Source organism: Prionailurus viverrinus, chromosome D3 (assembly GCF_022837055.1).
Source record: "Prionailurus viverrinus isolate Anna chromosome D3, UM_Priviv_1.0, whole genome shotgun sequence".
NCBI classification, from domain to species: Eukaryota; Metazoa; Chordata; class Mammalia; order Carnivora; family Felidae; genus Prionailurus; species Prionailurus viverrinus.
Window position 1 is genome coordinate 67,617,532 of NC_062572.1, and position 136,194 is coordinate 67,753,725.

General features: G+C 41.9%; 3 protein-coding genes and 2 pseudogenes across 7 annotated transcripts; 1 reads left to right on the top strand and 4 right to left on the bottom strand.

Moving 5' to 3' along the window:
- Window positions 1-241: 241 nt before the first annotated feature.
- PSTPIP2 (proline-serine-threonine phosphatase interacting protein 2) lies at window positions 242-80,574 on the bottom strand. The gene is made up of 15 exons (XM_047827952.1): window positions 80,409-80,574; window positions 36,014-36,114; window positions 32,541-32,618; window positions 27,301-27,335; window positions 23,685-23,791; window positions 18,767-18,829; window positions 12,895-12,993; window positions 12,280-12,325; window positions 11,264-11,343; window positions 8,332-8,430; window positions 7,350-7,446; window positions 7,151-7,232; window positions 5,654-5,688; window positions 4,276-4,333; window positions 242-1,883 (listed from the first exon to the last, which is right to left on the bottom strand). The coding sequence occupies exons 1-14, from the start codon at window positions 80,439-80,441 to the stop codon at window positions 4,284-4,286; spliced, it is 1,005 nt and encodes a 334-aa protein (XP_047683908.1). The 5' UTR covers window positions 80,442-80,574; the 3' UTR covers window positions 242-1,883; window positions 4,276-4,283.
- On the bottom strand, window positions 65,546-67,101 carry LOC125149175 (26S proteasome regulatory subunit 4-like; annotated as a pseudogene).
- Window positions 80,575-96,222: 15,648 nt separating the features above from the next.
- ATP5F1A (ATP synthase F1 subunit alpha) lies at window positions 96,223-105,417 on the bottom strand. Its single transcript, XM_047828187.1, has 12 exons — window positions 105,263-105,417; window positions 103,542-103,620; window positions 102,041-102,210; window positions 100,212-100,385; window positions 99,958-100,124; window positions 99,627-99,775; window positions 99,018-99,169; window positions 98,689-98,913; window positions 97,836-97,943; window positions 97,568-97,712; window positions 96,584-96,734; window positions 96,223-96,446 (listed from the first exon to the last, which is right to left on the bottom strand). The coding sequence occupies exons 1-12, from the start codon at window positions 105,320-105,322 to the stop codon at window positions 96,365-96,367; spliced, it is 1,662 nt and encodes a 553-aa protein (XP_047684143.1). The 5' UTR covers window positions 105,323-105,417; the 3' UTR covers window positions 96,223-96,364.
- Window positions 105,418-105,601: 184 nt separating this feature from the next.
- HAUS1 (HAUS augmin like complex subunit 1) lies at window positions 105,602-135,178 on the top strand. Of its 5 annotated transcripts, XR_007145894.1 has the most exons (11): window positions 105,602-105,732; window positions 109,884-110,058; window positions 115,470-115,605; window positions 117,217-117,351; window positions 118,848-118,971; window positions 119,386-119,451; window positions 120,647-120,718; window positions 120,958-121,005; window positions 122,245-122,329; window positions 125,499-125,630; window positions 135,071-135,178. XR_007145894.1 is itself a non-coding variant. In XM_047828188.1 (10 exons), exons 1-9 carry the CDS (start codon window positions 105,634-105,636, stop codon window positions 122,293-122,295), a joined length of 906 nt encoding a protein of 301 aa, XP_047684144.1. In that variant the 5' UTR covers window positions 105,602-105,633; the 3' UTR covers window positions 122,296-122,329; window positions 125,499-125,735. The 5 variants fall into 5 exon arrangements, 4 of the variants coding, with proteins under 4 accessions (XP_047684144.1, XP_047684146.1, XP_047684145.1 ...); XM_047828188.1 differs by lacking the exon at window positions 135,071-135,178 and having other exon boundaries at window positions 125,499-125,735; XM_047828190.1 differs by lacking the exons at window positions 125,499-125,630; window positions 135,071-135,178 and adding an exon at window positions 124,193-124,422.
- On the bottom strand, window positions 131,609-132,185 carry LOC125149317 (60S ribosomal protein L9-like; annotated as a pseudogene).
- Window positions 135,179-136,194: the final 1,016 nt, after the last annotated feature.

Below are 136,194 nucleotides of genomic sequence, written 5' to 3' on the forward strand. Positions count from 1 at the left end.
AACCACGTACTATCAAGGAAAAAAAGGGAGAGGAGAAGGACCCAGCAGGGGATCCAAGCTAGTCTGGAGGCGGGAGTGATGCTTCCCCAGGCAAGTGACTTTGTCATGAAGGACCAGTAGGAAGTGATGTGGCAGTTCCCCTCCTAACAGTTTGCTCCACTACCATTGGACAATAGCAAATGTGACGAGGGTCCAACAGCTTGGAAGAGAGGATGTGGTCGACACAAAAAGGCAAAATAAATCCTAAATCTCCAAGGAACCTTTATTTTACTTCACATCAAACTGAAAGAGCAATAAAATAAAAGTATTTTCAATTCATAAAACACGTTTACAGCGATTGCACTGACCAAAAGAGAGAAAAGTGAAATCCCTGAGGAATTGTGAACAATAAATAAAATAGCTAAAAATTAGAATGTTCTGAGCTTGAAGGAAATGTCCTGAGCCTGCTCAGTTTGGGGAAGTCAATGGCCCTTTGCAAACTTCAGTTTCTCAAAAGGATATCCAATTGATGCAAGCTTCCTGTCATGAGGAGAAGCTGCCACTTTCAGTAACACCTTAAAGGGTGGGAAATAATCAATCTTGTTTTAATCAATTTGTGCACAGTTCTGAGAAAGCTACTGCATAGAGCAGGAGAAGAAAATATGTGTTACAAGGCCAACAACATACTGAATAGGTACCAGTGCTAGTTTAATTTGTCATTAACTAAAATGTACCATTTTCTCATGGCGTGTGGATATTACACAAAAGGGACATTGTCTCCCTGCTGTTTGTGGGTAACAAGAAGAAAGACTCAAATACCTGCGAAAGGGTAAGACTGACGCTTTAAAAAGTTCTAGGAGCTAGCAAGGGAAAGATTCTCTGTGAAGACCCAGGACTGAGGACTGGCTTTGGAGCTCTCGAATTCTCTTTAGGAATGGAGGTCCAAATACCCTATTGCACTGACTCTAGGATGTACTTCCCCCTGCCTCAGTTTAGCAAATCAAATTTAAATGGGCTTAACCCTTAACTGTCCCAATTTTCACCCCTTTATGAGTAATTCTGCCCCCACTGAGAATGTCAACTCCCTCACCTAACTTGCTCAGTGGTGTGTAAAATATGGCCATGCTTTATAATCAGTGGCTTCTTAGATTAAATTAAATATGGTGCTCTAGAAGTTCAGGACACACAGGGACTCCCATAAAAATAAATCTGACATTTAAACCCTGGTTATTTTCCCAACTGGAAAGACGCCGGCAAAAAACATTCGGCGTCTGAAATTTCAACACAAGCACCAATGGCCTGAGGAAGGATCACTCAGAATGGTAACGTGAGGTGAGCTTACACTCCAGTTTGGATTCTGTCCCTAATCCGTAGGGAAATTGATTTCACACTTCTGGGCCCCATTTCCTCATCTGTAAAATTAGAAAGTATAATTAGATGGCTTCCAAGTCTTCCAGCCAAAAAGGAAGGTGATTTGAAATGGTGCACCACCGAGGGCACGTGCTGCTGTGAACATTCTACAGCCAAGCTGCCCCCGGAGCCAAAGAAGCCCCTCCACGTTCATGGCTCACACTCCTCTGCAGCCACCTCTGCTCCCCCACAACAAGAGTCAGGGCTCCAAATCCAGAGACCAAGGAGATAACACAATTCACTCACAACGTTAGTAACCGCCTAGGAAAGAATGATTCTTCAGTCTGGGGCAATTTGTAAACTTCTCCTAAGAATTTCAGAACTTAACTAGCCTAAGTTGATCTAAATGTCTACAATGAATTTAAAATACAAAAAAAATTACAGCAAGGTTTCACTTGGAAGTTTCACGACTGACACAGTTTGGCTAAGGATTCTGCTGTTCTGAGTGCCTCCTCCCACGCTGTAGAAGCACCGGCCCGAAAAAGGTTTGTTTTCTGAAAGAAAATAACAAAGAAATTTCATCTGAATGAACCATTCACATCAGCTCCTCACTCCTCCCCTTGCCGTATTATTCAATGAGAATAAGTATGCTTAGAAAAAAAGAAAAAAGAAAGAATAAGTATGCTTGGCCAAAGAGAACACACAGTGAGGAATAAGTGTTTTAAAGTGATGAAAAAATGGACTGTGATGACAACAGCATTGCTTTATGCAAATAATACACATATTTATATTTTTGATGCTCAGAAGTTATAATCTGTCCCTAAACATGTCAGAATTAAAAACAAGCATAGCAGCTACATCAACAATGCCAAACAAACCACAAATTCCTCCGCCTTCCTATTTAAATTCCTACACATTCCTATTTCATTTCCAAAGGCTCAAACTACTTTAAATGTCATGATACATTGCTTAGCTAAGTTATTAACTAAGATAGACTTCCTTCTGTAAAATTCTCTTCAACTCCGTCAATGATACATGTGTATGTTGAGTCCTGTTCCCTGAGCTTCCACATACTAATGAACCCCGTGAAATGACAGAGCTCACGTGTGTTGGCATTAGCATCTTGCACTGAAGCAACAGGTTCTTGAACTCAGAGGAACTAGAGTTGCTGGGTCAAAGGTTACTATTAAGCAACTAGAATGTGTGCTTTATGCAAATAAGGGAGGGTGGGAAAGGAGGAGGTTAAAATAAAACTCAAACTCTCGGAGCTGCCAGCGGCCTACCTGCAGCCATCACCTCCATGGTGTTGTTCCAGAGGGCGGATTTCGCCTTGGAGTTCCAAGTCACTGATTCCCCATGTCCCTTTCTACCTCTAATATGGGCCGTGCCTCTTTTCATGAGAAAAAGGGAGCCTTATGAAATGAAGAAATGATGACCAGTTGTAGAGACTCCAATTTGTTTGCAGGTCAGAAAGTTATGTACAGTTAGCGGCTGAGATATTTTAGATCTTCCATTTCCATTATCTTTCACAGCAAAGTTGCTTAGATATTAAACACATTTATTAAGCCATTTAAGGACTTATGTTTAAATATAAACACACACTGGCTGATCATTTCTACCCAATCAAAACAACATGGCTTCCATCCCATGTAGCTAATGGGCTACAAGTCACAAAGTGAGTGTTTCTGGAGGACTGAAGACAAGAAGTGTTTGATGTACTCACTTGAAGAACTTTTCAGTGTTATAGAGCACTGAAGGAAAGCCACCAAAACCCGTTTGGGGGGCACCTAGATGGTTCAATCGGTCAAGCATCGACTTTGGCTCAGGTCGTGATCTCATGGTTTGTGAGTTTGAGCCTCACATTGGGCTCTGCACTGTCAGCACAGAGCCTGCTTGGGATTCTAACTCTCCCTCTCGCTCTCTGCCTCTCCCCCATCATTCTCTCTCTCAAAAATAAATAAACATTAAGAAATAAAACTTGTTTTGTTTCCTAAGTGGCAGTAACAGCAAACCAGGAAGGGTGGGAGAGAGGCTGGCACAGTTCCTGAATCTGCCCCCACTCCTGTCACCCCTGGGAACATCAGGAATGTGCAAAAGGATCAACTTTTCAAAACTGTCTTTTATTAAAGAAGTAACAAAGTTTTACTGTAGGCAAACTGGAAAACATAAGTAAACAAGAAAAAAACTACTACTTGCTTGGGAATGTATCCTTTCAAGCTTTTTCTTTGCTCATCTATATGGATATTGTCATGCCCCAAGACACACCCATTTGGGTTAAAACATTTATACTTTATAGAGTTCTGTTTAGTATTGTTGTTTTGGACTCGGAGGCATTCACTCACATTTGTGAAGGCAAAGATGGACCTGGGACACGTTGCAAGCACCTGAGAGTCAGAGACAAGCACCATCTCATAGTTTTGCTCTAGGAATCCCTGGGGTTTGCTAGCTTGGAGTAGTAATGATCTGATACCAGATGACCCCTCCAACGCCCTTTGTGTGATAGGGGAGTGTGACAGTGTTTGCCTCATTGTCACTGACTTCTTTTTTACTTGACTTTTCCCCTTTGGGGGAGGGGGGAACACACAAAAGGCTAAATTAAACAGTGAGGATCATGGGCATTGTGTGAGCGTTGTGTGTGCGGTGTGCTATAAGTGCGGGTGCGTTGTAGCCACAAAGAGCTTAACTAGAGCAGAAAATGAGTTGCAGAATAATTAACGAAGGAAAAATCTCCTCATTCAAGTAGGTATGGCGTGGGCTCCAGTCCCCTTGCAATTGTGGGACCCAGAGAGGCCATCCCGCAGGATCACGTGCATCCACGGCACAGGTGAGCCTGAGGCAAGGCCTTGCTGCCTGCAGTGGTGTCATAAAGAAGCTTCAGAGACTTCAAAAACACAATCAATAGTCTAAACGCAACTTGAAAATTACGTGAAAATTAAAGGTTCTTACCACTGATGTTACTGATAGATCAGACTGTAGTTATCAACCAAAGAATAATCAGGGTTATCTGCAAAGGGCAGAACAGAGCAACATTAAGCTAATACTGCTTCGTGGTAAGATTCTTAGCCCTTTTCAAATCAAGACATTCCACTTAAAGATTCTACTGACTGCCCTTCTGTAAAAAGAAAACATATCCGGCGATGAAACCTACCCATGAAAGTCAAGACTACACACAGAAGATTCACGCATACATTCTGGAAATCACTACCACAATTTCATTGCCCTTTTTCATCCATGTGCAGATAGTGGCACCTAGAGTAAAGCCATCTTCAAGCCTTAGCTTAGATTTCAAGCTAAGACATAGACAAAAATCAGTCCCACATTATCAGGTGGTAATTGTTTTATAAAAATAAAATAACAGGAACACCTAGGTGGCTCAGTCAAGCATACAACTTTGGCTCAGGTCATGATCTCCCAGTTCATGAGTTTGAAACCTACATCGGGCTCTCTGCTCTAAGCGCAGAGCCTGCTTCAGATCCTCTGTCTCCCTCTCTCTCTCTGCATCTCCCCCACTCACACTCTCTCTCTCATTCTCAAAAATAAATAAACATAAAGTAAAATAACTTAAATCCTTATATTTTTCAAAGATATTATTATAATTTCAGGTCCTAAACTTGTTTTCAGTCACTGAAGTTTTAGTAAACCATGATATGCAGCATAAGTTCCCTCTTCCCTTGAACATAGGTAAGTATACCTTTCTTTTACTCAAAAAAAATAGATATTTGTTGAACACCTCCTATGTGCTCAGGACTGTGTTAAGTGCTATGAGTGATACAGGAGAAAACCAATTATCCACCTTCAAGGATCTTATAATTATCCAAGGAATAAAACTAACAACAACAACAACAAAAAAGCTAAAATGTGTGGTTGTCCTAGAGGTGTCATAGGAGTTCTGATAGGATTTAAAAAGAGACCAAGTCATGAGTGACAGACCCAGTTATGGCCAGTATGCAGATATATACTATTAGGTTATGTGTTTCTAGACATAACTTCTATCAGTTACGTTTCTGTGTAATCCAAAGGAAACTATACTTTGCTTCTCTTATGGTCCAAGTTGAAATAATCTCTTAGGTAAGACTGCCTTATAATAAGTTTCTTTTGGTACTCTAGGAACTGAATTCTCTTTGACAGGCAATAAAGTAGACCCCTAATTACCAAAGTCTACTCTTTGACAAACAGTATTACATCAAGATCCTGATACAGGCTCGTTCTCTTGAGAATTTATTTCTATTTATTCCCTTCTTTCCCTTTATTTCAACATTCTAGCTGCTCAACCTTAAAGAGAACCTGACATGAGTATTTTGAAAGGTCTTTCTTGACATCGTACCTGGTAAACTTTTAGGAACTGGGAGAGGTCCTCTCCTGTAAGAGATGAAAACCAAAGTCTTTCAGATAAGTTCTCGTTAGTTTGTAATTTTTGTCTTCACGCCCCAATCATACTGCACGCTAATCAGATCTGGTTTCTGTTCCAAAGAGTCAAGAAAAGTTCAGATGAAGCAAAAGCCGGCAACACTGACATACCGGAATCTAGGCTGCCGGCATTCTATTATGCTGGTGAACAGGACAGCAGGATGCACAGGACTCAGGAAGCCCAGAGCCCTGTCCCAGCACCCCAAACAGCCAGGAGGAAAGTCTTTACTGTGGAGCGTGTGGTTTCCTGACCTCCTGGTCCCTCAAAATCTCCACACGTAAGATGGAGAATCCAAGCAATTCCCACCTCACTGCGAGGATTAAATGAGCTCATTCACATGACCTGTTCTGAATGGCACCTGGTGTTCTTAAATACTGATGATGACCATGCAATCCTCCCTCAAATACTCCCTTCTCTTTAAAAACTGGAATGGAAATTCAACAGCCTAGATTTCAAGTTGACTGTGCGGGAAACAGAAGTTTCTTTTCTCTCAGATAAAGCAGGGGTGGCAAACTCTTTCTGCAAAGGGACAGTAAATGACGTAGGCTCTGCTGGCCACTAAGGCAGCTCTGTCACATCTCTGCCAACTCTAATGCAAAAGTAGCCGCAGAAAAAATGTAAATGGATGAGCATGATCAGGTCCCAATAAAACTTTATATGAACACTGACACATGAACTTCATATCATTTCCATGTGTCACAAAATAGTATCCTTTTCTTCTTTTTTTCAGCCAGTTACAAAAACCATCCTTTACTCTTGGGCCCTACCAAAACAGGTAGGTCAGTTGACTCACAGGGGGCCAGAGTTCTGCTTTCTACAAGCTCTACGAAAAGTATAGGATTCATGCGTGAATCATAATAATCACACTCAAGCATAATATGGTCCTCCTTAAACTATGACTGGTAAAATCCACTTAACATTTGTCCTAAAAATGCTACTTCTACTCCTGAAATCGTTGTTTCACTATATGCTAACTAATTTGGATGTAAATTTTTAAAAAATAAAAAATAAAATTAAAAAAAATGCTACTTCTCCAAATCTAGCAACCTCACTTAAGCAAATGCAGGGGTAGATGTGTTCCAATATCTCTTAGAACACTAATGATAACAACATTTATTAAAAGTATTTTTCTTCGGGGGGCCTGGGTGGCTCAGTCAGTTAACTGTCCAGCTTCGGCTCAGGTCATGATGTCACAGTTTGTGAGTTTGAGCCCCACATCAGGCTCTGTGCTGACAACTCAGAGCCTGGAGCCTGCTTTGAATTCTGTGGCTCCTTCTCTCTCTGCCCTTCCCCTGCTCACATTCTGTCTCTCTCTCTCTCTCTCTCTCTCTCTCTCTCTCTCTCAAAAATAAATAAACATTAAAAAAAATGTTTTAAGTATTTTTCTTCATGTGAAAGGTAGGTGGTTATTACCTTGGTAAGTTGGGCCCTGGAGCCTTTCCCTGTGGGGCTGTATTCTTCTGGGGGCAGTAGAAATTCTCATACACAATGGGTGCTAGGGCAATTAAGAAACAAAATATTAAGATGCTGGTGTCTCCCATTCTCCATGACATGTGCACAAAAGACTAGCAGAATTGCTTAAATAAACGCCCCACCCCACCACTCCATTCACCTGGTGGAGTCTGTCCAGTTTTTTGTTGGTTCACAAAGTACTCAATGTCCTTCTCAATGCTGCATGCCTCTAAGCTCTTACGGACTTCTTCATACATCTGACAAAAAGAAGACAAATCAAGCGTAGAGGTATGTCTGTGAATAATTGTGACACAGCTTATTAAAACAGGTTTGATGAATGGCTGGCTCTTCCAAATTTTGTTTTGAAAAGAAAAAGAGACATTCCTAAGTCCCAGACTCATATAAAGGGATTTCTCTGGTGCATATCTGCTATTAAAATTGTTTTAAAGATGACAAGAAATGTTATCTCTGTGACTGCATAAAAACCTTCACAGAAAGATTTGTCTTTAACACTGACGGGACAAAGAAAATAGATACCAAGACCAAAGCCACACACAAAATGCAAAGATGAATTAACTTGGAAAAAAGCTCTTCTAGTCAATTCTACAGGTTTTCTAGGTGTTTGATTTTTCTCCTAAAGTGAATGTCCCATCCAAGTGAGGGTGGCTATTTCTTAGCAAAGAAGGTTGTGATAATTTGATTCTAATCCCTCTTGAGGTCTGGAAACCCCATGAGGGTTGCTGTGCACAACTTAAACCCGGATGTTGGCTGTGGGAATGCCGCTGAAGTAAATCTTGAGCCCTGACATGGTCATTAGCCCGGGCATGGGTCAGTCTCCTAGTGCTTGGTGGTGTCCTGGAGTGACCCTTTGCTATGACATCTCTGTCTTCCATAAACTAAACTACACTTGGGTCTCCCTTTTCTGCTCTCCTGCCCTGTGAATTCCTTAAAGAGAAAGTCATGGTGGCAAAGCAGATTAGGAGTCAGGCAGTTAGGTGTTTATTTGGGTCTTTCTATCAGCTCGCTGTGTGGCCTCGGGCAAGTCACCGTACCTCTCTGGGCCTCAAATGAGGAGGGTGCACTAATAAATGCCTATGGTTCCTCCCACTCTCATGAATCCTCCATGGATGCTTCTGACTTACCTCATCACTTGTGACACATTGTTGTGACAGCTGATTCATGTGTAACCACAACGCATTCCGAAAGAAGTTTATTCGTTCACATTCTTGAGCTTCAAACATCTGCGGAAACATAACTACATGTCCGTACATATACAGAGAAGGGAGACATTTGTCTAGACTGGCTATGACTTAAGAAACAGTGTCAACCCTCATTATCTGTAAGCTTATTGTCCCATTTAGGACATTCCCTGCTACCAAGGAAACTCATAAACTCTTACCGCAGGCAAAGAATGCAAATAGTATTCTAATATGGTATTGACACCAACAGGATTGGATATAGTTCTGAAGGTAAGAGGTGATGATGAGCCCAGATGCCAAGGGTCTAACCTGAATTCCAGCTAACATTTCCGACTGCCTGGTGGGCATCTCCACGTGGGCAGCTTGCCAGAGCCTCACATTCAAATTCCCCTATGACTGAATATTGGCAAGATGATTATAATCACTGAAGTTCACGAGAACGTGGGGGAACTCGCACTTGTCCTCCAACTCTGTTTATGTTTGAAGTTTCTTTAACTAAAAAAGTTTTTTAAGAAGTCACTTCCTGAACAATAGCTTCTTGGACATAAGCAAGTATCAACTTTAGGAAAATCAAGCTATTATTCTATAAAGGGGATGCTATTCAACGCTGGATGTTATATATTAATGTACTTTTTTTAAAAAAATTTTTTTCAACGTTTATTTATTTTTGGGACAGAGAGAGACAGAGCATGAATGGGGGAGGGGCAGAGAGAGAGGGAGACACAGAATCGGAAACAGGCTCCAGGCTCTGAGCCATCAGCCCAGAGCCCGACGCAGGGCTCGAACTCCCGGACCGCGAGATCGTGACCTGGCTGAAGTCGGACGCTTAACCGACTGCGCCACCCAGGCGCCCCCATATTAATGTACTTTTTAAAGGTTGAATATAACACTATTACATTTTAAAACTTTTTATCATGTAGAACTTCAAACATAGATAAGAACAGAGAAAATAGTATAATGAATGCACATGTACCCTTCACCAGCTTGAACATGTATCAATTCACAACCAATTCTGTTTTATTATATCCCTACCAACTCATCTACTCCCTAGGATATTTTGAAGCAAATACATTATTTTAATTGGAAACCTTTTAGTATTTAGTATTTAGCATACTTGGTATATATGTAGTGTTTATTATATTTTGTATTTATGTAGCATATAAACAGTAGATTTTATGTGATTTTTATTATAGAATACTTCGCATGGACAGAATCATAGAGAGCAATATAATGAATACATACCTATTGACCACCTCACTTGGTCAACAAGTTAGGCCATATTTGCCTCAGATTCTGTTTAAGCCCCTTGTGTGCTTTCTCCAAACTCGATCCCCTTCTTCCTTCCCCACAGATAACCATTCTCCTAAACTTTATCATTCCTGTGCAGGCTTTTCTAATATTTGTGTGTCTATAAAATGCATATGATACTGCTCTGCACGTTTTTATACCTTAAAAAGGGGGACTTATTCTAGGTTTTTCCATGAGAGTGTGGAGTCACAGAAGTAAAGCAGAAAAGAGTGTTTTAGGAAGGGGATAGTGACCCACAGTGTTAGACAGTAGACACAAGCCAAATAAGATCAGGAACTGCAAAGGCCTGCTGGACCTCACACCACAGAGATGTCTGGTTCCTCAGCGAGCAGCAGCAGGGGTGACAAACCCCAGATGCAGCAGGCTGGGACAGGCAGGGGCAATGAGCATGTGAAGACAACTCCTTCAGGAAGCCTGGCTGTGAAGAGAGGAGAGGGCAGCAGACAGGAAGCAACAGCCAGTGCCAGTAGGTTCTAACACCAAGAATGAGCTGAGTTGTCCAAACAATGGTATAAGAAGTTCACACTGAAGGGAGCTTTACACAGGCATGAGGGAAAGACAGCTGGATGATGGGATCTTGAGCCCAGATGGCGGGATAGGATCTTGATAAGGCAGGGGCAGCCCCTTTTCAACTAACAGGAGAAAAGGAGGGGAGGGGGGTGTAGATCAGTGATTCTCAGGCTTGAATTTGCCTAAGAAGCACCAGGGGACTTATAAACAGTACTGCACCTATTCCAACAGTTTCTGTTCAGTAGGTGCAGAGTTGGTCTGAGAATTTGCATCTCTATCAAATTCCCAGATGATACTGATGCTACAGGTCCTGGGATTTCACTTTGAGAACCACTGGTAAGAAAAACTATAGACAGGCTAAAAGAAACTTGAGGAAGTTTCCAAGTTATGTCTTTATTTTCTCCAGGAAATTGTAAGTGAGGTCACATGCTAAAAATGAAGCAGGAGGTAATGGTGAAATCAAAGGTGTAAGGAGAGTAAGAACTTCTTTTTTTTTTTTATGTTTATTTATTTTTGAGGGTGTGCCAGCAGGGGAGGGGTAGGGAGAGGGGGCAGAGGATTCAAAATGGGATCTGTACTGACAACAGAGAACCCAATGCCTGGCTCTCAAACCTCGAGCTCATGACCTGAGCTGAAGTCAGACGCTCAACCAACTGAGCCACCCAGGTGCCTGAGTGAAAACTTCTAGTTCACCTTCTATCTGCATTCTCCTTATTGGATAGCAAGTTCAGGCAACGCTCTTGAAAGATAATTATTTAATCACCCATTAACTGATTCAGCTATTTCGTATTTGCACTAACCAAACGTTGGAGGAAGTCCTTGAACAGAGTCAGACACAACGCTCAGGACTGGGACGGGGCAGAAAGATGAGGCTTGGAGGAAAACATTCCAGTTCCATCCATCCTATACTTACATTTCTGATTTCTAACTTGGCCTCAAGCAATTCTATGAGAATTGGAGCCCTGTAATAAGGGGGTGGTACATTTCTGGCAAAGTAGACTCCCCAAATTCTCGGAGGAAGACCCATCCCCTCCTGAGCAGCCACCGGTTCTGGTACCTCACAGGCCTTGATGTGCTCGATCTGCCAGTCTTCGCGGACTTTGTCCAGAGTGTTGATGTGCATCATGTACGCCTTGTCTGCAGTGGAGGGGAAGGGCCTGGGTTCAGAAACCAGGCAGGAGCAGGGTGCGCAGACCCACTGCCCAGCTCACCCTGGATGACAAACGACACTCGCCAGAGTCACACTGAGCTCACAAGACCCCATGGAGCTCTGAACAGTGGGAGGCCATATCCATCTCTCTCTCTCACAATATATTTGTGAAATAAGCACTTTCTTTTTAGACATTAAACCAAGCCAAGTAAGAAATGTTTCAAGGGGAAGAAAAAAAAAAAGGAAATGCTTCAAGGAAGGAGAACAAAGGCTGACAGGAACTTCAGCCAGAGTTCTCTTGAGCTAATTCAACCTCAATAGCTTCCACCCATTTCCATTTTCAGGAAGATTAGACAGTGAGAGGTGCAGAGAACTACCAAGTGACTTTGGTTTTGGGTTTAGAGACTTCTTAAATGACCATGGTCACAAGAGGCTTGGCTCCTGCAGAATACTCTGGGATCAGAAGGCTTTGCAAACACCTGGCTTGGATCTCAGGTTTCAGCCATGACAAGGCCTTGCAACTTGGCTGTTTCCTTCATAGCAGATAAGAGTTATCAGGGCTGAAATGGGCTTTTAAGACAGATGTTCCTAATAAATCAGAATGAGTACCTGCTTACAAAGCAGCTGTCACATGACCTCCGCCCCCACCCCCCGCACCCCCCCTCCACCACCACCATTTAATTACAAGTACGGCTCAAGCAGGCAGTGGCCAGAAACAGCTGTCTCACTTTCCCAGGTTCTGATATACCTTGTCTCCCTCCCTGTCCTCCCTTTCTCCCTTCTTCCCTCCTGCTTTCTTGTTAATCCCACTGTCTGTCCATACATTCTTGTATGATATATAAAAATACCTTTCCCGACAGATTCAGCATAATGTCAGCCCCCTCCCCACAAGCCTCCCCCATCCCTGGGAGCAGCCCCCTCACCTGAGTCTTCGACTGCAGTCTTCGAAGTTGCCAGTTTCACGAAAAGCTGTGAGGACACATAAAGAACAAGAGATGGGGAATGCTGGGTAGAGCTCCCACAGGCAAAACAGGTTTGAAAGCAATGGCTGTGAAGAGACCCGTGTTCCACATCTTACCTGTGTTTCTCTCAGCAAACCGTTCAACTTGCCCTCTAATCTTAGCACCACAGGGAAACGGCCATCAAACATCTTGCCCCATGGTATCCTAAAGACATAACCCCTGCCCTCTGGTTGCTGACAGTCTTCTACCAGATTACATAAAATTGATAATGCGCCCAAGCCTGAGGTGGCCTGGCTCCAAAGAATACTTCAGTCTTGAAGAAAGATGAAAAAACCAAAACCCTCTCCCCTACTTCTTATCACCCTGTTCCCTTCCCCACGGCCACGCTTCTCCAGCTCCTCCCAAACCCCAAAACTGTGACAAACGACTTTCTGGGCCAGAGGATCCTGACAGCCCAAAAGCAAGATATTGCCAGGGACTTAGGATGCACGTCCATTTTTCATTAAGATTAGTAATTGGCTTTAGTTTCAAATACAGAAAGCTCAGATTTTTCAGGCTGTCGGCTCTCCCAGGTACCTTTTCTTGCTGCTTCGGGTTCACCACATTGGCGCTCCGGTGGACAGCCTGCTCTGCTTCGTCTTTGTCCCGGCATTTCTGCACATAGGTCTTCTTTGCCTTTGTTGTTATGTGCCAAAAGAGGACCAAAACAGGTGAGCGGAACGTGAGCCTGCAAAGCAGCAGCCCAAGCCCGCCGAGCCCAGCAAAGGACAGGGCGCTCTGGTCAGTGCCGTGATCACCGCCAGATGGTGGGCACCCTGGCAGCAAAGGCTCCTTCTTATCTATTTGTGGAAGGGCTCTTTAGCCCTTTTCCAAACTACGCGTGTGGTGGCAGCCTGATCAAGGAAGTAATAACTCCAATTCGGCAAACACAAAGTATGTGGGCTTTAAAAACTGGAACAAAAGATGGGATTTGAAATAGGCAAAATCAAAATATGTATATAACTGTAAGGTGTATAATCTAGGGGGACCTGGGTGGCTCTGTCGGTTAAGCGGCTGACTTCAGCTCAGGTCATTGTCTCATGGTCCATGAGTTCGAGCCCCGTGCTGACACTCCAGAGCCTCAAGCCTGCTTCAGATCCTGTGTCTCCCTCTCTTGCTGCCCCTCCCCCGCTCACGTTCTGGTTTTCTCTGTCTCTCAAAAATGAATAAACATTAAAAAACAATTTTAAAAAAAGATGTGTAATCTAACGTTTATGTAACATAACCCTCAGAACTTAGATGCCATCATTTGACCATAGTAATTGTAATTATGCCTCAATATTCTAATGCAGCCACCATAGCAGGTGACAAGGGCATGGATCCCATCAATTCTGTCACTCAAGCATAGCCGTGTTCCTTTTTGATTTAAAAAAATCTGTTTGAGCTAGTTTATTTTTTTTATTTTTATTTTTAAAGTTTATTTTGAGAGAGGGAACATGCACGGGAGTCGGAGAGGAGCAGAGAGAGAGAGGGAGGGAGAGAATCTGAAGCAGGCTCCACACCAGCAGCGCAGAGCCAATGTGGGGCTCAAACTCATGAACTGTGAGATCATGACCTGAGCCGAAACCAAAGGTCAGACACTTAACCGAGCCACCTCAGTGTCCCTGTTTTAACTAGTTTAAAAGTAGACCCTGGTCTATCCTGTGCTGTCATCACTACCATTAGTATGAAAACAGTTTTCAACTATATAGTTAGCAAATCAAATAATTTTCTGTTTCACTTACTGAAGCAAAGACTTAACTTACTCAAACAAAGCAAAGCTGTGAGTCAGCTAATAAATAAGAATGTTGTTCCCCCTCAAAACTGCTTGACCAAGAATGAAGACTCCTTTGCAGAGATGGTTTGTGCAATTCTCGGCATCCTCTGCAATTCAGTTGAGGTTAACCTTTCAGTAAACAACCATACAATTCTCTATATATGCTATACACACATAGAAGTTTCATAATTTTTCATAATTGTAACCACATAAGATATTCATGCAGCAAATTCCTTTTGTAACGGTATGTGATAGACATTTTTCTATGTCAAGCATGATCCCTGTAGCTGAACATTTTTTTTAATGTTTATTTTTGAGAGAGACACAGAGAGTGAGCAGGGGAGGGACAGAGAAGAGAGGGAGACACAGAATCTGAAGCAGGCTCCAGGCTCTGAGCTGTCAGCACAGAGCCCGACGTGAGGCTCGAACCCACGAACTGTGAGATCATGACCTGAGTCGAAGTTGGACGCTTAACCTATTGAGCCACCTAGGCGCCCCTGTAGCTGAACATTTTAAAGGTTGTAAACACACACACACACACACACACACACGCCATAATTTTAACTCTCTCTCTATCAGTGGACACTTGTTTCCCATTTTTTATAACATAAAAATATTCTGATTTTGTTTTGGGTAGTATGAATTTATTTATACGGGTCAAATTCCTAGAGGTGTAATTGTTTGGTAAAAGAATATGTATATGTGCAACTTCCTTCCAAAATGACCACACCAACTGGTACTCCCACCAGCAGTCTATGGAGTAAATTTCCTCACTTTCACCAACACCAAGCTTGGACAATATGCCTGACCTTTTGTAATATTAGAGGAGAAAATGTCAGCATAAAGTTGGGTTATTTGTATTTATTTCATGACCACTAAGGTGGTATGTCCTTTCTACTTCATGTCTTTTACCTGCTTTCCTATTGGAGCATTCCATATTTTCATTGAGTTTTTTTACATTGTTTTTTTTTTAATGTTTATTTTATTTTTGAGAGAGAGACAGAGGGTGAGTGGGGGAGGGGCAGAGAGAGAGAGGGAGACACAGAATCTGAAGCAGACTCCAGGCTCTGAGCTGTCCACACAGAGCCGGATGCAGGGCTTGAACCCATGAACCAGGAGATCATGACCTGCGCTGAAGTTGGATGCTCAACTGACTGAGCCACCCAGGCACCCCTTTTTCCATTGGTTTTTAAGAGCTCAGTATATATTAGGAACACTAACTGGCTATCAGTTATGTAAGTTACAAATATTTTCCCCCATTTGTTATCTCTCTTTAAGCCATGTATAAGATATTTTTTCTTTTGCTGTAAAGTAGTCTTAAATTTTAATGCTGTCAGTTATATCAATCTTTCTCTACCCTACTTTATTTTTTAATATGGCATATTAAATATTTTTTCTCTGTTGCTACATATTCATAAAGGTCATATAACTAATATTTCTCCATTTTTTAGTCACTAAATAATTTACAATTTTCATTATTTTAAGAGTAAGTTCATGCCTTTGCTTTTCTTTTTTGGGATGATTTCCTAAAGATAGAGTCTTAGATTCTTAGTATAAGACTGAGGGGATATGATCACATTTATGGTTCTAAATAATTTTTTTAAAGGTTATACATACAAGCTTTTGAAAAGATGGAAAGATGTAATTTTCCCTATTCCTCCATATAAGTACAATTAAAAACTCTGGACACTCTGTATAAAACAAACATAAGACTCTGAAAGGTGGAGAGAAGGCAGACTGGCTAGCAACCCTGGTCTGAGAAGGGTGACCCACAAGTAAGTTCTCTTGGTTTTTTCTTTGCCTCGTATGTCACAGACTGAGTGCCAAAGAAGCAGGCAACCAAGAAGTGGCAATGAGCAAAAACAAGAAGTCCCAACAAAAACCTGCCCTCTCTAGCCAAAAGACCAGAAAAGGGACAGTCTACCAGGAGAGAAACCTTGAGAAAATAACCATTCTACTGCAGCCAAGCACCACCTAAAAAAACTGTGGCCTGCCCCCCATACATCCAGCAAAGGACAAGCAGGGAGTCTAGACTTCCACTCTCACCAAGCTATAACAGGATGCCCAACTTCCCTGCCATGATGGTTTCAGAGAAGGACAAATAGGGAACTGGAACCTTCATTCTTACTGGAAGATAACAGCCCTACACATAGTGCCAGTGGAAACCATGTGGGCAACCTGGACTTCTACGACCCCTGCCTGGCAGTCACAAGGTGCCCCCTCTACCTGCTGGGGTGGTGTCAGAGAAGGTCTAGTGGAGGATCAGAACTTTAACCACCTCTCTGTAGTAACACAGCCACACAAACCCTGTGATTTCAGTGGAGGCCAATGGGAGAAACCTGGATTTTTACCCCCATAAAGGAGTAATGAGGCAGGGGACCTCACTGTCCCCTGCTAGAGGTGTCAGGGTAATCCAGCTGAAACAGAATGTTTAAATAAGATCCAGAGTCTTGTAACATAATACCTAAAATGTCCAAAACCAAATGACTATCACTAATCATACCAAGAACCAGGAAGATCTGAAACTGAATCAGAAGGCTTTCAATAGATGCCAACATCAAGATGACAGATTGTTAGAATTATCTGACAAAGATTTTAAAGGAGCCATCATAAAAATTCAACAAGCAATTACAAAAACACTTAAATGAGAAAATAGATGGTTTGGGCAAAGAACTAGAAAAGTTCAGCAAACACATAAAAGCTATAAAAAACCAAATGGAAATTTTGGAACTAAATAAACACACTAATGAAAATTAAAAACTCAATGGATGGACTTCAGAATGGAAGAGATAGAAGAAAGAATCAGTGAAGTGGAAAACAGAGCAATAGAAATTACCTAATCTGAAGAACAGAGAGAAAAACAGGCTGAAAAAAATGCATAGATGGGGCACCTGGATGGATCAGTGGGTTAAGTGTCCAATTCTTGATTTCAGCTCAGGTCATAGTCTCACAATTCCTGAGACTGAGCCCTGCATGGGCTCCATGCTGACAACATGGAGTCTGCTTGATATTCTCTCTTGTCCTCTCTCTCTGCCCCGCCCTGCTCATGCTCTCACTCCCTCTCTCAAGAAAAATAAATAAACCTCAAAATAAACATATAGAGCCTCATGAACCCTTGGGACCATAACAAAAGATCTAACACATTCATGTCCTTGCAATCCAAGGAAAGGAAGGTGAGCTAAAAAACTACTTGAAGAAATAACAGCTGAAAACTTCCCAAATTTGGCAAAAGATATAAAACTACAGATTCAAGAAGTTGATCATACCCCAAACAAAATAAACCCAAAGAAATCCATGACACTACATATATAGGTGAACTTCTGAAAACTAAAAAAAAAAAAAAAAAAAAAAAAAAAAAAAGAAAGAAAGAAAGAAAAGAAAGAAAGAAAGAAAGAAAGAAAGAAAAGAAAGAAAGAAAGAAAGAAAGAAAGAAAGAAAGAAAGAAAGAAAGAAAGAAAATATCTTAAAACAGAAATGACACTTTACCTACAAGGAAAAACCTATAACCAGTGAAAACAGCCTTTGACACTGAAGGGGAAATCAAGATATTCTCAGATGAGGAAGAACTAAAAGTATTTGTCAATAGTAGACCATCTTGAAGATGGCTAAACTCTCTAAGCAAAGGAAACTATAAAAGAAGAAACGCTGGAATATCAAGAGGAAAAAAGGACACAGCAAGCGAAAAATGAGTTAATACAATAGTCTTCCTTTTTATTGAGTTTTCTAAATCATTTTTGATAGTCGAAGCAAAAATTATAATACTAGCATGGCTCTGCAGGCAGGTAGAAGAGATAGTTAAGAAACTTGCATTTCACTAGGGTTTTATCTTGAATTGTGAGAAACCTTGTCCCAGATTGCTCAAAACACAGAAAGTCTGGGAACAACCATGTATGGACCAATGCTATTTCTGCAGTTACACTGACATCATTCCCTATTTCTCAGTTGCTTTGGAGGTGCCATGCATCACAGAAAAAAAATGACGTGGAGCAGACTGCATATGTCATCGACATTGGTGACATTTTCTTTTTTAACTGGGTTACCACACACCATGTCACATAGAACATCATGATGATACTTCTGTACAAATATGGAATCATGGATGTTTCAGTAACAGAGTTCACTGTGTCCAGAGTGAACAGATTTAGGAAAGCTAGAGGGAGGGCCCTTGCAATTTGTCTTAGCTCTGTCTTGTTGTGTGTGTGTGTGTGTGTGTGTGTGTGTTTAAATAGATTACTTATGGAAGGCTCTTACAGTTTGTAGATCCTAAAACATGAAGGGCTCACTCAGTAAAATAGGTAAGAAACCAAGATTCAAAATAGTCACAGGGGAAAAAGCTAACATCCAACAAGATAAATGGCATGTGATATAGACACTTTTGTGTCTTGGCCTGAGATATTTCAATTGACTTGTAGACTTTCCCAGGTTACCAGAAAGTCACCATCATTTTCTTTCCTCTATCTTGTTTCATCCTCCATCTTTCCAAGGCCTTAAAAAGCAGGAAAGTCAAACTTCTAAAGGTTGTTTTCCCAAACCACTGCACTAGTCCATAATATTATTGAAGTACTATTTTCAGGAATATGCTCCTACACAGCACAGGATTTCAGAAAATGTCACCATGGCAAAAAAAAAAAAAAGCAATAAACTGAGACTCACATCCATAGTTTTCTTGAACTGTAAGCTCCTTTGTTTATGGGCAGCATCCATTATAAGCTCTGTCTGTGAAGAGAGGACAAGCACTATTAATAAAAAACAAATTGCTGTTAATGCCAGCTTATCTTGAGGAGTAAGTGTTCAACGTGGATTACCTCACTTAGTCCTCACACACCCAGAAGGTAGATGTGCTATTTATTACTCCCTTTTTACAAACAAGGAAACTGTAGCAGAGAGGCTGAACAACCTGCCCAAGGTCTTACGGCTGCTCAATGGTAAGGCCCGCCCTTGAACTTGGGCAGCGACCGTTGAGAATCACTGATCATCCTTGGAGCTGTCTCTTCTGTAAACCTGGAATCAAGAAACTTAGGTTTCAGAAAAGATTTAAAAACCTTTGTTAAGGCACCATTCATATTTTAAAAGGGGTCTTTATTCTGTAAGCCTGTGTCAGCACAATAAAATTAGGGACTCATAAATATTCACTCCTCTTGTATCCACCAATAACACACCCTAAACCAGCAAGGAGCCTGGGCAGTATGAAGAGAAGAAATGTTTGTAGGACAACTAAAAGAAGGTATTCTCCCAGCTAATCCCAGCTAATCCAGGAAAGGTAAACTACTCTGCTGAGTTCACTTGAGAGCAATTTCTTTGTTGTGGCTCTGATATTAACCCTTTCATTACTCAGAATAATGGTGCTAGTAGTAAAAATGTATGTCTCAGACATAATAGTAGTTGCCATTTATCAAGCATTATTATGTGCTAATCAGTTTTCATGCATCCCAACAACTGTAAGTACTCTTATCCCCATTTTTTTTGACAGTAAACTGAGGTGGATTAATTTACCCAAGCAAGTAGTAGAGTTGGGATTTGAGCACAGCCTGACTCCTGTGCCCTTGTTCCTAATCATTACCCTCACCTACCATTATCCTTATGATAGCTCTATAAAATCAAACGGGTATATAAAAAACCAAGAGGTGCAGTAATTCAAAATGAGCTATGGCATTGCTCTCGTGCAAAATGACACAATGCAAAATAATAACTCTGAAAATGATGTTCAAATGTGGTTTCTCTTTCTTCTGGAGAATTACATTTTTGTCTGTTACCAACACAAACATGGCTGGATGGATTTTCAAGATATCTGGATGGAATGTTTGGGATGGTCTGACTTCAAATATAAGCTTTGTGGAATACATGAAATTCTGTTGGGGATCCCCAAGGAGCCTTCAGAGAACTGAACAGCCATCTTCCAGCCCAGCTGAAATCGAGGACTAAGAGGTGGGCCATGCATCTGCTAACAGTGAAGATCCTGTAGACACAGAGAACAGACATGAGCCCCACATGCAGAGTCTCATGGGAAGGCCCTTGTCATCACAGACAGGAAGCTGTGTGGTTCACGTGAGCGCCTAGGTACCTCTACCAGGAGGAGGAGCTGGGTTTATTTATTAATGGTTCCTGATTTCCCCAAACTCCATGGAGCAGATCACTCAGCACTATTGGTCTGTCCTGTGGTCTTTGCCAGTCCAAAAATATATATTTTAAATATATTTAAATGTATATATATTTAAATATAATTATATAATATATATATAATTATATATATTATATAATTATATAATAATTATAATAATAATTATATTTATTATATTAAATTATTATTATATTATATTATATTAACTTAATATAATATATTAAATTATATTATATTAAATAATATAAATTATTATTTATTATATATTATTTATTATATTAAATAATAATTTAATATATAATAAATATAATAAATAATATATAATTATATATATTAAATAATATATATTTAAATATATATTAAAAATATATATATATATTTCTTCCAGTTTGGGAGCTGCCACTATTTCATAGTTTATGGCCTCAGCCAGGCCTCCTTATGTCCATCTCACACATAACACCTGCTTCCAGCTCCTCTCAGGTGGCTACAAAGTTCTATTAGTCAGACCTTTTCCCTTCATCTTCCTCTCTACCTTGGAGGATCCCTGGCACCTGTATGAGAACAGGACCCTAGAGGAGAGAGAGAGAGAGAGAGAGAGAGAGAGAGAGAGAGAGGTAGTCTGGCTCTAACCTGACAGTTGTGAGCCCTGGGGGCCCAAGAGGTGATAATTGCTCAAAGCCATTCAGTGACACCAAGTCCAGATCTGTCTGTTACCCCACTTTGATTTAAGTCTCCTCATGTCTGTATTCACTTATAGAATGGCCTATTCTTGGCAGGTTTTCAAAGGCCAAACCCAATGGAAATCTAATTGTCTTATTATTGATAACACAAAGTAGTACAAGAACTATCACCTCTGCTCTAGGGTGGGGAGAAGCAGAAGGGAGGGGCAAAGGAAGAAGAGATATGTAAATGATTCAAATGGCCCTGCAGTACATGACTGAAATAGCTGCTTTGGTGGTCTGTCTGTCTGCATTCACGCCATTAAAGCTGTAAGCGTCACTCCGTGTAACCAAGGACATTCCTTTCTTTGGCGATTTCTCTCTACACAGGCAGAGCACCATTCTGCCATGCTCATCCCAATGTCAGCGGAGAGGGCAGAACAGAATGTAGGCACCAGAGGAGAGTGACTGACCGTGTGCTGTCCCTGTCAGCCTAGCACATTCTGGGCCGGGGAAGCAACCTCAGTACCCTAAAACGCCAAGACTCCTAAGAGCCCCCCCAACCTGGCCAACCCTCAGGGATGACAGCCTGTCCCTCTTCATCCTCACCTGTACTGTCACTCACTCTGGTGCTTGTAGCCTCAGGGTCTGCCCCCAAGACGCCTCCCCCACCTCACTGATAAGGTTAGGAGTCCCCACTGCAGGTGAGGTGGCACCTTCATCTCCCCTAGTATTTAATGCTCATCACGCTTTATCATGATGACTATGTCACATCATTCTCTGGCCATGCTCTACACTCCACGAGGGAAGGATGACCATGTCTGTATTGTTCACCACCCCCAGAAATCTAGTTAAGTGAGTAGTACACCACTAACTTCTGAGCTATTCTACCTGCCGTTCCCCTTCCCCAGTTTGCTAAAAGGAACCAATGGTTTTCCTTGATAAGTGGAAATGGCTCAATTTCCAGAAAGTGGAAGCCCAAAACATACAGTGAAAATGAGAAGTTAGCATTGACACATTTTCTCCCAAAGTTTGATTTAAAAAAAAAAAGGTATCTAAAAACAGAAGTGGTACAACCCAGAGTTCACTGTGACACGAGTAACTAGAAATTTATTAATAAACTTCAGACTTCTTCAAGAAAGCTCAGAAGGCATTTTCCTCCTGTAGAGAGCACACAGAATATAGAGAACTTGGATGACAGCAATGAGCTGAGCACAGGCTCCTTTATTACTTAACAGAATTCAGAACACATTCTTCCAGTTATGAGAATTTGATCTTTGTAACTTGTTAGGAGGGGAAGTTTCAGAAGCCTTGCAAAATTAACAAAACTCTCCCTGAAACGACTAAGGCTACCAAAGGCACTTGGAAACATGAGGAAATGACTTTCCGCTCCTCTTACTGGAAATCATATGCGTATAGACTCTGTTAATTTTGCCCCTGAAAAATTGTTATTTCTCTAGGTAGGTGGGCAAGGCTGGCAATGTCAGGTCAAAGTAATTTGACTGTCTAATGGGTGGGTATATGTACATATTATTTATGCTCTGAAAAATATTTGAGGCCAGATGCACCTCTCAAACCTGATATACGAAGTGTGAATGTGTGTGAAACCACTGATCTGGTATTCCTTAAATGTTAGTTTCCACCTTTTATTCCTAAGAAGAGGCATAGCTTTAAGAGCAGCTCATGAGATGACCATAGATGTAAGGCAGTCGGGCTCTTAAGTCCACCATCTACTCCAAATGCCAGCTGGTCACCAAAGGCTGGAATTAGACTCTGGCTTAGAACCATAGGCAAAGTTTCTGAAAATGGCATATGGGTAGAATCAGCCTTAACAGCTGGAACTTTTTTGGATACACACACTATAGACAATGACCTTCAGATGGTCAAGGACCAGGATGAGAACGGATTTCCAAAAAACTCATGCAAAGATGTCTGGGGAGACCTGGGTGGAAATCTTTGGGTGCCAAATAAAGAAGAGCTGGTCCCCCATGTGAAGCTGACGTTCCAACCTTTTAGACCAGATGTAAGATGTAAAAAAGAAGAAATTCTAGAAGAGCTCTAGTTGGCTGTCAGGCCAACCTGAATGTATAAGTCATTTAGGAACAAGATAGAAGGGAGTCAGAATAGTCGCTGGTCTCTTCTAAGGAACACTTTACTACTGTATATCTGAACTTCTTTTCTTGATCCTTGTAACTTTTCAAACATTCGCCAGTTTTATTAACTCTTGTTACTCCCATCTCCTTCCATGTAATTGGACAGAGTAAATTCCATCAATGAAAAACAGCCTATGCACATCTGCTTTGAAGACAAAAAGGACTTGGATTTCCCAGGGCCTCAGTTTCCCAATTTGTAAAATAAGGTGGTTAGACTACATGGTCTCTGGGAGAATGTGAGTCTTCTCTACATCTTACCCTTCCCTTACTCTTACTGCCTTCTCAAGGAGGAGGAGTGTGGTCTGGGAGTTTGCCAGGTTAAATGCCCTAGACTCTACCAAAGACAGGGTTTCCTCTTGCCAGTCATTGTCTGAATAGTGGCAGCAGATATGTAAAGAAGAAGACAGGCCAGACCCATAATTCCTGGGAGAATTCAAAGAGAACTGGCCTGGGTGCAAATGGGTACAGAGACAGAACCATCTAGTTGGGTCTCCACATGGTTTCCCAATAAATAATCTCATAGGTTAAAAGAGGAGCATGGCTGCATGAAGGCGGGTGTGAGCCAAGGAGTTTGATGAAAAACAAGCCTGGAGTTTTCCGCCACGGGAAAAGCAACGTCTTAACATATACGCAAATCCAACCTTTTTCCGTTGTAGCTTTTGCTTTTCCCTGAATTCTTCCATCTTCCTGGCCTCTTCTCTTAGAGTCTGGGCAAGCTGAATGTGACATTGTGCCACACTGTCTACCTCTGCAAAAAAAATTTTTTAAAAACATAATAAACAAGATCTACATATGTCTGAATTGAAATATACGAAACCACACAAAACTTATCTACAAAATAAAATACTGGAACAAGTGGTAAAATTAACCTACCTCACTTGGTCACCAACATTTATCAACCCCCTCCATGTGCCCTGCCTTGCCCTGACCACCAAGACCAAGGCTAGCAAATCTTTAGCTTAACCTCCAACCACTAACTGTTACTAACCTAGTGTGTCCCCAGAACTGGGGAGAAGAACAGCCGAGGCCCCCTCATGGAGCTTACATGCTGAAAGATGTCACTGAACCCACTACAATTTCAAATTCGGTATTTATTTCTCATTAGATGACTCTAACAGTCTTTCCATCTCTAACATTTTCTGAACCTGAGCATCTATAAGAAAGGTCACACACAAAAATTATAGCTATCAATAATTATTTCTAGACAGAAAGGTTATTGGTGATTTTTTCTTCTTATTTTCTAAGATCTTTGCAATGAGTACGGTTTACCTTTGTAGCAGCAAAAAAAAAAAAATTCTTACTTTACTTGTTCTAAGAAAACAAATTGAAGCATGACTTTAAGGCTAGAAAGATGGACAGATCTGACCTAAGAAAAAAATTTAAACTTGTGTGTGTCAAAATAACCTTGAAAGGTTCCAAAAGACATGACAAATTAGAAAAATATTAGCAATTTATGTAACAGAATAAACTGCTATATTAAAAGAGTTTTCACAAGTCAAAAGAAAAATATATACATTCCAGTATAAAAAAATTGGTTAAAGAACATGGCATTTTTTAAAAGATTGGCTAAATGGCTAATAAACATTTGAAAATATATTCAACCGTAAAGCTATTGGAAAAAATGCAAAACCTCAACCCCCAGAGATGTATAATTTTTTACTTTTCAGTTAGGGAAAAATTTTTAAATGTGAAAATTCTTCATATTGGCAAGCATGGGTAAAAAATAGCACTTTTGGTGGGGGAGAAGTCAGTACAACCTTTCTGGAGGAGGTCTGGCATTTTATAAGACCAAAACTTTCAAATGTGAAAGAATGAGGCAGATCTATATGAACTGAAATGGAAAGATGCTTGGGAATGCAAGCTGGTGCAGCCACTCTGGAAAACAGTATGGAGGTTCCTCAAAAAAACAAAAATAGAACTACCCTACGACCCAGCAATTGCACCACTAGGCATTTATCCATGGGATACAGGTGTGCTGTTTCAAAGGGACACATGCACCCCATGTTTATAACAGCACTATCAACAATAGCCAAAGTATGGAAAGAGCCCAAATGTCCATCGGTGGATGAATGGATAAAGAAAATGTGGTATGGGGGCGCCTGGGTGGCTCGGTCGGTTAAGCGTCCGACTTCGGCTCAGGTCATGATCTCACAGTCCGTGAGTTCGAGCCCCGTGTCAGGCTCTGTGCTGACAGCTCAGAGCCTGGAGCCTGTTTCAGATTCTGTGTCTCCCTCTCTCTCTGCCCCTCCCCTGTTCATGCTCTGTCTCTCTCTGTCTCAAAAATAAATAAACGTTAAAAAAAAAATTTAAAAAAAAAAAAAGAAAATGTGGTGTGTGTGTGTGTGTGTGTGTGTGTGTGTGTGTGTGTGTGTGTAATGGAGTACTACTTGGCAATCAAAAAGAAGGAAATCTTGCCATTTGCAACTACATGGATAGAACTGGAGGGTATTATGCTAAGTGAAATTAGTCAGAGAAAGACAAAAATCATAGGACTTCACTCATATGAGGACTTTAAGAGACAAAACAGATGAACATAAGGGAAAGGAAACAGAAATAATACAAAAACAGGGAGGAGGACAAAACAGAAGAGACTCATAAATATGGAGAACAAACTGAGGGTTACTGGAGGGGTGGCGGGAGAGGGGATGGGCTAAATGGGTAAGGGGCACTAAAGAATCTACTCCTGAAATCATTGGTGCACTATATGCTAACTAATTTGGATGTAAATTTAAAAAAATAAAAAATAAAACAAGTTAAAAAAAAGAAATAGAAAGATGCTTAGATAATATTGTTGGGAAAAACAAATTGTAGGATATAGGTATAGTATGATCTCATTTATACAAAAACTCACGTGTGTGTGTGTGTGTCTGTGTGCAATTTAAGAGAGAGAAAGAGAATTGTAAATGTGTAGGAAAAGGTCTGGAGAGATATATCCCAAACTGTTAGCATGATGAAACCATTGATATTTTCATTTTAAAAATGACTTAAAAACAAATGATCTGCTCTCACTCACCCCACAGATTCTGAACCACTGCCATGGTATCATCCTATTTTTTATATGAATTGATACATTTACATGTGTTTAATTGCATAAAAATATCTGGAGTCACATTCACCAATAACTGCTTATCACTAGGAACTGAAAGTCTAGGTACTTACTATCTTCTTGATAGTTGTCTCATTTGAATGTTTAAGATAAATATGTTTTTTAATAAGAAGGAAATAAAACTATTCGGGGAGGGTAGAAAGTAAGTCAAGTAACAGCAAGTACATAGGCTTAGGAGACCCAGCCTAGACTGAAGCTCCCGTGGGCCCCATGGTTAGCCTTGCAGGGCATATAAAAAACATGAAACATAAACATTTCTACCTTGAGAAATGTATTCATTGGTGAGTTAAAGAGGGAAGAGAACACCTTCCATGGAAAAGTTAAGATGAATATCTGTTTAGCTAACATTTACAAACTTCTAGAACCAGTCAACTAGCTACAGAAACACTTAAGCACATACATACAATGCCATGTTAAAATCCTTAGCTCGAAAGCAGCAAGTATTATGAAGAACAGAAAGCCTTAAAGGCAGTTTCTGAGTAACAGGACTGGGGACTCTTAGAACTGAACAGGAGGGCGCCTGGCTGGCTCAGTCGGTAGAGCCTACAACCCTTGATCTCAGAGCCTTGAGTCTGAACTCCATGGTGGGTGTACGAATTACTTTAAAAAGGGGCACCTGGGTGGCTCAATCAGTTAAGTGTCCAATTCTTGATTTCGGCTCAGGTCATGACCTCACAGTTCATGAGTTCAAGCCCCGCACTGGGCTCTGCATTGACAGCGTGGAGCCTGCTTGGGATTCTCTCTCTCCCTCTCTCTCTGCCCCTTCCCTTCTCTCTCCCTCTCTCTCTCTCTCTCTCTTTCCCTCTCTCTGTCTCTCTCTCTCTGTCAAAAAATAAAATAAACTAATAAAAAAAATTTTTAATAAAAAAATTTTTTTCAAAAAGACCCAGACAGGACCCCTTGAAGACCAAATTGCAAGGGCCTTGCCCTGGATTTCAAGTGTGAGAACCCCTGCTCAAAGTAAGTCAAATGCACATCATGACTTCCACATGGAAGGTGGGCTCTCCAGCTCATTTCAGCTCTGCAGAGCTACTTCTCACCTTGGGAGCTGCTCTAACTTTTTTTTTTTTTACCCAATACGAGATGGCTGTTCAAAGTAAAACCCCCAGAACCGGCCAAGGGCAGCAAATATAGTTTAAAGAATCACTTACGCTTCTTGAAGACTTCAAGGGCCTGCTTCAGGGTGCTGAAAAACAAGCACATATATAACTTCAGTTCTGGAAATTGTTGTACAATCTTTTTTTCTTTTAAGTTTATTTATTGAGAGAGACAGAGACAGTGTGAGTGGGGAGGTGCAGAGAGAGAGGGAGACAGAGAATCCCAAACAGGCTCCATGCTGCCAGCAAGGAGCCCAATGCAGGGCTCGAACCCACAAAACTGTGGGATCATGACCTGAGCTGAAAACAAGAGTCAGACACTTGACCAACTGAGCCACTCACGTGCCCCTGTACAATCTTATTATAAAACCACTGCATGCTTCTCTCCGCCCACGTGTCATGGCCTGCAGACTCATCTTTGCATGTAAGCTTGGGAAGACAGCGAAGGATCAAGATTTCTTCAGTTCAGTTTTCCTCTTTCTTGCTCTCTCAGTCCCAGGCAAAGCATTATAAATTCTTCACTGTCCACCTGGGTAGAGCAAGATGCCCACATTCCTTATGTTTCATTTCTCCCAATGATTATATAGGAATTATGATCCCTTTCTCATAAGAATACCAGTCCACTTCTTTAAAGTGTGGTAATTAGAAATAAGGATACAAGGAAGGGTTCAAACTCTGGCTCCTGATCTCCCTCTTTTTCACTCATTTGTCGATCATGTGTTCATTGAACATAAACCATGAGCCAGGTGTTGTGTCAGATGTTAATGATTCCATGGTACAAGACAGACTGGTCCCAGACCTTGGACTCTAAAGGAAGGGACAGACATGAAACACATCGTTTCAATGTTCTACTGCTAAAAAACAAACTACCCCAAATTTAGCAGTTTAAAACAACACACATTTACTACCTCACAGTTTCAGTGGGGAAAGCCCATGACTCATTTTTCATACCTTCTCTCAATCTCCCCCATCCTCTTACAGCCCATGGCTCCTCCTCCCTTGGAGACGCCCTGGCCCATGGTTTTAGTTGTCTGTCATCCTACACTTCCTAAAGTAAACATCCCTGTGAGGTGACATGGCCCTGGGGATGTTCTTGCTCATGCTGCCTTCACTGGAAGCAGATCTCAGTGCGCTCACTCCAGCCTTTCAAGTAGGAATAGAACTTTGTGAATTCATGGTCCCCGAACCACAACAGCATAACATCACGGATCACTTCTTATATGTATACATGTAGGTGGCAAGCTTTGCTACTTTGCAAAGAAAAACCCCTTGTCTTTTCCAGCTGGCCGTTTCTTTCAGCTATTTCCTTTCCCCTGCTCTGTTCATTGCAAAGAAAGAATCCTTATTTCTGCATGCCTTTTCTCACACAAACACTTCCAATTATTACAAAGACATCAAGCAGGAAAACATAACTGCACATTCTCCATTCTCTTTACCCATCTTATGATACAATTATCGTGATATGGTGTGGATAGAACTAGAAAGTGTCCATGTCTAACAAATGTGCCAGTGGTCCAGAAGGACACATGAACGTCACTGAAGTGCAGGCACACTACTGGAATTACTGGGAAATGCAGAGATATGGCATCAGACACCACCAGAAGGCTTTCTCAATTGGGAGTCGTGGAGCTGAAACCCAGCCTTACACATAAATAATCTGTTCAGGGTCTAAAGTTTTTCCCCCACACTAAGCAACTGGCTGCAGGGCCACAAGAAGGGCAGCCTCAATCTCTCTTTAGTTTGTCATTAGCTTTGTTGTCTCACATCATCACTTAATTGCTGTTTCCCTTGTTCAGGACATGACAATCGGAGAGAATCTGAACCTTGGGGGTGGTGGCCTAGCAACATCCGACTCCTCTTCTCCCTAGTGTTCCCCTTCACTGTGGGAAAAGAAAATATTCTACCACCCTTTAAGATTCTTTTTAATGTTTATTATTTATTTTTGAGAGAGACAGAGCGTTAGCCGGGGAGGGGCAGAGAGAGAGGGAGACACAGAATCCAAAGTAGGCTCCAGGCTCCGAGCTGTCAGCGCAGAGCCCAATGTGGGGCTCGAACCCACAAACCATGAGATCATGACCTGAGCCGAAGTCAGACGCTGAACCAACTGAGCCACCCAGGTGCCCCTCTACCACCCTTTCGATAAACACTTTGGCCTTAAATCCTAGCAAGCCCATTAGGCGCCTGAGTCTCTCAATGTGGTCCACAAGACGAAAAATCCTAACTAGTCCACAGAGAAGCAGAGTCTTGCACTCTTATCGAGGGTCCCTTCCTAAAGATCATTCTGGAGGTGACAGAAACAGAAGTCACCTAAATGGCCTTCAACTTTGGAACTCTGTCCCCAGGCCTCATTTTTTGCTGCATCTTCCTGTCTGAGGTATACTCTTAGAAGGAACACTGACTGGCCTTTATCACAGAACAGAGAGAATAGTGTTCTCTATGAATTTACTAAATTATAAGTCAAATGTGTAAGAATATAATAAATACCATTTTGGATCAGACTCATTCTGCTAAATACCTTTTCTAAGAAGTGTTAATGTGAGAGAATATGGCTCTTTCTCATGACATCACCTCAAGTTTTTGGGTATCTTCCCAAACAGCTTACACTTTCTCTGCAAATAAACAAGTTTTTTGGTCAAGTGACCCACTAATCTTCCTTGAAATTATCTAAACCCTGCTTGAATGACAAAGAAACATACCTAAATCTATGCAGTTTTGATCTGTCAACACGTAAATGTTTTACATGTTCAAAAAATAAAACTAAACCAAATAGGGAAAAGAAAACAACCCTTAAAATTTTAAAAATTGAAACAAAATTGGTTACATTTCACACATGAGACCATGACCTGAGCCGATATCAAGAGTCAGATGCTTAACCAACTGAGCCACCCAGGCACCCCAGAACACAGTGAAATACATTCTAAGATCAAAAGGAACTTCAAGGAAATGTTAAACTTCATTCAGAAGTATTATTATGAGTAGTAATATTGATATTATTTTGAAATATTTTAATATAAATGGTCATATAAAGCAAGTAATTGTGCTAATATTGTTAGGAATCAAGATTTTCAGTGCAAGGTGAAATGAATATAAAATTAAGGAAATTAAGTAAAACCCTACAAAGTTATTTTAGAATTGGAAATATCAATATGAACTACTTATGCTTTTAAAATCTGTCCCCAGAGGGGTACCTGGGTGGCTGAGCCGGTTAAGCGTCCGACTTGGGCTCAGGTCATGATTTCACAGTTCATGAGTTTGAGCTCTGCATTTGGCTTTCTGCTTTCAGCACAGAGCCTGCTTGGGATCCTCTGTCCCACTGTCTCTCTGCCCCTCCCCCACTCACGCACGCACGTGCCTGCTTTCTCTCTTTCTCAAAAATAAACATTTAAAAATAAATAAATAGGATGCCTGAGTGGCTCAGTCAGTTAAGCCTCCGACTTCAGCTCAGATCATGATCTCATGGTTTGTGGGTTCGAGCCCCACGTCAGGCTCTGTGCTGACAGCTCAGAGCCTGGAGCCTGCTTCAAATTTTGTCTTTGTCTCTCTCTGCCCCTCCCCTGCTTGTGCTCTGTCTCTCTCTGTCTCTCAAAAATAAAATAAAATGTAAAAAAATTATTAAAAACAACTTAAAAATAATAAAATATAAGTAATATAATATAATATAATATAATATAATATAATATAATATATAATATCTGTCCTGGGAAAGTGCCTAGAAACGGTGACATCTCTGTGACAATGACCAATGCTAGAACTCAGGGTTTCATCTCTAAATACAATAAATCACTAAAAGGAACCAAGTACATGTGGAGAAATATCTAATTCTAGGTTTAAATTTAAAATGTTCCAATTTAAACATTTTCACAAAAAACCTATATTAAGAAAGTATGGCAAACATGAATAATTATTAAATCTAGGTGATTTGGGTATACAGCCAGTCTTTATGTTTGTCTTTTTACCTTTTAGTGTATTTTTTAATTTTTCATTTAAAACATCAAAAGTAAAATATAGTATAATCAACAAATTCTCCTTATACCAATGCCTGATATCAGGGGGTAACAAATTTTTTAGGCTTATATAACTATTAATATCTTAAGTAGTTTCCAATGTTTCTTTTCTATAATCCAGCACATTTCTGGGGTGGGGTGGTGTGTGTGTGTGTGTGTGTGTGTGTGTGTGTGTGTGTGTGTTAGAAGCAAGAGAAGAGAAGAGGAAGGTCTATGTCTTATCTTCCCCCATTAGGGTCTCTGATAGGACACAGACCTCAGGGCATCTATGCAGCTCTCTATAGCACAGTATGTGATGTGATTAGGTCTGCAGAGGCCTGCAAAGTCTACTTGAAACTATTTCTCCCAAGCCTCCCTCAACATGCCTATTTTGAAGAAGGAATGTAGAAATTTCCATATGAGTAGGAGGGGCTATAGAATTTGTGAGGTCCACTGCAAAATGAAAATGTGGGACCCGTTGTTCATAAATTATTAAGAATTTATCGGGCACCTGGGTGGCTCAGTTGGTTAAGCAACTGACTTTGGCTCAGGTCATGATCTCACCGTCCATGAGTTCAAGCCCTGCATTGGGCTTTGTGCTGACAGCTCAGAGCCTGGAACATGCTTCAGATTCTGCGTCTCCTTCTCTCTCTGCCCCTCCCCTGCTCACGCTCTCTTTCTCTCAAAAATAAACAAACATTAAAAAATAAATAAATAAATAAAAATTATTAAGAATTTCAAAATGGGGACAGCAAAGAGCATCAAACCCGTTATGAAGCCCTTCAAAGCATAGGCTCCTGTATGACGGCCCATGAAGCCAGCCCTGTAGATGAGAGGGAGCGTGTTCCTAAAGCAGGCACCATGTCCTGGCCATTCCTGTAATCAGTGAGTAACAGAAGAATACGTATAGAAACCTCACATCAGTCGTGAGAACTATAAAATCATGCAGACAGTCTCTCAGAGTTATCACAAACTGTGGGGGGTGTGTGTGTGTGCGTGCGTGGAAGCCCCTCTATTAAATGTCTAGTACAAAATCATATACAGTATAATCCTACCTATGAAAAAGTATACATAGAAAAAGACTTCAAAGAAAATCTAGAACATTTTACTAATGGATTGTGGCTTTGCAGTTCATTTTAGCCTCCTTTCTATTTTTTTAGATTTTTCACGACTCAAAATAAGAAAAAAAAAAACCTAAAAACTGTTTTCCCCCGACACACTTCACCGCACTGGCCAGCTCTGTCTGCTGAAGTGATGGGGCTCCTGGCAGTGTTAGTCAACCTGGAAACAGGAAAGAAGCATGGTACCTACTTAATCTCCAACTGTCCACACGGCTTCTTCCTGGAGAGGTTTAGCAGGTCTTTGCCATATTTCTCTTCAATTGATGCCCTAAAGGGAACAGAAGAGAGAGCTCTGAGTCTTTCTCGGGCTGACTTAGTTAAAACACATGGCACCCCCCTTGAGGGCAAAACTGCACTTCTGAAGGGAGAAGCTCAGATATAACACCATTCTCTAAAATGCAAAACTCTCCTACAGGACAGGGGGAATTGTGAGAAGATTGGTGGCCTTCATGTCTCAGTTGCCAGGTGGACATCACATCTTGGCAAAACCAAACATGGCCCCCTGACTGGCACAGGCCAGCGCGTTACAGACTATTCAAAACTGTGACCCAAGGATTTATTTACCAAAAATTTATTTTTATTCATATATATTTTTTAAGTGGAGTAAGAGATAATTCCACTAAATGCTGCACTCCTGAGGCCCACCCCTCTTCCCATGTTCTCGAAGAGTATCCTTTTACCATCCTAAAGAGTTCCTCATTCATAGTCAATTCAGTGTTTTATGCTTTTTGTTCTTTGGGTTTTCTGAGGGAGGATCTGAAGGGGGGACAGAGGATCTGAAGCAGGCTCCGCGCTGACAGCAGTGAGCCCGATGCAGGTCTCGAACTCACAAACCATGAGATCATGACCTGAGCGGAAGTTGGACGTTTAATCGACTGAGCCAATTCAAATACACAGCTAAACTATAGCAAAGAGAGGGGAATTTCAGAATATAAACTCTGCAGTTGGCAGGTCTCACAAAAACAACTGATTGTCACTTGGTGTAGCATGATCTAAAATGCCGAATATCCCCTTTCCCCGCCACTTAAGATGTCCCAGGCACTGTACCAGGTATGATGAAGAGAGTTCCAGGGCCCAATTTTCCTAGGCTTGAAAGCAGATCTATCCTTTATTGGCTGCGTGACCTTAGGCAAGTTACATAACCTCTCTGAACCACAGGCACCCCACACCTACCAGAGCAAGAGGAAAGGCCAGGCAACTAAACCCTGAAGAGGGTTGCACTTCTTCACATGAATTATTTCTGAACAGGACACAGGGAAGGAACGCACACTCCCTCACTGACAGCAGCCTCCTCCTGGCAAGCACACCACCAGAAAGGAAGCCCAGGGCCCAGGCAGGCCACATGACCAAGAGCCTCAAACCCCCATACCCAGGGCATACATATCTGACACTCTGACCTGATGCCGATTCTTTCCCAAAACCAGAGAGCATGGGACTGGTTTCTTTTGCTCTGAAACTCCTCCAGAAAAATGACCATATACTAGAAATACAGCACAGGGGCGCCTGGGTGGCTTAGTCGGTTAAACGTCTGACTCTCGGTTTTGGCTCAGGTCATGATCTCACGGTTTGTGAGTTCAATCCCCGGGTCAGACTCTGTGCTGACAGTGCAGAGCCTGCTTGGGATTCTCTCCCTCCCTGCCCCTTACCCACTCTCTCTTCCTCTCTCTGCCCCTCTCCCACTCGTGCTGTCTCTGTCTATAAATAAATAAATAAGAAACTTTTTAAAAAATACAATAAAAATATTTATTAATTTTTAATTTCCATATATTTCCTCCTCTTCTCCATATATTTTTATGAGACATTTAAAAAGTGAGAACTTAGTTTCTGGGATCTGTTTGGACTTGTGTTTTTCAAACTGTGGGTCATAACTCACTTGCGCACAATAAATCCATTCAATGGGTCATGACCAGCCGTGTTTAAATACATAGAATTGAGTAAAATAATAGGGTAGTGACATTTGTTAAGCTCTTGTTTTATGCACGTGTGTACCGGACGGCAGTGTAAAATGTATTTCTTGCTGAGGGTCACATTTAAAAAAAAATATGGGCACCACGGAGCTACGACACCATCCACATCGTGTCAGGGGACTCTTGGATGGTCCCGCCTCAGCAGCGGAAGCTTCGGTCATGGATGTTTGGCAATGCCTTCTCATGGATGCAGGGCAAGGCTAGTTCACACCCAGGAGAAAATCGATAAAAGCACTAACTGGAGGAGGGGCACAAAAAAGCAAGGGAGGCTCTACAATGTGCACACCCTGCAGTCATGAAATTCCTGTTTGTGTGCTCCCTCCAGAGCTCTGTTGAAGAACAGAGGAAGCCCACCTCCAGTACCCATCAAGAGAAAGAAAAGTGGTAACCTGGTGTCACCTCTGTCAACCATCTTGGGTAGAGGAGGGAGGCTGGTGTCTGGAAGGAAGAGGTGCATGACCAGCTAGCTCCCTGGAAGCTGACAGTGGACCGACCTCACTTCGCCTATGCCTCCTGAGAACCACAGTGTGGCAGTTCTCCAGTTCCCAGGGGCCTTTCAGACAGTTCAGGGACAGAGGCCTCCTCATCAGGGCACACGACCATGTAGGTGTGATGTTACCCAATGTTCTCTTGAGAAGAAAATACAAAGATTTGATGGAAAAAGACTTTAATGCCTGTATCTCCAAGCTATAAACCTCTCACTCACTGTGTTACAAAGAGAATCTGTTCATTAGTTTGGGTCCTGGTAATGACCCAGCTCTTTGGCCAAAAATCCCCCTAGAGTACTCCTTCATCCAGAATCACTGGGCAATTGAGTATTCTGGAGGACTACAATTTTCCACAAAACTAACTTACCCCATTAAGTACGGAATTAAAAAAATAATAATAATAAAAACCTTATCTATTCCAAAAAGAAAAGGAGGGGCGCCTGGTGGCTCGGTTAAGTGTCTGGCTCTTGATTTCAGCTCAGGTCACAGTCTCATGGTTTGTGAGTTTGACCCCCAGCATTGGGTTCTGTGCTGACAGTAGGGAGCCTGCTTGGGATACTCTCTCTCCCAATCTCTCTGGCCTTACCCCAACCTCTCAAAATAAATAAATAAACTTTAAAAATAAAATAAAATGTAAAAAGGAAAGGAAAGGAAAAATCCTCTACACCATGCCAGTCCCCTCCTTCCCCACCAAGCTCCCTGCCCTCTGGAGTGCTGGGACCCTTCCGCCCCCATCTTTCTCACTGCTCTGCCCCTCCCCACCTATGGTCTTTGAATCAGGCTCCTTAAGTCGTGCTCCTCTCCTCCACCTGCAAGCTTGCTGCTCTTCCACAGACACCTCCGCCTATCAAATCCACCCCGCCTCTCCCCCCCAGGGCCGCTCACCAGTCCCGTCAGCTATGAAGCTGCCCCTCTTTATTTACTAGTCTTTCACAATCTCCCTCTCCCGTGAGGTCTTCGGTGCTGTGCGTATCACCTCACTTAGCATTTTATTACATTTTGTTTGCTGTTTCATTCATGAATGTCATCTGTCAAAGCTGGTTTCTAAGAGCTTTGGGACAGAGATATCATTTATTTCCTGGGTATCATTCCATAGCCTACAGCAGACGTCTTGGGAACGCTTAGAAACACACAGAAAGTAGGAAATTGTTCCTTTGTGTGGGGGTGTTTTGTCTTCCCCTCCATCTTCAAGGAAGAACAGCATGTACCTTTCTTTTAAAAAGTCTTCAAATTCTTTGCAGTTCTTGCGGCCGTTGTTCAGGTGCTGGATGATGCTGTCGTAGCCAGCGGTGCTGAGGATGTCTGAGCTCTGATGAGACAGGACATTTGTCAGGGCAGGGAGTGACGATAGCAGCCCCGAGCCTGGCGAGTAGACAGGGCAGAGCACAGGGGAAGCCGGCAGTGGGAAGTTTCTGAAGAACTTCACCTCCAAGACATATATGACCAAAGCAAACAAAATAGAAGAAGTAAGAGTGTATGTGGCTGTGGGAGAATTTTCAAAGTTATGAAACTGAAGGGCCACAAAACAGGAAGGACAAGACAGGAAATGGAGAGCACATGGATGAGGGAGCTGGCTGGGCTCTGTCCCTCTCTGCACCAACCCCCAAGGCCAAGTCACATCAGGACAGGGCAAGAGCTCCTGTGGGGTGGAAACCCACTGCACCGCAGGGCTGCTTTAACCAGGGCTACACAATTTTCCCTTCGTTCTCAAACTTGTCACAGAGCTTGACACTGACACGTCTTCCCACAGCCAATAAGCCTGGTCTGAGGGTCGAGGGTCAAGGGTCAAGGGTATCCCTGCAAAGAGCAAGCAGCTCTGAGCCAGGAGCCAGGTCCCTGGAGTAGAGAGGGGGACCCGGCTTCCCACTGGGAAACATGAAGGGGAGTCAGCATGATCCATCACATGGTCACCAGCTGGCCCCAATCGGGGAGGGGTGGTGGGGAGGAGGGATGTTTTCTCATTTTAAATTAGCAATTTATGCCCATTTTATTTTATTATGTGTTCTGAGGTTGGAGGAAGCTACTTAAGTCCCCAAAGGAGTAGCCCCAGAGGCAGTACATTTTTAAAATCAAAGCCCCCATGGGGCACCTGGGTGGCTCAGTCGGTTGAGCATCTAACTTCGGCTTAGGTCGTGATCTCACGGTTTGTGAGTTCGAGCCCCAAGTCAGGCTGTCTGCTGTCAGCATGGGGTCAGCTTTGGATCCTCTGTCCCCCCTCTCTCTCTGCCCCTCCCCCTCCCTGTCATTTTCAAAAATACATAAAGATTTTTAAAAAAAACCTTTAAAATCAAAGTCCCACAACGCCTCAAACCAACAAGTCAGGGGCTAAAGAATACCCCCTATGAGGTCCCCTAATCTGGCTGGTTCCCTGGCTTCTACCTCCAAAGGCATACATTAGGTTGCCTGATTCAGACTCTAGTCCCTTAGGGAGATTGGTTAGGCTGTCCCAAGTGTGCCCTGGGGAGCTCTAAACTCACCCACCCCCAGCCCAGCCAGGCAGACCACCCCTTCCCAGCCCCCAGTGGGCTGAGGGAGGTACTATTCTACCATTAGTGGTGAGTGGGGGACCCCTGAAGATACCTCTCTACCCAGTTCTGAACACTGGAGAAGCAGAATCTCCCTCTTCCATTTGCTGCCACTGGCATGGCCTGGACTAGCAGACAGGGTCCCAGGGAGATCTAGCAGGACAAGGCTTGAGGCTGATTTCAACATGGCTTTCAGAAACCTAACCGGCCATAACTCACACTGCATTTTTAATGAGCAGAGTCAATTTTACGTGTGGGCATATAAATAAATCTAAGTTAGAAATGCATTTAGTTCTAGGAGTTCTGGCTGTTGTTTCGCATAAATTTAGGCCCTGGGAACCCTAAAGAAACAGCCTCCACCAAAGCTTCGTTCCTCCACCCACCCCCTCCATACACACTCTTCTGTCTCAGCCAGGGAGGCTTCTTCCTGTCACCAGCAATGCAGCACTCAGCGGCAACTCTAACACAATGTTTACATTATCCCCTCCTAGATAAATCTAGATCCAGTCCCGCAACTGCCAGGTTTTCTGGAAGCCTTCTCTGAGGGACCCCAAGGCCCCCTCCTCTGGGCTTTCAGAGCGCCCAGCTTCTGAATTTGCTGCTTGGTATCCACCACGTGAGGAATCTTGCTGTCCCAACTCTACAGCAAGTTCCTGCAGCTTCTTCCAAGTCTTGGGGCGCTCCTGCACACACACACACACACACACACACACACACACACACACACACCAAAAAATCTAGCTTCGAGTTATGCACACCAAAGAGCTACAGTAAAATTCTGGAGGATGAAAACGCCTCTTGTGTTCCAGCCAGATGCATCAGAAGGAAGTTATGAAGGCAAAGACTCCTGAGTGAATGAGTGAATGGGCACAAAGGACCACAACCAATGCTGGCTTGTAGACAGAAGTGCTTTGCCCTTCTCAGTGAAAAACACTTGGGTTCTCTGTTTTATGCCATTCTTTTGAAAAAAGTGGTTTGTTTTTTCTTAATGAAGGGTGCAGATACATACTCTTTGAGCTGAACAAGAAGGGTGGAGCTAGACCAGTGTTTCATGGAAACAAACCAAATCACTAGGCCTCATGGAAACAAACCAAATCACTAGGCCTCATGGAAACAAACCAAATCACTAGGCCTCATGGTTGTCAGCTTAAGAAACCAGAATTCCTGCTTCAGAGCAGTGACTGGGCTACAGAGGCAACCAAGAAATGAAATCCCCAAGAGAAAACAAACAGTGCCCATGACCAAGTTCAAAGTAGTGCAAGATTTGGCCTGGGAACTCTTCATATGCTGCTCGGAAAGCATGGCTGGTAAGCTCTGACTAGCATAAGTAAGAATAGGAGGGTCAAGTAGGATAGAAGACTGCATGAGTACCAAGATGGCATCTCAGATCTGCCATCAGAAGTGATAACCCCATAACCTCAATATCCTCAGCTTGTTAATTAGAGTTCTCTAAACAATATCCCTGACTTCCCTTCCTCAGCTTTCCCCACACTGGTCTCTTCCCTGTCTTCTACATGGACAGTTTACATTTATACCTCAGGACCTTTGTACATGCTTTTCCCACAGCGGGAATGGCATCTCCTCCTCTGGTTTGGGGCCAGTTCAAATCCCATTTCCTCTCTGGAGTCTTCCTCAAATAATTCCCTCTAATGACTTCACTTCCTCTTCTAAATGCCTGCAGTGTTTAATGCCCATTCCTCTATTTGGCTCTTATTATACATTATTTTATATCATTAGTTAACATATTGTTAAAAATTAGTTAACTTCTTAAAAAGTATCTGGATTACACCCAACTTTTATCACCCACAGTAGCTTCCATGTTAGTGGAGCTTGAGAAATATGTGTTAATTATATGCCAACCACGGACAAGATCTAACAAGGTTACCAAGTCCTCGGTAGCTGCAGTTCTTGCAGTCAAGGGGCCTATTGTTCATTTAGAGTCAATAAAAGACAAATACATAAAACAAATGTGTATGCACAAGGAAAATTAGAAACTAAGACGATACACAAGACTATAAAGAGAAAATATATAATGAAAGAGGTACATAAGAAAGAATAGGCTTGAGTCTTCAGAAAAGAGAAGAGAGGAGCCTGGGTGGCTCGGTTAGTTAAGGGTCTGACTTCAGCTCAGGTCACGATCTCACAATTTGTGAGTGCAAGCCCCACGCCGAGCCTGGAGCCTGCTTCAGATTCTGTGTCTCCCTCTCTCTCTGCCCCTCCCCCACTCATGCGCACGTGCACGCTCTCTCTCAAAAATAAACATTAAAAAATTTTAATGAAAGAAAAGAGAAGAAATAAGATTTAAGTTGAGTCTTTTAAAATAACTGGGATTCACACAAGAAATCAGAAGATTCTTCAAACCAAATGATGGTGAAGGAAACAACATCTATGGGATACAGCAGGATAGTGCTTATAGGGAAACTTACAGCTCTAAATGCTTACATGAGGGAAAAAATGTTTTAAAATTAACAATCTAAGCCTTTACTTAATGGAGCTAGGAAAAAAGAACAAATTAAATCTGTAGTAAGTAGAAAGAAAGAAAAATAGTGGAATAAAGTCGAATAGAAATGGACAAACAGGGGCACCTGAGTGGCTCAGTCGGTTGAGTGTCCGACTTCAGCTCAGGTCATGATCTCACAGTTCGTGGGTTTGAGCCCCGCATCTGGCTCTATGCTGACAGCTCAGAGCCTGTAAGCTGCTTCAGATTCTGTGTCTCCCTCTCCCTCTGTCCCTCCCCTGCTCTCACTCTCTCAAAAATAAATAAATATTTTTTTAAAAGATATTATGAAGAAAATTAAATGGCAGGCCACAGTCTGGGAGAAACTATTCACCTTACATATGTCTGTCATAGTCAGGGGTAGAGTATTTGAACATATATGTCTGTCACAGGACTATGTCCAGAATATATAAACAACTCCAACAAATTCATAATAAAAACATAAGCAACCCAATAAAAACCAGGCATAATACTTAAACTTCATAAATACTTCATAAAAAGACACTTCATAAAAGATATTCCATTTGGCCAAAAAGTTTATGTAAAGTTGCTTACCATCACAGAAAAATTCAAGTTAAAGTCACAGTCATATCTACTTCATGCTCACTAGAAAAGCTAAAATTAAAAAGTCAGCATTGAATGTAGGCAGAAATGTTGAACCACCAGAACTCTCATGCATTCTGATGGGAGTGTAAAAATGGTACATTTTGAAAAATGGCAATTTCTCAAAAAGAAAAATATACACATACTCTATGGCCCAGAGCTGCACCCTAAACATTTGCCCAAGTGAAATGAAAACATCTGTCCACAAAAAGACTTGCACAAGAATGTTCATAGGAGTGTTGTTCACAATAGCCCCAAACTGGAAACACCCCAAATGCCTAACAACTGATGAATGACAAACAATGTGTGATATATTCATACAGTGGGATACTACTCAGCAATAAAATGACAGAACTACTGACACAGGAAACCACATGGATGAATCTCAAAAACATTATGCCAGTGAGGGCACCTGAGTGGCCCAATCAGTTAAGTGTCTGACTCTTGGTTTCGGCTCAGGTTATGGTCTCACAGTTTGTGAGATCACGCCCTGAGTCAGGCCTGCTTGGGATTGTGTCTCTCTCTCTCTCTCAATAAACATTCAAAAACAACAACAACAACAACAACAACAACAACAACAACAACAAAACCTCATGCAAGTGAAAGATGCCAGACACAAAAAAAGCCTTTAATGTGTGATCTCATTTACATGACATTCTAGGGCAGCCAGGCAGTTTTAGGACTTACCTCTACAGGAAAAGAAATAACAGTGATTACCTGAGCCAGGGGAGAAACTGAGGGTGGAGTGGGAAGGGCCCCTCAGGGAACTTCCTGGAATGATGGAAATGCATACACCCATGTGACCCACATTCTTATCAAGATCTTTCCATAGAGGTGTGGGTTGTACAGGTGTGTGCAGTTTTTGAAACTCCTTGATCTGCACATTTAACTTACATAAATTACACTTCAATAAAATTAAAAGGCAAAAAACAACAACAACGAAAGGAACAGAATTCAGAGGGAGAACAGGCAGGAAACACAGTAGGAGGAACAGAGGAAGCTAACTAAGCCTTGGAAGTGGATCTGGCCTTGGAGTCCTGTGTGAGGCAGGGAGATGAAAACGAAGGGAGAACAGATCCAAGCACCCAGCAAACCACCCAAGGACCCAGAACGTAAGGTTTCATAATGCTCGAATTATAAAGAGTTAAAAAGCATTCAAGTTGGGGAGCCTGGGTGGCTCAATCGGTTAAGCGTCTGACTTCGGCTCAGGTCACGATCTCGCGGTATGTGAGTTCGAGCCCCGCGTCGGGCTCTGTGCTGACTGCTCAGAGCCTGGAGTCTGTTTCAGATTCTGTGTCTCCCTCTCTCTCTGACCCTCCCCCATTCATGCTCTGTCTCTCTCTGTCTCAAAAATAAATAAATGTTTAAAAAAAAATTAAAAAAAAAAAAGCATTCAAGTTTCAGTCAATGTGTTAGTTCTTTGACCACAAAGAAACTTCAATTTTTTTAAGACAAAAAATTTGCCAGATCCAGCAGGAAGCAACATGTGTGCCACATCAGCAGACATGTGAACCAAAGAATAGTAGTAAAAGTCTTGTGAGCGCACAGGCTGGCAGTCCAGACCAGGTCAGGGTGTGGGTTCAGAGAAGGAGGAAGTCTCTGTGCACTGCCTGGTGGAGGGTAACTCCACTGCCCGCCAGCTCCCCACCCCAGATCTAACACTCAGGTCTGATTTCAGTCACTCAGTCCAGGCATATACACTCTCCTTCCTGCCCAGCGCTGAGCCCCATGCTGCAGGAGCCTCTCAGAACTTGCTTCCATGATCCTTTTCCGCCACATGGCCTCTGGGCAGAAGGTATAAGGGCAGAGGGGAAGCAAAGCATCCTGCAGCTTCCAAAGCTGCCATCGCAGTTACAGGCGCTGCCACCAGAGCGTCCCCACATCTGGGTCTGTGCTACATCTCACGCCCACCCTATCACGGTGTCTGCTACACGGTTTCCCTAGCTGTGGGCTCCAAGGACCACCTGTGCCAGAATCACCCTCGCAGACTCCCAGGTTCCACCCAGACCTGCTGGGTTCTGAGCTTGGGGCAGGGGAATCTCCACGTTTTACGCTCCTTCCAAGTGACTTAATGCCGTTTGAGAACTGCTGCTGCCCCAGAAATGATAAAAGACAAAAGAACAATCAAGGTTCCCATGCAGAGGAGCTGAGCACAGAGGAAAGCAAGATGCATGCAGGCAAAACTAGAGAACGTGAGAGATTGGGGTGGCAGGAGAGTGACTGTAAAAGGGGCATGGAGAAGAGGGCAGAGAAAGACTCCATGGTTTGCACTTCACTTTGAAACCTCGGATTTGGGGGGCACCTGAGTGGCTCAGTCAGTTAAGCATCCAACTCTTGGTTTTGGCTCAGGTCATGATCTCATGGTTCGTGGGTTTGAGCCCCGCATCAGGCTCTACATGGACAGTACGGAACCTGCTTGGAATTCTCTCTCTCTCCCTCTCTCTCTTCCCATCCCCTGCTTTCCCATTCTCTCTCTCTCTCTCTCTCTCTCTCTCTCTCTCTCTCTCTCAAAATCAATAAATAAACTTTAAAAAAAAAAAACCCCCACAACTCTGATTTTGAGTAAAAAATGCAAATTAACATTGATGCCCTCTAGGGACCCGGGGCTGGGGTCTGCTGACTTGGTGTTACATACAAAGGCTGCATTTGTTCGCTGCCTGAGCATATGCTGTGCCACACTCTGCATTACAGGTCCACAGCGTTTTCCACAAACACAGCAAGATGGAAGCTATTTCCATGTTTTACAGCTGGAGAAAATAGGAAGTGAGGGTCTCCTTATCACTACCTCTAACCACAGTGAAAGATCTTAACCCTCAACCAACAATATATTCAAATCTCTGTTATTCATGAAAAGTTATACAGCAACAGTAGACTGGGAGTAAAGACCAAGGCATTCCTTTTACCTCCCTATGCTCTCCACCCGGACCTTTCTTTCCTTCTTGCTTTCCTATCTCTTTTACCCAGAGAGGTAAAACCAAATGGTTCAAACTCACCTTATCAGCAAATATGGATTAGTTATTGTTAATTAATATTAATAATTAGGTCTAACATCCATTGAATGCTCACTGTATTCCAAATAGCATACCAACTATTGTGAGTGGAATATCCTGTTTAATTCTTATAACAATCCTGCAACACAGGGATCATTATTATCTTCATTTATAGGACAAGCAACTGAGGAACAAAGTCTGTATTCATAAACCACTCAACCACACAGCTTCTCTTCCTGGAGGACAAGGACCATAGCTAACTTTCTGTCGGTCTGCTTCCAGCAATTCTAAAGACTTTTTTTTTTCAATATTTATTTATTTTTGAGAGAGAGAGAGAGAGAGAGAGAATGCCCACATGAGCTGGGGAGGGGCAGAGAGAGAGAGGGAGGCAGAGGATCCAAAGCAGGGGCTAGAACTCAAAAACCATGAGATCATGGGGCACCTGGGTGGCTCAGTCAATTAAGCCTCCAACTTTGGCTCAGATCATGATCTCATGGTTCATGGGTTCTAGCCCCCTGTCTGGCTCTGTGCTGAAAGCTCAAAGCCTGGAGCCTACTTTAGGCTCCTACTGTGTCTCCCTTTCTCCTGCTTGCACTCTTTCTCTCTCTCTCAAAAATAAACATTAAAAAAAAAAAATGCGTGGTCATGACCCGAACTGAAGTTGGACATTTAACTGAATGAGCCATCCAGATGCCCCTAAAGATTTTAAAGTAATCTCTACATCCAGTGTGGGGCTCGAACTCACAACCCCGAGACTGAGATTGGCATGCTCCACCTGCTGAGCCAGCCAGGCGCCCTCCTAACCCCAGCAATTTTATAAGGGACACGCCCAGGCTTTAACACTGTACATGAATTTGAGTCCAAATTCTACCCCGTGCCAGCTATGTGACCTTGGGCTAAGAGCTCAGACTCTCTTCATGTTAACTTACCAGAACTATCAAACGGGGATTCTTGTAAGGATCAAATGAGATATTGTGCTTTGAGTTTGTCAAGTGCCTCATAAACTAAAGGAATTATGAGAGACACATTCAAATTTCAAAAGACCAGGCCACATCAGCAAAAAATCAAATGTATTTGGACCGTGTGAACTTTTTTACTAAAAACAGACAACAGTGAAAGAAATGTAGTCTGTTGGCTATTCAAAAATAAGTAAGTATGTTGGGCCACCTGAATGGCTCAGTTGAGCGTCTGACTTCAGGTCAGGTCATGATCTCACGTTTGTGAGCTCAAGTCCCACATCGGGCTCGCTGCTATCAGCACAGAGCCCGCTTTGGATCCTCTGTCCTTCTCTCTCTGACCCTCTCCCTCTTGTGCTATCTCAAAAATAAATAAAACATTAAAAAAAATTTTTTTTAATATGTCATCATCACCGGAAGCAGCCGGAAAGGTGTCAGAGAGACCTCAGAAAGGGATATGGAAACTGCTGTTTCGGCCATGTGTTCCTAAATCAAAAGTCAAAATTGGGGCGCCTGGGTGGCTCAGTCGGTTGAATGTCTGACTGTTGGTTTGGGCTCAGGTCATGATCTCACGGTTCATGAGTTTGAACATCTGGGCTGAAAGCGTAGAGCCTGCTTGGGATTCTCTCTTTCTCCTTCTTTCAGCACCTACCCTGCTCTCTCTCTCTCTCTCTCTCTCTCTCTCTCTGCGTCTCTCTCAAAATAAATAAACATTAAAAAAAAAATAAAGTCAAAACCATATCGTGGTTTTGTCCCTAAGCCTTCTCGTAAGCCATAGCAGGGGACTGTGAAAACAAGAATGAAACGCACCCCAGTTCCGACTCCAGCTGTGCTCTGCAAGCCCACAGGGTGCCTCCCTCACCTCCTCCAGCCTTCAATCAGACATCCCCAGCTCTGCCTGGGCTGGATCCACACTTGACATTTTCACATGTCTAAATGTCCCTCCTGTCAAGTCAGCAGGTGAGTTAAAAAGGCAACTCCACTCAGCTGAAAATACACTTGGAAGTAACTGTGTGACACCAAACCCCTGCATCAGGAAAACAAAACAAAACAAAACAAAACAAAACAAAACAAAACAAAACCATGGTTGGAAGGATGTGCACCAAAATGCTGAAAGCAATTCTCTTCTTACCACACATCTGTATTTTCTAAATTTACTATAAAATATTTATACTGCTTTTATAATCTGAAGTCTTCCTCCCCACCTCCATCCTTTAAAGATGCCAGATTGAGGTCTTTTGTTCTCTCTCCTGTGTTCCCGGGCCCCACTAAAATACCAAATGATCCATAACAATAATAGAAAATAAGGAAGGGCCCAAGGAGGAAGCTGGAGATTTGTAGGAATTTCCGTTATACAAAAAGCCAATGGGGCTAGATGCACAGAGGACAGAAGCCAGTATTCTAGCCCACGCCAAACAAGAAATTCCAGACTTTCTGGGCAAAGCCCTAGAAACCCTGAAGCTCAAGTCAGCAGGGGCTGAAACTGAAGCAACCACGGAAACCATGGGCAGTGTTTGTAGGCCGAGGGAATCCAGCCAGTGCCCCGCCCCGCTGAGTGGAGGCAGAGCGGCCAATTGGGACTTCTGTGCCAAAGCCACAGCTGGTGAGGACTCCACCCTGCAGCAGGCTCCCAGCAAGGGCAGAAAGAGCAGAAGAGCAACAAGCTACCATCCCTTGGCACCACCAAAGCTTCCACAGTACAAACTGAAAGGAAAAAAAGGTTACACACAGTTGTCAAGTCCTGTAAATGCCCTTCGCCTCCAGGGCACCCTTCCCACTTTCTCACTCCAGACAGGCAAAAACATATCAGAAATTGTCATGATTTCGAGAGGATACAAGTACCTACTTGGAAAACCAGACATTTTATCAAATGGAAAGCCAGGAGTTGAATTAAATACATTTTTTAAAAAAGCATTAAGCTTTCGTACACATCAACAATGACCACTTAAGAATGTAACAACCGCTCACACTCGTGTCTCTCTCAAAAATAAATAGACATTAAAAATTTTTTTTTCAAAAGAACATAACTTAAAACACAAAATCCTATTCTCAATACCAACAAAACATATAAAATACCTAAGATTGGGAATGCAAGCTGGGGCAGCCACTCTGGAAAACAGTATGGAGGTTCCTCAAAAAACTAAAAATAGAACTACCCTCCAACCCAGCAATTGCACCACTAGGCATTTATCCAAGGGAGACAGGTGTGCTGTTTCGAAGGGACACATGCACCCCCATGTTTATAGCAGCACTATCAACAACAGCCAAAGTATGGAAAGAGCCCAAATGTCCATCGATGGATGAATGGATAAAGAAGATGTGGTATATGTGTGCAATGGAGCATTACTCAGCCATCAAGAAGAAGGAAATCTTGCCATTTGCAACTATGTGGATGGAACTGGAGGGTATTATGCTAAGTGAAATTAGTCAGAGAAAGACAAAAATCATATGAATTCACTCATGTGAGGACTTTAAGAGACAAAACAGATGAACATAAGGGAAGGGAAACAAAAATAATATAAAAGCAGGGAGGAGGACAAAACAGAAGAGACTCATAAACATGGAGAACAAACTGAGGGTTACTGGAGGGGTTGTGGGAGGGGGGATGGGCTAAATGGGTAAAGGGCACTAAGGAATCTACTCCTGAAATCATTGTCGCACTATATGCTAACTAATTTGGATGTACATTTTTTAAAAAATTAAAAATAAAATAAAATAAATAAAATAAAATAAAATAAAATACCTAGGAATAAGCTTTTTTGAAGGAAAACATTACCAAAAAATACAGACAAAATCTGGTATAGACATTACCAGGTATAAGACACTGCCAAAAAATACAGACAAAATCACAATACATCTAGAAATATATCCTACTCCAAGATGGAAAAATCTAATACTAGAAAAATTCGGTTCTCCCCAGGTAAATCTATAAAGTTAAAATAATTCCAATAAAAATCAAAATGTTACTGGAGTTTCTTTTTAAATTTAACTTCATTCCAAAGCCCACCAGAAAGGGTAGGTGAATGAAAAAAGCTCACAAAATGTTGAAAAGTAATGAGTAAGGAACTTACCCGTATGAAAAACAGTATAAAGTAACAAAAAATTTTAAAAGCATAGTACTGACATTGTGAATTGACAATCAGGTAAATAAAATACAAACAACAGTCCAGAGGTAGTTTTACACACACGGAGGATTTCATATATGATAAAAGAAACATGAAACCAGAAAGCAAAGGATGGCTTATTCAATGAATGTTACTGTGACAATGACTGTCCATTTTGCCAAAGACTAAATATAGAGCCCTTTGTAACATCATACTCTAAAACAAATACCTGATTAATTAAAGGTCTAAGCATGGAAATCATAAACATGTAAGAAGAAAATATAGAATATATTTTTTTAAATATTGAGGTAAGAGATTTTTTTCCTAGACTGCAACTTAGAAGACATTTAAAAAAAAGACGACATTAGCGTATTCTGAAAATGCAGTTTAACAAAATTGACCCCATTTGAGATAGAAAGTTTCAGCAGGCCAGCTCCCACAGAAGCAGCAGAAAGTAATCAAGGAGGAGAAAACAGCAACCAAACTGGATGTTTCACGGAAAATAGAATTCCACCAAACCGTCAGGGGAAAAAAGTATTCCTGAGGTCCCAAAATTGATTGGACATGAAAGAAAATGTCCTAATTCACTTTCCAAACCAAGTATAACACAATACTTTAACTCAGTGGAATACAAAAAAGGAAGTTGAAGACCAATATCACTTATAAATATTAATCAAAATGTTCTAAATAAAATATTAGCAAAAATAATTCAGTAACACATTCTGAAAAGAATGTAACATGACTAAGTGGGATTTATTCCAGGAATGCAAAGTTGGGTGAATATTAGGAAATTTATTAATCTAATAAAACACTTTAATAAATCTAACAGAAAAATCATGATTTTCTCCATAGATACCCGTGGTAGACTGAATAATAGACCCCAAAGATACCCAGGTCTTCATCCCAGGATTCCATGAACCTTATCTCATATGGAAACCAAGTCTTTGTTGATATGATTACATTAAGAGTATTGAAATAGAGAGACTATCCTGGATTATTTGGGTGGGCCCTAAACACAATCACAAGTGTTCTTATAAAACAGATGGCAGTGGGAGATTTGACACTTAGGAGGAAAAGCCATGTGACCACGGAGCCAAGATTGGAGTGATGCGTCCCAAGCCAAGAAACACCAGCAGCCACCAGAAGCTGGGAAAGTCAAGGAATAGATTCTTCCCTACAACCTCCAGAGGGAGTATGTCTCTGCTGACACCTTGATTTCATCTTACTGATGCTGATTTTGGGCTTTTGGCCTCCAGAACTGTGAAAGAATACATTTCTGCTGTTTTAAGCCACAAGGTCATCATAATTTATTACAGCAATGCAATGCAAGGCCAAAAAAGCCTTCAACAGGATTCAACACCCGTTGCTGATTTTAAAAGAAACTCAAGAAAAAAGAAACTGATGGTACTTTCTTAAAATTATTTTATATATTTATATGTCCTATGCCTAAAGCCCATATCCTACTTAAAGGAGAAACACTGCAGGCATTTATTTGTATTAAGATGGGGAACAAGGCAGGAATGCCCCCTTTCTCCACTACTTCATACTAGAGGGATTAACCAATGCAATTTGAGGGGGTAAATTGATTAGAAGCATAGGAGCTATGAAAGAAATAAAACCATCTCTACCATTTCTACTTGCAGATGATATGATACAAATGGAAAGGTATCTTTGTTCTTGGATAGGATGACTCAGTGTCATAAAAATGTCAATTCTTAGTTAACTTATAACTGTAATGCTATTCCAATGAAAATACCAACAAGTTTTTTCTTATGTGGTTAAACAAAGTTCATATGGAAATCATAAAAATGCAAAAATGGCCAGAAAAATACTGAGAATGAAAAGTTCTGAAGAGAAGCCAGCCCTACCAGACATTTAAACACTTTATAAAGCCTCCATCATTAACACCCTGTGGGGCTGGTGCATAATAAATAGTCAAACAGACCAGTGGCATAGAATATAAAGCCCAGAAATAGACACAAGTACACACAGAAAAGTAATATATGCTGAAGGTAGCATCTCACATCACTGGGGCAAAAATGAGCTTTTTCATAAGCGGTGCTGGGACAACTGTTAGCCATTTAGAAAATGGTAAAAGCAGGGGCGCCTGGGTGGCGCAGTCGGTTAAGCGTCCGACTTCAGCCAGGTCACGATCTCGCGGTCCGTGAGTTCGAGCCCCGCGTCGGGCTCTGGGCTGATGGCTCAGAGCCTGGAGCCTGTTTCCGATTCTGTGTCTCCCTCTCTCTCTGCCCCTCCCCCGTTCATGCTCTGTGTCTCTCTCTGTCCCAAAAATAAATAAACGTTGAAAAAAAAAATTAAAAAAAAAATGGTAAAAGCAGATACAAACCCCACAATGTACCCAAGAATAATTCAAAATGGATCAGAGATCTCAATGTAAACACATGAAACCTGCAAGTGCTAGAGATAAACATGCCAAAGGTTTTCTATGACTGAAAATCCTAATGCAACAACAAAAAAAGTTCATGCATCTGACCACCTAAACATAAAAACATTTTCATAGCAAAAAATAATAATAAACATAAAGAATAAACATAAAACTGACAAAGAGAAAACACTTGCAATTAAATCACCACTAAAGGGCTAATATCCCTGACATAGAAATAATTCTTTAAAATTGATGGAAAAGGGGCCCCTGGGTGGCGCAGTCGGTTAAGCGTCCGACTTCAGCCAGGTCACGATCTCGCGGTCCGTGAGTTCAAGCCCTGAGTCAGGCTCTGGGCTGATGGCTCAGAGCCTGGAGCCTGTTTCCGATTCTGTGTCTCCCTCTCTCTCTGCCCCTCCCCCGTTCATGCTCTGTCTCTCTCTGTCCCAAAAATAAATAAAAAAACGTTGAAAAAAAAATAAAATTGATGGAAAAGAAAAAAAATTTTAAAAATTTTAATTAAAAAAATAAAAAATAAATAAAATAAAATTGATGGAAAAAGAATCAGAAAATGGGCAAAAGATATGGAACACATGATTTACTCTGTGTGTATGCATTCCTTAAATATTTAGAGATATATACAACCTCACCTATTAAAAAAGAGAAATGCAGGGCGCCTGGGTGGCTCAGTTGGTTGGGCGTCTGGCTTCAGCTCAGGTCGTGATCTCGTGGTTTTGTGGGTTCAAGCCCCACATTGGGCTCTGTGCTGGCAGCTCGGAGCCTGGAGCCTGCTTCGGATTCTGTGTCTCCCTCTCTCTCTGCCCCTCCCCCACTGTGCTCTGTCTCTCAAAAATGAATAAATGTAAAAAAAAAATTTTTTTTTTAAAGAGAAATGCAAATGGAAACTTAACCTCACCCATTGGAATGGCAAAATTAACAAGAGGAAACACATTCAGTTGACAAGACTGCGGGCAGCAGCCACTCTTGTGCATTGCTGGTGAGAATGAACATTGGTTCAAACTTTAAGAGAGGGGGATTCAATAATAACCAAAGTACATGTGTGTTTACCTTTTTATCCAGCTATTCCACTTGTAGGAATTTACCCTGAAGATACACCTCCAACAAAGTGCTGTCCAAAGTTTTGCAAACAACCTAAATATTCACACACAGGGAGAGTGGTATATCCTCACAATGAAGTTCTATAAAAAAGAATGAGGGGCACCTGGGTGGTTCAGTATATCGAGTGTCCGACTCTTGATCTGGGCTCAGGTCATGAACTCATGGTTCATGAGTTCGAGCCCCACATCAGGCTCTGTCCCTGAGAGAGAGAGAGAGAGAGAGAGAGAGAGAGAGAGCACAAGCAGAGAGAGAGGGGCAGAGGGAGAGGGAGAAAGAATCTTAAGCAGGCTCTGCGCTCAGCTCATCTCAAGACCGGAGATCACGACCTGAGCCAAAATCAAGAGTCAGACACTTAACCAACTGAGCCACCTAGGTTCTCTCAGTCTGTATTTTTTAAAGCTAAAAAAGCAAAGGGCAAGAGGGTAGCTTCAGCGTGGTCCCAAAGTCTGGAAGCATAGGCTAATATACGTAAGAAATGATTAATTGCTATTATATTACAAAGTTTCCAATGGTGATATCATATGATATGTTGAACGTACTGTCCTTGATTAGCAATGCATAGTTTAATGCATTATGCAAAACTGTTATGAACATAGTTTATCAATACAGCATTTCTATCAACCCCTGCACATGCGCCTTTGCATTGTTTCAAGGATTCATGTTTCTGATTTTCATGGAATATACCTATCATTAGCATGCCCCAGAAGTAATCGAGGAGTTTCAGTCATAAAAAGTAAAACAAAAACACACACGTTTCCGATTTCATGGCTATTCTATGTAGTATACTGCCTTTTGCATAAGAAAGAAAAGAAAATGAGAATATACATATATATATCTACTCATTTGTACAAAAGAAACAGAGAAGATAAACCAGAAATTAATGAAATTAGTCACTTACACAGGGTAAGTGGGATCAGAAAGGACAAGACAGGAGTAGAATTGGGATAGAAGGAGGGGGCGAAAGTGATGCTTCTCTGGGTACACTTATTTTCTTTTTTAAAGTTTATTTACTTATTTTGAGAGAGATCACTCTCGGCCTTTTGGATAAGATCAAGTGTATTTATTTTGAGAGAGAGAGAGCATGCATGTGCGTGCAGAGGAGGGGCAGAGAGAGAGGGAGAGAGAGAGAATCCCAAGCAGGGGCTCCAACCCACGAACTGTGAGATCATGACCTGACCCGAAATCAAGAATCAGACACTTAACTAATTGAGCCACCCAGGCACCTCTGGGTACACCCTTCTAAGTTGTTCTAATTTTTGAAATTATGTTAATATTTTACACAGTGGAAAGCACTAGAAACATATACAAGTAAGGGAGAAACCTAGCTAATGGAATACAAAGAGAAATAAACAAACCTAACCTCATTTGAATGAATAAAATCACCACACTAAAGGAGAGGGAGGTAGAACCAACCCAGGTAACTTTAGCCACCCTATTCTGACAGTGTGTTCTCATCCTAAGCCAAAGGAGTTAGACGCATTAAACACTAGCTTGTTTCTCCCAATGGTATTGGTTAGCAATCCTGAAACTACTTTCTATGTGTTTTAGGGCTCATTTAGGAAATGAGTAAATATTTTGTGGATAATAGGAGCCCACTTCTCCTACAGTGGCATGCAAGACCTGGCTCGCACCAGTGAGGACCAATGCTGTACATCTCTTCCTAACTCCCTGTTCAGTGATGTCATGTTGGTGGTTTGAAAATGGCCATGGAGGGAGTTTTTACACCACGGAAATTGGCAAATGCTGCAAAGCATAGATAAAAGTTTATCTCCTGGAGAAGTTGTTAACCATTTACCAGCATACCTCTGGAAAATACAGCAAGTGGGAGAAGGCTAGAATAACCTTGTGGTGTTTTAATGGAACTGGAGGTATTGTTATGCATACATATGTTTCCTCACTCTGTTGAAAGAGCCTAGAAACAATGAATTCCAGGTAGCAATGAGCACACCCACAGCACAAATACTGCTTTCTAAATCCTATTCTCCACTAAAAGGAAACAGGGCTCTTTGGAGAAATAGCAGATTCTAGGACTGTGGCAGAGAAATTAGCTATTAAGCCTATAACATCTTGTCCCAGAAAGCGAGGAGTGCTCAAAGAATGATGGGAATATATCTAAAGGACACAAAATCTAGGGCACACAATCCAGTTTAGAGGGACCCCTTGCTATCCAAATCCAGAAAAATTTGAGCATCAAGAGAAATCATGATGGTAACATACTATATCCATCGAATGAAATAAGAATCCCTGTGTGCATACTAATAAAGAGAGAGAGAGAGGAGAGAAAGCTCTTCCCTACAGTAGAATGCCAACTTCATTATAATAGATGGAATCAGAAAATCACCATACAAAGATGTACATGAATGTTCATAGCAGTTTTTTTATTTTTTTAATGTTCATTTATTTTTGAGAAAGAGAGAGACAGAGTGTGGGGGGAGGGGCAAAGAGAGAGGGAGACACAGAATCCAAAGCAGGCTCCAGTCTCTGAGCTGTCAGCACAGAGACACAGGCTCAAACCTACGAACCATGAGATCACGACCTGAGCCAAAGTCAGACACGTAACCAACTGAGCCACCCAGGAGCCTCAAATGTTCATAGCAGTTTTATTTGTAATAGCTAAAAACTGTAAACAACTCAAACGTCCATCAACGATCAGTGGATAAACAAACTGTCACATGTCCATGTCCATAAAATGGAATCTTATTTAGTAACTAAAAAGAACAAACTATTAATACAATAACATGGATGAAACTCAAAATAAATATGGTAAATGAAAGAAGCCAGGCCAAAAAAAGAGCACCTACTGTGCTTGGATTATACAAATTCTAGAAAACGCAGCTAATATACAGGGACAGAGAGCAGAGTGGTGGTTGCCTGAGAGAGGCAGGTGAGGTCAGAGGAATTTCAAAGGGGTGTGAGGAAACCTTGGGGGTGATGAATAGGTTCACAAGCTTAACTGTGGGGATGGTTTCATGGGTGGTAGACCTATGTGAAAACCTGTTAAACTTTATATTTAAAACACAGGCAGTTTAGGGGAGCCTGGGTGGCTCCATCGGTCCAACTTCAGCTCAGGTCAAGATCTCAAGCCCCACGCCAGGCTCTGTGCTGACAGCCCAAAGTCTGGAGCCTGTTTCAGACTCTGTGTCTCCCTCTCTCTCTCTGTCCCTCCCCCACTCACTCACATGCACACAGGTGCATTCTCTCTCTCTCAAAAAATGAATAAACATTTAAAAAAAATTTTTTTAGGGGCTCCTGGGTGGCTCAGTTGGTTAAACAACTGACTTTGGCTCAGGTCATGATCTCACAGTTTGTGAGTTCGAGCCCCGCGTCAGGCTCTGTGCTGACAGCTCAGAGCCTGGAACCTACTTCAGATTCTGTGTCTTCCCCTCTCTCTCCCCCTCCCCTGCTCAGGTTCTGTGTCTCTCTGTCTCTCAATAATAAATAAACGTTAAAATTTTTTTTTAATTCTTTAAAAAAAATAAAAATGAGGGGTGCCTGGGTGGCTCAGTCGGTTGTGCATCTGACTTCGGCTCAGGTCGCGATCTCACAGTTTGTGGGTTTGAGCCCCACATCAGGCTCTGTGCTGATAGCTCAGAGCCTGGAGCCTGCTTCAGATTCTGTGTCTCCTTCTCTCTCTCTGCCCCTACCCTGCTCATGCTCTCTCTTTGTCTCTTAAAAATAAATAAATGTTGGGGTGCCTGGGTGGCGCAGTTGGTTAAGCGTCCGACTTCAGCCAGGTCACGATCTCACGGTCCGTGGGTTCGAGCCCCGCGTCGGGCTCTGGGCTGATGGCTCAGAGCCTGGAGCCTGTTTCCGATTCTGTGTCTCCCTCTCTTTCTGCCCCCCCACCCCCGTTCATGCTCTGTCTCTCTCTGTCCCAAAAATAAATAAAAAACGTTGAAAAAAAAATTTTTTTAAATAAATAAATGTTAAAAAATTTTTTTAATTAAAAAATAAGTAAATAAATAAAAATGAAACACAGGCAGTTTATTACATGTCAATTATTCCTCAACAAAACTGTCAAAAATTTTTAATGACCACCCTCTTAATAATTCATTCAGGTAAGAATCACCAATGGATGTTAAAAACTAATGGATAAAAATTTGAGGCAAGCAGTACATTTAGATAATTTCAAAGTATCCCCCCCTTAAGCTACTTATTAATTACATTACTTTATATAATTACATTAGTTATTCATTACTTACAAAAGGGAAAGCAGTAATTTTACCACGGAGACACCTAGAAAACACCAGTATGACAGACTGAATAATGACCCCAAATGATGCCCCTGTCTAAGCCCCAGAACCTATGAATATATTTCCCTACATGACAAAAAGGACTTTGCTGGTGCAATTAGGTTAAAGATCTTGAGAGGGGAAGATGATCCTGGGTTATCCAGGTGGGCCCAACATAATCACAAGTTTCCTTAGATACTAGAATAAAATAGAATTATACATAGTAATTGGGGCGCCTGGGTGGCTCAGTCGGTTAAGCGTCCGACTTTGGCTCAGGTCATGATCTCGCAGTCCGTGAGTTCAAGCCCTGCGTCGGGCTCTGTGCTGACAGCTCAGAGCCTGGAGCCTGTTTCGGATTCTGTGTCTCCCTCTCTCTGACCCTCCCCCGTTCATGCTCTGTTTCTCTCTGTCTCAAAAATAAATAAATAAACGTTAAAAAAAATTTTTTTGGGGGCGCCTGGGTGGCGCAGTCGGTTAAGCGTCCGACTTCAGCCAGGTCACGATCTCGCGGTCCGTGAGTTCGAGCCCCGCGTCGGGCTCTGGGCTGATGGCTCAGAGCCTGGAGCCTGTTTCCGATTCTGTGTCTCCCTCTCTCTCTGCCCCTCCCCTGTTCATGCTCTGTCTCTCTCTGTCCCAAAAATAAATAAACGTTGAAAAAAAATTTTTTTAAAGAATTATACATAGTAACAAAAAGATATCCACAATATATTATCATGAGACAAATGAAAGTTTCCTATATAAGCCCATAATAAATGAGTCCATATTTGTTAAGAAGAATGCATAACTACATTGTATATAAATACAGAGACAAAAGTCCGGAAGGAAACACACCACACATTTATTAGTGGCAACCTCTATTTCTGAACTATTTGGACTCCTCATAACAAAACTGAACATAAAAAAAGGAACAACTTCACATTTTACTACAGAAAATTTATATTATGTATGTTGAGACCATGACTTTGTGAAAGACGAATATCCCTCTAAATTTAACATAGAAGGCATAAGATTTAGAAGATATCAATGTTCAGAAAGTTGGCTAATGTTCAGCATTACCCATCTAACCTTCAATATGATCTAAATCTCCCTCTCCCCCTCCCTCCCTCCCTCTCTCTCTCTCTCTCTCTCTCTCTCTGTTTCACAGACACACACACACACACACACACACACACACACACACACACATCCCTCAGGGACATGAGAAATTTGACTTACAAATCCACAGGGAGAGAAAAGTCTAAGAATCGAAGGTGGGTGTTTCAATTCATGAGGAACATTAGACCACAGCTAAGGGCACTGCTAATGTTAATGCTAACACTTTTCCAGTTAATAAATACAAGTTGAACTTCTATAGTTTACCCCTGAGAGGTACGTGACTGTATATATCACAGGGTAAAGTCAGTGGTGCATTGTTCCAATTTTAGTACATGTGCTGCTGAACTGAGCACCAATCAGTGGTGCATCAATGTCCAGAAATACAGACTCAAGTCTTCCTGCTGGTCCACGGCATTCCCTAGAGAATCCTCCAGACATGCCCAAGACACTGCACAGGCCTGGAAAAGCAAGCAAGTGCCAGGAAGCGGTTATACCTAAAATTTGAAGTAGGTCCTCAGATAGGGGACCAAGGGAACAGGACAGTGTTTCTCTAAACCCCAGCAGTCCAGCCAGCAGAGCCAAGAAAGCCAGCCAGATCAAATACCCAATGAACTACCACCACCGTCAAAGCAAATAAGAGAAGTAAGTCAGGAAACCAAAGTAGGTCAAGCCCAGGGAAATATCCAGTCACTACTCTAGCTGACTTGTATTCCCTCTTGCTCCCCGTGGGAAGTTGGAGTCCAGTCCATAAAAATTCCCTCCAGCCTCTGACACCCTTCATGTCACATCCCCACTGAAATACAATTTTGAAGGCTTTTAGTCTCTATCTATTATCCTCTGGTTCACCTACTAGGCAAACCAAATACACAAACGAGAATAAATCTCAAAGTCTTAAGACACTACATAACTGTGAAGCCTCTTAAGCAGCCACATCCCTGCAGCAGTAATGTCTGGGATGCATTTCACAGCCGCTGACTGGACGCCGTATCTCAGACCCCAGTAACCCAGATAGTCAACTGACTGGATTTCTTCCATGACAATTTATCTAAAGCCAAGAAACTGCAAACTAATAGAAACTATGTGATGTTGATGAGAACAAAGTGCATTCATTCCTATTCTGTATCTTTCATGTCTCCGTCTCCATTTCTGGAACCCCAGCACCTAAATCAGAAGAATCCTCAAAAAAAATCCCTTACGTGCTCTGGATGTGGATTCGCCAAGATGTGGATTTATAATTTCTAACAAATTTCAAACCAAAAACTAATCGGGGTTAATTATCAATTGATCAGAAAGTGGAATTAAGCAGAATATCCCATGTCCTAAACATTCTAGGTAGTCAAAGAGCCTATTTTCCCACAGTATTCTAGCCTTAGAATGCTACTGTATTTGAGAGCATCTTAGAGCTAAACCACATAATTCATTTCCATCCTTTTACAAATGAAGGAATGGAGGCTTAGGTTACAATTTGACTGATCATTATATTCTTAACATGAACAGAAGTACATAAATGCAAAAAAATGTTACCCAACCAAAAATATGCAAATAAATGCAATGATCTCCAAATGTGCCCATCAGGATGATTAACTTTGTTTGTAGGGATAATACCAAGTAATGATTCTTTGTAGTCCAGAAATTACTCATCCTCTATCTCTCAGTGATTCAGCCTTCCCTGACCCCGGAAATATGTGACCCTTGTTTCTACTTGTTCCTAGAGACTCTGTAAAATTGATGACAATTTGTGTTGTCTTAGGGCTTTTTCCTCAAAGTTTTTATTTAGATTTGGTTAAGTTTTACTTTTAGTTTATCTTTGGCTTTGCCACTGCAATGTCACTAGGCCAGCTCAAGTTCAGTATGTTTTGGATTTTCTGCACTTCGGGTCCATGACTTTTGGGAATCAGAATGTCTTACATATTCAAATTTCAGATTTAACACATGTCTTAAATGTCAGAATTCTAGAAGCAAATATCAAGTATTTCTTCCAGTACACATTCTCCTAAGTCCACTGACTTTTCCCCTCTAACTCACTGATTTCTTACCCAGCCTAATCCAAGGAGCATTTTGCATGAATTTTGAGCACAGAGGACACTCAGGCACCTTAGACGTGAAATAACACATGTTAAAATGACATTCAGCTGAACTAGACCAATGAATCTGATTCAATGAAACCATATTTTAACTAAAGTGAGCTGAAAACTTGTGTCCATACAAACCTACATATGAATGTATATACCAACCTTATTCTTTAAATTTTTTTAATGTTTATTTATTTTTGAGAGACAGAGAGAGACAGTGCACGAGCAGGGGAGGGACAGAGAGAGGGGGAGACACAGAATCCAAAGCAGGCTCCGAGCTCTGAGTTCAGCACAGAACCCGACACAGGGCTGGAACCCTCAAGCTGTGAGATCATGACCTGAGCTGAAGTTGGATGCTCAACCAACTGAGCCACCCAGGTGCCCCTATACCAGCTTTATTCTTTTTTTTTTTTAATGTTTATTTATTTCTGAGACAGAGAGAGACAGAGCGTGAGTCGGGGAAGGGCAGAGAGAGAGGGAGACACAGAATCCGAAGCAGGCTCCAGGCTCCGAGCTCTCAGCACAGAGCCACACGCGGGGCTCGAACTCACAAACCGTGAGATCATGACCTGAGCCGAAGTCGGTCGCTCAACCGACTGAGCCACCCAGGCGCCCCTATACCAGTTTTATTCTTAACTGCGCCAAATTGGAAGCAACCAAGATGTCCTTCAGTAGGCAGGTGGATAAACAAATTGTGGTACATCCACACCAGGGAATATTATTCAGCAATAGGAGGAAGTGAGGCATCCAGCCACAAAAAGACATGAGAGAATCTTCAACACATACTGCTAAGGGAAAGAAGCCAATCTGGAAAGGCCACATACTGTATGATTCCAACTACATGACATTCTGGAAAAAGCAAAACTGGAGACAACAAACAGGTCAGTGGTTGTCAGGGGTTCAGAAGGAGGGATGGAAGGATGAACAGGGGGTTCTTCAAGTCAGTGGAACAATTCTGTATGATATGATGGAGGATAGATGACATAATGCATTTGTCAAAACCTATAAAACACAGTGAACCTTAACATAAACTATGCACTTTAGCTAATAATAATGCATCCATATTGGTGCAGCAAGAGTAGCAAATGTACCACACTAATGCAAGATATTAATAGAGGGGGAAACTGGGGTGGGAGGGAGCAATATGGGAACTCTGTACTTTTGTTCAATTTTTCTGTAAACCTAAAACTGCACTAAATAATAAAACCTATTAATTTTAAAGATTCTTGAAATTACCCTCGATAACACAGCATGCTTTAGCTTTCTAGGTAATTACTAGAAGCAGGACTTTAGTGACTTGATCATTTCAGCAAATTGGCTTTTGTCAAACTGATTCCCAGCAATCCGGCCTGCTTCCTGCTGAAGCCACACTGATCTTTCTGTTCCTCAAACACGCCAGGCCCTTTCCAGCCTCGCCGCTTTGTCTCCCCCTTCCCTCAGCACTCCGGAAGGCTGGCTGGACCTTACCCTTCACATCTCAGCTCAAATGTCATCTTTCCAGAGAAGCCCCCAGTGACCACTCTGTCCCCCAAACACATGGAGTGATTATCCAATCACCCAATGTTCTAGGCAGAACAACGGCCCGCCCCCAAAGATATCCAAGTCAGAATCCCTGGAGCTTGTAAACACATTACCTCACATGGCAAAAGGGACTTCCCAGATGTCATTTCATTAAGGACCCTGAAATGGAGAGATTATCCTGGATTCTCTCTCTTTCCCTCTCTCTCTGTGCCCTTCCCCCCTCATGCTTTCTTTCCCTCTCAAAATAAATAAATAAACTTAAAAAAAATGAGGAGGTCTTATTTTACGAATTGGTAGTAACTTTTTCTAAAGTAATGTATTACAAATACCTTTCTTGCTGCTTGCTGTAAATGACAATTTTTAGGGATTATGGACTATATTTCACTTGTTCTAACAATTCCTTAAAAATTTTAAAGTTATTGGGGCGCCTGGGTGGCGCAGTCGGTTAAGCGTCCGACTTCAGCCAGGTCACGATCTCGCGGTCCGGGAGTTCGAGCCCCGCGTCGGGCTCTGGGCTGATGGCTCAGAGCCTGGAGCCTGTTTCTGATTCTGTGTCTCCCTCTCTCTCTGCCCCTCCCCCGTTCATGCTCTGTCTCTCTCTGTCCCAAAAATAAATAAACGTTGAAAAAAAAAATTTAAAAAAAAAAAATTTTTAAGTTATTTCCACCCAATTTCATGAATTGTCTCAATTTTTAAAATTAACTGCAAAAAAAAAAAAAAGCAAAGCGCTACAATATCGATATACAAATGCGTTACCAACAGTTCCACGTCTTTAACACAACTATAATCTATCTTCTCATCTGAGACACAGAATGGTCCTAGTTTTAGGCTGCCCAGACAGTATTGTCCTCATTGCAAAACAGGAAGCTCAAGTTCAGAGCGGTTAGCTGAGTGGCTTTGGGCAAGGCACTCGCTTAGTCTGAGGTAGTGTCGGATGTAGATCCCAAACGATACGGAACGTGGCCGGGGGGACTGCAGCTGCCCTTAGCTGGTGGCCTCTCCCTCCCTACTTCCTGGGTTCCCATGGAATCGACCACAATTCCATCTGAATAGTTGAGGTCTTGTACCTACAGCCTCTCTTGAGCCCCCTGGTCTTTCCAGCTTCCCTATCTGAAACCCCGTCCACAGGACTCGTTTCTTTGCCCTGGAGAGCAGACAGGCTTCTGGCTTGCTGACCCAAGCTCTTGGGTCCTGGGGCCCTTCAGTTCAGTGTCTGCAGAAGTGGCCACATGGCTCAATGGCAGGTGCCTTGATTTGCATCATATTTGCTGCCTTTGACTCAGAGCTAAGGACATCTAGGAGAACACCATGGTCTCTCATATACACTCTCTCCACCTACTCAGCCCAGGAAAGGGAAATACAGCTGGTGTCAGCCAGGGAGAAGCCTGCTGGCCAAGATGATGGCCCTAAACAACAGCTGGTCAGAATCAAAGCCAACCACTCTCCTGGCAGGAATTACATGGGAATCCTGATTAAACAGGTAGGTGCTAGCATAGGACAGTTGGATGAAGGCTGAGCTGGGGACAACCCACAGGACTGGTCAACTGTTCAGATCTCCAGACGTGACCATCAGTAGAAGTGCTGACAAAGGCCTAGAGAAATACTTTTTATCCCAGAGAACTAAGGTCTTTTTGGACCCCTTGTTCAAGACCTGGCTGTCTTGGGAGGGAGAAAGTTTAGTGCCTGTGTCTGATAAAAAAGAGTATATCCCAGGGTGCCTGGGTGGCTCAGTCGGTTAAGCATCCGACTTCAGCTCAGGTCATGATCTCATGGTTTGTCGGTTCAAGCCCCACATCAGGCTCTGTGCTGACAGCTCAGAGCCTGAAGCCTGCTTCGGATTCTGTGTCTCCCTCTCTCTCTGCCCCTCCCCCAATCATGCTCTGTCTCTCTGTCTCTCTCTCAAAAAATAAATAAACATTAAAAAAAAATTTTTTTAAAGAGTATATCCTCAGAGCAGTTTCAAAGAGGCAGGGCAACCAAGGCCTGGAGCAGTAAAGAGACTGTATTTCTAGGGTTTTCAGACATTTGTGGCCCTTTATGGACCTGTCACCTCAAGCAGCTATTCTTTAAATAGAAAAACTAGTGTTCAAATTGGAGTAGAATCGGATCAGCCCTGTAAGGCAAGAGTGGAGAGGAAAGACTACAGTGACCATACAGTGTTTCCTCTTGCATCCATCACCCAGCAAAACTAAGCCCGAAACCAGGCTCCAGCCTGTCAGAGGACATCAATCTGTCAACTGTTGTCATTCAAGCAGGGCCTGCAGGTAGGGGCAGAGGCTCGGTCCCCCTACCCTAAGCAGCTTATTTAAGTATTCCTTCAGGCCCTGTGCCAAGCCTTACCCTCCCTTGAGGTGTTCTGGAAACACAGATTTTTCCCATGTTATCACATGCCCAGTGCTATCTTAGTGCTTTTTAGGGACTGGTGGCCCATGGCACCCACCCAGCTGGGCTTACTCCATAATCCTACTCTGCTAACCCACACCTCTTAGCGTGAGGAGAGTAGGTCAGCCTATTTCCCATTGGGATCATACATGTGTGTTTGCCCCCTGACGTAGGCCCACTGAGGGCAGGAGTCAATCTTCTCCTGACTTTAGAGGTCACACAGATCTCTGGCTTCTGCAAATGTCAGAACACCTGGGACTCATCCAAAAAGACAATTAACTATTGAGTACAACTTTAACCATAGAAACTTTAACCATAGAAAAGTTCAAAGAAGGGCGCCTGGGTGGCGCAGTCGGTTAAGCGTCCGACTTCAGCCAGGTCACGATCTCGCGGTCCGGGAGTTCGAGCCCCGCGTCGGGCTCTGGGCTGATGGCTCAGAGCCTGGAGCCTGTTTCCGATTCTGTGTCTCCCTCTCTCTCTGCCCCTCGCCCGTTCATGCTCTGTCTCTCTCTGTCCCAAAAATAAATAAACGTTGAAAAAAAAATTAAAAAAAAAAAAAAAAAAAGAAAAGTTCAAAGAAAAATAATTAAATGTTTATCAAGCATGGGGAGAAGTTTTTAAACTTTGGTATATAATAGATGAAATCACAAAAGATTAGCTCAACACACTTGACTGTATAAAGCATTTTCAAAATATGTATACATTTTAAGTATAATGATCATTTTACAGAGGAGAATACGAAGCTTAGGAAAGTTGAGTAATTTGAACAAGGCATATCCCTCAGCTTAAAAGGAGCAGGGCTGGGATTCCAACCCAAGAATGTCCGACACAGAGGCTTGAGTGCCTCAGGACCGCCCTCACTACTGCACACGGTATTTACTGGAGGCCAGAAGATGTGAATCACACGCACAACACACATATGTATACACATACATATGTAGATGTGAGAATGTGCTTGCAAATATTTGTAGTAAATAACAAGCAATACCTTTATCATTTTTTATAGCTTACGTAGATTCATAAGCAAAGCACAAGGAAAGAAACAAAACAATTCATAAAAGAGGAAATAGAACATGGAAGTAAACAAAGGTTCACTCTCCCTGGTGGTAAAAACACAAATGCAAGTTTAAGGAGGCACCTGTTTTTGCTTATTAAATGGGCAGGGAAGAAACCACACTGGCCACGACTGAGGTAGTGGAACTAGTACCTTGGGATATTATTGGAGACATTGAGAATACATCTGCTCTCTAAGAAATCACTTTATATATACACCAAAAGTTTTTAAGTGTCCTACTCTAAATGAACGCTATTTTCATTCAACAGATAGTACTGTGAATCTGAGAGAGGGAAAGAGAGCAGCTCCATTTTTAGAAAGGCTCGGTCTCTGCTGTTTCTCTGCTAGGCCCCATTTACTCATGTTCTATATTTCACCTTGCATCTGAATGAACCAAGCTGCTATCTATGTTCCCGCTCCAACAGAGAGGCAGGAAAGTTAATCATTCTTGGATTCTTGTCCTAGGCTCCCAAACACTTTATCATCTAAGAAGAACCGAAGCCCAAACATGTCCCAGGACATTAGCTTCAAACCAACCTCTGCCGATGCTGACATCAATCCTCCCTACCTTCAGTGATTTAAGAAATAGCACCTATTATTCACCTGATACTCGCCTTTGAGGGGACCCTACTCTGGATTCCTGAAGGAACACGTACCTTGAGACCGTTTCCAATATAAGCCCTAACCCCGAGCAATGGAGAGACTCACTCTCCTTTCTTTTCCAAGTCTCCCAGACACTCAATATGCTATGTGCTATCACTGACAGTATTCAACAAACTCTGCTTTCACTTCCTTCAGGTTCATGTTTGATTTTTTTTTCTTTTCTTTTCTTTTCTTTTTTTTTTTTTTTTTTAATAGTAATCTCTACACCCAACATGGGGCTCGAACTCATGACCTCAAGATCAACAGTTGCATGCTCTTGCAACTAAGCCAGCCAGGTGCTGATTTCTGTCCTGCACAAAACCAATGACCCTCTTGGCTGGTCCTGTGTGACCCCCTCTGGGTCCTGGGGCCCACCCTGCCTACGTCAAATCTATTATGTATCAGGTATTGAACCAGGTACCGCTGGAGTAAGCAGGCAGGGGTATCCTTCATGATCATGCCTAGCTCTGGCTAGGGACTCTGTGTATGTGAGATAGAAATAAACACTGCCCTTGTCTAGGCCACTGTCGCTCTGGGTTTTCTGTTACTCATGGCCAAACCTAACCCTATTTATACAGAAGGTAAATGAGCTTTCACCAGCTGGTGTCTGGCTTCTCCATGGAGTAGGAAGCAAGATAATCAAAACAGAGTGAGCATATGGGAAGGAAGTAGAGGTCTGAGTAGCATGGAAAAGGTATGAAATTAACACCATGGAAAGAGAGGGAGTGATCTCATCAGAGAAACATAGTAAAACAGTTGAGCAGTGACAAGTTCCTTCATGAATTTCCAGAAACAGATATTTAAAGATTCCATTTTTTAATTACTTTTTAAAAAAATTGTTAATGTTTATTTATTTTTGAGAGAGAGAGAGAGACAGAGAGAGAAAACGCAAGTGGGGGAGGTACAGAGAGAGGGGGAGACACAGAATCCAAAGCAGGCTCCAGTCTCCGAGCTGTCGGCATAGAGCCAGACACGGGGCTTAAACTCACAAACTGAAATGACCTGAGCTGAAGTTGGAGGTTCAACTGACTGAGCCATCCAGATGCCCCAAAGATTCCAATTTTTAAATATCCTAAATAAAGATGTGCAGCACATTATTTATTATAGACAACTTCAGAAATTATATAAATGTCAAACAGCAAGAAGACAGTTTCATCAATTATAATATTTTTAAATGATTGTTGAGAAAAGTAGATAGCAATAGATAAACTTCTGATACTTTCTTATATTTATGTTTTATTTATTATATGGAAACAGTAGAATACAAAATAGTACATACGGTATAATTATACCTATGCATGGAGGACAAAATGGGGAAAAGTACCAAATCACTAACAATACATTTTTTTTAATTTTTTTTAATGTTTATTTATTCTGAGAGATAGAGAGACAGAGCATGAGCAGGGAAGGGGTAGAGGGAGAGGGAGACACAGAATCTGAAGCAGGCTCCAGGCTCTGAGCTGTCAGCACAGAGCCCGATGCAGGGCTCAAACCCACAAGCATGAGCTCATGACCTGAGCCGAAGTAGGACGCTTAACCAACTGAGCCACCCAGGCGCCCCAACAATACATTTTTAATGTCCTTAATTTTATTACGTTAATATTAAAAAACTGTTGTCTTTAAATAGCACAGGAGTCTGAACTGAGTAGATAACAGTCTCTAGAAGGTGAGGTGTCTCATGTCACTCTGTGACCCACAGCAGCTACCACAAGGCTGCTGCTCAGGACTTCACAGATAGTTGTTAAGCTGAATTGCCTGAGATGGTGTGATGACTAGGGAAGAATGCGCTCTCTCGCTCTCTCTCTCTCTCTCTCTCTCTCTTTTTTTTTTTTTTTTTTTTACCTGAGAAGGAGCTCGCTTTATTGGGGGCAGAGCACTGCACATGGCCAACAGATGAAAGCAGCCCAGTGGGCATCCTATATCCACATCACCCTCAAAAATGTACAGAGGAAGTTTTGTTAAGAAAGATCAACTGGAACATGGGTTCCTCTGGGTACCTTCCCCTGCCTCATCCTTCCGAGGAGTCGGGACACTCCCGACCATTTCCTTGAAGGCAAATGTGGTCGCTACAGGTAGAGTCCTTGCAGGGGTGTCTTCTTGTTTTTTATGAAGAACATTTTCTTTAGACTTTTTGAAGTCTTCATTTGTTACTTTCATTCTCTGTTCTCTCAAGGCCATCATACCAGCTTCTCTACTGATTGCCTTAATGTCAGCCCCAGAGAGGTCATCTTTAGCCATGATCAAAGTCTGGCATCATCCTGCTTGTGTGGATCTGAAAGATGCACTTCCTAGTCTTTTCATCAGGCAGGGGAACTCAATTTTCCCATCAATGCAGCCTGGTCTGATAAGCGCTGGATCCAAAGTTTCTATTCAGTATGTGGCCATGGTAACTTTTAGATCACCTCTTGATTCAAATCCATCCAACTGGTTCAACAGTTCCAACATTGTTCATTGAATTTCTCTCTCACTACCAGAACTTGAGTCATATCTTTTTGTTCCAATGGCAACGATTTCATCAATAAACACCATGGATGGTGCATGTTCTTCCACAGCTAGAAACAATTCCTGAACGAGTTTGGGCCCATCACCTTCTGATTAAGTTCAGAGTCAACCACTATTAAGAAAGTGGCTGAGGTTTGGTTTGCTACTGCTTTGGCTAATAAGGTTTTACCTGTGCCAGGTGGACCATAGAGAATGACCCCCTTTGGGGGCTTTATATCCATCTCTTCATAATATTCAGGATGTGTGAGAGGAAGCTCCACAGATACCTTAATTTCCTGGATTTGGTTGTCCAACCCCCAATAACAGCATAGGTTTCCTGGGGGGCCTTTTCCACCTTCATCACTGTGACCAAGGGATCCGTGTCATCCATGAGCCACCCCTATGACAGCATGTACCTTGTGGTTGAGCAGGACCGTGCAGCCTGGTTCCAGCAGATCCTTGTCCACCAAGGAAAGAATACTGACATAGCGTTCTGAGCCCACAGATGTAGATAGTGATCTCTTCCAACGTTCCTACCAACATTGGGGTCCCCCCAGTCATCCACCTTTGATCTTTCCTCCTCTTGCTTTTCTTCTAAAGTCTTCATTTGTTCCTGATTTCTAATGAATTCATCCTCCATGAGAAGAGAGTCTTTAATCCTAACTTCAGTAATTTTTTTTTTTAACGTTTATTTTTTAATTTTTGAGACAGGGAGAGACAGAGCATGAACAGGGGAGGGGCAGAGAGAGAGGGAGACACAGAATCGGAAGCAGGTTCCAGGCTCTGAGCCATCAGCCCAGAGCCCGACGCAAGGCTTGAACTCACGGACCGTGAGATCGTGACCTGAGCTGAAGTGGGACGCTTAACCGACTGAGCCACCCAGGCGCCCCATAACTTCAGTAATTTTAACCGGCACTGAGTGTGACATGTCACCAGTGGCAGCTCGCTGGCAGCAACTGGTCCCTTTGTTTTCTTCTTCTTTTTCCCCACTCTAGTCGGTACGGGAGGTTTGTATTTCTTTTTCTTTTCCTTGTCATTTTTCTAGATCACCACTCTGACTTTGACCCATCTTGCTTTGGTCGCTCGAACCGGAATGCTCCTCTCTCTAACCAGTGTTGTGTTTTCTCTATTGGTCACAGGGTCTCTCACCATGTGGTCAGCACTTAGTGTGTGGACCTTGCTCTGTGCCCTTCCTTGGGCATAAGGCATCCAGTACAGCCAGAGCCCATCCTTGACAACAGCATTCTCCCAAGCACAAGATGACCCCTCCAGTCATAGTAGGACAGGCTCTTCAGAAGCCTAGAATAACACTTCTCACCAAAGGGAATGTGAAGACAGAGCGTCGGCTTGGATGAGTGTCAGCTCATTTGCTGAGTGTCTGCTACAAGCCAGGCACCATGTTAGATGTGGGGGAATATGGTTCTGAACAAGTCAGACACATCACATGGAGCTTATGGGCATGGGAATCAGACATTAAAGAGGTAGTTACAGTATTATGGATTATCTTATGGGCACAGGATGCCATAGGAACAGGCAGGTGGGGCAAGCAAATTGGCTAGTCAGAAACAATAATTCATCATTTGGCAACTGACCTAGAAGTGCCACAGTAGAGTAGGTGAGCAAGAGAAGGTAAGTGATACGTGCAGAGGGGCAGGCTAGTCTGGGGCTGGCAGACCTGTGTAGGCCATGGTCAGACTTTTACACTCTGAGTACCACAAGAGGCCACTGGAAGAATTCAAGCAGGGGAAGGATATGAACTCTTTATGTTTTGAGAGCTCTCTAAGTGACATAGGATCTGGAAAACAGTGGCTCCAACTCAAGAGAGCACTGAAGGAAAGCCCAGGATGACAGTTGTGCAGCAGTTGGGACAGAGGACAGAGGGCTCCAAAAAGGGGGTCTCCAGAGGAGGATGGGGGTATAGAGGGCTTTTAAAAAATACCTAGTATGCTGGAGAATTTTTTAAAAAGAGTCTCTGATTTTAATTTGCAGAAATAGAAATTCTAAGCCCATCTTAAAATCCATATGGAATCTCAAAGGACCCTGAATAGCTAAAACAACCTTGAAAAGGAAGAACAAAACTGAAGGACTCACACTTCTTGAATTCAAAACTTACTACAAAGCCACAGTAGCCAAAACAGTGTGGTACTGGCATTAAGACAGGCCCACAGAATAGAACAGAAATAAAGCTGTTCCTACAGGGTCAAATGACATTTGACAAGGGGGCCAAGACTATTCAATGGGAAAAGGATGGTCTTTTCAACAAACGGTACTGGGAAAACTGGATACCCACATGCAAAAAAATGAAGTTGGACACCTACTTAATACCAAATACAGAAAAATTAACTCAATAGGGATTAAGGACCTAAATGTAAGACCTAAAACAATAAAACTCTTAAAAGAAAACATAGGGCAAAAACTTCATGACACTGGATTTGGCAATGACTTCTTAGATAGGACACCAAAGGCACAGGTAACAAAAGAAAAAACAAATTGGACTTCATGAATATTTTAAAATTTTGTGCAGCAAAAGACACTAACAACAGAGTAAAAAGGCAACCCGCAGAATGGGAGAAAATATTTGCAACTTACATATCTGATAAAAATAAAAAGGTTAATATCCAGAAAATATACAGATAACAACAACAAAAGATAACCAAACAACCTGATTCAAAAGTGGGCAAAGGACTTAAATAGACATTTCTCCAAAGAAGATATACGAATGGCCAACAAGCCCATGAAAAGATGTTCCACGTCACTAACCATTAGGAAATTGCAAAATGAAACTACAGTATCACCTCATACCCTTAGGATGGCTACTATCAAAAAAACCAGAAAACAACAAGGTGTTGATGATGACGTTGGAAAACCGGAACCCTTCCACACTGCTGGTGGGAATGTAAAATGGTGCAGCTGCTGTTGCAAACATATGGCAGTTCTTCAAAAAATTAAAAATAGAGTTACCATATGATCTAGCAACTAAACCTCTGAGCACATACCCAAAAGAACTGAAAGCAGGGTCCTGAAGACATATTTGTACACCCGTGTTCATAGCAGCATTATTCACAAGAGCTGAAATGTGGAAGCGACCCAAGTGTCCATCTACAGGTGAACAGGTAAGCAACATGTGCTATACACACACAATGGAATGTACGTTAATATGTATTACAATGTTAGGAAATTAAGATAATATATAATATAATATAATATAATATAATATAATATAATATAATATAATATAATATAATATAAGTTGGGAAATTCTGACACAGGTCACAACATGGAGAAACTTTGAGGACATTATGCTAAGCAAAATAAGCCAGTCATAAAAAGACGAATCCTGTATGATTCCATTTATATGAGGCACTTAGAACAGTCAAAATCATAGAGACAGAAATGTGATAGTTGCCAGGGGCTGGGGTAAGGGAGAATGGGGAGTTATTGTTTGATGGATATAGGCTTTCAGTTCCACAGAGCGAAAAGAGTTCTGGAGATGGATGGCGGTGATGATTGCACAACACGATGAACATATTTAACACCACTGAACTAAGATGTTCACTAAGATGATTAAGAGGGTAAATTTTAAGTGATAGGTATTTTGCCACAATAAAAAATATACATACTATCAGACTTAAAAAATGAAAAGGGAACTAGTTAAATACGGAATTCAGTTGCATGGCCCTGAATATTACATATATGTAAGTGTGCGTAGGGGCGAAGAGCAGTGGATACCTTTTTTTTTTTTAATCAAGTAGGTTAGACTTCCGTGTTCACTTCTTCTTCACATGTTAAACATTTATTGAGCATATACTCTGTTCTCAGAACTGTGTCAAGCTCTAAGGACATAGAGGTAAATGAGACAAAAGGCGACAATAGCCTTGTAAAGAAGACAGGCAAAGAAAGTGATGACTAAATACTGAGTGATAAGTACTGTTAGAAATATGCAATAGGCTGGAGCACCTGGCTGGCTCAGTTGGAAGAGCACCTGACTCTTGATCTTTGGGTCATGAGTTCAAGCCCCACGTTGGGTTTAGAGATTACTTAAATAAATAAAATTAAAAGAAAGAAAAGAAATACAACGGGCTTTCAGAAACTCTCTTAACCAAGACCTAGAAGCAGGAGCAGAAGTCAATGCAAAAGCCTGGGGACAGGGCCAAGGGAACACTGCCCCACCCACCTTGGGGTATAGCAAGTAGTTTTGTGTGGCTGTGGTTCAAAGTGTGAATTTTGTGGGTGTGAGGCAGGGGTCAGCTTTCCGCTGGCCTTACACCTTTTCTTGTTCTTTTTTTTTTTTCTCTTTCTCTGCTAAAATATAGTTGTGAAAACGGTTATGATATTGAGGCAGGTGGGAATTTTAGTGTCATTTTTGGAGGTTTATAAAAGTACTTGAAACTGTAATCAATGGCCATAAACAATAATGTGTGTAAAAAATGAATAGTCATCTGTGAAAAAAATATTTAAGATCATCACAGCATTTTTTTTTAAGAATAGTGGGTATTTAATATCTAAGAATACTCTTCTGTTCAACTTTCAAAAATAGTTACCTGTGATCATTTCTGTTTAAAAAAGAAGTCTTCGGGGTGCCTGGGTGGCTCAGTCAGTTGAGTGGCTAACTCTTGATTTCAACTCAGGTCATGATCTCACAGTTCATGAGTTCAAGCCCGACACGGGGCTCCACACTAGGGGCGTGGAGCCTGCTTGGGATTTTCTCTCTCTCTCTTTCTCTCTCTCTCTCTTTCTCTCTCAAAACAAATAAATAAACTTAAAAGAAAAAAAAGAAGAAGCCAGTTTCTAATCCACAAATGCAATCCAGTGTGACCTGGTCAATGCTAATGAAACAGCCATATTTGAACAGTGAGTTTTAAGGTTATATAATAGTTTCCAAAGACAGAGAATAATGAATGTTATGGATTGCACTGTGGCTTAAGATTGCCCTCTGCTGCTCTGAGCCTCCCTGAACATACAAATAGTACAAAGAATTTAAGACAAGGGCATTAGGGTCCACTGGAGAAAAGCTTTTCTATTCTCATGAAGAACAAACATCTATTAGATATGTCAAAATCTCCTATTGACCCTTGGCTAACCTTCAGCCCAAAATGCAAACAGCCGATTCCAGAAAGTAGGTTTAAACAAATAAGCCACCAGTCTACTATATCTTTGAGAAGTCTGATTTTCCTACTTAGCTCACACATGTGTTATTTGGGAAATAGGAACCCCACGACTCTGAGACAGGTGACGAAGCCCTTGTTTTGAGAGGCTGTAAGACTCACAGCAGCTATTGGACACTGGTATTGAAAATACCATGTATTGGGGCGCCTGGGTGGCTCAGTCGGTTAAGCGTCCAACTTCGGCTCAGGTCATGATCTCGCGGTCCGTGAGTTCGAGCCCCGCGTCGGGCTCTGTGCTGACAGCTCAGAGCCCGGAGCCTGTTTCAGATTCTGTGTCTCCCTCTCTCTGACCCTCCCCCGTTCATGGTCTGTCTCTCTCTGTCTCAAAAATAAACGTTAAAAACAAATTTTTTTAAAAGAAAATACCATGTATTCTATTGCCTGACTTTTCTAGAGTGAGCTGTATGGTTCTGCCATCTTCATGGATTTTCACAATATATGATTTAGGGGTGCTTGGGTGGCACAGTCAGTTAAGCACCCGACTCTTAATATCTGCTCAGGTCATGATCTCACGGTCGTGAGATACAGCCCGGCATGGACTCCATGCTGAGTATGGAGCCTGCTTAGGATTCTCTCTCTCCCTCTTTCTGCCCCTCCACCCCTCCCAAAATAAATAAACATTTAAAATTAATTAATTACTTAATTAACTTAAAGCATCCTTGTTTATTTAATTAGAAATTTTTAATGGTTTGATTGATTGATTGACTGATTGATAAAGTAGGCTCCCTGCCTAGCATGGAACCCAACATGAGGCTTGAATTCATGACCCTGAGATCAAGACCTGAGCTAAGGTCAAGAGTCAGACACTTAACCAATTGAGCCACCCAGGTGCCCCTTTAATAGTTTCAAATTTTAAAAAATTACAACTAAGCCTGAGTGGCTTAGTAGGTTAAGCGTCTGACTTTGGCTCAGGTCATGATCTCAGAGTTTGTGAGTTTGAGTCTCATGTCAGGCGCTGTGCTGTCAGCTCAGAGCCTAGAGCCTACTTCCGATTTTGTGTCTCCTTCTGTCTCTGCCTTCCCTTGCTCTCTCTCTCTCTCCAAAACAAATTAACATTAAAAAAAAATGCAACTCTAAAGCTAACCAACAACTCCTCTTATCGAAATCTCCTTTTTGTTAAAATAGGAGATTTGTAGCACAGGTAAAGAAAAAACAATGTCAGCCACTTCTACTCAGGATGAGGTTTTCATTAATACTGAAATGTAGATGATATTTATTCTGTAATAAAATATGTATAAAGCTTAACATTCTGGGGCCACCTGGGTGGCTCAGTCAGCTGAGCGTCCGACTCTTGATTTCAGCTCAGGTCATGATCCCATGATAGAGCCCTGCACTGGGCTCCACACTGAGCATGGAACCTGCTTAAGATTCTCTCTCTCTTCCTCTCCCCCACTCACACGCTCTCTCTCTCTCTCCCTAAAGTAAAAATAAAATAATAAAATATAAAATAAAAACTGGACATTCTGATTACATTTAGGAAGTAGTAAATGATAAATACAAAAATTAAGTACAAAATTATCAAGTAGTCGTACAGATAGTGGTTATTCTAAATTTTAGATATAATCATTATTTTGCTTTGACTAGATGATGAAATCTATAGCTATTTCACCAGAAAAATCCATAAATGAGCATGCATCATACACATTTATACCAAGTTTTGAATACACCAAATCTTTTTTCCTTTAGAATACATTTTTTAATGTTTATTTATTTATTCTTGGATGGGGAGGGGCAGAAAGAGTGGGAGACAAAGAATCCCAAGCAGGCTCTTCACTGTCAGAGTAGAGCACAATGTGGGACTCAAACCTACTTACCAACTGTGAGTTCATGACCTGATCCGAAATCAAGAGTTGGATGCCTAACCGACTGAGCCACCCAGGAGACCCACTTTAGAATACATTTTAACTATATGTTCTTATCTATACACGTGTTATATTTTTAGGCCTTTGCATAATGGGTATCTGATAGACCAACCTCTGAACTCTGCATTCACTATGTAAGTCTGGTCTGTGAAAAAACTTGCTTATTTGTGGAAAAAACAATTTTTAATAAAAAATAAAACAAACAAAACCCCTGATATGCTTGAGCATTAAAAAAAAAAGTCTCTGATAAAGTTGAATAATGCAAACAAAAAACAAAAACAAAAAAACAAACAAACAAAAAAGTCCAGGAAAAGCATGAATGGAGATGTAATCATAGTATACAATTTATTTTTAAGTAAACAACCTTTTTATGCTGACAACCTAAATAGTGATTATTGATTTCAAAACAGTGATATTTATTTTCAGTGGTTCAGGAGAAAATATATCTATTAAGAGAAAGAAAGAGAGACAAGCAGATGGGGTTTAAAACTGGAGAATCTGGAGTGCCTGGGTGGCTGAGTCAGTTGAGCATCTGACTTTTGATTTGGGCTCAGGTCATGATCCCAGGGTTGTGGGACTGAGTCCTTTTTGGGCTCTACACTGAGCATGAAGCCTGCTTGGGATTCTCTCCCCCCGCCCCCACCTCTCTCTCTCTCTCTCTCTCTCTCTCTCTCTCTCTCTCTCTCTCTCTTCCTCTGTCCCTCTCTTGCTCACACATGCGTTCTCTCTGTCAAAAATAAATACATTTAAAAAAAAACAAAAAAATTAAAAAGACTGGAGAATCTGAGTGAAGAGTATATGTGAATTCTTTATACTCTCGAGATTTCTGTAACTTTAAAATTGTTTCTAGGGGCGCCTGGGTGGGATCCTCTCTTTCCTTCTCTCTGTGCCCCTCTCCCCCTCTCAAAATAAATACACTTAAAAATTTGTTTCTAAATAAAAAGTTAAAATTAGTGATATAATTTTACAGGGAAATAGAGGTGATGACATAAGAAGGCTAAATCCTTGATTAGAGCGGTAAGTCAATAGATAATTTTAGAGCCCTTCTGTCAAGAAAAAGCTGTATAAACATATTATTTTGTAAAGCGGTGACAAGTTTCTGCACAATGATGTTGAGAAAAGCTGTAATTTTTTATTTTCCTTTAAGAGAGGTCCCGTGCCTCTCATTAAATTTTTAAGAAGATAGGGGCGCCTGGGTGGCTCAGTCGGTTGAGCATCTGACTTCAGCTCAGGTCATGATCTCGCGGTCTGTGAGTTCGAGCCCCACATTGGGCTCTGTGCTGACAGCTCAGAGCCTGGAGCCTGCTTCGGATTCTGTGCCTCCCCCTCTCTCTGCCCCTCCCCTGCTCATGCGCGCGCACGTGCGCGCGCGCGCGAGCGCTCTCTCTGTGTCAAAAATAAACATTAAAAAATTTTGTTTTAATTTTTTTAAGAAGATAAAACAAGAAAAAAGGATTTTGATAATTATTTTAAAGATAGATCCCACTGGCTGCTCTAAGAAGAATGAATTCAAGAAGGGTAATTGTCAATAACTTTACCTTGCCTTTTGCCACTAGGCAAAACAATAGAAAATAGCCCTGTGGTATGTTTCTAGAGACAGGTTCCCAAGAGAGAGTATTAAAGACATAAAGCAGCACCCTGAACATTGTAGAAACTAGCACATGGAGTCCACATGAAGGGTCTATGTGATAACCTGGTTTTTCTGCTTATTTAAGAAAAAAAAAGGGAGTGCCTGGGTGGCTCAGTCAGTTGGGCATCCGACTTTGGCTCAGGTCATGATCTCATGGTCTGTGAGTTCAAGCCCCGCATCAGGCTCTGTGCTGACAGCTCAGAGCCTAGAGCCTGCTTTGAAGTCTGTGTCTCCCTCTCTCTCTGCCCCTCCCCGGCTCATGCTCTGTCTCTCTCTATCTCTCAAAAATAAATAAACATTGGGGTGCCTGGGTGACTCAGTCGGTTAAGAGCCCAACTTTAGTTCAGGTCATGATCTAGCAGTCCGTGAGTTCAAGCCCCGCATCAGGCTCTGTGCTGACAGCTCAGAGCTTAGAGCCTGCTTTGGATTCTGTGTCTCCCTCTCTCTCTACCCCTCCCCTGCTCATGCTCTGTCTCTCTGTGTCTCTCAAAATTAAATAAACCTTGAAAAAAAATTTTTTTTAATAAAAAAAAAGAAAAAAAAGCAGCTTCCCATAGTGATGTAGGTCACCGTACAGAGAAAAGTCACTGAGCAAAGCCCAATATGGCACCTGCCCACGTTCCAGTAAGGCCCCAGAATGACAAGATTCCACACTGGCCGAAGATCTGGAGCAGAGGGACAGCCTGGGTCCACAGTAAGACAATGAGCAAATTCAAACAGCCCTAAGACTTCCCCTGGTCACTCTGCAGGCAGAACAGCAAGCCCCCACCTACTGCGGGTGCAGGAGGTCACAGAGGAGGGCTGGGACAGAGACTAGGAAGCTGGTCTAGACCAAGAGCTTTGAGAAGCAGAAAGCCCTGGTCAAAATAAGGATGTAGACAATGTACAGAGGTAGGTTGGGCCTCACACCCAAGTGAGGAGCATGAGAATCTCCTAGGTTGGGAGGACTTCTACCTCTGCTGGAACAGGTTCGATATCACATGTGCCTATCCACATCTGGAAGACACTGTCTGACCGTGTCAAAGACTGGGATTTTTCCTCTACTGTGTCCTAGCTGCTTCCCTGGAGTTCTGGAATCCACATCCATGGTCACTCTTATTCTGACAAGGTAGTATTTACATTAACGTGATAAATTACGCAGCACTGCTTAACCATGCAGCCACAGACCAGGTACGCACAGGGAAGAGTGGGAAAGAAACAACCCCCCTGGGTGCTTCACATCAGGCAAACTCAGTTGGGGACCATTATTTTTTTTTTTTTTTTAGTGTTTTATTTATTTTTGAGAGAGAGAGCATATGCAAGTGAGGGAGAGGCAGCACAGAGAGGGGGACAGAGGATCAGAAGCAGGCTCTGTGCTGACAGCAGCAAACCTGACGTGGGGCTCAAACTCGCTAGCCGTGAGATTATGACCTGAGCCTAAGTCAGCACTCAACCAACTGAGCCACCCAGGGCCCCTTGGGACCGTCCCATTTTTAAAGAGCACCGAGTAGGGGCGCCTGGGTGGCTCAGTCGGTTAAGCTCTGACTGCTGTCTCTCCCTCTCTCTGCTCCTTCCTGCTCACATTCCCTCTTTCTCCAAATAAATTAACTTAAAAAAATGTTTTGAAAAATTAGTAAAGAACACTGAGTACTCTCTTTCAAACAGATCCATGGAAAGTATTTCCATGGGTCATTTGAGTAAGATTACATACAAAGTATGTACTGACTCATACCTTTTCTGGAACACCTACTTAATTTGACCACAGGCCTTTCCACTTCTATGGAACATTTCTCTCTTGGGCGTGTGACAGCCCTTTCCTGGTTGTGTCCCTACATCCCTGTCTTTATTTCTCTGTCCTTTCTCCTCTTCTGCCTAAACAAAGGTATTCTTCAAGAGTGCCTCCTTGGGAACTTCCTGTCTTTTCATTCTTTCTCCTCAAGTGACTGTCAACTGTCTTTAATTGTCACCTCTGTGCTGCCTTTAATTGTCACCTCTGTGCTGATAGTAGTAACAGCTGACAATCACAGGTACTCACCTGGCACTGTGCTAATCTCGGTACTAAACTCTGATGGGGTAGCCGCTATTAATATCTCATTTTTATGGGACTGAGGAAGGAAAACTGAGGCTTGGTGGCGGGGCGGGAGGAGGGAGGTTGAAGTAACCTGCCACCTAAAGTCGCACACGGCTGGTAAGGGGCGCGACGGGGATTCGAACCCGGCCAGTCCACCTCAGAGCCTCCACTGGTAACCAATGCCTTTCTGTACTTCATGCTGTTCTCTGTATTCTCTCACCTGGACAGCTCACAAGGGGCCAGGGCCATCTCCTCCAGACCAGCTCCTCGAACCCAGAATGCCAACCAACGGTCTACTACCACAGCACCCTGCAGGTGCCCATTGTCAGCCCGTTGACCACCAGACATCAGAGAACACTCACTGCCGTGTTTGCACTGGTTACTGAAACAAAATAGCTCCAAACCCTGCTGCCTCACACATCTGTCCCCTTTCCAGGACCCTCCCCCTCCCAACACCTCCCCATACCCACCAGTCCTGGCATGGTGCTGGGGGGGTGTGGGGGCAAGGGCTGGGTTGGCTGCTGGCCTTGGTCCTCACCATTGCTACCCCTGTGGTTAAATATTGTTAATATTGGCTCTGCCTCTTCCTCCTCCTCCTCCCTCTCTCCCCACAAACCAGTTCCTCCTCCTGACTTCCTTATCTCTGGGCCCGCATCTCATTCTCCAGTTCATATTACATGGAGCCTCCTCTGAGCCCTCCTTCCCTTTCCCCTAATGCTCACCTTCAATGGTTGCCTTGCCCTGTGGCTTTGACATCTTCTTCCCCTGCTACTCCTCCCTCATCTCCTCCTTTCTCCTCCGTATGGTCTCCACCCTAGACCCCCTGGCCCAGTTTCCGTGGCCCCTGCTGGACTCTTCTTACCTCCGCCCCTTCCTCCTCCACAAACTTGAAGCCAAAGCCTGCTCTCTGTACCTTGATTCCTCATGGGAATATACCTTCCAACCAAGGTAGTGGCCTTACTCTGCAAATGCCACCTCAATTAGAAATCCTTATACAGGGGCGCCTGGGTGGCTCAGTCGGTTGAGCATCCGGCTTCAGCTCAGGTCACGATCTCACGGTCCATGAGTTCGAGCCCCGCGTCGGGCTCTGAGCTGATGGCTCAGAGCCTGGAGCCTGCTTCTGATTCTGTGTCTCCCTCTCTCTCTGTCCCTCCCCCGTTCATGCTCTGTCTCTCTCTGTCTCAAAAATAAATAAAAACGTTAAAAAATAATTTAAAAAAAAAAGAAGAAGAAAAAAGAAATCCTTATACAGGAAAAGTATTTCATAAATATTTATTAAATTCAGTCACTGATACCCACTTGTGCTTCCAAAGTTTTCTACTGTATCTGATCACAACCTTCTCATTCTTGAAACATGAAAGTTATTCCCCTCTGTGCTAACCACAGCCTTGCCTCCTCTATGCCCTGAGTGGGTGGAGGCATCACACGAAGCCTCCAGCAGGTTCCTTTCTGCTCCTTTGCCCCCAGGCCTAGCCAACAATCCCGTCTGCCTGATTCCTGAGCATTCACAGGTAAGGCAGCATTCAATGCTGAAGGCTCAGCTGATGGTAACACCCAGGACCTACCCTCCAGGAGCTCATGATTGGAGCAGGGGGAGAAAGATATTCACACAGAGGGTCAAATGATGACCCACCATCTACTTTTGGGAGTACCAAAGGATCCATGCAGACAGCAATGCTGGGACAATCTTGCTGGGCCCCAGCCTCACTGAGGCACTCACAGAGCATTTGGTCCGTGCAGAGGCCTACTCCACTATTTAACAGCTCTAGCAGCTTGGGATTGTTGGTTAACAATCTGACACTCGGTTTTCTCATCTGTAAAATGAGATAGGAAGCAAGCTACCTCACAGGGTAGTTGTGAGGCTGAAATGAGTAGTGTGTATAAAGCATTTAGAACAGGTGTTCGTTGGTGCACAGTAATGTCAGCTATTATTGTTTCTATTATTTGACACAAAGTATACAGAAAATTAGAGGTAAAAGATACCTTTGCAAACTATCTCAGGATCTCAGATACCTTCCCAAAGTATAAGGCCAGAGGAGGGGGGAAGGTATAAACAGAGGGTTCTTTCCCCGCTGACCTTTACCCAACCCAGAGCTCATTTCTGCCCCTGGCCCTAACCACTCCGGCAAGTATTTATCGGCAAGTATTTATCGGTGGGGTGGTGGCGTGGAGCCCTGTGAGGACAGAGGCTGCGGCTGTCACCCAGTCCCAGGCCCCTTGGGCGATACAGATGCACTTACTCAGTCATCAACTATTTGCTGAGCACCCACCCCGCATCAGCTGTGTAAGGGGCACCGGCCCTGAAAACTGCACAGTAGCTGTCCCAAGAGGCTCATGCGCTTGCAGTCTCCCCAGTTCAAAACCACAGGCTGACAAATGCTACAAAGGAACAGAATGGTGACATGTGAACTAGTGATAGGGCCTGTTGGGCACAATCAGGAAAGGCCTCCCTGAGGAGGTGACATTTGGGCTGAGATATGACGACTGGTGTCACACTGTGAGGTGGGGGAAGGCAGACTCTCTGCCCTACTTTTTTTTCCCCACAGTGACAATACCTGCTATGGGACCTGCAGGGGGGCAGTGCCCCAGGGGAACTTCAAAAACTTCAGGAAGGTGGGGGGGGTGGGGAGCAATGGAGGCACGCAGGGTCCGAAGTAAGGAGTCGGGAGGTGTGCTGGCCTAAAAGGATGAGGGCAGTTCCTCTGAAAGAGGGCTTACAGGCCCTTGAGGGGTCCCTGAGGAGTGACAGGACTGAGGGAAGAGGACCAGACGGAGGAAGGGAGACAGGCAGCCCTTGGACGCCGCCAGCAGCTCTGGGCAAAGACCTGGGGAGGGGGCTCCGGGGAGGGGGCTCCGGGAACAGGGCAAAGCCTCTGCGGGGAAGGGCGGGCGCCGACTGGGCCCGGACGGACCTGGAGACGACGACGATCCCGGGGCGGGGGGGGGGGGGGGGGGGGGGGGGGGGGGCCTGCAGCGGTCAGCTCGCGAAGCTCACCCAGGTCCGCCCCAGACCCGCGCCTGGCACAGCCTCGGGGGCACCGGCCGCTCTCCCCGGCCGCGCCACTCCTCGCCGGGGTCTCCGGATCCTCGGCTGTGAGACTCGGGGCCCCGTGCCGCTGGGGCCCGGGGGGCAGAGGCGCCGGGGACTCCACCCGGGCGACTCGAGGGCGCCGGCGGGCTGGGGGCGGGGCAGAGAGGGGACACGGCAGCGGGACAGGTCCCCAGGCGGCGCCGACTTACCCAGAAGTTCGCCTTGAACAGTGCGCCCGTCATGGCCAGCGCGCGTCGCAGGGGGCCGAGTGGAGCGGGGAGACAGGCAGGCGCGGGGAGGCCGGAGGGTGGCAGCCTGCGGTGGGGCGGCCCAGCTGGAGAGTCTCCGGGCCGCGGGGAGGCCGCCCCGGGTCCTAAACCACGCCCGACCGCACCCGCCCAGGACACACTCCTCCTCCTCCTCCTCCGCCGCCGCCGCCGCCGCCACCACCCCACCACCGCCACCACCTCCTCCGCCTCGCGGTCACTAGTGTTCAGCGCCCACGCGCGCGCCCGGGTAGAGCCCCGCCACGTCCCGCAGCCGGCAATCTGGGAGCCGGGAATTGTCCCCTCATGCAGGAAGACTTCAAGGATTGCAAGGAACTGGTCCGGCCGCCTTGCCGAATTCGGCTCCCTTCCCGCCGACGTGCTCCCTCCTCCCCCAATAGAATTCCTCCCGGAGAAATCTTGGCCCGGCAGGATGCTGGATAGAGGTCTCGGGGACCTGATCGGAGTGTGGTCTCGGGACCGGTGTCAGCTCCGCAGAGCTCGAGGACTGACAATGCTAGCGGTCACGTGAGGTGCAAACGCTTCAGGGAGTCCTGAGTACATTCCAGATGCACCTGCTACAGATCAGCCCCTGGACAGGTTTTAGTTTAAAAGTCAAGAAAGGTCATTGATGCTGTCAGCCCTTGATTCTTAGCGGGGCCCTTTCAACGCCTCCAAGAGCTTAGCTCCTCTCCGACCTCCTCCTCATTCTCAAGACCCAAGACCCTTTTCCAGCAAGCCCACTCCAGCAGCAGCCCAGAGCCTCCTTCCTCTCCATGCACTCTCCCTCCCTAAGGACACTCCATAACCCCAGGACAAGTCAGACCTATCTCTCCTTGGTAGTAATATGGCGCTTTGGAACAAAGCATGATGCTTTGCATGATGCTACAGGCCTTGAGCCAAAATTGTGGCAGACAGAGAGGCTTGAAAGTCTTGCCCAAGATCCCAGGGTATTAAACAGGTGAAGAACTGGGTTGAGTTCTACACTTCTAAACAGGGCCAAGGTCAAAGAGAGATGTCACTCCTGGAGCAAATCCACCCTGGGCAAAGAGTAGGTGCTCAAGGAGGGGAAGATGAAGGTCAAGGGTACCAAGACCAAGTGCTGATGACCACCTATAACCACAGGCCTGAAAAGGCAAGCATTTGCCTCTCGAGCAGGTTCTACCTCTGTCCAGACACAGTGAAAGGGCAATTCTGGGAGGATTTGAAGGACGGCTAAAAGGTTCTGCCTGGTAATACCACCCGGGTTCCACTGTAATGAAATTCCACCAGCAGAGTTACCTACAATAGAAAGACGAAAAGATTGCCTCCAGCTCTGGGTCACTCTAAGGCCATGCATCCATTCATCCGGTTGTTCATCTCTTTGGAAAGCAGTGAGGTTAGAAGGAAGGGGAGTCTGGCAACACCATCAGGAGACAGGAGAGGCCTCAGTGGACACCAGGAGGAAGGCTAAACTGCAGGAGAGGTAAGAAATAGCACCCACTGGGGAGATGAAAGAGGCTGAAGAAAGATAGCACCAAGATGCTTCCTGGAAGTTTTTAATATTTTGGAGCAGATACTTTATTATGTGTTTATTTATTTACTTCGAGAGAGAGAGAGCGTGCACAAGCAGGGGAGAGGGACAGAGGGAGAGAGAGAATCTAAAGTAGGCTCTACACTCAGCACCAAGCCCCATGCAGGGCTCTATCCCACCACTGTGAGATCATGAACTGACCTGAAATTAAGTTGGTTGCTCAACTGACCAAGCCACTCAGGCGCCCCAGGGCAGATATTTTGGACATAATTCTACTTGTCTAAGTTTTTACTTTTAATGCATGTACTTTTTAAGTCTTAGAAAGTCTTCCAAACTGTCATGGTGCATAATGCTTGAGTTTCACCACCTAGATTCCAAAGATCCCTGAATTTTAACTCTCTTCTACCACCTGGTGGCAGGATTGAAAATTGCAAATGCTTCACACTGACGGAAAATACAGTAAAACCGTGGGTTGCCAGTAACTTGTTCTGCTAGTGTTGCCCAAGAGAAGCAAACATTTCTAATAAATTTTAACTTGATAAATGAGTGATGTCTTCAATATGAGTGGTATGTGATGCCAAACCACATTATTATAACTCTCTCTCTCTCTCTACAGGATTGCGGGTGATAGTCTCCCATGCTCAGATGCTCAGTCTCAGCCCGCGGTGTGTGGCAGAAATAGGTGATTTTTCAGAATGTTGGAAAGTGCCCACAATTGACACTAGTGTATTTTTTAATCACTTCAAAGCACCTATTAACAGTCCTTTGGTTTTCCATACAAGAATAAGCTTAGGAATGCTTTGCTTCATTCTAGGTTTAGGCTGCCTGCAGATACAGACCCTTTCCTCTGCTGCCTTATTGCCAATTACATTAAATATAATATAAGACAAGAATTTATTAATAATGTACTGTAGTCAACATCCGTGCAAGTGTATACAATGGCCCCCATGCAGAAGAAGATTCCATGGAGCCAATAGGTAGTAGTAATTCTGTTAGTGATAGTGAAAGTTATCCTACACAGTAACCCTCCTCTCCCTTGTCTCCCTCACACCAGCCATGAAGATTTTCAAAGGTAAATGCAGGTTAATTTGTTTATTTGTCTTTATATTTTATATGTATTATTTTTTATTTATCACAAAATCATCTGCATTTCCATTGTTTCTTAATGGAAAATTTCTTAATGGGAAATTTATAAGTGCTTTGGAATACAAGCATGTTTCTGGAATGAATTATGCTTGCAAACCAAGGATTTACTGTATTACTCATTCATTCCTCAAACTTATTAAAGTCATCTCCTGGACAAGGTGTTGTGAGTAAAAAGACAAGTAAAATGTGTACTATATCTAAGGGTCTATAACCAATTGGAGAGATTTTACTGACAAAGTTAAATAATATTGCTATAGCAATTTTGAAATGAAATGATCAACACTTAAAAAATAAATGATCATTACTTTTAAGATAGCTGCTGTTAATATTTTGGCATAATCTCTTCCAATAATACACATTTGTTATACATAAAATTTTGAATCTTGCTTTTTAACTTAACATTTCAGAAGTACTTTCTAAAGTCATTAAATGCATTTTTCCTAACAAAAAGTTTGATAGTACACAGTAGTGGCCAAATAGACTCTTGCACGTAAAACTGGAAAATCCTTGTGAAGAGAATTTGATCATGTCACCAAAATTTAAAATGCATTTATATCTTGGGGCACCTGGGTGGCTCTCTCTCAAAAATAAATAAGCTTTTAAAAGACAAAAAACAGGGGTGCCTGAGTGGCTCAGTTGGTTAGGCATCTGACTTTGGCTCAGGTCATGATCTCACAGTTTTTGCGTTTGAGCCCCGCATCGGGCTCTGTGCTGACAACTCAGAGCCTGGAGCCTGCTTTGGATTCTGTGTCTCCTTCTCTCTCTGTCCCTCCCCTGCTCCCACTCTGTCTATCTCTCTCTCAAAAATAAATAAACATTAAAAAAAATTAAAACACTGCTTTCTTCGCGTCTCTCCTCTCCTCACAAAGCTACCAAGTTTCCCTATTGCCCATTGTAATGAAGTCCCAAACACCTCTGCCTGACTTTCAAGAAATTCCTGGCTTTGCTCTGCTCTGACCTTTCTGATCTCCTTGCCCAGATTCCTGCCCTCCCCCCAACCAACCCAAGGCCATCAGCTCTTCCCAGTCTTGCCACGCCATCTTTGCTCACACTTTACCAGCCACCTGCTACTGTTCCTCCTGCTAAAGTTCCACGACATCAAAAACAAATAAAATAAAATAAATAAAAATAAAGTTCCACGACATCACACTTCCCCAATTTCTCCAGCCCTTGTTGTCTTCTCACTTCTTGAATCTCTGGAACTCGTCACCCATATCACACACGTAAGCCCTTAATCATGTATTACTTATATCCTTATGTTCTCTAATTTCTGTTCCTTTTGGATATCTTACCTCCCAAGAAGATTGCAAAGCACCTCAAGGTAAGACTGATATTCTCTTGGGCTCCTGGGTGACTCGGTCAGTTAAGCATCTGACTTCAGCTCAGGTCATGATCTCATGGTTCGTGAGTTCGAGTCTTACATCGGGTGAGCTCAAGCCCCACTTCAGGTGACCTTCTGCCCTGCTTTGGGTGAGCCCTGTTTCTCTCCCTCTCTCTTTCCCTCTCTCTCTCCCTCTCACATTCTCCCTCTCTCTGCCCCTTGTGGGATTCTCTCTCTCTCCCTGTCTCTTCCCCTCACTCACTTGCACTCTCTCTCTCTCTCTCTCTCTCTCTCTCTCTCTCTCTGTGTCATTGTCATTAGACAATGATGGACCCAGCCAGGGGATTCAATGAACTCTCTCTGATCATCAGCACTATCAATTTTTCTTTCAGTTCCCATAGTCTGTTCCCTCCATTCCAAGAAGCAGGGGGAAAACCTGGTGGGAGTACTGGCCAAGTAGCTAAAGCCAGATGGGATCCCTGGACCAGAACCTGGCCAAGCAGCAGCCAGGGTCTGAAAGCACCAGAGGGCAGGATTAAGCTGTATTATTAGGTCTGCCAAGTCAATGTCAAGATAAGTGGCTGGATTTCTGTCACTTAGGTTGGAAGCTGAGTAGATTGAGGAAAGGACAGGAATCGAATACAAGGGACAAACATCCAGGAGGAGCCTGAAGTGACCAAGGGCTAGTTGCATGGTGGGTGAGGAGCTCTGTCTGGCCTGCATCAAAGCAAGGGCTGGCTGGCTGGATACCATCACGATTTGAATTTTCATAAGGTAATGGGAGTGAAGTAAGGGACTCAAAGGGCCTGTTCCTCATAAAGGAGTGTAAAGATGGGAAAATTTTGGTATCTATTGTCACAGAGGACAACCAACTGCACATAGGGGCTTGTGTTTCCATCAAAAGCCACCATTAAGAGAGTGAAAGCCAAGCCACAGAACAGAACAAATTGATAGCACATTTGTCCAAAAAGGATTTATATCCAGTATCTATATAAGAACTTATAAAACTCAAAAGAAACAAACAAACAAAACAGACAACATGATTTAAAAAAAAACAAACAGGCATAGGACTGGTTCTAGGGCTGGGGCAGGAAATATACAAGCCTAGAGTATCTTGTAGTGTCAGAAAGTGCATTAAGACAAGAAATACGCAAAATAGTTAGGGCCATATCAAAGGAATACAGGAGCCAACTGAAAGCTCCCAATGGCCAAAGCTGGGACAATTTGAACAAAAGAAATACTGGATTAGAACCCCAAATATGAAACAACTAACCATGAGTCCATACTGATGTAAGTAGATTGACTGAATACCTAAATAAACAGCAAAATTCCAAATACTCTGTGTAGACAGTCTTCAAAGGGGTGGAGCATAATTCCTCACTTTTTTTTTTTTTAACGTTTTTTTATTTTTATTTTTGAGACAGAGAGACACAGAGCATGAACAGGGGAGGGGCAGAGAGAGAGGGAGACACAGAATCTGAAACAGGCCCCAGGCTCTGAGCTGTTGGCACAGAGCCCGATGCGGGGCTCGAACTCACGGACCGTGAGATCATGACCTGAGCCAAAGTCGGACGCTTAACCGACCAAGCCACCCAGGCGCCCCAATTCCTCACTCTTTAAATGGAAGCTGGGAATAGTGACTTCCTTCCAAAGAATACAGTGTGGAAAGGGTTGGAGAGAGAGTAACCCTACAGTGAAGAAGCCTGACAAACAGTACCTCAGGCAAGAGATCAAGGTTAACATCAACAGTGATAATTCACAAAGGAAAGGCAAAAGAAAAAAAAAAGTCATAATTCGTGTTAATAGTACATACCTTTGATATCACATGACAAAAATGGTGCTCTATGTCCGTGGTCTTCCACCCAAAAGCCCATAACTTCAGCCTAAACATGAGGAAAATACCAAATTCAAACTGAAAGACATTTTATAAAATACCTGAGTAAAACCCTTCAAAACTGCCAAGGTCACCACAAACCAAGAAAATCTAAGAAATTGTCACAGCCTAGAGGAGCCTAAGGAGACATGATGATTAATGTGGTGTCCTAGATGGATCTAAGGAACAAAAAAAGGACATTAGGTAAAAACTAAGAAAATCCAACGGGGCAGGAAAGATAGAAAGTGAAAATAAAGCAAAAGAAATCTCAATAAACTAAGGACTTCAGTCAGCAGTGTATCAATCTGCTCTCGTGGTTTGTGGCATCGAGCCCCATGTCAGGCTCTGCACTGACTACTCAGAGTCTGCTTGGGATTCTCTCTCTCCCTCTCTCTCTACCCTTCTCCTCCCCACCTTCGCGTGTGCCCTCTCTCTCTCTCTCAAATAAACAAACAAACAAATATTAAAAATCCTAATATACTATCATGTACTGCCTCAGCCCAGGAAGGCATCAGGTCAGCTTTGGTTTACTGATGAGAGTTGTACCAGGCCTGAATTAGTACCTTTAACCAAATCAAAAAAGGTTCATACAGAAACTTGAGGTACCCAGCATTCTAAAACAGACCTCCATGGCTAACAGGATTTGCTGGCTAAGTCCAGGACTCCTGGAGAACACGACTGAGGTCAGTACTGGAGGTTGGTATCACCCTGCTTCAGAGTCAAACCTGCGCAGAAGAACTCACGTAGCAGGCCGGGAATGCTGTCCTGAGAGACGCCTACTTGGCAAAGTTGGCCCATGGCTGGTGTCTGCAGACTTGCTGGGTAAACATTTCCCAACGTTGATATAAAACTTTCCCTAAGGGGCTCGGTCGGTTAAGTGTCTGACTTGGGCTCAGGCCATGATCTCATGGTTTGAGAGTTCAAGCCCCACATCAGGCTGTCTGCTGTCAACATGGAGCCCACTTCAGATGCTCTGTTCCCCTCTTTCTCTGCCCCTCTCCTGTTTGTGCTCTCTCTCTCTCTCAAAAATAAACATTAAAAAAAAAACTTTCCCTAAATAATAAGTGGCTCACTGTAGCTAAATTATTTGCACAATGTGGTTTATGCTAAACACCTGCTTCCTTCTTGCTGGAAGTCTGGGGTTTTGGTATGTGTTAAGCAAAGTGCCTACATGAGTGGCCCCAGTACAAACCCTGGGTACTGAGGCTTTAATGAGTTTCCCTGGTAGACACTTCACATATACTGTCACAATTCATTGCTGGAGGAATTAAGTGCATCCCGTGTGACTCCACTGGGAGGCAACTCTTGAAACTCTGGGCCTGGTTTCCTCCAGACATCACTCCACGAGCACTTTCCCATGCTGATTTCGCTTTGTATGCTTTTACTATAATAGATCACAGCCATGAGTACAACTGTATGGCGAGTCCTTTGAGTTCTAGAAAATTACTGGTCCTGAGCGTGGTCTTGGACCCCTGACACATAGACCCAAATGTGAAAACAATAAAACTTCTAGAGAAAAAAAAGAAAGAAAAAAAACTTAACCTTAAGGTAAACTAAGATTTTCCCCCAGCTTTATTGAGGTATATAGGATAAATAAAAATTTTAAATAGTTAAGGCATACAACGTGATGTTTTGATACACATATAAATTGTGAAATGATTGCACAATCAAGCTAATATCTACGATCTCAGTTACAATTTTTCTGTGTGTAGTGAGGACACTTAGGATGAACTTCTTAGCAAATGCCAAGTATACAAAACAGTATTAGTAGCTGCAGCTGATGCTGTACATCAGCTCTCTAGATCCTGCATAACTGAACTTTGTGTCCTTTGACCAACAATTCCCCATTTTTCCAACCCCCCTCCCCAGCACCTGGCAATCATTATTTTACTCTTTGCTTTTGAGTTCAAATTTATAAAGATTCCTTAAACAGGACACAAAAAGCACCACCATAAAAGGAATAGGAAAATAGACTTAATTAAAGTGAGAACTAGGAAATGTTCCATGTTGGAACCTCTTCCAACACTTCCGGGACTGTTGGCAAAGCTTTCCTTTCTGGACTCAGTGGTTTGGGAAGATGCTCATGTTGGTGCTTCATTCTCATGTTACTTTTGATTATTCTCTTTCATATGTATTTATCTCACCTCCCTATTCCCTTAAGGGAATGAGTCATGATACACTCATTGCCTAACACGGTGGTGAACAAATACATATTTAAGTGTTTGATAAAGTTGACAAACTGAAGGATATACTGCTCTTCTTTTGGAACTTGCAACACTTTCCATACATGAATTGAGGAACCATCTCCAATGAAGGAACTGGAAATCTATTTACCCATTAAGGAATGAGTCTTGGACTGTGTCACTCTGTGTGCATCAAAAACTAAAGAATATTTGTGGGGAATGACTTTAAAGGATTTAGGTCAAACAATTAAGGGGCTATTTCTGGATAGTATTGACCCCCACGAATATGAATGATTTTACCAAATCACACCTTGACAAAATCTCTTGTCCCACACTGAAAAATGACATAGCTTTGGGAACCTGTCCCTGTTTCCTATTAAGATTTTCTTGAGAACACTGTTCAGTACTTCAGTATCGTCCTTTTGAGGACTCTCAGGAGACATTTCTGGCCTAAATTGAATCTATAGTGAGCATCTGAGATATTAACCTCAACAAATAGATAACAAACTTATACAAAATTAAATGATCTAACTTCTACTTCCAAATCTGATTTTCCCTCACTACTCTGGTTGCCCAAACCAGAAGGCTCATGGTCAATCTTCTCTCCTTTCATGAATTCCCAGTACTATATTTAATACTTTTATATAATGTCCCTCAAACCTACTTCCTCTTTCTCCCTTTCCATACTCTCTTTACTGAGAATTTTGAATTGGCTTTCTGATTTTCTTGCTCCAAGCTATCAACAAATCATTGCTGTTTTCCTAAGTAGCTCTGATCAACAACTGATCATCACTGAGAATTCCAAATGTTTCAGTGGTCTTCAAAGCCCTCCATTAACAGGTTCAAATGTGTAAAACACAACCCAGCCATATATACCATATGCTGCAAGCACATTAAGTCACTATTCCCAAAATAAACTACTTCACCATTTTTATTCGTTCATGTATGCTAATTCTACCCTTAATGCCCATGACCTTCATCCTCTGTCAAGAATAGAACTTATACTGTAATAGGGGCGCCTGGGTGGCGCAGTCGGTTAAGCGTCCGACTTCAGCCAGGTCACGATCTCGCGGTCCGTGAGTTCGAGCCCCGCGTTGGGCTCTGGGCTGATGGCTCAGAGCCTGGAGGCTGTTTCTGATTCTGTGTCTCCCGCTCTCTCTGCCCCTCCCCTGTTCATGCTCTGTCTCTCTCTGTCCCAAAAATAAATAAAAAACGTTGAAAAAAAAAATTTAAAAAAAAAAAAAAAGAACTTATACTGTAATATATTTAATTAAAAAAAAAAAAAATCCATGGTTCGTACTGACCTGAGAGGGAAAGCTTTCCTTCAGAGGAGAATACCAGCAAGGGTAAAAAAAATATATAGATAGATAGATAGATATCACCATTTTACAATTCCCAATGTTCTATTTCAGGTAAGAATCAATAGATCCCCAAAACATCCAGTGAAAAGTTATTGGAGAACAAGATATTCACATTAATTTTAAAAATACAACTATTATACAGGGGCGCCTGGGTGGCTCAGTTGGTTAAGTGTCCAACTTCAACTCAGGTCATGATCTTGTGGTTTGTAGGTTCAAGCACCACAATGGGCTCTGTGCTGACAGCTTGGAGCCTGGAGTCTGCTTCAGATTCTGTGTCTCCCTGTCTCTCTGCTTCTCCCCCCTTTGCTCTCTCAAAAATAAACATTTAAAAAAACTGTTTAATAAAAATTATAACTATTATACAGAGTGCACTTGTGATGAGCACCAGTGTTGTATCACTAAATTATACACCTGAAACTAATATTACACTGTATGTTAACTGGAATTTTATATAAACTTAAAAAAAATAACTATTTTACAGGCACCTGGGCAGCTCAGTCAGTTAAGCGTCTGACTTGATTTCAGCTCAGGTCATAATCTCACGATTCATGAGATCAAGCCCTGTGTTGGACTCCACACTGACAGCACTGAGCCTGCTTGGGATTCTCTCTCTCTCTGCCACCCCCCCCCCCCACACACACACAAAATAAACATATTTTTTTAATAATAGCTATTATAAAAGATGCTGGGGAGACAATTAGGAAAATTTTAATATGGACAGCATATTATTGAGTCAGTTGTTTCTTAGGTATAGTGGTATTGTGGCTATATAGATGGTCTTTATTTTTTTAAGCTTATTTATTTTGAGAGAGAGTGTGCACAGGAGACAGGCAGAGAGAAGGGAGATTCCAAAGCAGGCTGCATACTGCCAGCATGGAGCCTGATGCAGGCCTTGAACTCATGGTCAGATTGTGACCTAAGCCAAAATCAAACGTTGGACACTTAATGGACTGAGCCACCCAGGCACCCCTATTTCTTTAAAAAAGAGGAAAAAATCAAATTTAAATAGGCATATGTATGGGGAATCACATAGACATGGAATTCCAAAGAGGCAACATGAAGCTTATGTGACCTAAAGAAAGGGGGAGGGGCTGAAGACACAAAAGGGAGAAAACTCACTAGCAAGGTGAAAGATGTTTGGAAAAACAAGCCTGTTCTGTTATGCAGATGAGTTGCAGGTCTTTATTCTTAGGGCACAGATGCTGAAATTTTTTAGATGAAGTGTCAGAAATGTCAGGATGCTTACAACTTACTCTCAAATAGTTCCCCAGAAAAATAAAGCAAATGCATCAGAATATTAACATGTGGCATATATTGATGGATAGTAAAAGAGTGTTGCTTGTATTATTCTTCCAACTTTTCCTTAGGACTGAGTATTTTCATAATTAAAAAGTCTACCTCTGGGGCACCTGGGTGGCTCAGCTGGTTGAGCGTCCGACTTCGGCTCAGTGCATGATCTCAGTTCATGAGTTCGAGCCCCACATCGGGCTCTGTGCTGACAGGTCAGAGCCTGAAGCCTGTTTCAGATTCTGTGTCTCCCTCTCTCTCTGCCTCTCCCCTGCTCGCACTCTCTCTCTGTCAGAAATGAATAAATATTTAAAATATTTAATATTTAATTTTATTAAAATATTTAATATAAATAATATTTAATATATTATATATTACATATTATAATTATATATAAATACATGTTTTTATATATTTACATATATAATATATAATTATATTATATATTATATAACACAATATAATAAGTATAAAATATTTAATATTAACATTTAATAAATATTTTTAAAAATTAAAAAACAGTCTACCTCTTGCCAAAGGCCAATTCTCCCATGAACTCTTTTTCACTTCTGTCAATAGATATGGATTTTTCAATTCAAATAGTACTTTGCTCTGGTCACTACAGTAATTGCACAGCATTATAAAGTCATTACAACAAATGTCTTTGGTCTTCCTCCCTATCCTAGGAAAGTTAGAGGGTCCTTCTATGTCACTCATTTTGTATCCTTTAGTGCTCATCTCATAGTTGAGTAATAAATAGCTAAACTAAACACTATTTTATTTAAGATATGCCTATCTTAATATTCTCACATAGATTACAGAGCTGAGACATTAGAGGCCTTCTGCAGAGCTAGACTTAATAATCCTCAAACAGATTTTAAAATACTTATCTGAAAGCTATAAAACCTTACATTTCAAAGGTCAAGTGCCTTTCTCAGATGATAAGCTGTACAAAAACTCATTTTATGGCAGCCTTTTGGCTGCCTCACAGCAGGGCCATTGGGTACTTAGGCTAGGCACATCTGGTGAGAACAGCGCCATGCCTGTGGTCTCCCAACCTGCTCACCTGAGTGACTAATAAAAAAAATAACATTTGTCATCTCAGAATTGGTTTCTCCTGGTTCACTGTTGCAATAGACTGTGTTGGGTTCTAGGTCAGCAAAACTATCAGGGAGGCTTTACAGCTTTAGGGGAACTCTTGCCATCTTCCAGCACAATTTTTTTCCCCAAACCATTACCTCTTTATTTTTAAAGTAATCTCTACACCCAATGTTGGGCTCAAACTCACGACCCTGAGATCAAGAGCCACATGCTCCAACGACTGGGCCAGCCAGGCACCCCTCTTCTACAATTCTTAATCCAGATGAATAAATGACTTACCAAATCACTAGAGCTAGTGGATAGTAGAAACTAAAATCCAGAGAACCATTCACAAAAATTCTTCTCATAGGGTGTACTTGTTAGATATGGTTTGTCCTTTTATTAGACCAAGTAAACCAGACATGCTTTAAAATATTCTAAGACTTGGGCCACCTGGGTGTCTCAGTTAAGCATCCGATTCCTGATTTTGGCTCAGGTCTTGATCTCACAGCTCGGGAGATCAGTCCTGTCGGGACACAGAGCCTGCATGGGATTCTCTCTGCCTCTCCCCACTCGCTCTCAAAATAAATTTTAAAAAATAACTATTTCTTGGGAATGCAAGCTGGTGCAGCCACTCTGGAAAACAGTATGGAGGTTCCTCAAAAAACTAAAAATAGAACTACCCTACAACCCAGCAATTGCACTACTAGGCATTTTTCCAAGGGATGCAGGTGTGCTGATTCAAAGGGACATATGCACCCCCATGTTTATAGCAGCACTATCAACAATAGCCAAAGTATGGAAAGAGCCCAAATGTCCATCGATGGATGAATGGATAAGATGCGGTAGATATATGCAATGGAGTATTACTCGGCAATTAAAAAGAATGAAATCTTGCTATTTGCAACTACGTGAATGGAACGGGAAAGTATTATGCTAAGTGAAATTAGCAGAGAAAGACAAATACCATATGACCTCATTCATTTGAGGACTTTAAGAGACAAAACAGATGAACATAAGGGAAGGGAAACAAAAATAATATTAAAACAGGGAGGGGGACAAAACGTAAGAGACTCTTAAATATGGAGAACAAACAGAGGGTTACTGGAGGGGGTGTGGGGGGGGGGAAATGGGCTAAATGGGTAAGGGGCACTAAGGAATCTACTCCTGAAATCATTGTTGCACTATATGCTAATTTGGATGTAAATTTAAAAAAACAAAACTTAAAAAATAAATTGTTCATGTCACTGCAAAAAACAAAAACAAAAAACCATTTCAGGTTTAAGCAGATCATAAAGAAGTCCTATGAGCAGCATTTCTCTTTAACCCAAATCATCATCTGTTCATATTGTGATCATAGTTAAATAGATTTATGGTGGTGTAGTATAGCAGTTGTGTGCACATGCAAAATTCTTACCCGTTGGGTGAAATCAACAGATTACACACATAATGTACAAATCAGGAAGTGGCACCATTGCAATACGGAGCTGACAAAATAACTGAATAGGAATTAGTTGCCTTTGGGAGTGCCGGGGTGGCTGTCAGTTAAGTGTCCGACTGTTTCGGCCCAGGTCATGATCTTCCGGTTCCTGAGTTTGAGCCCCACAACAGACTCTGCGCTGACAGCACGGAGCCTGCTTGGAATTCTCTCCGTCACTCCCCAACTCGTGCACTCTTTCTCAAAATAAACATGAAAAAAAAAAAAAAAGGAATCAGTTGCCTTTGTAGAGGTTGGGGATAGGCAAACAAGGGATTTCCTTTTCTCATAAACAACTGTCTTGACTTTTTGATTCTTTAAATTATATACCTGTTAACAATTTAAAAATGAGGAGCCCAGAAAGACCCAGGCATGGGTGGAACTTAAATATAACACCGGTATCACAGCAGGTTACATGGAGGGCTCATTTAATAAATGGAGCTTAAAAATTGGATATGAATATATGGAAAAAAAATTTTTAACTTAGAGAGAATCCCAAGCAGGCTCTATGTTCAGCACAGAGCCTGATGCAGGGATCAATCCCACAACCTTGGTATCACAACCAAGCCGAAATCAAGAATCGGACGCTCAAATCAACCAAGCCAACTAGGCGCCCTTATTTTTTATTTATTTTTTTAAATTTACATCCAAATTAGTTAGCATATAGTGCAACAATGATTTCAGTAGATTCCTTAATGCCCCTTACCCATTTAGCCTATCACCCTCCCACACCCCCTCCAGTGACCCTATTTGTTCTTCATATTTAGGAGTCTCTTTTGTCCCCCTCCGTTTTTATATTATTTTTGTTTCCCTTCCCTTATGTTCATGTTTTGTCTCTTAAAGTCCTCATATGAGTGAAGTCATAGGATTTTTGTCCTTCACTAATTTCACGTAGCCTAATTCCCTCCAGTTCCATCCACGTAGTTGCAAATGGCAAGATTTCATTCTTTTTGATTGCCAAGTAATACTCCATTGTGTATGTGTATATCTATGTATGTGTGTATACACGTGTGTGTGTATACACATATATATGTGTGTGTGTGTGTATACATATCTTTATCCACTCATCCAACGGTGGACATTTGGGTTCTTTCCATACTTTGGCTATTGTTGATAGTGCTGCTATACCATGGGGGTGCATGTGCCCCTTCGAAATAGCACACCTGTCTCCCTTGGATAAATGCCTAGTAGTGCAATTGCTGGGTTGTAGGGTAGCTCTATTTTTAGTTTTTTGAGGAACCTCCACACTGTTTTCCAGAATGGCTGCACCAGCTTGCATTCCTACCTTTTTAAAATGTTTATTATTTATTTAGAAAGAGCACAGGGGAGGGGCAGAGAGCAAGAAGAGAGAGAATCCCAAGCAGTCTCCTTACTGCCAGCACAGAGCCTGGTTGCAGGACTCAAACTCACCATGAGATCAGATCATGACCTGAGCCAAAATCAAGATTTGGACACTTAACCGACTGAGCCACCCAGGAACCCATTTTATTTAAGTAAGCTCTATACCTAATGTGGAGACTGAACTCACAATCCTGAGATCTCATGCCTTACCAACTTGAGCCAGCCAGGTGCAACAATGACAGTCAATCTTCTGTGTCAACTTGGCTAAGCTATGGTATCTAGTTTATGGTCAAACCAGTCTAATTGCTGTGGAAGTATTTTTTAGACATGATTAACATCTGAAATACTCTGAATAAAGATTACTTTAAAAAAAAAAAAAAAAGCTTACTTTCCATAACATGGATGGGTCTCATCCATTTGGAAGGCCTTTAGAGAACGTGAGGTCCACCAAGAAGGAATTCTGCTTCTAAACACAACTATTCCAGGAGTCTCCAGCCCTATCCACCTGCCCTTTCAAACTTGCCAGCCCCTACAATCTTTCTATACACATCCTAATCACTCTATTTCTCTGAAGAACTCTAGTAAGTGGACTAAGCTCTTAGATAACAAAAGTAAATCTTTAAAACTCTTAGTAAAATATATAATTATCTTTGTAGACTTTAAGGTAAAAATTTCTTAAATAAGACCAAAAATACCATAAAAACTGACCAACTTGGTTATAATTATAAACCACTGCCTGTAAAAGATGTTAAAGAAAATTAACAATGAGAAGATATTAACAAATGTTCCTAATTCTATTCATTAATATGTTCTTTCTCAATCTTTGTCCCAATCTTTCAGACCTCACTTACCAGTTTTACTTCCTTGAAAATTTTAGTTGTCCTGTTCTTTTCTTGCCTACAGTACATTTTTATATAGATCAGTCTTCTTGGCAGACAAGCCAGCGAGGCTCTTCAACATTACCACATGTGAACTCTGCTACATATCCAGTTACCTAGTTTATGAATTCTTCTTTAATCAATCACAAAGCACTCTAGAATCTTGGAAAGAGATCAGTCTTGAATAATCTAGGCCTCTAATCTGAATAACATTCAAGTAAATTAGCTAAAGCATGCTTACCAATTCCTCTAATTAATTTCAGTTCTTTTAAAAGAATCGTTCAAACTACAGAAAACCACCAAGCAATACGGAACCTTTATTTTTAACGTAATTTCTGTACATCTGGAGTATGACAGTAATCCTTTTACAAATGGAACTGATTACTAGAATAAACAATGACAAAACCAAACTGGTATTTGATGTGAATCCACAGGGAGTTTAAGCTTCAAATCCAGCCAAGAAATTTGTCACAATCTCTTTCAGCTTTGCATCTGACTGTTCTGAGATCTTTCCATCAGTCCTATTTGGAAATGAAAAACAGTTCATCAGTTCAGACCTAAACAAAAATTCAATGACTAACTACAAAACTCAAAAGAATTTTATCAAGACTTTGTATCTTAAAAATTATAAAAAAGAGGCTACCGATTGTGTTCATACCTGATGTTGCCCAACAGAGCTTGGTGCTGGCTGATAACATGAGCCAAGAAAGCATGCTCAAACTTTGTGATCTTGCTAGGCTCCAATTTATCAAGATACCCTCTCACACCAGCATAAATAACAGCCACTTGTTCTTCAATAGCCATGGGAGCTGAAAACAAACAAAACAATGCCAAGTGAGTTGCTCAAATAAATGCCATATTAACAAAGTCAGAGAAACTTACCTTTTCTTCCAATTATGAACATGTATCCTCCATATCACCTGCTCTCACATTCTCTATGAGAAACCCCACATTAATACTCTTTCCCACTTCTGTCCCCAGGAAAAACTTTTCCTTATATTTGCAAGCCTTAAAGTGTTATCTTTGGGCATATTCCATAAGCACGGTTTATCATCTGGCAGTATTTATACTGTTTGAGACATAAATAAGTTGCTGACATTTTATAGCAAGGTAAACACATACTAACATTCTTTTAAATCTGCCCAATTCCATTCTCTCAAAGCCAACACGGAAAGGGGCAGAGGAAGGGATCTGATAGATTTTAACTCTCAAAAGTAGTAAGTATATTTTAGTAAGTTTTCCTTCAAATAATGACAATACCTGCAATACAAGTATAATAGGCATCGATCACATTCACAACACTCCATCTTGGGGCACCTAGGTGGCTCAGTCAGTTAAGCATCTGACTTCAGCTCAGGTCATGATCTCACAGTCCATGAGTTCGGGCCCCGCGTCAGGCTCTGTGCTGACAGCTCAGAGCCTGGAGCCTGTTTCAGATTCTGTGTCTCTCTTTCTCTCTCCTCCCCCGCTCATGCTGTCTCCCTCTTCTCAAAAATAAATAAACGTTAAAAAAAAAAAAATTCAAAACACTCCAAATTTAACGAAAGGTAACAATATGTATTGTAGCTTATGTAGGGAGCTGTATGATATTCCCAGGCCCTAACACACAGTAGGAACTTGATGACATGAAAGAACAACTTACAATACTGTCCTTGCTTCAGCAACTCAGTCAATCGCACACCACGACTCAAGAGTTGTTGCGTGGCAGCGTCAAGGTCAGAACCGAACTGGGCAAAAGCAGCAACCTCACGATACTGAGCCAATTCCAGCTTCATGGTACCTGCCACCTGAAATACAGAAATGGTTAAGTCATGAAATACAAAAATACTTAACTTCATTGACAAAGAACAAATACATTGTGATTTTAAACTAAAGACACCCCATCTCCTTGACAAAGTGATGCAAATTACCTGCTTCATGGCCCTGGTTTGAGCAGCAGATCCGACACGCGACACAGACAAACCAACGTTAATGGCAGGGCGGATACCTTTGTAGAACAATTCTGTTTCCAAGAAGATCTACATCATACAGAGAATACACATGATAATGAGCTTAAAGAAATCAAGTATTTTCAAAGTTAAGTCAAAAAACTGAAACCTGGGGCACCCGGGTGGCTCAGTCGGTTGAGCGTCTGACTTTGGCTCAGGTCATGATCTCACAGTCCATGAGTTTGAGCCCCGCGTGGGGCTCTATGCTGACAGCTCAGAGCCTGGAGCTTGCTTCAGATTCTGTGTCTCCCTCTCTCTCTGCCCCTCCCCTGCTCATGCTCTGTCTCTGTCTCAAAAATAAATAAAAACATTAAAAAAAAAAAATTTTTTTTTTAAAAACTGAAACCCAACATCTCCAAAGAATGTTGTCTTCTTCTCATAGTAAAGAGTCCCTCCAATCTTTCACAGCCCATATCAAACTACATATTCTGTTGGTAAGATTAAAAGATGTGAGACAAAAAAAAAAAACAGATTATGAATTTATATTAAAATATATGCAGATAAAGTGATAGGACCTCTGAGATTTGCTTCAAAACTACCTAACACGGAAAATAGTAGTGGCTATAAATGAAGCAAAAATGAGGTCCACTATACCACGAATTGAAATGGGTGAGAGAGATGTGGGGTTCATTATACCCTTCTCCTTACTTTTCTATATATTTGAAATTGTCCACAATAAAAAGTAAAAGGCATTACAGATCGGTTCATAAACACCAGCCTCAACCAATGCCTTGAAGTCATCCAAAGCTTTTACATTTATTTAAGCATAAAATACCTGTCCATCAGTGATGGAAATGACATTTGTTGGAATGTAAGCAGACACATCACCAGCTTGTGTTTCTATGACTGGTAAAGCAGTCAAGGAGCCACCGCCAAAAGAATCGTTCATTTTCGCCGCTCTTTCTAGCAGACGAGAGTGTAGGTAGAACACATCACCAGGATAGGCCTCACGACCAGGGGGTCGGCGGAGCAGCAGAGACATCTGACGATAAGCAACAGCCTAGAGTACAGAAAAGGGTTACGAAGTTTGGTTATTAAAAGCTAAATTTGTCACCTTCCATTGTGGTGCAAACACGCAGATTCTAAAAATATATATACTCTGACCTGTTTGGATAAATCGTCATAGATGATCAGAGCATGTTTGCCATTATCCCGAAAATACTCTCCCATGGAACAGCCAGAATAAGGAGCCAGGTACTGAAGCGGAGCAGCATCAGAAGCAGTAGCTGAAACCACGATGGTGTACTTCATGGCATCTGGGAAGAAGATAAATTTTCAGTTTTACAAGATTATTAACGTTTTGATTTTAGAGACTACTATAATAAAAATTAAGTGCTTCACTAAGTCATCTATCAAAGTCAGATTAGCCAGAACTTCTAAATGGCACCTACTTTAAAGAAACTGACAAAAACCTTAAATGTATCATTGTTTTACACTATTTTCACTTGTTTTTCCTTATTGAATTACATGAGAAATTTCAATTCATTAGGGAGTAATTAAAACCAGTCTTCATTCAGTAGAAGCTATCCTAAGATTAGCAACAATAGGACTCCCACCAAACAATAATAAGATTGAACAACTTCTTTTCTTATAAGCAAACTCTACCTCCAATGTGGGGCTCAAACTCACAACCCTGAGATCAACAGTCACATGCTCTACCAACTAACTGAGCCAGCCAGTTGGACTGGCCCCAGGACTAAAGTTCTTTAATACCTGCATCTGTAAGTCTCTTCACCAACTGGGCAACAGTGGACCTCTTCTGACCAATAGCAACATAGATACAGTATAGCTTCTTCTTTTCATCAGTTCCATCATTGAAACGTTTCTGGTTAATGATTGTGTCAATAGCAATTGAGGTTTTGCTTTAAAAAGGGAAAGTAAACATGAATCTTAGTAAATACTTCAAAAGTTTTCTCAACTTAAAACTACTACTGCTAATGCTCATCGCATTCCATTCTATTATATCCAAAGCATTTACCATTCCAAGCCTGAAAAGTAACCTTTCCACAAGCATATTTTAGTTAGAACTTTTAACAAGCTTTACCCAGTCTGACGGTCACCGATAATCAGCTCACGCTGACCACGACCAATTGGCACCAAGCTATCCACAGCCTTAATGCCAGTCTGCATTGGCTCACGCACAGAAATTCGAGGAATGATCCCAGGGGCTTTCAGGCCAACTCGCCTACGGGTCTTGGAACCAATTGGACCCTGGTAAACAATAAAAAGTGTCCCCAGAACAATCAGTTTTGATGTCTGTTAGAGGCTACAATCACATCTAATAAATGTTAAACGTACCTTTCCATCAATGGCATTACCAAGGGCATCTACGACACGGCCCAACAGCTCCTCACCAACTGGAACATCCACAATGGCTCCTGTTCTCTTCACAATATCTCCTTCTTTAATCAGTTTATCATTGCCAAACACGACAACACCAACATTGTCAGGTTCCAAGTTCAGAGACATACCCTACACAAAACACACAATCAAACACCGACAAAACTTTAGTACTTGTTCCCCATACATTAACACTACATATTATGAAAATACCTAGTAAAAAAAAAAAAAAAAAAAAAAAGTCTTGTCCTTTAGATCTGGTTTACCCAAGTATTTTTCCAACACCCTTCTTTGGTCAAAACTGCATTACGATAAGCCTAGCATGCTCCTTTATCACATCCTCAAAGAACTAAAAGAAGCAAAAAAAAAAAAAAAACCTCAACAGGTTAAGCTTATTTCACTGCATTTCTTTTGTCTATGGCTTTTGAACTGGGTGATCAGTATGAAATAAAATCATCAACCCGAAATTTTAAGACACAGTTAATTTACATCTTTTTATCTGTGAGAAGTTCCATACACAATTTAAAGAATTACCTACTGAGAACTCATCAGGTTAGTAGACAGTGAAATTAAAAGCTACTCAAACAAGAACAAAATGCCATAATGTAACAATGATGGGTCATCTCTCCTCATTATAAACTTATTTCAAAATGGTAAGATTTTTAGGTCCCTGATCATTACTAAGGAAAAAGGTTATTCCAGGAACAGAGTCTGGTCAGTAATGAAAGCTTTGTAGAAGTACTTGGAACAAATACAGAGGAATATCATGGAATACCACTGGATGTACAAAATCTTTAATCTAAATCTTAAGATATTCACTACAGCAGTCACTAATCACATGTGGCTATTTAAAATTTGAATTAACACCATCTTACAAAGTCAGAGAAACTTACTTTTCTCTCTAACACATCTCTATACATCACCTACTCTCTGTGAAAAACTCCACATTTTACACTCTCAACAGCCTCACATATGTAACAGTTACTACATTTACAGCAAAGACACAGTATTTCCATCATTGCAGAAAGTTCTATTAGGCATTACTAAACTCTTAGATCTTAAAAGCTAAACAGAAACTCAGAGTTCATTAATTTCACCTCAACTTTCAAAACTATGTTAATACACATACACTGAAGATATGGGAGATTACATTTTTAGCCAAAGTCTAACACCCTGGATAAAACTTTTGGCTTTGTAATTATTCTTCCACATCAAGGCTCTTTTTCCACACTGGACACTACCCAGAGGACCAAGACTGTCTTCTTCCATGTGTGGGTAATCCTACTCCCCCTGGTCCACCCATATCACACTCTGCTTTCCTCAGAAAACAACTAGGTTCAACCTAATGGAAAGTAGATTTCTATCAGAGAGCTTCTGATAACTACACTACCCTACCTCAACAATAATACATCTATTCTTACTAGAAATACAAACTCAATGACTTTCAACTTTCCACCAGAAATGAATTTAAAGTTATCTAATGCTTTTGTATAAGATGACGTTAATGGCTGCAAAGAGTATACCATTCTTAGAATCCAGATGAACGTTTACTCAATATATATTTTAGCACTAGTGGCTATAACTGATATATACATCAATCCTTAGAGTAAAAACTTCGGTAACTAAAACCCTTAAGTTTATTCTTTTCACAACCTATGATAATCACTAAAACAGTGAACAAGTTGAGATTTAAAGTTAAACAAAAAAACACTAGCACAATCTCTGAATTACTAATGAATAACTCAGAGACCAATCCTAAACCACCAAAATCTCATTTTATAATTTACCTTTAAACCTGAAGAAAACTCCACCATTTCTTCTGCCTGAACATTTCTCAGCCCATGTACACGGGCAATACCATCACCAATGCTTAGGACACGCCCGGTCTCCTCAAGGTCAACAGAGGTATCAGCTCCAAGAATGCGTTCTTCAAGGATAGAGGACACTTCGGCAGTGCCTATTGAGAGGAAAATTCCATTGCAAAAATAGCCTGGTCTCAAGATTTTAAAACCCACTTCCTCAACAATGTGAAAACTATAGTTTTGTGATCACAATAACCAAATTACTCTAAGATGTAATATAATATACTTGGCTCTATTCGAAAAAGCTTAGTACCTACCATTACTATAAAAACAAATCCAAGTGATTAAGAATCTGTATCTATGTTGAAACCAGACTTTTTGGCTAAACTCTATAGGAAGTTTAAAAATACAATCTATTTTTTAAAAGCAACTGTTAACAAAGTATAAATATCTTTCTTTTTAAAACATGCAAATACTATTCTTCATCTTAGCATGTGGGAGATTTACAGATTCACTTTTTTTTTTTAATGTTTATTTATTTTTGAGAGAGCGAGCGAGCAAGCTGGAGAGGGGCAGAGAGAGGGAAACACAGAATCCGAAGCAGGCTCCAGGCTCTGAGCTGTCAGCACAGAGCCCAACATGTGGTTGAACTCACGAACTGTGAGATCATGACCTGAGCCAAAGTCAAATGTTTAACCTACTGAGCCACCCAGGTGCCCCTATGGATTCACTTACTTAATTTTTAGTTCAAAAGCTCCAATCACATCTCCAAAGGAATTCCCTAACCTACAGCATCTTCCTATGCTCACCTCCCTACTTCTCTATCCTATTTGCAATGTGTAAATTTATAGATTGCCATATATAGATTAGCAGCTATCACCGTCAAAAAACAAAGGTAAAAACTGCTTACTTTTTTCTAATTTTTTTTTGGAGAAGAAAAAGAAATCTTTCATAGTTCAGAACGGATGCCCAGCACCTGATATGTGTACCTTCTGTTTCCACCCAAGGGATATTGTATCAGAGAAAAAAAAAGTTGTAGGGGTGCCTGGGTGGCTCAGTCTGTTGAGCATTGGGACTCTTGTTTTCAGCTGAAGTCATGATCCCAGGGCTGTGGGACTGAGCACCACAGCAGGCTCCACACTGAGTATGGGGCCTGCTTAAGATTCTCTCTCTCTCTGCCCCTCTCCCCTGCTCCTACACATGCTCTAAAATATCTTTTTAAATAAATGAAAAAAGAAAACAAAAAAAAAGGAAAGAGCTAGTAACATGATAAAATATTTCACTAGAACAAGAAAACCTACCAAGATAGGGCTAAATGGCACATTATGGGCTAAGAATCTGGGATTTGTGGTAACTAAATTTGAAAGAAAAAATTAACAGATGAAAATAAAAAACCCCAACAGTTATGTTACCTATGTAACTTATTTTTTCACTTATTGACAAGACAGTAACTGTGGGGTATGTACACTTAGAAATACTGACTTACCAGTCTTCTGGAGACGTGTGTTAGAGGCATGGAGGTTCCTTGCAGCAATGAAGGATGATCCCAAAGCATTTTTGGAGACCTAACACATAAACATTTTTAAAAATATGATTAAAAAAAAAGCTTTTATAAAACTGGCAAGCTTAAATAAATGTTGGCTTACTCTGATCATGTTATCAGTGAAAATATTAATTATATCAAAATATTTTGCTTAAAATTGGAAGACTATTAATCATATAACAAAGTAGCTTTTGATATATGAGAAAATCTATTATGCAGCTCCTGGCAATGCTATAAGTACTCTATAAAAAGCAAATTTTAAAAATGCAGTCATGCAGTCTAGGGGCATCTGGCTGACTCGGTTGAGCACGTGATTGTTAATCTCAGGGTCGTGAATTCAAGTCCCAAATTGGGCATGGAGCCTACTTTTAAAAAAATAGTAACAGCCTATTTTTAAAAGCAACAGTTACTAAATTATCTTTTCCTTTAAAGGCACCAGTTGCTATTATTTCATCTTTAGATATATTTCAGTTGAATTGTGAAAATTCTCAGTAAGATAAATTGCTTTCCAAAAGGGGCAAATATCAATAACATATCCTATTCTACTTAAAAAAAACCAACAAATAAACAAAAATTGAGTTGTAAATGTTAGAGTTTGATTAGAAACTAAGTATGGCTGTCTACTCTTTTTTTCCTGCCTTTGACAAAGCCTATAGCAATCTGGACCCCCTCCTTCTCCTTCAAGTTGTAATGCCCTAATTTTGGTCACTGGCAATTCTAAATCGACTACTTTCTCTAGGACCAGATGAAATCCGTTAAAAATGCTCTTTGATACCAGTTCCATTATGACAACAAAATATGTTTATTTCACCTTTGAAACTGAGATTATGTTTAACATGGAAAAAATAAGTAAATGTAAGCCTTAACTTCAAGGGCGATAAGTCATGAAGGGAGAGCATTGACCTTCACAGGCATTTTCTAACCTATGTTCTATCTCACTTGAGTTCTCAATCACTGTCTAACGATTCCTCATGGACGAAATCTTAAAACATGTCAAAGTACCACAACACAAAGCAGTCTTTCTACCTGAGACAATTTAGGATTCGCTGCTATCACTGCTGTCACGGTATCTGCCACATGAAATGCACATTTGCGCTGTGTTTCGCTACTGTTTCAATATTCAGCACTAAGAGATCGCCTATTGAAGTATTCAGAAAGGCACCTTCATTTATTGCTTTCCCCTGGACCGACCTCCGGGCAGAGGTGAAATGCTGGGGCCCGCTGACCTTCATACAATGTCAGGCTTCCTTAAACCGCTTCAACGAGACATAGCAACAGTGCTCTGACCTTCAGTGGCACAGTCCCGAAGAAGCAGCGGAGACAAGCCTCGCCGTTTCAGAGCAGGCATCGGAGCTAGAGCTCCAACACTGACCTTCACCCAAGGCCCCTCTCGGGCAGTACTCAGCTGAAGTCGGGAACCCTCCCCGAAACCCTATCTCTGGACAGCATCGAGGTCAGCACCTCCCCCGCACCGCTCTGCACCGTCCCGCACGGATGGCCAGCAACAGGCCCTTGTGCCTCCTCCCTGCCCAGCCCGAGCAGCCAACAGTGCAAGATGGCGGCGCCCGCCAGCCCCTCACCCTCCTTGCAGAAAGAGCTCTCGAGTCAGCACACCACCAGCCACCTGCCGGGCCACCTCCCTCCCGCCGGTTGCCTGCACTCACCAGCCCGGCCCGCCTAGGCAGGGCGCGGGCCACGGCCGCGGCGACGCGCACGGACAGCATCTTTGTAGCTCTATTTAGGGTGGTTCCTCTGCAGCCGCAGCCTCCGGACTGACTGGGACAAAATGGCTGAGCGGCAAGGAAGGTCAAGGCAGCCGGTCCACCTGACCCGGAAGTACCGCCCCTCGTGTTCACCTCCGGACGCGAATCTGCCTTTTAGAGGAGGACTGGGGGTGGAGTTGCTTTTTTAAAATATTATTTTTAGATTTTAAACTTAAAAATGAGTGATTAGACCTTTGCCAGCTTCGGTCCAGGCATTCGTCACACATTTATTTTGGCCTACTGAGTCGACCTTATGGTTGCCCCTGGCGACCATGTGGGTAGCGGAACCTGCTCTGATGCGGCGCTCAGGCCCGGTTCCGACAGGGAGACGGTGTTGGCGTCACCCTGTACCTGGCGCGGCTGGTTTGAAGGTGACAGGAGGTTGAATGGGGGGGGGGGGGGGGGCAGGAGGTCCGAGATTACAGCTATTAAAGCCTTGGTGCTGTAGCAACGGTAAACAATTATCACCCTGGGCTTGCCGAACTGGTGAATGCGAAGATCGCTGGCCCCACCCCCAGACCCTCTTAAAATCGAAAATTTGGAGGCATCTTAATTTTTGACAGGCACCCACACCATTCTAGGTGATCCAGTACGCGATCAAATTGGAAAATCGCAGTTCTTTTAGATTCTATCTAAATGAATACTGTATATTAGAACAATTTTTTAATGGTAACAAACACAATTCAAGAAGAGTGGTTGCCAATTCTACTGAGAGTGGACCAGAATCAGAAGTCCCACCACAGACTGGACCAGAAGTCAAGGTTTCCTCTACCAGCAACTAGTTTCATGACAGCAGGGACTATGCTTTTAAATTTGGAATGCAATGGAAATGAAGAAAAAACCTTTTCTATATCTACACATTAAGATTGGGGCAGGGGTGCCTGAGGGGCTCAGTGGGTTAAGCATCTGACTTTGGCTCAAGTGATGATCTCAGGTCATGATCTCATAGTTCGTGGGTTCTAGCCCGGTGTCAGGCTCCATGCTGACATCTGGGAGCCTGAAGCCTGCTTCAAATTTGTGTCTCCCTTTCTGCCCCTCCCCAGCTGGTGCTCTGTCTCTCTCTCAAAAATAAACACTAATTATTTATAATTATTTATAAAACACTAGATACATATAGATATATATAACATATATTACTATATTATATATTATATACATAATTTATAATATATATATAAATATGGGACAGAACTGGGGCTCCTGGGGTGCCCTGTCACTTAAGTGACTCAGTCCGTTGAGTGTCTGACTTTGGCTCAGGTCATGATCTCATGGTTAATGGAATCCAGCTCTGTGCTGACAGTGAGGAGCCTGCTTGGGAGTCTCTCCTCTCACTCTGCTCTAGCTTATTTGGACTTTCTCTATTTCTCTCTTTTTCAAAACAAACATAAAAAAAAAAAAAGATTGGGGCAGAACTATCCCCACACATACACATACAGAATTTTTATTGAGATTTTTTGTGATATGTACAGAATTGGGGGGGTAAGATATGGGGTATTTTGTGATAGTAAAACTATTAATATTGCCTTCACTTGTAAGTGTTCTGAGAAGCATCTTTCAGCTTCATTTGCCAAATCCTGGTTTACACCTAAAACCTTAATTTGGGTAGGGCATATGAATATCTGGGTTGAAAGGGTCATTTCCTAAAAGATGGCTTGTAAATGTACGGTCAGCAATCCCTTTCCCTATAATTCTACTCTGTTTTCAAGGTGAGCATCCTTCTCCTCATGGGTAATAGTAGGCTAGCAGAAAAAAAAAATGGTTTGTAAAAACAACAAAGTTGGAGGGTTATTTTGTGAAATTTGTAGTGATGAAAGTGGACAAAGGGCATAAAGATAACTTTTTCCCATTCAGGGGCTGTACCATCTTACCAGATATTTGGTTACTGAGCAGAGATATATTTGAGTAAAACAAAAAGAATAAACAAGCCATACAATATAGTATTCACTAGTTAATAAAATTCCTTTGAAAAGAAAGGTTTCGTCATTTTAAATATGCACATGACTTAGAAGAAAGATATTTAGTGGTAAGACTACTCCACAATTTGGTCTTAAACCACATATATCAGGCAGTCGAGTACACGGTCTACCTTTCCTGGTGTAACAGTATATTACAGGAGGTTGCAGGCAACAGTGTGGTCTAACTAGCCTTCAAAGATAAACACTCAATTGGAACCAGAACATTATGGTCAGATTCTAGCTTCTACTACCTAATCTTGGTCAATTCATTTAATCCGTGTGTGTGTGTGTGTGTGTGTGTGTGTGTGTGTGTGTTTTAACATGAAAATAGGTAAAATTTGTTCATCTATTTTTACCAGCTACTTGTAAAAATGAAACTAAAGGCATGCCTGAGTGGCTCAGTTGGCTAAGTGTCTAACTTTGGCTCAGGTCATGATCTCATGGTTCATGGGTTTGAGCCCTGCATTGGACTCTTTGCTGACAGCCCAGAGCCTGGAGCCTGCTTCAGAATCTGTGTCTACCTTTTTCTCTGCCCCTCCCCTGCTCACGCTCTATCTCTCTTGAAATTAAATGAACATTAAAAAAGAAAATTTAAAAAAAAGAAACTGAAATAAAACACGTAGAAAACTATATATTGCTGTGTAAATATAGAGAACCTCTCTTCGTGTTAACTACTGGATGGAGAATTAGGGAAGGCAAGAAATGAATGGAAGAATGGCTGAGCAGCAGCAACAGTGTCAGAAGTTGGCTCCTGTCAACTGTTTTATTTTTTTAAATTTTTTAAAATGTTTTTATTTATTTTTGAGACACAGAGAGAGACAGAGCATAAGCAGGGGAGGGGCAGAGAGAGAGGAAAATCCAAAGCAGGCTCCAGGCTCTGAGCAGGGCTTTAACACACGGACTGTGAGATCATGACCTGAGCCGAAGTTGGACGCTTAACCGACTGAGTCACCCAGGCGCCCTGACTGTTTTATTTTTTAAAGCAAATTATGTTCCTTTTTAAAAAATAAATGTTATTTTGAAAGAGGATGAGATTGCATGAGTGGGGGAGGGACAGAGACAGAGAGGAGAAGAGAGGGGGTTGGGGGAGACAGAGAATCCCAAGCAGACTCCATACTCTGTGCAGAGCCCAAGTGGGGGGGCTCCTCCCACCACCCTGGGATTATGACCTGAGCTGAAATCAAGAGTCTGAAGCTCAACCGACTGAGCCACACAGGCGCCCCAGCTGGCAACTGTTTTAAAATAGCCTCCAGCACAGATAGCTCTTTGGCAGTGAAAACTAAGGGATAAGATTAAGATTGCTGCGGCTCATATTGCTCAGGTAAAAATAAAACATTTAACTTAATGCATTCCGTGTGGAAGAAACAAATATCAGTTATTGAAAAAACAAGTTGCAGGTTTGTGTTTTTTTTTTTTTAAGCCAAATGATTCAATTCAGAAAAAAAAATATAAGAAATAAAGAACAGGCTGGTTCTAGACAGGTGTACTTCTCACCCAGGAAATGATACCACGGAAAGCGGAGAGAGCGTAGAAGCAAGTGAAGAGAGGCTCCGGTGCTGGAGTCTTCCACCAGCCTGGCCCAAGGACTCAGAGGCCCAGAGTCCTAGTAAAAAACCACAACTCCCAAAAACCCTTGGCCCAGAAGGGGCGGGACCAACGGTGTGTGGGCGGGGCCTTCCGAGCGAGCTCGGCACTTCTCTCGTGAGGAGCTTCTCGAGAAGTTGAGGGAACGGCGGCTATGGAAGCACAGGAAGAGAAAGAGGCGCAGGTGATGGGGCGGGAGCCGGGCTTTGCGGCGTCCTGGAAACGGCGTCTTTGGCGACACACTCCTCGCCCGCGCATCTCCTGGGCGCACCATTTTAACTTTTGTCCTCCCCTTGCTCCGCGGATCGGTCTTTAGCCCGCCTTGGCGATCTGGGAGCCCGACTCCGCTTAGACCCCCCCACCCCCCAGAAAGGGCGTTTCCCTTCCTTCCCCGGGCCTCTCCTTGAAGGGACTCGGGCTTGGACAGCGGTGGAAGAGCCCCCTGGTAGGAGATCCCTCTCAGCCGACTGGAGTGGGACTTCCAAATCCAAACCCACCTTCCAGCCAAGCTTCCCCGTTCACCGCTGCTTCCTAGTAGGATTTTCACACCTGACCTGATTCCTCGGCCTGCATCCCAACTCTAGGTGCCTCCCAGAACAGCGGGGCTTTGGGTGTGTTGTTGGGGGCAACTCTTTTTTTTCAGACTTTTCACGTATAAGAAAGCTTGAACACCTTCATATTGAGCTTTAAAATTATCCGAGTGATGCACATTATTAGCGTATACAGCTTTGTAGCTTTAGGAAAATATGGATTGTTTTATGGTAATTTTTTTTATTTGTGCTTGCTCACTTTTGTCTCCTGACGTCTAGTATCTATCTCCGTAAAGGCAAATTATAATGTGAAATAAATAGAACATTTCTACACATTTTCTTTGCTTCTGATCACTTCTTTTGAATATTTGCTTCATGCTTTTACAATAAACAAGGTTTATAATCTTTGCCTTTCTTTTATTTTTTTTTCTTTGCCTTTCTTTTAATGGTTAGGTTGCTGCGTGGTTGAAAAAAATATTTGGAGATCACCCCATTCCGCAATATGAGGTGAATCCTCGGACCACGGAGATTTTACATCACCTTTCAGAACGCAACAGAGTCCGGGACAGGGATGTCTGCCTGGTAATAGAGGACTTGAAACAGAAAGCAAGCGAATATGAAGCAGAAGGTGAGATTAGTAAGAGTTTTGAATGAGGTAATAACTCGAGATGCCTACATTTTATATATAACGCTAAAGTATACAAGCTTTAATTTAAGGTAGACTGTTTGTTAGTTTTGCTTCTTTATTTTACCCAGATTTGCCTCCCATTCTGTTACAGCAACTTAATAAGCAATAAATGTCATTATAATATAAATTCAATTGGTACTCTGATAGCACAACAGTAACCCCTAAAACATGAAGCTAAACGTAGCCTGACATACAAGATGCCTGTGGTTTTTCACTTACATATCTTTTTGATCTATTTCCCCATCTCATTTAGTTACAGTGAGCCATTGGGACATCTGAGGTGGCAGCCATGAACTATGAGACTTGTACAAGTCACACTATTAGTATGTATGCTACACCTGTGTAGCTTGAAAGAGTGTATTTGGGAAACCTGTTGTTTTTATAATACTAACCACACATTAAAAAACAATTGATAAAAGTCTTTCTATGGGTCAGAATATACAAAAGAGGAAAGAATTGAGACTCGCAATTGCCCTGTATTTAACTAACTTACATGTGTGGCATGTGTTACATTCCGTGTTTTGAGTGTAGTGCAATTTATATTGTAATTCTATGTGTGGGCTTTTTTCCTGCTTTCTTTTAAAAGTTAACATACTTGGGGCGCCTGGGTGGCGCAGTCAGTTAAGCGTCCGACTTCAGCCAGGTCACGATCTCGTGGTCCGTGAGTTCGAGCCCCGCGTCAGTCTCTGGGCTGATGGCTCAGAGCCTGGAGCCTGTTTCAGATTCTGTGTCTCCCTCTCTCTCTGCCCCTCCCCCGTTCATGCTCTGTCTCTCTCTGTCCCAAAAATAAAAATAAAACGTTGAAAAAAAAATTTTTAAATAAAAAAAAAATAAAAGTTAACATACAGCAAAATGGACTTTTTGTTGTGGTGTACTGCTTTTAGAATATATATTACATTTCTATGACCCAGCAGTACTTTGTATGCATATTATGTTATACAATTGCTTTTTAAAAAAATTTTTTTTTTTAACGTTTATTTATTTTTGAGACAGAGAGAGACAAAGCATGAACGGGGGAGGGTCAGAGAGAGGGAGACACAGAATCTGAAACAGGCTCCAGGCTCTGAGCTGTCAGCACAGAGCCCGACGCGGGGCTCGAACTCACGGACCGCGAGATCATGACCTGGGCCGAAGTCGGCCGCTTAACCAACTGAGCCACCCAGGCGCCCCTACAATTGCTTTTTTTTTTTTTTTTTTTTTTTTTTAATTTTTTTTTCCCAACATTTATTTATTTTTGGGACAGAGAGAGACAGAGCATGAACGGGGGAAGGGCAGAGAGAGAGGGAGACACAGAATCGGAAACAGGCTCCAGGCTCTGAGCCATCAGCCCAGAGCCCGACGCGGGGCTCGAACTCACAGACCGCGAGATCGTGACCTGGCTGAAGTCGGACGCTTAACCGACTGCGCCACCCAGGCGCCCCTACAATTGCTTTTTAAATCAGGAGAAAAAAATATGCATTTATACTCTTTATAATTCCCTGGCCACCTTTCCTGGTGTTCATTGTTGTTTTCATGTGCATTTGAATTATTGTTTGGGGTCACTTGCTTTTAGCCTGCAGAACTTCCTTTAGTATTTCTTATAAGTCAAGACTGCTGGCAACCAATTCTCTCAGTTTTTGTCTATCTGGGAGTCTTTATTTGCATTCATTTTTGAAAGATAGTTTTGCTAGATGTAGGATTCTCTGTTGACAGATTTTCTTTTAGAACACTTTCCACTATGTTGTCCCATTGCTTTCTGGCCTCCACTGTTTCTGCCAAGAAGTCAACTGTTAATCTTATTGGGGTTTCCTTGTAAATAACAAGTCCTTTTTCTTTTGCTGTGAGAACAAGATTGTCTCAAGATTGTCTCCTTATCTTTTACTTCAACATTTTTACTTTGATATGTATGTTTGTGGAGCTCTCTGCATTTATCCTACTTGGATTTGTTGAGTTATTCCTTGAATTTGTAAATTATTGTTTTTCAATAAATATGGGAACGTTTCAGGCATTATTTCTTTGACTATTTTTTCTGCTTTTTCTCTTCTGTATGACCATTGTACATATGTTGGTGTGCCTAATGTTTTCCTCATTTTTCTGAGGCTCTTTTATTTTTCACTTTAAAAAAAAATTTTTATTTTAGAGAGAGAGAGCACACAAGCAGGATAGAAGGGGAAAGAGAGAGAGAGAGAGCTCCATTGCTCAGCAAGGAGCCCGATGTGGGGCTCGATCCCACAACCCTGAGATCATGACCTGAGCTGGAATCAAGAGTTAGACACTCAGCCACCCAAGTGCGCCCACTTTTTTCCTCTCTGTTCTTCAGCTTCCATAATCTCTTATCACTTTATCTTAAAGTTCACTTATTATTTATTCTGCTACTTCAAATCTATTGTTTGTTTTCTCTAGTGAACTTTTCATTGTAGTTATTGTACTCTTCAACTCTAGAATTTCCATTTATAATTTCTATCTTTTTTTGATAGTCTCTATCTGATACAACATTGTCCTTATACCTTTTGTTACTTCTTTAATCATGGTTTCCTTTAGTACTGTGAACATATTTATTATGGCTGTTTTGAAGTCTTTTTCTGACAAATCCAATATCTAGTCATTCTGACAGGCAGTTTCTTTTGCTTACATTTTACTATGGGTCATGCTTTGTCGTTTTGCATGCCTGTATATTTTTGTTGGAAACTGGACATTTTAGGTAATGTAGCAACTCTGAGTACTAGTCTCCCAACACCCCCAGCGCCCCAGAGCTTGTTTTCATTGTTATTTTCTTATTTACTTAGTGACTGACTGCTTTTAATGAAGTCTATTTACCCCTGATGGTGTTAAGCCTCTGATTTTGCTCCTCAGGGAGGCACAGACTTAAGTATTCCCACAGTCACTCTGGGATGTCAGTGGTTTTGGGGACTGTCTTACTCTCTTTCATAGACCACATCCAGGTGTAAAATTCTGGTAATTGACAGCTGATTATTGTTTTCAGCAATAATCAATTTATGATTTATTTATTGATGAATAAATTTATCAATTTATGTGGGACATAAATTGTTCTACAAGCTAATTCAATCAAATTCTGGCACCCTTAAAGGAGTAGTTTTACAGGGCAGTGTTTGATTTGTTGTGACCCAAGGATGGCCCCTCCTAGATGTCTTATTTTCTGGTTCTCCCATGTAAACTAACTAGCCCGCAGTTTGACTCTTCTCCCAATTGCTTTTTACTATAACTTCCATTGTTTTCGAGAGTCTCCTTAGGTTTGGACTTCTCCAAACTCTGTTGCAAATGAAATCAGTTCCTTTGGGAAGATACTGGGCATTATCTCTTCTATGGCTTGCTTCTTCCTCTGCACAAAATCTCTGAGCCAGTGATCTGGAGGTGAGGGTAGAGACAATAGCAAGGTTTTCTCCAAGTGACACCCCTAGTGTAGATGCTGAGTGCTTGGTGCACGGGGGAGTACAGCAGACTTAGGTCCTCTTGACTTGACTTTCCTGGTCTGAAATCACCACCTTATGAGCTGGTGCAAGGGCCCTCAGGGCCCTGGTATTCTCAGCATGGTAGATGCTCACCCACGGTAGAGCTTGATACTAAGAACAGTGGCTGGGTGGGAGAGCCCACACCTCTCATCCACATTCATCTAGGACTTAGTCTCAGCAACAGAGAGCTGGTGGCAGGATGAGAAACACTGAAGTCCTATTCCTCCTGGAAAGAAAGCCCTCTGGCTGGGAGCTAGGGGCAGAGGGATCCCTGTGTTCTTGACTACAACAGTCTGGAGTGGAGTCTCTGCCTCCCTGAACTGGGAGAGAGAAGGAGAGAGTGGTTTTGGTTTACATATCACAAACTCACCTTCCTTACTGAATTGTCATAGATTTTCTTGAATAGATGTTTCTTCATTTGCTGTTTGTTCTTAGGACCATTTCCAGAGGCTTTAAATCATTGTGTTTTAGTTCTGGTTTCGTTTTTGTGTTTGTGTTTTTACATGGTTGGGTTTCTTTGTTTGTGTGTTTGTTTACAATTTTCACCACTTTCACTGGACAGCAGGTATGCAGAGCTCTTTGCACTGGTAGGCTGGAAGCCTTAACTCCTGGTCTATTGATTTTTTTTTAATATTTTATTTTTAAGTAATTTCTACACCCAACATGGGTCTCAGACTCACAACCCCAAGATCAAGAGTCACATGTTCCATCAAGTAAGCCAGACAGGCACCCCTGGTCTCTTGATTTTTTGACAAGGGTAACGAGACAATTCAGTGCAGGAAAAAAATAGCCTTTTCAATGACCAGTGCTGGGCTAACTGGATATCCACATGTACAAGAATGAGGTTGGATCCTGCCTCATACCATATGTAAGAATTAACTCAAAATAAATGAAAAACCTAAATGTAAGAGCTAAACCTAAAACTCTGAAGACAACATTGGTGTATATCTTTATGACCTTGAATTTGGCAATGGTTTCGTAGCTATGAGTCCCTAAACACAAACAACAAAAGAAAGAGTAGATAAATTGTACATCATCAAAATTAAAACTTTTGTTCTCAAAGGACACCATCAAATAAGTGAAGAAAACAACCTACAGAATGGGAGAAAACATTTATAAATCATATCTGATAAGGGACCTGTATTTACAACATATAAAGAACTCTTACAACCCAGTAATAAAAAGACATATTACCCAATTAAAAATGGGAAAGGGATGTGAATATACATCTCTCCCAAGAAAATATAAAAATGACCATTAAGCCAGCATTATTAGCCATCAGGGAAATGCAAATGAAAACCACAATTCCTTTTCACAACTATAAGGAGGGCTATAATCAAAAATAAAAATATTCGGGTCTTGAGTAACCATTTATTAAGTTCTGTGAATGACCACTATGCAAAAAAAAAAAAAAAAGACAAATAAACAACTGTTGGTAAAACAAACAAACAAAAACTTGTTGGTAAAGATACAGAGAAATTGAAATCCTCATACACTTCTGGTGGGAATGTAAAATCATACAGTCCCTTTGGAAAACAGTCTGGCAATTCCTCAAATGGTTAAAACATAGTTACCATATGACCACCAGTTCCACTCCTAGGTATATACCCAAATATGAAATGAGAAAAGACAGAATGTAGATTAGTGGTTGCTAGGGCTTCATGGGTTGGGGAATTGGAATATGATGACTAAGAAATGGTGGGGTTTCTTTTTGGGGCAATGAAAATGTTCTAAAATTGATTGTATTGATGGGTATACAACTCTGTGAATACACTAAAAGCTATTGAGTTGTATACTTTGGGTGAGCGGATTATATGGTATATGATAAGTTGTCATTAAAGCTGTTAAAAATTAAAGTAAAACAAACATCTTAGTCACCATAGAACTCTTATATCTTTTCAGCCAAGCACCTTCAAGACCTTCTCATGGAAAGTGTGAATTTTTCCCCTGCCAATCTGTCTGGCGCTGGTTCTAGGTACCTGAATGCTTTGGTTGACAGTGCAGTGGCCCTTGAAACAAAGGATTCCTCACTAGCTAGGTAATTCTTGTGACAGTTTTCATTTCTGTAATCATATGTACTGTAAGGTCTCAACTAAGGACTTTTTGTTTCACTGGGTAATTCTATATAGGAAATTAACAATAAATCCCAAAACACTGAATTTACTTAATTCCTTCTTATCATTGCTAGTAAATGTATGTATTTAATTCAGATAAACCTGGCATTGTTTAAATTTTAGTGTTTTCTTCTTTCAGGATTAGGTTTGTGAAGGTTGCTTCTCAGATTTGTTTGGAAAGAAATTAGGTAACACATTATTCCCCGTAAACAATAAGAAAAGCAGTAGCCTAAATTATCTTATTCAGGGGCGCCTGGGTGGCTCAGTCGGTTAAGCGGCCGACTTCAGCTCAGGTCATGATCTCGTGGTCCGTGAGTTCGAGCCCCGTGTCGGGCTCTGTGCTGCTGGCTCAGAGCCTGGAGCCTGTTTCAGATTCTGTGTCTCCCTCTCTCTGACCCTCCCCTGTTCGTGCTCTGTCTCTCTCTGTCTCAAAAATAAATAAACGTTAAAAAAAAATCTAAATTATCTTATTAAGCATAGTGAATTTTGGTCATGTCCCTACCCTACTGGGTAGAGTAGATTACGGACCTTTATTCTTTGTGATAGGTATTCCACTTATGTAATGACATTATTCTTTATAGCAACCGTAAGAGGAAACTAAAGCTCAGGAGAGGTGTATTAAATAACTTCTCCAAGCTGGTAAATGGCAGATTTGGGATTCAAACCCAGCCTGACCCCCAAGTCCATGTGATTACCGTTGGTGGCCATATCTCAGCTAGGACTACCACTATAACTTACAATCAGAGAACTGTATAGCTATTCTACTTAATTGCCCATATAAAACTTGGAATTTATATATATTCTCAGGAAGTAGTGTTTCAGGTATAAGAACATAAGAAACCTAAACTTGAATTCAGTCAATTCAGCAGACACCAAATACTAGTTATACGCTAGGCATATAGCTCTGCTCTGAGGAAGCAGAGATGAATAGGATAATAATTGGCAGCAAGGACAGTCTCTGCTCACAGTCAAATAGGGGAGATGGGTATGTAAAACTATGACATAGAGTGACACCTTTAACAGTATAAGAATGTACAACCTGTTGGTAAGTAGTACAGAGAAAGGGGTAGTGAGTTCCAGAACGGGAGTGAATCTTATTTGAATTTTAAAAGACGAATTGAAATTTACCTGAAGAAGAGCTTTCCAGGAAATGGGAACAGCATATAAAAAAAATACAGAGAGGAGCACCTGGATGGCTCAGTCAGTTGAGCGTCTGACTTCAGCTCAGGTCATGATCTCACAGTTCATGAGCTTGAGCCCCATGTCAGGCTTTGTGCTGACAGCGTCGAGCAGGCTTTGGATTCTCTCTCTCTCTCTCTCTCTCTCTCTCTCTCTCTCTCTCTGCGCCCCTCCCCCACTCGCGTGTACGCACTCTCAAAAATGAATAAACGTTAAAATTTTTTTTAATTATTAAAAAAATGCATAGAGCATGATTACAGAAGAATCCACATTAAGACAAAATCATTGTTAGAAATGAGGAATAATTATCATTATTGTCCTTAATGTCCATTTATGTGACCAGATCCTTTTTTTAGTTTTATCCCCGCAGTGAATGATTTGACGTCTGATCTTTTCCGTACCAAATCCAAAAATGAAGAAATCAAGCTTGAATTGGCGAAACTTGAAAAAAATCTAACTGCAACTTTAGTGTTGGAAAAATGTCTACGAGAGTAAGTAACTGAGTTGAAAGTGGTGATGATGTTTGTTATACAGGCAGTAACAGGACAGTGTCAGATTTAGTTTTGACAGTAGACGGGATTTAAAACAACACATTAGAAACTGGAGTCCATACATGGTTTTCTAAGTAAAAAATGACTTGGGTGGAAGTAGGGATTGGGTACAGACTTTCGCCTTTTACTTCATACTTTTTCTTACCATTTTTTCTCTTTTATAAATAGCCTGGGGTTTGGGGCGCCTGGGTGACTCAGTCATTTAAGTGTCCATCTTCAGCTCAGGTCACAATCTCACGGTTTGTGAGTTCGAGCCCCACATTGGGCTCTGTGCTGACAGCTTGAAGCCTGGAGCCTGCTTCAGAGTCTGTGTTACCCTCTCTCTCTCTCTCTGCCCCTCCCCCTCTCACACTCTGTCTGTCTGTCTCTCTCTCAAAAATAAATAAACATGAAAGAAAAAAATTAAAAATAAATAGCCTGGGTTTTATAATTTTGAAAATGTATGTGAATTTTTCTTTTTAACTTATAAGCCATGGTGCAACCTAAAGTCACATTATATTTGGTTGCCCCAGAGATTAGATGCTATAGATCAGGAGTGTGGATATGCACAAGTAATTTGGTGGTGTGTAAATTTATTTAACAAATATTAAGTATGTATATGCAAGGCACTGTATCATGTCACATTTAGGAAAGAAGGCTTTGAGACTTCCATAATTCAAATTGCTTTAGGATATATTAAATCACTTTTTTATTTTTTTTTTATTTTTTTTTTTTTTTATTTTTTTTTTTTTCAACGTTTATTTATTTTTGGGACAGAGAGAGACAGAGCATGAACGGGGGAGGGGCAGAGAGAGAGGGAGACACAGAATCAGAAACAGGCTCCAGGCTCTGAGCCATCAGCCCAGAGCCCGACGCGGGGCTCGAACTCACGGAGTGCAAGATCGTGACCTGGCTGAAGTCGGACGCTTAACCGACTGCGCCACCCAGGCGCCCCTTAAATCACTTTTTTAAATAGCATGTTCACTTTCTCCAAGAATAACTGGCATAGATTAATCTTAAAATTACTTAGTATTCCATGAGAAAAATCCCAGGTGGCAACATGGAGTGGAGAATGACCTGGGAGAATACACCGTAGCTAGTCCGGGGTATAAAATCTATGGTAGAAAGTAGCAAGTATGTTGTCTACTTTTGGCTAATCCAGAGTATTTTTTTAATAATAATTCCACTGAGGAGAAGAAAATGTTTTCAACTCTACTTTTTTTTTTCAATATATGAAGTTTATTGTCAAATTGGTTTCCATACAACACCCAGTGGTCATCCCAAAAGGTGCCCTCCTCAATACCCATCACCCACCCTCCCCTCCCTCCCACCCCCCATCAACCCTCAGTTTGTTCTCAGTTTTTAAGAGTCTCTTATGCTTTGGCTCTCTCCCACTCTAACCTCTTTTTTTTTTTTTTCCTTCCCCTCCCCCATGGGTTCAACTCTACTTTTTAAAGGGATCTAAAGAAGGCAGAGTTGCATCTGTCTACGGAAAGGGCCAAAGTTGACCATCGTCTTCAGAACATGGATTTCCTAAAAGCAAAGTCGGAGGAGTTCAGATTTGGAATCAAAGCTGCAGAGGTTTGTACAAAGTACTGAATATATTTAGTTCTTTTCAGACTTCTTGTCGACCTTCATCCTCGCAACTAGACATATGCTTACTTTTTTACAGATAAGGGAACTACAGAGAAGATAGGTCACTTACCCAAGGTCACGTAGCTGCTTAGCAGTGGATCCAGATTCAAACACAGGCAGCCAGGCCCCAAAGCCCGGGGGCCCCAACTCTTAGCGCTGAACCCACCTTGTCACAAATCTGTGACTGTTTGAAATGACCCACATGCAGCATAGAACTGCTTAGATGCATGTGGTCTTTCATCTATGATTTGTAGCTTCTCTTTACTGTGTTATATGATGAAAATATGTCACGATGGTCACTTTGAAAATACTTTTTCCCTTTTCACTTTTTTCCCTAAATTCCCTTTTTTGTAATTATAGGAGCAACTTTCCACCAGAGGCATGGATGCTTCTCTGTCTCACCAGTCCCTCGTAGCGCTCTCAGAGGTGAGCCTATTTTAACCCAATTTAGCTTTCTTTAGAATCTTAGCACACAATCTGTCTTTTCATTTGCTTCTTTTTAGAGAGCTTTATTCACTATTGACCTGTTTTTCTTTACCTCTGTACTTTATGTTCACTAGTATTTATACCTTTATTACGTGGTTAGCTGTATCTATCCTCACATTTGTTTGGTTTCCTTTATTTACTACTATATGCCAGAAACTCTTTGCTAGAGTCCGTTATATATTATTGATTTATTTATAAAATACATTTATTGAGGGATTATGTGCTAACCATGTAGGTCCTCTTCTTCTCTTTCCATGTACAGTAAAAATGCAGGCTCCAAAACTCATAAAGGATGCAATTCTAGGTTTTTAGGTTGTGTAAGTGTTTCATGTATTTTGATAGGAAGAGGGAGAAAGAGGGGGCTTTGTTTTATTTTATTATTACTTATTTATTCTTAAGATTTTTTTATACTTTGATTTGGGAATCTAAAGTTGACAATTCATAAGTATGTATTTGAGATTCTAATTGTTCCCTTACATTCTGATTCCTCTTGATCACATTATTCTGTCTTCCTAGACAGCATATTTAGATCCTAGTCTCTTTTTTTTTAAGATTTTATTTCTTTTTCATTTCTTTTTAATTTTTAAAACACTTATTTTGAGAGAGAGAGCAAGAGAGCAGGGGAGGGGCAGAAAAAGAAAGAGAGAAAGAATCCCAAGCAGGCTCCATGCTGTCAGCACAGAGCCTGACATGGGCCTTGAACTCAGGAACCGTGAGATCATAATCTGAGCCAAAATCAAGAGTCAGGCGCTTAACCAACTAAGCCACCCAGGTGCCCCTTTAAACATTTTAAGTCGTCTCTACACCCATTGTAGGTTTCAAACTTAAACCCTGAGATCAATAGTTGCATGCTTTACCAACAGAGCCAGCAGGTGCCCCATTTAGATCTAATTCTTAATAAATGGAAGTATAACTTTTCTATTTTAAGCATCTAATAAGGATTGTTTCCATTAGAAGTGAGTTTGTTATTCCTATATCTTTGAACCTCATTGAACACATTGATACAATTTGATATATTATTTAAAATATCTTAATGTTAACATTTATAATGTTTTATTTCAGAAATGAGCAATATTTAGTTGCGTTATGAATATCTCTATCACTCTGTGACTCTTGGATTTTTTTCCACCCCCAGAAATTGGCAGAACTAAAACGACAGACAATACCTTTGAAGAAAAAATTGGAGTCCTATTTAGATTTAATGCCGGTAATTATTTTTATGAATTAAAAAAAGTCGTCGCCAACTTTCCCCGGGGGTACTAACTGATCATGAAAATACTGGGTTCATGTTTAAGGCTTTCAAGTCTCCGCTGAGTTTCAGTGTTGTGTGTGCACTGGATACACTCTGTAGGGTGTTTTGCCTTTTGAAAAAGATTGTTGCACTTTTTCTCCTTGAGTCCTAGTTGAAGCAACATAATCTTTCCTTGTTTTATTTTTCTTTAAAAGAATCCGTCGCTTGCTCAGGTGAAAATTGAAGAAGCAAAGCGGGAACTAGTAAGTAGTTCCAGTTTTTTTCCTTCCTATTTTTTAAAAATAAAGGAAAAAACACTGATATGGCTACAGCTCCCTCCACCCTTCTTTCCTTCCTATTCCAAGGTAAACCACGGTCTCAAAGCTGTTGTGTGTCATTACCATGCGTTTTTTAATACTTTTTTGGATATGTGTATGTGTTTCTTTGCATAAAAAACATATAGTGACCTTTTATGTCTTTTACATTTTCGCATAGATTTTCCTAATTGGAAAAGGGGGTTGCAAGACAGAATATTCTTTTTTTTTTTTTAATTTATTAGTTTATTTTGAGAGAGAGAGACAGAGCAAGCAGGGGAGGGGCAGAAAGAGGGAGAGAGAGAATCCCAAGCAGGCTCTGTGCTAACAGCGACCCAGGGCTCGATCTCACAAACTGTGAGTTTATGACCCAAGCTTAAATCAAGACTCGGATGTTTAACCAGTTAAGCCACCCAGGTGTCCCAAGACAGAATATTCTAAGCAAATGAATTAACAAAGGTGTATGAACTAGAAAACGGAGGACTTTTCCAAGCTTTGACAAGTGATGCGGCCCAGCTGTTTAGGGGTATGCAGTGGACAATAGGACTAAAGAAGGTCAATTGGTTTATGATATAAAGGACCTTAAATATAAAGGGAGTTGAACTTGGAGGCTGTGTGGGACCACTGAACATTGCTGTGTGTTTCTTAACTTTCTAAGCTAGAGAGAAATGAAATGTGATCAGAGCTATGCTTTTTGATTAGGCCAGTTTTTAGGAAGATTATTCTGGAATCAGTATATAGGGTGGATTAGAAGAAGGAGAAAGAAAACTGCAGAAACGGTTGGTGTATTTAGACCAGGTGAGAAGTAATGAGAAAGTGTCAACGAGAGAAGAAAAGAGGTGACGTGAGAGATGTTGAGGAAATGCATTGGTCAAGCAGCAGAGGTCAGAAAAATGTGTTCGTGTGTCTTTATACTGATACACTGAGTCATCTCTCTAAAGGGTTTTTCCCCCTTAAGATGTTAACTAGAATCAGGGGTCTGAAAACTTTTAGGGTGTGGGAAAGAGGGGGGCGAGGTAAAAGCAAGGAATGTCTAAACACATATTTAATATTTATAATTGTATTTTTAAAAATTTCTGTTTTAATGTTTTTCTTTTTTGCTTCCCTTATTTTAAATAACACTAGAAGTTAGAGGACCTGTTTTATATCCTTATTTGTAGAATTTATGGTGGTTCTTTCTTCCTTTAGGATACCATTGAAGCTGAGCTTACAAAGAAAGTAGATATGATGGAACTGTGACCAGAGTCCAGTAAGCTTCATCGTCCCTAACAAAGTAAATTGAATAGGACTTGAAAGAATTGTTTCCTCTCCTGTGCCTTAATAATTTAACACCTGTATAATAATGTCACTGTTGATGGAACAGTGGTTTCTGGTTGTGTATTGCATTTCTGTGCCCAAATACACAGTTTTCATATTACAAACTGTTGTGGGTTTTCTATGTTGCTGACAGTTAAGTGTCCCTCGGTGGGTCTCTTTGGTGAACATTATGACAGTTGTCATGCAGTCACTTGTGAGGCCAACTAAGTGAAGAGTTCTGTAACTCAACTTACGTTTCTCCCCAGCCCTCCCTCTAGGGTTTTGCTGCCTTCCTTCTGATCAATCACCTGCCTACCTCCAGATGTTAATATATGCAGGAATTTAGTTGAAAGAGATGACCTTTTAAATGAGTAGTAGAGAGACAGATAATTCAACCCATGGTGCTATATCCTTATTTCATGCCTTATGTCAGGATAATCCCAAGGATCAAAGATTTAAATGTTTAAAAAAAAAAAAAAAGACAGTAAGAGAAACCAGGGAAAAGCTTTAATGTTTTGACTTTTAAATAATCATAGAGTCAATAACAGAGGACCCAAATCCAGGAGCCATAAATGAAATGATAGAATTATTTGAAAATTTGGACTAAAAAATTCCTACATGGCAAGATCTTTTATAAGTAAAATCAAAGGCCGTTACAACCGTGGTATAGGGAAAAAGAAGGAGAAAGTTTTCATTGTGTTCCTTTTTGTACTTTGAAAAATTTTGTACCGTGTGATTAAGAAGCAACAAGTTTAATTAAATTTATTTTGTTTATTTATTTTTAAAGTATGATCCTCTGTCATGGCTTTTTTTTTTCTTTTAATATTTATTCATTTTTTGAGAGAAAAAAAGAGAGCGCAAGTAGGGGAGCGGCAGAGAGGGAGGGAGTCACAGAATCCAAAGCAGGCTCCAGGCTCTGAGCTGTCAGCACAGAGCCCGATGCGGGGCTTGAACCCACAAACTGAGAGATCATGACCTGAGCTGAAGTCAACCACTCAACCAACTGAGCCACCCAGGCACCCCAGCAACCAGTTTAATTTTTAAAAAAGAGGAAGATGAAACGAGGGGTTTTGTTTTTGCAATCAGTTCTTTTTTAAATGTTTATTAATTTGTGAGAGACAGAGACACAGCATGAGTGGGGGAGGGTTAGAGAGAGAGGGAGACATAAAATCTGAAACAAGCTCCCTGGTCTGAGTTGTCAGCACAGAGCCTGATGCAGGGCTCAAACTCACAAGCCGTGAGATCATGACCTGAACTGAAGTCAGATGCTTAACCAATTGAGCCACCCAGCCACCTGCAATCAGTTTTTTTAAAGGTTACCTAAATGACCTTAAAAATTTCCCACTCCTTTCCCACAAATATGTGGAAATATAATATACAAAAGACATTTGTATTTCCTTTTTTGGAAACTGTCCATATCATTTAGCCATGTAGGTATAGTGATTTTGTCTTTATCTTAATTTATAAGAGCCCCTTGTATATTAGCTAAATTAATCTTTTGTGATTTGCACTGTAAATATTTTTCCCAAGTTTGTCATTTTTCTTTTGACTTAATTCCAGTGTTTTTGGTAAGGCAGCATGAATTGATTGTGGAAATGACCACAGTAATTCTTCTGTCCCTGGGCACTCACCCGTTGTGTGGTGACTTTGCTACTTCTCCCATCCAGAGATGAAGTCTGTATCTCTACCTCTTGGCTTGGCCTTGTGATTTGTTTTAGACAATGAGACAATAGCGAATGTAACAGAAGCAGAGGATTAAAAGCTGTGTGTTGGGGCTTGCCCTCTCTTATGGCTCTGGAATTCTGAAACCACTACGTAAAGCAGCTTGAACTGTTGGCAGATGAGAAGCTACATGGAGCAGAAACAAGTGATTCCAGCCGAGCCTTGCCCCCACCCAAGAGAAGCAGGCTGCCAACTGCCAGCCATATGAATGAGGCCTTCTTAGACTGTCCAGCCCCCGTCAAGCCACCAGCAGGCAGCAGAGATCAACCAACCTGGCCTGGGCCAGGAGCCCACAAAGTCAACCTATAGTATCATGAGAAATAATAAATGATTGTTATTTGAAGCTTATTTTGAGTTTTGGGCTGATTGTTAGCTGCGGTAGCTAATTGATAAAAGTAGCTTGTGAAATTAATGTTCAAAGTAAAAGGAGAGCAAACATATACACTGTAAGAATCAAAGAAACTTAGGACCAGCATAATTTTGTAAAAACAGTAATTATATTATTATTTTTATTTTAGTTTGTTAATGTTTACTTTTGAGAGAGAGAGAGAGAGAGAGAGAGAGAGAGAGAGAGAGAGAGCACGAGTGGGGGAGGGACAGAGAGAGAGGGAGGCACAGCATCCGAAGCAGGCTTTGAGCTGTCAGCCCAGAGCCCAATGCGGGGCTTAAACTCACAAACCGGGAGATCATGATCTGAGCCGAAGTCAGATGCTTAACCGACTGAGCCACCCAGGTGCCCCTAATTTTTTTGTTAATGTTTATTTATTTTTGAGAGAGAAAGAGCGTGAGCAGGAGAGGGACAGAGAGAGAGGGAGACACATAATCTGAAGCAGGCTCCAGGCTCTAAGCTGTTAGCACAGAGCCCAACTGTGGGGCTCAAACTCATGAACTGTGAGATCATGACCTGAGCTGAAGAACAGGCAGAAAGAAATTAGCAAGGATACAGAGTATTTAAACAACACAATTTACAAACTTGATCCAATGGACATATAAAGAATCCTATACCTACCTGCCACAGGATACGCGTTCTTTTTAGGTGTATCCAGAACATTTCAACAGTTGTCCAGGGGCTCCTGTCTGGCTTAGTTGGTAGAGCATGTGACTCCTGATCTCAGAGTCATGAGTTCAAGCTTGGAAGATTGGGCATGGAGCTTACCTTAAAAAAAAAAAAAAAAAAATTGTCCCAAGAGTGGGCAGTAAAGGAAGTCTCAACCACTACAAAAGCACAGAAACCCCATGCAGCATGTTCTCTCATCACAATGCAATTAGATAAAAAAAAAATAACTAAAAAGTTCTATGTTTGGAATTTAAGAAAAACATTCTAGATAACCTATGCATCAAATAATATGAATTAGAAAATATTTTGAACCAAACAGTAATTAAAACTCTGAAGGTCAAAACGTGGATTTCTGCTTTTGGCCCAGGTGGAGAAGAGTGATCAGACTGACTGCCTTGATTTACACAGAAAAACAAACAAAAATTAAGAAACAATAGTCTTCAGATACTGAATAACAAAGAAGCACAGGACATTCATTGATAAGACAAGAGAAAAATAGGTGAGTCCTATGATTGCCCCAGCTTACTACATGGAAATAGCTAAAACTGGCCAACTTTTGTGTTTCGGGGCTCCTGGGTGGCTCAGTCGATTGAATGTCCGATTTTTTATTTTGGTTCAGGTCATGATCCCAGGGTCAAGGGATCAAGCCCCATGTCAGGCTCCAGGCTGAGTCTAGAGCCTGCTTAAGATTTTCTCTTTCCCTGGTGGGGGTGGGGGTGGGGGGTGGGAAACAGGTGATGGGCATTGAGGAGGGTGCTTGTTGGGATAAGCACTAGGTGTTGTATATAAGTGACGAATCATGGAAATCTACCCCCCGAAACCAAGAGCACACTGTATACACTGTATGTTAGCCAACTTGACAATAAATTGTATTTAGAAGAAAAAGAAATAAACAGGTGAATCTGAAAAGAAAAAACAAAAGCTACATATATAATTACAATTTTGTGAAAACATATGTGGCTTACCTTTTTATCAAGACTACAGAATGTAATAAACTCTCAGTGTATTTTATATAAGAACTTATGTTACAAGAAGATGATGAAGGAAAAAAAAACCAAGATGATGAGGGTCTAAAAAAAATAGATTCCCTCTTTCCCTCTGCCTCTGCCTCTCTCTGCCACTAATGCTCTCTCTCCCCCTATCTAAAATAAAATAATAAATTAAAAATATTGGATCTTCAAAAAAAATTTTTGTCTTTCAAAAGATACCATTAAGAAAGTAAATATGGGTGTTTGGCTGGCTCAGTGGGTGGAGCATGTGACTCTTGATATCAGGGTTGTAAGTTTCAGCCCATGTTGGGTGTAGAGATTACTTAAAAAAAATTTTTTTAAGTGACTAGACAATCTGCAGAATGGGGGGAAATACTTGCACATCCCATATCTGATAAGGTACTTGTATCCAGAATCTGTAAAAACTTACAACTCAATAATAAAAGGTGGGATGCCTGGGTGACTTGGTCGGTCGGGCATCTGACTCTTGACTTCAGCTCAGGTCATGATCTCACAGTTCGTGGGATAGAGCCCCTCGTTGGGCTCTGCCCTGACAATGCAGAGCCTAGTTGAGATTTTCTCTCTCTCCCTCACTCTCCGCCACTCCCCTATGCTTCCCCTGTCACTATCTTTCTCTCTCTCTCACAATAAATAAATTGACTTAAAAAATAATAATAAAAGGCAAAAAAATCCGATTAAAAAAATGGGTAAGGTATTTGAATAGACATGTCTCCAGTGAGGATGTACAGTTGCCAAAATAACCACATGAAAAGATGTTTGACATCATTAGTTATCAGGGAAATAAAAATCAAAACCAGAGTGAGATGTACTACCCCCTGCTCACAAGCTGGCTAGGACAAAAAATTACAAGTGTTGGTGAAGATGTGGACAAATTAGAACCCTCCTACACTAATGGTAGGAAGAAAATGCTAGAGTCATTTCAGAAAATGGTTTGGCAGGGTCTCAAATGATTAAATATAAGGTTACTGTATGACCCAGCAATTCAACTCCTAAGTATATACCCGAAAGAAATGAAAAAATATGTCCACACAAAAACTTATACGTGAATGTTTGTATTAGCATTATTCATAACAACCCAAATGCCCCCCAGCTGATGAGTGGACAAACAAAATATGTTCTGTCCTCACAATGGAACATTATTCGGCCATGAAATAAAAAGGAATGAAATACCAGTACATGCTACACCTTGGATGACCCTTGAAAGCATTATGGGAAGTGAAAGAAGACAGTCACAAAAGACCACATGTAATAGGATTCTATTCATATGAAATGTCCAGAGATAGAAAGTCAATTGATGGTGCTTAGGGCTGGGAGGATGAGAGGTACAGGCTGAGAGCTAAGGGTACAGTGTTCCTTTTGAGGTAATGGTTGCACATGTCTGTGAATATATTGAAAACCATTGAATCGTATACTTTATTGTTTTAATGTTTATTTTTGAGAGGGAGGGGAGGGACAGAGGAAGAAGGGGACAGAGGATCTGATGAAGGCATGGCACTGACAGCAGTGAGCCTGATGTGGGGCTCGAACTCATGAACCGTGAGATGGTGACCTGAGCCGAAGTCAGACACTCAACCAACTGAGCCAACCAGGTGCCCTGAATTATATACTTTATTATTTTTTTAATGTTTATTTTTGAAAGAGAGAGAGCATGAGCAGAGGAGGGGCAGAGAGAGAGGGAGATGAAGTCTGAAGCAGGCTCCAGGCCCTGAGCTGTCAGCACAGAGCTTGACATGGGGTTTGAACTCACAAACCATGAGATCATGACCTGAGCTGAAGTCGGATGCTTACCCAACTGAGCCACCCAGGTGCCCCATGAATTATATACTTTAAATGGGTGAATTGTACAGTATGTGAATTATATTTCAATAAAGCTGTTGAAGAAAAGGTATGCAGATTAACAAGGAAGAAGTGGAGCTGTTTCTATCACAGATGACGTAGCAAAGTGAGTGTCCATCCCTGCACGTAGATGCATGGTGTGGGCAAGCAGATAGCCAGAGCAGCCCAGAATTCAGCCTTTTGTTCTAATTCCATTTCCAGGTCTCTAGCATGCATATTTTCTGGAAACATCAAATGCACCCATATGGATGTGGGTTGGGGGGCAGTGTGTGAGAGGGAGCTTCTGGTTTTTGTCTCTAATTCTGACCCCTGGACTTCATGTCTATCTATAGAGAACCACTGCTATATCCCTAAATACCCCCCTAAATCAATCTCTTAAGTACAGAGACATGCTTAGATAATCACAGTAAAATGAACAAATTCGGAAAATTTAACTGATGTAGTATTTCTATCTAATATATAGTCCAGACTCAAATTTCTCCGGTTGTCTGAATAATGTGCCTCACAGGTGGGGGGATGGGTGAAATAGATAAAGGGGATTAAGACATACAAACTTCCGGTTACAAAATAAATAAGTCACAGAGGTAAAAAGTGCAGCATAAGGAATATAGCCAATAAGATTGTAAAAATGTTTGGTGACAATGACTGACTGTACTTACCTGTGAGCACTGTGTAACGTATAGAATTGTTGAATCATGTTTTACACCTGAAATTAATATAACACTGTTAATTATACTTCAGTTTTTATTTCTCTTTTGGTTGAGAGAGAGAGTGAGTGATAGTGGAGGAGGTGCAGAGAGAGAAGGAGAGAGAAAATCTTAAGCAGACTCTTTGCTATCAGCATGGAGCCCAATGCAGGGCTCAAACTCATGAACCGTGAGATCATGACCTGAGCCAAAATCAAGAGTCGGACACTTAACTCATTGAGCCACCCAGGTGCCCCTACCCTTCAGCTTTTTAAATGCAGGATGCTGGGGCGCCTGGGTGGCTCAGTCAGTTGGGCATCCGACTTTGGCTCAGGTCACGATCTCGCCGTTTGTGGGTTCGAGCCCCGCTTCAGGCTGTGTGCTGACAGCTCGGAGCCTGGAGCCTGCTTCAGATTCTGTGTCTCCTTCTCTCTCTGCCCATGCCCCGCTTGTGCTCTGTCTCTCTCTGTCTCTCAAAAATAAATAAATAAATGTGAAAAAAAAATTTTAAATGCAGGATGCTCAGTGGCGCCTGGCTGGCTCAGTCAGTGGAAACTGTGACTCTTGATCTTGGGGTTCTAAGTTCGAGTCTCACGGTGGGTATAGAGATTACTTGAAAATAAAATCTTTTAAAAAAACCCATGGGATGCTCAGGCAGATAAAATGTTTATGAAAAAAATAATGTACTTCATAACAATTGTTTTTCCAATCTAGGAGCGTACATTGTGTGCCGTTGTCTCTGCCTAAAGCCAGCTTTTGATACCTGATTTTGACCATTTTGCTCTGACCATTTTGCTTGTGCTGCTTCATTACACCCCCATTTCTAGGTCTGTGAAACTTTCTCCCCCCAGTTTCAGCTGTCTGTGCGAGTCCAGCCAGGGTGGCACAAATCGAGGGACCATTGCATTATTGAGGGCCATGCCGTGAAGAGGCCCTGTGCTTTGCCTCATATTCCGCCTTGTGGGAAGGGCAGTACTGGCAGTAGATTTGCCTTTGCTTATACTAAATTAAGAAGTCCTGGGGCACGCAGCTGGCTCAGGCAGCGGAGCATACGACTCTTGATCTCCGGGTTGTAAGTTCGAAGCCCATGTTGGGTGTGGAGATTATTTAAAAATAAAACCTTTCCAAAAAAAAAAAAGAGAGAGAGAGAGAGAAGTCATGGTCTGGGCAGGGGCTTGAGTTGCCAGCAGAATAGGATTAGCTGTTACAGCTTCTGCTGCATGGGAGGCCTGTGGAGCCGCACGTTGGGTGAGAAGTGCAGCATGAATGAAAAGCCGTTTCTCATCAAGATGCTTCCGAAGCTATTTTAAGAGTAGACTGAGGATTGTGTGTGGATGTCCTTGGAGCCTGTTTGGTTGCCAGGGGATCTTCTTCTTGTGATTTATCATGGGAGCACATGACCAATGGCACACCACAGTGTGGCCAGGACCCTGTGCCTGTGTGTCCTGTCTTTGACGAGAGACAACCTGAAGAGGCCACTCTGCCAGCTGTGTTTGGTACCACGCTGCACGCCTGTCCTTCTGACCTTGGCTTCCTCTCACGTTGTACAGGTATATATTTTTAGGTTGATCCTACCATGCCCAGCTCGCACAATGACAATTTTCTTTAAATTCTGCAGCGGCGGTCGTGGGCTGACAGCCTGCCTCCACTGCGTTGTGAAAGAGAATTGCTCTCTCTGGCCTTTTCAGGATCCAGATTTTCTACGGCATGTTCAGACACTGATCCTGCTTCCTGGCAATGTAACCATGAAGGCATCTCGTAAACTCCCAGGTGTCCAAAGGATATAATAGTTTCCCTCCCTCCCTCATCACCCATTCATTCATTCACTTATTTGTTAACAAGCTTTATTAAATACTATGTGTTAGGTTGTGGGACCTCAAAGATAGATAAGAATTTCCCCCTCAGTCTCCAGCGGTTTATAAATTCACAGAATATCAGACTGGAAGGGACTGTCCCGTCCAAATTTTGGTCTTATAGGCAAGGAAACTACAATGTTAATGCAAGGCCATATAAGGGAGATTGAGACTTACTACAGTTTAGCCAAAAGTAGGTGATACAGAGGAAAGATCCTTGGGGTGGGAAATAAGCCTGGGTTCTAATCCCAACTCAGTCAGTGACTGGGTGTGACACCTGGTCAGTCATTTTACTTCTTTGGGTCTCAGTTTCCGGCTCAGTCGATTGAGTGTCCAACTTCGGTTCAGTCATGATCTCGCAGTTCATGAGTTCAAGCCCCGCGTTGGGTTCTGTGTCGACAGCTCAGAGCCCGAATGAAGCCTGCTTCAAATTCTGTGTCTCCCTCTCTCTCTGTCCCTCCCCACTCACACTCTGCCTCTCTCTCTCTCTCAAAAAGAATAAGTAAAACATATTTTAAAAAATTGTAAAATTAGTAACCAATGACTGAGAAAATATACAGTAACAAAAAGCTAATATGAGGTCAGAAATTAACATCGTTTTATATTAATTGGAACTTATTCATCAAAACAGTATCTACAGATATTTGAAAAATATTTTTAACATATTTTTTTTAATTTTTATTTTTTTTTATTTTAGAGAGAGAGCACATAAGGTGGGGGAAAGGAGCAGAGGGAGAGAGAGATTGAGAATCTCAAGTAGGCTTTATACTCAGCGCAGAGCCCGATGCAGGTCTCTATCCCATGACCCTGGGACCATGAGCTGAGCCAAATTCAAGAGTCGGATGCTCAGTTGACTGAGCCACCCTAGCGCCCCTCAATTTTTTCCGTATTTTTCTCTCCTCAAGTCTGGATATTTTTACCAACCTGTCTTCCAGATCACCGATCTTGTTCTCGTTAATCTGCTGCTGTTAGACATTTCTCTCTCCCCCCAACCAATCAATATGCATCTTTTATTGTATCTTTAAAATACCACAGATAAGTCTGAGGAATCATCTGGCATCTTGCTGTTTCTGTAGCTGGGCAACTTAGCTTTCATTCATCAGCCTGCTGAACTGTTCCCTTTTCAGAAACAGATACCACCCCAAAACCTCCTGATATCCTTGTTTTTAACTCTTGTGGCATGCAGAATCAAAGCAGCTGAATTTGATACAAGTTCAATGTCATTTCCTTCAAGAATTAACTCACCTTTCTGGGATTGAGATACTAAAAAAGTAATGCCAGGCCTCATCTGAATCCCATGGGTGTATTTTTTGCCCAAGAAATTTTGGATTTCAATAAGAGAACCATTATCTTGAATAACAACACTGATGGAGAAATGAGTGTATACAGACCTCATCTTGTAACGGAAGCCCGGTGTAACGCCCCCAAGCATGTTCTGTATATGACTGCAGATAACGCGGGCGGTAGCCAGTTCCTTTCCATTTCTCTGCCATTTATCAGTTCAGAGCCTCTCCTTTATCTTTTCAAGGACTACGAGTTCTACATTGATGTGACTGAAAGTCCTCCACAGTGTTCCTCTGGGGTCCTTCACGGTAACAGTGCACCCCTTCAGAGTGATGTCAACACTTTCTGGAATGTTGACAGTCTCATTGCTGAGAACAGTCTTCATTCTCCCAGCAGATGCGGCAAAAAGAGAACCTTGGCAGACACTTCTGTTGTATTATTGCCCGGCTTTCAGCTTTCCTCTCCCACACCATTTATGATTCAGCACATTTCTCAAAGGTAGAAAGAATTATACTTTTTTTTTAAAGTTTATTTATTTATTTTGAAAGAGAGAGAGAGAGAAAGCATGAGTGGGGGAAGGACAGAGAGAGAGAATCCCAAGCAGGCTCTCCGCTGTCAGCACAGACCCTGACATAGGGCTCGAACCCGTGAACCGTGAGATCATGACCTGAACTGAAACCAACAGTCGGATGCTCAACTGACTGAGCCACCCAGGTGCCCCGTTTATGCTTTAATGTAGATTTCTCCATATCACCCCACTTGGTCTGAAATTTATACTTCAGTTCATATCCTTTTTTTTTTTTTAAATGTTTATTTATTTTTGAGACAGAGACAGAATGCGAGCGGGTTAGGGGCAGAGAGAGAGGGAGACACAGAATCAGAAGCAGGCTCCAGGCTCTGAGCTGTCAGCACAGAGCGCGACACGGGGCTCAAACTCACCAACTGTAAAATCATGACCCGAGCCGAAGTCAGATGCTCGACTGAGCCACCCAGTCACCCCAGTTCACATCCTTTTGTAGGAAGCAAGTATCATCTCAAAACCCTGATATCAATCAGACGTGTTTATAACTGACTTACAGACCACTGAAACACTGTGGACATATAAAGTGCAAACATTATAGGGGCGCCTGGCTGGCTCAGTCAGTAGAGCATGTGACTCTTGATCTTGGGGTTGTGAGTTCAAGCCCCACCTTGGGTGTAGAGCTTACTTAAAAAAATAAAAAATAGGGTGCCTGGGTGGCTCAGTCAGTTAAGCATCCGACTTTAACTCAGGGCATGATTTAGCAGTTTGTGGGTTCAAACCCCACGTCAGACTCTGTGCTGACAGCTCAGAGCCTGTAGGCTGCTTCGGATTCTGTCTCTCTCTCTCTCTCTCTCTCTCTCTCTCTCTCTCTCTCGCTCTCTCTCTCTGCCCCTCTCCTGCTCATGCTCTGTCTCTCTCTGTCTCTCAAAAATAAATGGTAATAAATAAATAAATAAATAAATAAATAAATAAATAAATAGTAAATGTTAAGGGGCACCTGGATGGGTCAGTCGGTTAAGCATCCGACTTTGGCTCAGGTCCTGATCTCATGGTTCAAGAGTTTGAGCCCTGCGTCAGGTTCTGTGCTGACAGCTCGGAGTCTGGAGCCTGCTTCAGATTCTGTGTCTCCCTCCCCTACTTGCGCTCTGTCTCTTTCTCTCTGAAATAAATAAACGTTTAAAAAATGTGTAAAAATATTTTTTAAAAGTCCAAACACTGTAATTCATCTTTATTCTCTCCTTTTATTATTCACATGGGCCATAAGTACCAATATACCCATTCAGTTCAACACTGGGTAGATGCAAACATTGTGGGAAAAGCTTTAAGCGCCTTGGTACATCTAATAAAACCATTGCCCAAGGGAGAAATTCCAGAGGGAGGGTGTCCAGGCTTGCTCTCTGAGCAACAATATCTGTTTGGAATAAAATTAATTTCTTAGGAAAATGTATGAAGCGGGGTACAGTAAGGGGCTTTTTTTGTTTATCTGAAATTCAAATCTAACTGGGCATCTTGTATTTTTATTTGCTAAACTGGCCACTGGTGTGTATCCTCTGTGGATGGTGTCTCTAAATGAGAATTGATTCCAATGTTACGGAAATCTTGATAATGGGAGTCACAACGTTGACTGGTCATTAATGCAAGTAAAAAATGGAAATAAATTGGGTTTTGAACCCAGCCCCTTATTGAATTGTCTTATTGTTCTAACTCTTTTTCAGCTGGTTTTGTTGGCTTTTCCAGATATGTAATTATTTCACTGCAAAAAAATGACGAATTTACTTCCCCCTTATCAATTTTGATTCCTCTCATTTTTTTCTTAGGAGGTACTCTCGTGGCAATACCAAGGTGGTGATAGTGGTAATAGTAAATGTTTTAGTCATCATTGCTGTGTAACAAACTACCCCCAAACTGGCATGAAATAATCACAGGTTCTGTAGATGGGGAATCTGGACAGGGCACAGTGGGCATGACTTATCCTTTCTCCTTACTATCTATCCGCTGCCTCAAGTTTAAAGATTTAAAGGCTGGGAATGATTCAGTAGCTGAGGGGTGGAATCATAGATGTCTTCACTCAACATTTCTGGTGGTTCTTGCTGGCTGTTGGCTGGGGTCCCAGGCTGCCAGCCTCTGGCTGACACACTTGCACATAACCTCTCTGAGTGATCTCTCCCAATATGGTAGCTGGCATGACAGAAGTAGAAAGACAGAGGTGTATTGCATTGTTATGATCTAACCTTAAAAGTCACAAAGCATCAGAGCTCCTGGGTGGCTCAGTCAATTAAGCATCTGGCTCTTGGTTTCAGCCTGGGTCATGATCTCACAGTGTGAATTCAAGCCCTGAGTCAGGCCCTGGGCTGACAGTGTGGAGCCTGCTTGGAATTTTCTCTCTCTCTCTCTCTCTCTCTCTCTCTCTCTGCCCTTCCCCCACTTGTGCACAACACTCTCTCTCTCAAAATAAATAGACTTTAAATGTTTTTTTTTAACTTTATTTATTTTGAGAGAGACAGTGTATGCATGGGGGAGGGGCAGAGAGAGAGGAAGAGAGAGAATTCCAAGCTAGATTCGCCACTGTCAGCACAGAGCCCAGTGCAGGGCTTAACCTCACAAAACCAAGAGATCATGATCTGAGCCGAAATCAAGAGTCAGTTGCTTAACCAACTGAGCCACCCAGGTGCCCCTAAATAAATAAACTTTCTTTTTTTTTTTTTTAAGTCACAAAGCATCACTTACACCGTACTATATCTTCCCAGACAGATTTGCGAAGACCACCCACAGAGTCAAGGGCAAGGGAGGAACATAGACTCTTCACCCAGTAGTTGGATTGTCAGTATTACATTCTAAGAAAAGCATGTGGGATAAAAGATTTCCTTGTGGTCACCTTTGGAACATACAATCTGCCAAAAGGAACAGCCTTGTGTTCCTGAATTGAGTAAAAATCCTTTCAGTAAAGGAATTTCATCTTTAAGCCTCAGTTCAGATTTGTTTATTTATCATGTCAAAGAAGTCCCCCTATTCTGATTTTTTAAGTTTTTAAAAAATAAATAATAGATGGTGAATTTTTTCAAATGCCTTTTCAGCATCTATGAATCACCTATTGAAGAAGCAACAAAATAAGATAAAAATGAATGAGGTTGCATTTTCTTCCTTCACGCCACGCCTGCAAGTTGATCCCTTCATTCAGTGGGTATTTCTGAGCACTTATTGTGTGCCAGACCCTGTGCTAGGCACTCAGAAACAGAAGTGGTTCCAGCCCTCAGGAAGCTTATAGCCAAAATGATCCAGGTCCAATTAAGTACCTGAAATCCGACCTTTGTGCCAACAGATGCAGAAAGGGGTGTTACTTCCGATCCTCCCACCCATATCCCAAACAAACTCGGTAACCTGCTCGGTTAGGCAAACTCTCATTCCCCATGGGGTATTTACATATATAATTTTAGCCACCAGAGGGCAGTCACACTTAAAAAAACACTTCCAAAGGGGAAGAAAAAAGACCCACCCATTCCTTGAAAGGCCATGGAGAGGGGTGGGGGGTTCCTGGACTAGAGTCAATCGACATGGTGGGACTCACTCCAATGGGGGCATAGCCCAGCACCCAAACCACTCTCCCACTTCAGGCCTCAGGGTCACACCAATTTAGCACGAGGCTCTGGTCCCTTGAGTGGAGGATGATGTAATGGAAACTGACATGGACCATAATGAAGTAGCTCAGAGGGTCTGCCAAATCAAACACTTCAGAAGTTAACTGCATAGGAACCCCTATGGGGAGGGGCCTAGGGCACCCACACACCCACCACCCTTCAAGTCCTCACTGAAGAGAGTCATTCAGTGAGTATTTATTGAGCAGTATATATTCAACAACCAGCCCTGTATGGGC

Excerpts from the sequence above, each read along its gene's own strand:
- PSTPIP2 (XM_047827952.1), bottom strand. The coding sequence starts at position 80,441 with ATGACGGGCGCACTGTTCAAGGCGAACTTCTGG. Across the intron at positions 36,115-80,408 it reads TGTTCAAGGCGAACTTCTGG|AGCTCAGACATCCTCAGCAC; the intron begins GTAAGTCGGCGC and ends CTGTCTCATCAG. Across the intron at positions 12,326-12,894 it reads ACCCGAAGCAGCAAGAAAAG|CTTTTCGTGAAACTGGCAAC; the intron begins GTACCTGGGAGA and ends GTGTCCTCACAG.
- ATP5F1A (XM_047828187.1), bottom strand. The coding sequence starts at position 105,322 with ATGCTGTCCGTGCGCGTCGCCGCGGCCGTGGCCCGCGCCCTGCCTAGG. Across the intron at positions 102,211-103,541 it reads CACACGTCTCCAGAAGACTG|GCACTGCCGAAGTGTCCTCT; the intron begins GTAAGTCAGTAT and ends TCCTCTCAATAG. Across the intron at positions 100,125-100,211 it reads GTAATGCCATTGATGGAAAG|GGTCCAATTGGTTCCAAGAC; the intron begins GTACGTTTAACA and ends ATTGTTTACCAG.
- HAUS1 (XM_047828188.1), top strand. The coding sequence starts at position 105,634 with ATGTGGGTAGCGGAACCTGCTCTGATGCGGCGCTCAGGCCCGGTTCCG. Across the intron at positions 115,606-117,216 it reads AAGGATTCCTCACTAGCTAG|TTTTATCCCCGCAGTGAATG; the intron begins GTAATTCTTGTG and ends TCCTTTTTTTAG. Across the intron at positions 120,719-120,957 it reads CCTATTTAGATTTAATGCCG|AATCCGTCGCTTGCTCAGGT; the intron begins GTAATTATTTTT and ends TTTCTTTAAAAG.